The sequence below is a fragment of the Cinclus cinclus genome, chromosome 2 (genome assembly GCF_963662255.1).
Source record: "Cinclus cinclus chromosome 2, bCinCin1.1, whole genome shotgun sequence".
NCBI lineage: Eukaryota > Metazoa > Chordata > Aves > Passeriformes > Cinclidae > Cinclus > Cinclus cinclus.
This window is the reverse complement of record NC_085047.1, coordinates 93,517,372-93,661,550: the sequence shown is the minus strand read 5'-3', so window position 1 is coordinate 93,661,550 and position 144,179 is coordinate 93,517,372. Positions and strand designations below refer to the sequence as shown.

Genomic DNA, 144,179 nt, shown 5'->3' with positions numbered 1-144,179 from the left:
TACATTGCTCTACATAATCAGGGCAACTGATAGAATATACATCCAGCAAAACCTCAGGCATTATACAGGATGGTGATACCCAGGATTATAAACACCAAGCAGACAAGTTACAATGAAACATTGCAGTAGTCCTGCAGGCATTTGCTACAAACACTCAGAAGCACGGACTGTATAGCTTGGGATGACAGTCTATGAAGGCACTTGCGTATGCTGACACTCAGCAGGTTCAGAGACTGAGCTCACCAACAAGGCCGGTGGCAGGCAGGTGCGTGGTTACAAAATATCCTGCCCTTCTCTCCCACCTCCAGCACCCCATGCCATGATGCTGTAGAATAAGTGGCCAGAGGGAGAGGGGAAGTTGGCAGAAAGGACAACAGGTATAAAGACATTCCTCTGGGAGCAAGGAGTCACCAGGCCTGTCCGCTTGTTCCCAGAAGTGTCCATGCATTTTTCTGTGTATACATACTGAGTAATAGCCCCCCATTGCTGGGACAGGTGAACCCATGCTCACCATTCCTCCACCTCCCCAGCAAGCACTGCTGGCCCAAGCTGGAAGGCCACCCTCCTGCCCATGCTCCCATGACCCTCTTTGGTGCACCCTCAGCCACCCCAGATCCTATACTTCTCCCTGACAAGACATCTTGCTCCAACAGGAAGAAAAGAGAGCACTGCACTTATCTTCTTCAGACTCCCACACCCCACCATAGCCTGGCAGGGGCACCCCAACCCATTTCCTATTTTTCTCTGAAGACTTCTAGCCCAAGAGGAGTTTAGAAATTCCTAGAAAACTCCTAGCTCATTAGAAATAATTTGGGTCTCCCCTTCTGGCCATATTTTGGAACCAGAGTGACCATTTCTCCCTCCTGAAATAACACTTGCCAGGGTTTATTAATTGTGCTCTTGGTATTGTCAGGTCCTTGAGGACATTCAGGGGCAAGGGTGTCAGATGTTCATCTGACCATCTCAGGGAACAGGTGTCTCAGCATCAAGACATGAACTGCTGCAGAAGGCAGCTGCCCAACCCTGCCTTACTTCCTTAGTAAAAGCACACCCAAGTGAAGTGGTACCAGTGATTCAGACTCAGTCATACGACTTCTCTTCAACCACATGCCAAAAGCCCAGGTCATTCTTTTTATATGTTCTTGGTTTATGTGCCCTGTACATCTCCATCTCAGTAAATCACATTTTTAATGAAAAGAGAATTGAACAGTTGGTCAGATTACTTGGAAGCAATTATATTCCTTTTGCTTTTGGCTTTTAACTGCATGTATCAGAATGCACTCCCAAATACAATTTAAAAACAGGAGAGGTGATGCAAGGAAGGCGTGAGGACAATACAGCAGAGCTGTCTCTGCCTGGCCACATACAGGACCACTCTGTACAGGGTTTACCCAGGGACAGGAACCTCCTAGCCTGCTACCAGTTTGGCATCTCCAAACATGCCACCACACTCCCAGCTCAAGTAGCACTAGTGGAATCAGCACTGCCCTTGCAGAAAAATTTATGCATGCTTTTATCACTCTTTGGGCATGTTCCCTATTAGCTCCATAGAGCTTGCTCTCAGCTCTGTCCCAGCACCTGTTCCACCAAGACTAAAAGCAGAAAAGGGAGATTGGTTGGGAGAGAATGCTAAGCCCACTGCTGAGCAGTGGTGGCCAGGAGAGCTCCTCCGTTCCACCAGTGTTTACGTGGCAGCCAGTCCATTTGGTTGTGTGACTCAATCCAGGACTCAAGTGCAGCTGAAGATGTCACTCCACTGCATGCAGCACAAGGACCAGCACAGCAGCAGCATGGACAAGGTACTGAAATATGAAACATTTCCATGGCACTGTCTACTCTCAACCAAGCAGTACTAATGTTAGGAAACAGACTTTCTCCAAAGGAAATGGCAGCATGGACAGTGTCAGAAATAAGAGCCCCTGCAGAGATCCATCAAAACAAGCTTCTCCTGTAACCGTCTCATGGGAACAAGTCTTTTATCCTGACCTGGAAACCTCTTAATCTACTGCCCTGTCTTCCACTCTGCTCTCATTGTAACCTGAAAATAAATCTCCTGAGAAGAATGCAGAACAGCACAAAAGCCCAGATTAGCTATAATTATTATTTTCATTATAATTGGTCAAAATAAAGAAGCCTAAACTTCCAGTGTCGCATCTGGAAGCACCTTATAATGTCACATTAAAACCAGCAGGAGCTGCAATGGAGCTGCTCCCTCTTTCTGTACTGAAGCACGTGATCATGCCAGTAGCTGGCTCAGGGCTAGCTTTGCTATGTCAAATGCCTCTGTCAGAGCAGTCATTCTAAATCTCCTTGTATGTATTTAAACATAGATATGTCAGAGATAAAAACAATTTTTCACTCTGTCAGCCCTGACAGACTGCAGAATCACCACCACCAGCATAAGCTGATTCTGCCACACTTGCTTGTGCTCACAGGCATGGATGGTCTCAAGCCTAGAACAACCACGATGCACATATGAAGAAACATTTACTGTGAGGATGACTAAGTGCTGACACAGGCTGCCTAGAGGGGTTGAGCAGTCTCCATCCTTGGACGTATTCAAAACTCAGTGGTTCACAGCATTAAGCAACCTGTTGTAGCTGTCCCTGCTCTGAGCAGGGGGTTGGACTAGATGATCTCCAAGGTGCCCACCAGCCTCACCAATTCTGTGATGAAGGCCACCACAGAACAATTAAAGAGACTGTGGCTGCACAGCTGCCATTAAAAAAAAATTATTATTAATAATAATAATAATAATAATAATAATAATAATAATAATAATAATAATAATAAAAGATTAACCAATAAAAGCTGCTTTGGGGAAGGAAGGAACCAGCATGATTTTTTTTCCCTGCAGAAAAGTGGTTGCTCCATCCAGCCTCTTGCAAAAAGTACTGCTACAACCTTTCCTATCACACAATCTTCTACTAATACAACTACTCTTTAAATGTAAACAGTGGGAACACGTTCATTTGAGGACAATGCGAGCACTGGGTCAGCTCTGCCCGCTCTCCAAAACCAGAAGAGGTGCTGCCCAGGTGTAGAGTGCTTCACACCACGCTGCCACAATCATTCACAGGCATCAGCCCAGCTCAAGAATCTCCAAAGAGCAGCCTCTCTATCACCACCCACATGTGGTATGGTGCAGGGTAACAGCCATCTCCATCACCTTTTGTGTGGTTGCTAGTGACAGGCAACAGTGTGGAGCTGGCCACAATGCCTGCAGAACTGAATTGATTGAAAGGCCACCCATGTACAGCTGAAAGTTTATCTAAGGCAACAAAACTGCAAGGAGCTCAAGCTCCACTGCATACTTGTGTTTTCTGGTGGCACTGATGAGGAACTGCAAATCTGCAGTCAGCTTAATACACAAAGAACAGTTAATTACTGGAATAGCTTCATAATATAATTAACAGCTTCAGGTAACATTTTAAAAAAATCTTGATTTTAATGGAATAATTTATACAGCACATGCGGGACACTTCTAGAACAGAGCCTCTTCTAAGTTGCTACAGAAGACCTCAAATTGTACAGCTGATACTAAAGTTTGTATCTTCTTTTAATAAGCACCTCATCCCTACACAGTTTTGTGTCTTTGATTGACAGTCATGATTTACCCAATGACTTCACTTTACAGTACAAGGTGGGAATGTATCTCACAGATAGGTATTTTTATCTCTAGATATACATAATTCAGAACTCAAATGTAAATAATTTACTTCAAAATACTCTAATTAATTAAAATTAATCCTAACCTTAAGGGAATACAGTTAAATCAGCTTAATGCCAAGTGATGGGTGAATTGCCTAAGAGGATACACCACTGAGTGATTCATTGCAGTCACAGTAAGCCTGATGTTATCAACCTAGGAGCAACAGGCAAGACATCAGAAGTTCAGTGCATTGCTTACTTCAGTTGTTTCAATACATACATACAGTATTTATTGAACACAGAAGTGTTGAAATTCATTATAGGACTTAGTTTCATCTGAAATTGCAGAAAAGCTTAAAATAACTCTTTCCCACACCTCCACTGTTAATTGAAATGTTAATACAAGATCTTACATTTACAGAATGAAGCATGACATAAAACCATGTGTCTACAGCTACTGACAAGATTTTTGCACTCCTGAATTTCACTAATACAGTATCAACCGAGCCAAATTCGAGGAAACACAAAAAGATAACCTACTTCAATTTGTTGTGTCAACTGCCCTTTACTTAGACATACAGAAGGAACAGCCCAAATACTTCAGGAGCGCCAGGAAAGAGAGCCCTTAAGACTTAAGGACAGCTAATAGCTATTATATTATCACAGTGATAAAATTAGCTCCCTTAGCAAAACTTTCAGACTACTTGCATGCTTTCGATTTTACAAGTCTATGCCACAATCTAGTTCCACCCGGAAAGATGCCAAAATTCGACTTCAACCATTACCATTAGGAACCTTCCCTGTCCCCAGCCTACTGCCCATCGCGGGGGTCAAAGGCAGCGTGCACAGCATTTTGAATCCAAGGAGCCAACTCTAAACTATTATTAATATAAACATTGAGGTTTTATACTTTTTTTTTTTTCCCCGTGGAAACACAACTCGTTACTTTTCAGTCCCGGGTGGGTGCGTGCTTTCTGTTCCCTCCCCAGGCAGCGGCGCTCCGTGCCGGGCGGTGGGAGAGCTCTGCGGAGCCCGTCCCCGCCGGTCCCGCCGCCATCCCCGCGCGGTGCCGGCCGCCCCGCTCCGCTCCGCTCCGCACCCACGGAGGACCGGCGAGCAGCGCGGCCCCCCCGAGCAGCGGGGCAGCCGCGCATCCACCCCAAGCGCACCTGGCTGCCCGAGAGCGGAGGCCCCGCGCCGACCCACGCCTGCTCCCGTCCCGTCCCGTCCCGTCCCGTCCCGTCCCGTCCCTGCCCGTGAGAGGGTACCGCGTGTGCACCCGAGCGCGCAGCCCGAAGGAGCCGCCCCCGCGTACTCACCGCGGCTGACACGGCGCTGAGCTCGGCGCTCAGCAGCAGCCCGAAGCCCAGCCAGAGCCGCATGCTGCCGCGCACCGCACCGCGCCGTCGGTCCCTGGGCAGCGGGGCGCCGGCGACTCAGAGTGGGGCTCCGCGGGGCCGGCCCCACATGCGCGTCTCTTCCCTCCGTCGCGGCCGCGGCGCCTGCACTGCCTCGGGGGCGAAGGACTCGACTCGCCGTACACGATGGGCGGTGGCAGCCCCCCCTCTCCTCCCCTCCGGGCGGGGACCCTGGGAGGGCGCAACCTCGCCGCCCGCTCCCGTTCCCCGCTGGCCGCAGTCCTTCCGCCTCCTCGTCCCCGCCGGGGTGTGTGGTGGGCCGCGGGGGGCGCGGGCGGAGGGGGAGGCGCGCCGCTTCCTCTCCGCACACGGCCGCGGCCGCCCGGGAGGGCACGGTACGGCAGCGCGGCGGAGCGGAGCGGAGCGGGCGGAGGAGGGGGCCGGGGAAGGGCCGGGGGCGCTGGTTCTGGCTCTGGCTCTGGCTCTGGCTCTGGCTCTGGCTCTGGCTCTGGCTCTGCACGGCCCGTCGGGGTCCGCGCCCCCCCGGGTGGCTGCGCGCCGGCAGGACGGGCTCTGTGCGCCACAGCCCTCGCTGCCCCCGGAGCGGAGCCCGGCCCGGCCCGGCCGGTGGGGCCGCTCCCTGCTCCGGCAGCGGTGTCGCCGAGCCCGGAGACCTCCGGCGGGGGGAGCGGCGTTACAAGCGGGCTCTTCTCTGCCTTGCAGGGGCGGCTGTCCGGCGGGAGGGAGCCCTGAGCCGAGCCCCCGGCCAGGGAAGGAGCGAAAATGGACATCTCGCAGCTTCCCAGTGCACGTATTTTCCTTTGTCAGTAAGTAATTCCGCTCGGTAGGCTTTGGAAATAACTTTTTTAAAGTCGTATTGTCACCTTTAACTGCGGAGCGTTATCACGTGCTTGTGTTGCAGTTAGCTTAAAACAATATCGTCCTTATTCGCCTTTCCTTGCAGGGATACGGGGCTTTTGCTGATCCTGATGGAAGTTGTGCTGTCAGCCGTCAAAGTAGATGCCGTAAGTAAAACATCTTCTGACTTTTACTAAGGAGAGAAGAGGAGGAAAAAGTAGTTTCCTTGGTACCAATAAGTGAGGAACTGTGTTTTCCTTGCCAGATGGCTTATCTATCTTTCTATTAAAAGAAACAACTAACAAATCATCTCTGCAAGCCTTACAGATTTCTGCCTTCGGCAAAATGATGTTCAGCAGAGAAGCACAAAGTGTCAGGTTGTTTGAAGTATTCCACTGTTAATTTTGCTCAAATTGGGTAATTTGTTAAAGCGATAGTGAAACAAACCAAACAACTTATTTATTTTTGTAAGAAACACACTAAAAACGCATCACTGTAGGTACCAATGAGTATTTTGGTAAAGTTAACCTGCAGGTGAAATGTCTTCAGTTACATAAAAATCTCATGTGAGGACTGTGAAGCATATTTCTACAAGTCAGAGTTTATGAACAAATTGTTTAAATTAAATTGTTAAATCCAAAAATGGGTATTATGTGCCATATAGGTGTTGCAGCTATCTACTTGAGTTGTTAATGTAAGGAGAAGTTACTAAACTCTTGCATCATTGTCACAAGGATATGAAAGATGTGAGAGATAATGTAGAGTGCAACATTTGCCTTTTACAAAGCTTGGTGAGTTTAATGGAAGAATTGTCATTAATGGGAATAGATCTTGGATCAGGCCTGAATATAGGAGACTGAGGTTGGTAGGCTTGGCTTGTGGCTGCATTTATTGGTCAGCCACAAGTGTGAGTAAGGCTCTGTGGTCATGTGCTAGTGGGACCTTTATTACAATTTTTCAAAAGTTATCCTATTTATATTTTAATCCCACTGTCTGCAACTTTATGACTTTCCACTCTGTATAGATGATAGGCCACATCTTTGTGGTGAGATGGCATATTGTGTTAAGGAATGGGAAATATTGTGTTAAGAAATGGGAAATACTAGGGCTTTTGCAGCAGGTGTTGTGACACACGATAATCCTGCACTCCAGCTGCAGCTGGCATGTAATGCTTGCCCATCATCTTGTGTGAATGGTTGATCTCTCCACATCATGCCTGAGCAAGAGCTGTCTGGCTGGGCACCCACAGCCCTGTGGGAAGGGACAGGAGCAGAACCTTAAGTGTCATGTGCTGCTTGTCTTTGCCTCATTTAGATACAAACATTGTTCTGCTGCATAGTGCTGAATGGATGATAAATTTACCATGTGCTACTGAAATCAGAGCAGGCTGGTGATAACTGCAAATGTTTTATGCCCAGTAATGATATTACTGGGATCAGTTGACATAAACCAGTGGCATTATGACCCTTCTTTTACGAAATTGTGTTGTAGTGTGCATTGCACGATAGAGGTGTTTTAGCTATAACATGGACTAATTCATTCTTCTTCATGTTCTTACAGTAGACTGCAGGCTGTGGTGTTAAAATAGAGATATACTGAAGAGGTGTTCAAAATATCTCGGTTAATGGATGCAGTCTGATCATGGCTGCTTGAATCTCCACATGCTGGTTTTCTCAGAGAATCTTGAAAAAGTAAATTGGCTTGCTTGAAGGTTTAATTTCTCAGATTTAGTTCCTAAGGTGGCGGCTGTGTAGGAGATGAAGCATCCCAGTGAATGTAAATGGGGAAGTCCAGTCATGTTTCCATGAAAAATTGAGCTACACTGCCACCACAATATTCATCCTATTTTCCACTCATATTCTGCTTCCTTCCCTTGGCCAGCCCAGGTGTTTCTGCAGTCGTGTGGTGAACTGAATTGGAAAATCCCTTGTCTGTACTAATCACTACCCTTAAAAAGAAGAGGAGTGAGAGCTATCTTCATCCTGGGGTCAGATCATCACTTGTATGCCTAGAAACCTGGGCTGGCGTGGGGTTGGAAGCTGGGGGTGGGAGGAGGGTTGGGCTTGTTCCTTGCAGTGACCGCTCTGGTCAGATATGTTTGCAAAGTGACAAAGTGGGTGTCAGTGGGAAGCAGCGGCACCTGAATAACTGCCAGAGTTGCTGACAGTCATATTATTTGTATTGTAATCCTATTTGTCAATCTGACTGTTCTCCTATTTGTTACACAGATCAATGTGCTAATGTTACGAAATGTTTTCTTAGCTTGAATTAAAAAAACTGGTGTGGATTATTAGAATCTCTAGGTCCAGGTCTTAAAAGTCATGGTTCTGCCTGTAATGAGACAGGCAGAGCAGCTGACTTTGACTGACATATGCGGATTAGTTGCATCTGCTGGACGTAAGTGGTGTTGAATCAGAAAAATTGCGCATAGGAAGAAATTGGTGGGAGATAAGGGAAAGGCCAGGAAGGAGGGAAAGAGAAAAAGCGGAACTCAAGAGAATTTGACTGAATGTGTTGCCTGGCTGGCTGCTGCTGGATGTTAGGGAGATGGATGTTTCTCAGCAGAAAAAGAAATGAGAGGAAGGAAAAGAAGGAGGATGTTTAGGATATCAGAGAACTAGGAGAGAAAAAAAATGGTGTCTCTGGCAAGAGAAGAAGATGCTGGTTGCAGCTTGAAGAACTAAGGAAGAGAAGTCCCTGAATGGAAGTGCCAGGACAGGCAGCCAAATGGAGTGGATCAGACGCAGTTATCTTTAGCACTCTTTGGCGTGCATTGGATAGTGATGTTAAAGGCCTTAAATAACTTTGGAACTGCTCTGAATTGTAGATTTAATAATTCACATGGCTTAAACAAAATTAAGTAGTATTAACTACCTAAAGTTCAACCAAGTTTACAGATTTCTTCTCCCTTTCTGTCCATGTTAATACATTACATCAAAAAAATAGTTCTTGGGTATTTTATTTTTTCTCTTTAGAAACAATGTATCTTCTGCTAATGCTGATTTTTTTTGCTTTTGTCCACCGAAAAGAACACTTCTCCCTAAGTAGTTTTGTAACATTTGATTACTTTATTGGAGTCCTCTTAGTATTTTTTAATCTGCCTCTAACAAAAGTTACTTTTTCCAAGTTATATTCAGGTGAGAGCAATAGAATCCCAGCAAAGAAGGAAATAACTGTCAGATCAAAGAAAGAAAATTGAGAGAGAATAATTGTGAATAACATTTGTAAAGATAACAGCCAGTAACAGATCATACCTGTCATTTTAACAGGAGACCATATATAGATATATAGAAAGAAAACAGTTGAAGTAGTGCATAAGATATGATTCTCTTCACTTCTGTGAGATTGTAAGTGGATATATCATGGAAGACGTCATCAAGTGGGAGAAGCAATAATTCTTTAAAAGAGGACATAAAACCAACAGTACTATGTATTGCTTCTATTGGTTTCGTAGTGAAATTGGATTGGTGACATGGTTGCCTAAGTTATTGCTCTGGGCTATCTCACATCCAGGTTTTCCCAGATGTGTCCTGTTTTATTCCATCTGGAAAGTTTTGTCTGGTCAAAACAGGAGGACTTTTTATATTAACACAGGATTTCCAGGCTAAAGAAGCCAGGGTGGAGTAATCACTTGGCCCATCCTGCTTAATGTGTCTACTGTAAATGTAGGCACTGGGATCACAGTGTGAAAAATGTGATAAGGCAGGCATACTGCCCAGGTGACCTAGGAAGGAGGCATCAATCTGATGTATTGACTTTATCTGCATGCAAAGTGAATCCATCTCTTTCTGGAAATACCAGGCTCCCTACCTGTAGGCTGCTTCAGAAATAGCCTAGGAGTTTCCCCAAAAAGATACATTGCAATCCTAATTTAGAACAACTTCATTTAAGGTATATCCACACTGACAGACATGGCTTGTTTATGTCTGATTAAATAAGTGTGTAGTTGGGCTCAATCTCTGAGTAAGAGTGGTAGGTTTTTTTTCCATAAGAAAATCACACAGAATAATGACACCTTCAAAAAATCGTGAGCATTTTGCCAACCCTCCTAGCACACCCAATTGCTTTATTCAAAATTTCTTTGAACCCTGGAAGAATTATTGGGTAGTTTAGAGAGGGCTCTTTCTATGTTTAGTCATGGAGGGAAGCTCTTCTTAAGAACTATGAGAAATCCTGAATAAAGGAGGTGGCAGCTGCCTAAGGCAAAGCCCTCCATTTTCACTGCCATCAACAGCCCTGTCTTGGTCTGGCAGTGCTGTTTTGACAGTGAGGGTCACAGAGTTTGTATCACGTTGTGGATGGGCAGCAGTCTGACTGCCTGAGTGGGAATTTTTTTATGGGTTTTTTTAAGAGCCATGACTTCTCCCATCAGCATCACACCATGGCAGACAGACAAACACATTCACAGCCAGTACTACACACATGGAAATGTACTCATGGTTGATAGCTTTGAATTCCATCATTTTGGTCCCTCCCTTCTTGTGTGCTGTCTGCTCCACTTACCAGTAAGAGAGTTCCTTAACTCTGTCATTTTTCTTGTAACTCTTAAAATTCTTCCTTAAAATTCTTTTTTTCCTGCCATGCCTCTGAAACTGATACTGATTCTAATTTACTAATTAATCATACTGTCTTGAAAGATTTCTTTAAGAGTCATTTGCTCTATGTCTGTGTGGAAAAAATTAGAGTCTATTCTTTGTATACAGTCATATCCTGTATATCATATAACTGATTCAAGTTATTCGTGCAAGGACAAGACAGACTGCACCAAAAGCAAAGTATTGTATCTGCCTGAAGTTAGTGATGATGATGAGCAGTTTCTTGCATGTGTCCGTGTTTCTTAAACTCTCTGTGCAAAGTCACACATACGTTCTTTACTTACTTTTCTTCTTTATAGATCAGAATTATGATCAAAGAATACTTACTGTAATATATTCAAGTTAATTCTACTTAGTTGAATTATTAACTGGCATATCATATAGTCATGCTGCATTTGGTAGCAGAATAGACAGAGTTCTGTCAGCCTCCCAGAATTCTGAGAGTTAAAATGTTGATACCAGGAGACAAGAACTCTGACAAGGTAAACTGTCATGTAATAAAATTATCTTGTTTTTTCACCTTACTCTGAAAGTAGCTGAAGCAGTTTCAGAAATTCAGCATTGCTATTCCTTGAGCTTTTAAGATAGGACATCTGGGTTTTATCGTGTAGTGATTTTACCACAGGAAGCTTTTATGCATTATAATACTAAAACTACCATGTAATTTTTTAAAATTTGCACAAAAAGTATTTGTAGGTCCAAATATATTTGCCTTACCCAAAATGTAAAGCTACATTATGGCTTATTCAGTTATACCATAAGCAAACCTATTTGTTATAAATATTTCCATTCAGTAGTTCAGAGCACAAGTTTGCATTAGTGTTGGGTTTGGGTCTTTTTTGCAGTAATGCATTTCTTGTTTGAGACCAGATTATTCTTAATAGTTCTTTTGTTTTGACAAGCCAAAAGTTGGCCAAGGTGTGGAACATTCTTCATATCGTATTATAATGATCCAAGATCTTCTGAGAGTTCAATGTTAATTTAGTAACTTACATAATTTTGCCTTAGAAGGTAGCTTGTCTTTGTGCCTTGCTTTATTTACAGTACCCTGTTTGCTCCTCAGGACTAAAAAGCACAGTGAAATTTGCAGTATTGCCTGATGTTTATCAACAATTATTTTCTTTAAAATGGCAGCACCTAGTTGATAGCAGCAACTCAGCTCACAGTGAAAGTATGTGATCTTTATCACACAAACATTTCTGAGTGACCAAGAACCAACATTGTTGGTTTCCACGTGCCCTTTTTTGTCCATTTGGAAGCTGAAGGTGCTGATTTGATGCAAAGGTAGCTCCTTGTTTTCACACCCCAAAAACAATACATAGAAAGGAAAAACGCTCTCACAGTTCATGAGCAAACTTGCATTTGTGTGATTAATTCGCCCTACTTCAGCAGAATCATGCTTCTGTTGCAGTTTCCCCTCTTTGGCAGTCACAGTGTTTGACTAGGCTGCTACGTTTTTTGAACACACCCGGTTCTGTGCTGTCTTTCACTTTCTGCCTTTACTTTTGTGCTTCCTGGGAATGAGGGGTGATGTGGTTATGGATTGGGCAGCAGCAGAGTGGGCAGGGGAGCCATGAGGCATGAGACCATGGACAGGGTGGGAAGGTGGGCAGGACCTGTACCCTCCAGCAGGTCCAGGTGGTCACCAAGGGCAGACACAGCCCTGGAGGGCAGGACAGGGCCATGGGCATGGAGACAGGCAGAGGCCAGGCTGTGGTGTTTGGCACAGGTGGGGGTAGCCTGGCACAGGCATGGCTGACCACAGCTCAGGTCAGCACTGAGGCTCAGCATTCAGCCTGAGCTCCCAGGCTGCTGGCAGGCCAAGGGGGAAGCCCCACTTCTCACAGCCCTTTTCCCACACAGCTCATTTCACAGCTGCACCCGGGGCTGGCCCTGCGCCCGGTGAGCAGACCCGGGGCTCCCCTGGGGTGGGATGGGGGAGCGAGCCTGAGGCAGAGGCAGCCAGCAGGTCCTGGTGCAGCACAGCTGGCTGCAGGGAGGCCAGGAAGCTGGAAAAGCAGATGTGTACATTTCATATTCGTGGAGGTTTTACGGAAATCAGCATATTTGAGGAGGGCCAGAATTTAAAAATTGACCAGAGTCTTCTGTATTAATTGAAAAGGCAGCATCATTTGGTATACCTCTCCAGGAATAGTTCTTCAACAGGGGACTTTTTGTCAAGAAAACCCCCTGATTTCCAATATGATTTTACTAACAAGTTCTATTTTTATTTTAGAAACATGAGATCAGAAGAACATTTAGATCATATCAGTTACCAAGGATGCACGCTTACTGGGATATTTCAGGCATCCTATTTATTTGTAAATGATCCCGACCTTTATTTTGAAGTAGCTTTCTGAAGTTAGCAAGTAAAGATCATTCAGATAAATAGGGTTTGGCTTATTTTTGCCAGATCCTAGCTGCAGGTCCTATCCACACCTCTTCTCACTGTTGGATGATGCAGCCAAATAATTATTTGCCTTTATTCCAAGTATATTTTCCCTTAACAGTTCACCAGACCTATACAGGTCTGACCAAAATTACTTGAATATATAATCAGGCTGTATACAGAAGAGGAATGCGGGGCAAAATGGAATATTTTGGATACAGCACATTTGTTTTGTTCTGCAGTTGGGGCTTTTGGGGGTTTTTGGGTTTTTTGTCGTCTTCTAGTTTGTGTCATTACAAAACAATTAACTGCCTCAGGTTTAAGCCTTGTCACAAAGTGCATCTCTGAGCTCATGAGTTTTTACATCCAGTGGAACTCTGGAGCCTTGGATACCTTCCATCCATGCCTGAGCAGTGTGACTGGCCTTCTATCCATCCTCTGGAGTCTGCAGCTCCTGGCTCAACACAGAGCTGACCCCCTTGGTGCACAGCACGGCCTCCTGTGGCAACACAGGTTTGGAGATAAAAAGAAGGAAAAAAGGCATCTGTACAAATTGTCAATTCTTTGCCTGTACCACATGGGTCTCCACTGTCAGGTCCTGCCCATGCTTGCTGTGCCTTGAAGCTGTGGGAAGCAGAATCTTTTTCCAAGTTAGGGACGGGAAACTGGGAAAGTTTTGCAGACTTTCCCTGTCACACTTCTGTGTGTCTTGCTCTCAGCGAATTGTTGGCTCCTGCTGCTCCATCTGTGCACTTCCCGGGCATGCTGCATATGGATGAGGAAAGGCATTCCCACATTCAAGCTGCAGCCTCACTGACCCCGTGTAATTGATGTTCAGACACCTGGTCTGAGTCTCATGGCATCCTGAGCACATGTACCGAGACCCCAGGGTGCCATTCGGGGAGGAGAGTGGAGCTGCTTAGAAGGGCTGCCGGAGTGTCCTGGGCTGAGCCTCGGCAAAGGGAGTGGGCAGAAAGGAATGCCGCTCCCGCGCAGGGCTGGGAATAGCCGCTGGGGCCACGGAGCATGGGAAGCCTGCATATCTCCCCAAGCCAGCAGCCAGAGAAACAGTCTGCTGGAAACAGCCCAAACGTCTCTGCATGAAACTTAGAAAATCTTAAGTGACACTGGCTGGAAGAAGGAAGTAAATGGGTAAATGTAAGCATGTTCCTTGCACTGGGGGACTGACCTGGGGGACATTTCCACCAGGTGCTTTGCAGGTCTGTGGTAAGAATAGATGCGAAGAAATCGGTGTAAAGTTGTCCAAATCTTCTGTTCTCTGTACATGCCCACGGGGTAGCCAGCACATCTGTTATCTCTTAATTGGCTACGGCATAGAGGCTGCTTCCTCTCTGGCTGTGTCCCTTACAGTAAACCGCAGAGTCCCAGGTGTATTCTCTGCCTTGTGGTCAGTTGGCACAGTCTGTCCATGTCCATAACAGTCAGAGCCTCCCTGGTTTCCAAAACAGGATGGTCCCTTGGAGACTGCCTGTGTTCCTTACATTTTGCTGACTCCTGCACCATGGCCAAAACTGTCTTTGCAAGCAAAGCAAGCGAAGGCTTCCTAGCCCAGGCTGCAGGCATTCATGAGACCATTCTGACAGCTAAATGGTACAGATGGTCAGGCTGTAGGGCACAGGGCTCCTTAATACATTATTATAGCCATGGAGCATGTGTGCCTCAGACTGACATTGACTGGATGGAAATCAGGGCCCACTCTCATTTCTCACATGCATCATTGTATTGGGGAATTCTACCTGAGTAAGAACGGAATAAAAGAACTGAGCAGCAGTCACCCACTTGAATAGGAAATTTGTGCCAAGGAAGACCTAAACCCTCCCTGATAGTTTTGTTTTAAGCTTTATTTGATGATTCATGGCATTATCATGCCCTATCTGTTGATACCTACTTCATATAAGCAAAATAAAGGAGAAAAATAAGCATATAAGAAGGTGTGAATTGCAACAGGTCACAAGTCAAATTGCAAAATCAGAGGTATCAAAAAAACATCTCATCTTCTGTGTCATGCCTAAGTGTTAGGAAAAGTAGTCCTTCCCAACAAAAGGACATTGACTAGAATATGTTGCAGTTGGCTACATACTTATTTTCTGGTGTCATATGTCAAGCATCCCAACTGTACCTTAATCTGTTCTGGAGTGTCAGCACTGCAGCACATCTTCAACTGCTCCACTGTCTAGAGAGATTTACCGTGAGGGGCATGGCAAAAATGTGCTCTTTCACCTTGTGATTTTAGAATACAGTCAAGGACAGAAGAAGTTAAGGGTTTTAATTGTCCTCATTTGATGTGAACTGAGTTTTAACAGTTGTTAGTCACACAATGCCAGCTTCCAGTCTAGGTTTCTTTCTTGCTTTTCTATTCCACTTCTTTCCTATGGCAAGAGGTTTTTATTTTTTGTGAATCACAGCCTTTCTGCCTTAGCTATTAAGCTATTAATACTACCTTAAAAAAATCTACTATAAGACCATCTGTTTAGCTTTTACCTCGGTCTTAGAGAATAAGAAGAGAACTTCGTGGGACTCCATCCCTTCAGTGACCCAGGGGCTAAAAGGATCAGTACGCCTTTCTTTTGAGTATACAGACTTAATTAGACTCAAAAAGAGTGAAATATGGTACTGTTTTTATGCATCAGACCATCTATATCTGAGTCCCTTTTAGTAAGTCATTATTTAAATAAACTTGTATGGTTAATGGACTGGGAAAAATCCAGGGAGAAAATAATTTTCTCATTAACATTTATTTCCTTTTATGAATTTATGTCATCAAATTGAGATCCAAACCATCCATCTGTTGGGCATGATCTACCCAACCCTGATCTGATTATGTTTCTGTGTAAGAGGAGAAGCTTTAAAATCTCCTTGTTGTTACTTGCTCATAATAATTGTTTTTGTGTCTTCAAGGGGATAATATAGTATCCATTCTTCAAGAAAATGTTACCTCTGCTTTTACAACTCTAATCTCTTCCTTAAGGTTCACCCTGTCCCTCATGGACACAGTATCACGTAAAGTCACAAGCGAGTAGGTGGGTGATTAGTAAATAGCTTGAGGCTGTATCATAAATCACTTCGAAGATTGGGACTGTAGTCTTGAATTTGTCTGAGTAAGGAATCCTGTGAGCCCTACAGCAACATGCTTGCATGATCCTGTGCTGCTTCATGCTTTGAACCAACTGGTCTGTTCTTTTTTTTTTTTTTCCAAGGAAAAACATACAATAATTGCTATGACCAAAATCACAGGCAGCCAGAAACATCCTGCTGGCATGTCGGGAGCTCTTTGTGTATGGAATCCAGTTTCCATGAGGTGCATTCCATGAGGCTTGTCAGCTGCAGAGGAACTATACCATCTCAAATTAGGGATGATGTAATTTTTACTACTTCTTCAAGACATTTTATTTTCATTCAACATGATTTCCATGTTAGTCATGTACCATTCACTGTCTTCAATAAAGTCAGTAACATGTGTAAACAAGGAGAGAGGAACTAAAGTACAGTCATCATGTAATATGAATGACAGGGAGACTGAGATCCGCCCTTGGACACGTGTTCTTAGACTTGTGGCTACTCATCGTTCATTAGGCTCTAAAAAGAATGTTCCATTAAGACAAGGACACATAACTTCATAGAATAGCATAATTAATTTGGGGAGATTAAAGCTCATTCTTCTCAGGAAAAAAAAAAAAAAACTATATCCAAATCCACTTGCCTGGTAGTTTCATTACTTACCAAGTAGACACAGTCTGTGGAGAGATTATAGTGCTGCATGCAGGTAATGGGCAACCCCATTCGACTGTGCAGAAACTCCACAAACTCATTTATGTACATACAGAAAAAAAATAGGATTTCTTTATTTAACAGAGGGACAGGGACCATCCTAAAATTATTTGACTGATCCCCCAATGTTTGCAGCATTTCTGTAAATATAAATTTAGTCTTTTCTTTGATGAAAGTCCTATTCCTCAGTAGCTAAGAAACCATGCCTTGGACCATTCTTTGTCTTTTTGTGGTCGGATTGACATGAAGTTGTTTCATCTGCAGAAATCTTGCTGTTTAATCTCATAAATCCTACTGTATCTTCCTACTTCCAAGTTTGTCTACTGTCAAAAGTGAGTAGTTTTCCCAAGAAAGGACATTGGAAAATGGTGAATTAAAATAAAAGTGCAAGGTTGTTGCTGGCTTTTTTTTCCCCCCCTCCTCTTGGGTAAAAGACTAACTCAGTTTTGCCATAGCTTCAAGAAAACTACTTTTTTCCCTGGCACTTCAGAACCAAACATAATTTTACCTAGTTTGGTTAGCTTTTGCAGAGTCTTGTTAGTACTGTCAGCTGTCCCAGCATCTTTCAAATGAGTAATGAACACAAAAACTGTGCTCCATAGCACAAGCAGGAAAGACTTCTGACCTTTTGATCTGATGATCTGTTCCCAAAAACTCTGTATGTCCAAAAGCAGCAAGACAAATACCGGAAGACTTGGAGAGTTAAGGAAAGGAGAAGCTCCAGCATTTCACAAACAGAAGAAGGGAGCAGCTCCCTGAGGAGCCCAGCTGCAGCACAGAGCTCACGACCAAGGCTATGAGAGACCTGGAAATGGGGTTTTCTGTAAACTCCTGTAGCTCTCCTTCAAGCATGAGCATCAGACTGTCCATCAGCCTCCACAGCAGAGCTGCACAGACTCTCTTAAAAACTGTCAGCCTTCCAGTACTTGAAGGAGGCCTAAAAGAGAGATGAAGACAGACTTTACTAGGACATGTAGTGATAAGACAAAGGGGAATGGCTTAAAACTAAAAGACGTTAGATACAGATTAGATATTAGGAAGAAATCCTTTACTGTGAGGGTGATGAGGCACTTGAATAGGTTGACCAGAGCAGTTTTTGAAGTTCTATTCCTGGAGGTCAACAAGACCAGGTTGAATGGGGCTTTGAGAAACCTGTTCCAGTGGAAGGTGTCTCTGCTCATGGTAGGGATGTTGGAACTAGATGATCTTTAAGGTCCCTTGCAACCCAAGCCATTCAATGAAAACATAACCCCAAGGTGAGATCCATGGTTGACTAATTAGGGAGCATGAGCAATCCAGGGCTTGCTCTGTCCCTCCCTGTCGTGTTGACTTACTGCAGTCATGGTGCAGGTTAATCACAGAATCAGTGAGGTTGGAAAAGACCTCTGAGATAACATTGAGTCCAACCTATGATTGAACACCACCTTGTCAATTAGACCGTGGCACTCAGTGCCACATCCAGTTTTTCCTTAAACATCTCCAGGGACAGTGACTCCACCACCTCCCTGGGCAGCCCATTCCAATGTATCATCAACCTTTCTTTGAAGAGCTTCTTTCTAATCCTTCTAATCCTCCCCTGGCCCAGTAAGACAGTAGGACTGTATCCTCTTGTCCTGTCATTGGTTGCCTCGGAGAAAAGGTTGGCCCCCACCTGGCTACACCCTCCTTTCAGGTGCTCCTAGAGAGTGATCAGGTTCTTGCTGAACCTTTTCTTCTCCAGGCTAAACAACCCCAGCTCCCTCCCTCATCTGCTTCTCATAGGACTTGTGCTCCAGCCCCTTCACCAGCCTTGTTGCCCTTCTGTGGACACAGTCCACACCTCAAGGTCCTTCCTGAATGGAGGAGCCCAGATCTGGGCACAAGACTCAAGCTGTGGCTTCACCAGTGCTGAGGGGGACAATCACTGCCCTGGTTGTTCTCGGCCACACTTTTGCTGATAGAGGCCAGGATGCTATTGGCCTTTTTGGACTCCTGGGCTCCTGGCTCACGTTCACTGGGCTGTTTGCCATCACCTCCAGGTCCTTTTCTGCTGGGCCGCTTTCCAGCCAGTCTGCTCCCAGTCTGTAGTTCTGTCTGGAGCTGTTGTGACCAAAGTGCAGGACCCAGCCCTTGTTCTTGTTGAACCTCATACTGTTAAGCTCAGCCCATTGATCCAGCATGTCCAGGTTCCTCTGCAGAGCCTTCCTACCCTCCAGCAGACCGACAGTCCCACCCAACTTGGTGTTATCCTCAAATCTGCTGATCTGTGAGTCGTGCCCCAATCTCTTTCATGCAGAAGGTGTGTGTTGCCTGGCCCAGCATACAGGGGAGAGAGAACTCATTCTCCCTGTTGGTCTATAAGCAGGTTAACCATTTTCTCCTCCTTAGCATTCAGCACACACATTCCTGCTGCAGTTGCATCATATTAACTATAACATCTCTAACTTTGAAATAATAGGGAAAGAAATGTATTGGAGTGGCATTGCCACCACTCTAGGTTACTGAGCTGGCTACATCACTGATGGTGAAAGTTACTTTCAACAAGCTGTGTGTTTTTGCAGCAAGAACTTTCCTAATAAAGTCCTCTGGCAGATTTTACAAATGCACTGCTACTTATGCTATTCAGGCCAGATACAGTATCCAAGGCTGCACACTTGAAACTCATTTTTTAAATCTCTGTGCTGCATTGCTATGTGCTGTATTGCTATGTGCTGCATTAAACATGCCCCAAAAGGTCACATGTTTCCAAACAGTATATTCAACATGATTTGTAAAGAATTAGTGGTCTGAGATCTCAGTATATTGTTGCATGGATTCTGTCTAATTATTAAGGACATGTGACCAGTTGCTTTAAGTCTAAATAATTAAAGCTGAAAAACACAATACTTCCCCGGCTCCACTGTTTTTTAATAATTAACTACAGTGTTATGAGAGCCATTTTGTGCCACCAGCTTAAGCAGAACAGCATGATGTCTTCAACAGAAAATTCTAATTTTAGCGTGTGCTATCAAATGGTCTAATGTTTTCAGTCAGGTTTTAAAGTGCAACATGTTTGTAGAAACCCCCTTTAAATCAGTGGGTTTAAGCCCACTTTGGGTCAGGCTCTTAAGCATTTGACCTTTTGTGTTAGTTGCTGTGGGATGCAACAGAATACAATAGGATTGACCGGATTTAGCTTTCAGGGTAACAATTAATAGAAATTCTTTCAGTGTGTGCTGACAGTGAGATTTCATGTTAATCGTTACTGAAGTTCTGCTTTTCAAGCCTCCCTCAGGTAATAATGAGTGACTTAACATCACATACATCTTCTGGCTTTCCTGGTTTTGTAGCTGTATGTCCTATGCATGTCTTATCTCTCTGTCTGTGCTGATAAACTTATTCTCTCCTTTAAGAAGCTTCAAGTTTTAATTTCTAAGAACCGGAAACTGAAAATAGGGTCCTGGAAGAGTGAATCAGAATTCGTCCCCAGACTCGTCACCTACATTTGTTATCAACCAATGAAGTTATGTCTGGGGTGAAGATACCCAAGCAGAAAGTGTCCTTTGACACCCCCCATACACACATTTTACTTGTGTGAGACCTACAGCACTAACTGTAAGTCTTTTATCTCTCATCTGTAGTCCTATCATCAGCTGAAAGTACAGGCTCAGTTTGATCGAGAACACTTGATTCATTGGGCACATTGTTGTAAAGAAATACATGGAATATATAAAGCAATATATAAAGTAGGCTGTGAGAATTTCCTAAGTTTAATTCATGTTTGAATTACAGTGCCAGTTTTGGAGAAATATCCCATCTGTATTTTTTATGTTTTAAGTGCCAAAGAGCCTACCACTAAATTTTTACTAAATTTTCCCAGTAATTGACTACTCTTAGAATAAAAATAGATTGATTTAACCATATTGATCTAGCTTTAAAATCAGTCTCTGAGCTTTTGTTTTACCTTTTCAAGGTAGATGAAAGAGCTCAGTGTTACAAGTTTACTAGTTTCATTACATCATTATATAAGTACTTTATGTATATAAATTAACATAGTTTTTTAATCACAGCCATTTAGGGAAAAATAATATTTCCTTTCTCATTTCTTGCATACCTTCCATAAAACCCATAGACCAGGTTATCCTGTCACTGATGCTGTGCAATTCCCCTCAGGATGGCTACTGGATTTTGCAGATGTAACAGTAAGGCAAGTGTGACCCTTTATGTATGTTGGCAGGCAGAGAGCATCAGAAGCACTTTTGCCTTCGAGATAATTGCAAAATTGTTTCTTTTTTTTTTTTTTTTTGTCATCCAGCCATGATGCCATCTAATTTGATGTTTCTTGGCTGTTAGCTGTTAGCCTCATTAACCTTACTTGATAGAGTGCCCCAACATTTATGATTCTCATGTGAAAAATGCTTCCTGACGGCTGGAATTTGTTTTTCTTTAATTTCTACCTTTGCCCTCTTGTCCTATTATGCATACTAGGCTGAAAATAGTAACTTGAGATTGGTGTGCCTACTTCTTACAGTGTAATGAGTTCCACTTAAAATTCTTGCTTTTTCTTTCTACTAAGATAGTCATGGTGATTTAAAATTATTTAACCAACAATCCTACTTATTGCCACTTAGGTCTCTTATGTTTTTACATTTAGTAATAATTCTTCTGTGAAAGGACAGGAGGAAATTCAGATGTGTACCATTCATCACTTGGCCTATTTCCATACATGTGATATTACTTTAATGTGAACTTTATTGTCTTACTTAGCATGTGGAGTATGGCCAATGAAATATTCCTGTGGGCAGCAGAACTTGACATTTGTAAGGTTAAAAATTCATCAATCAATGCAATGTCACTTGACAGAGTGGAAAAATCCCAATTCTTAAATCTAAGTGCATTTCAGTTAGCTGTGATGACCGTTGTCAAACTTGCAGTGGTAGAAAGTGGGAATTTAATCCCTGTTCACAAAAAGGCTTCTTCGCCCTTTTTGGAGTCATACAGAGACTCTTACAAACATGCATTCTACACTGGTAGCAACAGATCTTCCCATCCAGCATGGTCAGCATTAAAAGTACCATCACAAAGGCAAATTATTTTTATTGCATTTTCTTTAAAATTCTGACATTATTAAAAGGCTGAATATAGGTCTATTAAGGGCTACTAATGCAAATCAGGATTGGTCCATAATGCAGCATCTTTTCTTTCTATGGATGTGGATTCGTTTGAAGTTCTGGACAATTTTGGGACAGAGTGCATTGTGCTCCAGGAAGCTTGTAATATTATATTAGACTAATCAGAAAGGCTACCACTGGTAAAAAGGCTGTTTTAATTATCTTAGAGATTATGTTAAGTCCTTTAAGTTCAGCTGGTCTACAGCCTGGTGGCTTTTCTCTTTTCTTTCTGTTGTTTACTTTGTTGTTTCCTAATACAGGCTTCACAGGGTGAAGAGAGAAACTCAAACTGTGACACTTGATACCTAGGAAAAAAGGTCATTCCACTGACAAGAGGATTGTTTACAATTGTTTACAAACAATTCTCCCCAGTCAGATTTTTTAATTAGGTTTATAAAGGATGAAAAGAAAAAGGAGACTGTATGTTACCTAACTGGGGTGTTAGGGATGAAATAATGCAAAGAAACACTCATAGTGTACTTGGAAAGTGCAGCTGTTCTTGGCCTGAAAGGATAAAATTGTGGTTGCCATTCACTGGCAAGTATTATGTTGTAAAGTTCATCTCTCTGGATGCAATTGCTTTTAGGGCTGTTTCCTTTTCTGAGTTTAAAGTTTTCCAAACCAAGTGTTTGTTTGATGGTCTCTGTCTGATAAGAATATCAGGCAACCTAGTATTTTCATCTTTGAAAATAGTAATTTCAGCGTATATTGAAACATGCACACCTTTGTCTGAACTCATTAAGAAACACACAGTAAAAGCAGTTTTGGCTTTACTGGCTATTAAAAACCTATTCAAAAGTGTCCACCTTTTGGCTCAGGTCCTATTTTTTGTATAGAGAAGGTATTTTCCGAAAGGTTGCCTTGCCTTAGACAAAATTGGTAGATTTACCAAACAGGAAGTTTGGCCTATCTCTACAATCTTGTATAATGTATATCATTCATCTTACATGGAAAAATAATCCCTTATGTGAATTTCTTTAATGATATTCTAAAGACTCACAAAATTTACTTTTAAAGTCTCCTTTTAGGGAAAGAAATTGGGGTTCTTTCAGCTAATTTAAAAATACTGTGCAGATAGATAATTCCAAATGTCTTCTGTTGCAAAAAAAAAAAAAAAAACCCAAAAAAAAACAGAGGTCACACTTTAGCTGGAAAGAAGGCTAGCACTTACTACCAAAGTTAAGCATTTACTGAGTCAAGCTTTCCAATGCCAGGTTCTTCTGGGAGGTATACTAAGAAACAGAAGCTTTCCCTGAAGTGCTATAAATTCAGTGATGATGAAATAATAATAGGATCTGCTGGAAACTCCATTTTATAAACTTATTTCACACTCAGGACAGTAAAATGCATCTTCTTAAGTAAATTGAGACTTTATCAGGAATGCATTTCTACCTCTCTGCATTTTTTTCATGCTTCTGAATGCATGCCACACATCCATCACTCCTGTTGCTATTGTTAGGAAGAAATAAACTCTATACCTGAAAATCTTACTGCCTACTTGTTGATATAAATTGTTGACTTGATAAACTCATTAGTACAAGCTTTTCCCCTTCATAATGGTCCAAGTATTGAGGAGAGTTAATCTGCAATGTGAGATGCTTCTGAGAAGTCAGATTTTGGAAGGGCTTGGCTTCCCTTCACCCTGTGTTAGCTGGACAGGCTCTGCAGGTCTAGGCTGGCTGTGGGGGAGAAGGTGCCTGTCAGGCACAGCTGAGCCTGTTGCATGGTGGATGGGTATCTAGACAGGCACAGCAGGACCTGGTTGTCCTCTGGAGATGTCTCTGTCCCTTCCCTGGTTGCACAGTCAGCAGTGAATGTCAAACAGACCCTTCTGAGGTGTTTCAGTAGCACACCTCATCTTCCAGGTATCCATAGCTTCTTGTCATTTAGAAAGCACTGCTGGCTTGTGCATGGTAACATGGGCTCAAGGCTTTGCCTCTGAGCATGTTAAATCCCCAGGCACTTATTTATGGCTCTGAGGCTCTTATTTGTCACCACCCTGCAGGACACAGCTTAGCTGTGTTTCATTGCAACCAAATGCCCATAACCAGAGGCGTCTTCTGCCTTCTCAAATCCATCCTCGGGGTGAGCCCAGTGGGGAAGGCTGCTGCTAGCAGCCATCAGCATCTGCCACAGCCTCTCCTGAGGAAGCTTTGCCTGATGCAGGGGGCAGGGAGATAAGGGTTCCCTAAAAGATATGATGTCCCTGCTCCACACTCCACAGTGATCCAGGGTGAAGTGTAGGAGGGAGCATGCTTGCTGAAATGAAATGCACTGTGTGTTTGCTACCTGGCTCAGCACCCCAGTCAGCAGGGAAGCAGGGAAGTGCCTCTGCACAAAGGAACACTTGGGAGGATAAGTACAGTGTGGTTCTTTTAATGATTTTTAAGCCTGAGCGCATCTCAACATGGCAGGGTTTTGGTAAAGAAAGATCAGGAGACAGGAAGATGAAAGAAATCTAGTAAAAAAAAAAAACCAGTGAGAAAATGAATTATAAAAAAGCAGCAACAGAAGGAATAATAGTGCTTTGTTTATTCTTTCCCTTTAAGCTTTGTGGGCGTATAATAGATTTCCACTTCTTGCTCCTACTTTCTATTTTCTCTACCACCCACAGTGTCCTTTCATTGCCTTTCCAAAGAGGCCCAAGAGTGCAGCCACCCTGCACAGACTAACCTGGACTCAAAGGGCAGTGTGATGTTGTAGCCTGAAGCCAGTTGCTGTTTGTATAGCAACATGACATTGCAGGAAAAGAGTTCAGTCATGCTCAATTTTGCTTCTGGAATTGCAAAAGCAGCACATCAATGATGGAGTTCTGCAGATTGAATGGAACTAATTATATTAAGTTGTTCCATTAGAACTTGTAAGTGTTGCATGAAGAAGAGCAGGCTTTTTGGACAAGAAGTTGATTTGTATGAGGCTTCATGGAGCATTTATTTTTTATCCCTATGAGTTCAGGTTACCTTCTTCCATGAGAAAAAATAAGAAAAGGAAATATTTACCAAATTTCCTGTAGAACTTCCTCCTCCTTTCTTCAGGCATTTTGCATTTTCCTTTCTCAGCCTGGAAGAAACCAGCTGCACAGGTAGCATGAAATGTGCAGGGAACCCCATTTCATCTTTCTCCCTGACTGTGTCCCCTGTGACTATCTTTAGTAGTTTAATTAAGAAAAATCTTGGAATTGTTGCGGTTGAAATAAACCTTTCAAGATTATGGAGTCCTACTGCCAGCCAGCACTATCACCATGTTCACCATTAAACCATGTCCTTTTCTGGAGGATGAAGGCTTTTCATCTTAAAGGTCCTAGGACTCCAGCATTTCACTTTTAGTTTCCAGTGGATGAGAGGCAATTCCTTTTCCCAGATACTGTATTTTCCAGATACACAGCAAGTGCTCCTAAAGTCTGATATTGTAGACAGCTGAATAACTTATCAAGGCTTTTTATAATGTGAATGGGTATGACAGAATACTCATGTTCACAGAATTTGGTCCAACTTGTTTTCTGCAGTCTCACATTTTACTGAAACCACCAAAATATTATTGGCCAGGCCTAACAGTTATCTTCTTTTCATCACTAACGATGACAACTGGGTTCCTAGTGTCACAACAGTGTTATTTATTTTCCCTGATGGGGCTTCATCACGCTTTTAATGAACATTAGTTAAAAACAACTGCTAGACAAATTCCTCTGGAAAATTCCAATTACCACAAGTATAGAGATAAGAGATAAGTTTAAAGCTAGTTTGCATACTTCTGCTTAAGAAAAAGCAACAGCACAGAAGTTAGTTTATGTGACTTTTTTTTAGTGCAGTTAGAAGATTCAGAGTAGCTGTCAAATGATTATTTTTTTTAATGTGCTCCTTGAGATTTTATGTTTACTAATTGTTTCCTGCGAATCAGCTCATTTTTTTCTCCAGCTTAGTCTTGCCATTACAGCTACCTCAACTTTATGATGGTTATAGCAGTTGAATGCTCTAAATTATCTGCTTTATTGTTATGGTCTTTTCACACACAGGTGTCAGGAGTAACACTAGTGAATCTTCTCCCTTCATGGGCTAATAGAAGTGACAGAACTCCAGATGTGTAATTCCAACACTGAGTCTATAGACAGGCTAATCTGGTCTCTACTTCCTGACTTGGGCTTCATTAAGGAGCCAAATACTTGTAACTGTTGTTTTTCAGTCCATTTTCTTTTTTACTACAGTTTCTGATGTCATTCTCAGATTATATTTTATAAAACAGCCCGATGGGCACACTGCTTGAAAGTAGCACATGGGGACCAGCCAGAGACAGCAGCTTCCAGCTCAGCTCATTTGAGTCTCCCTCAGCATGTAGGAAAATCATAAGCACCCATTTCTGTTTCTGACTGCTAGCATGGGTGCACCTGCAAAGAAGGTGTAGGATACCTGCATTCTGACTAAGGAGGCTGGAGCTAGGGCGTTAGGGGAGTGAGTGTGTGTAACAGGAAGATGAAAGAGGTGATTGCACAGCTTTGAATTCATGAATTCAAACTCATCTGTGTATTCAAGGAATGGATACATCCATCTGTAAAGCTGTTGCCATCATGAAGTAAGTCTAGGAACACCCCTATGTAATATTAATTCAACACTGAAGTTCAGTTTCTTTCAGTTAATAGCTCCTTTTTTTTTTTTACTTGGATGTAACTCAACTCCCTGTTTCTTAAAACGCTTTCCATCTACCCGCCAAGTTAGAGATGCAGAAAAACAGGAAGAATGGAAGGAACCATTCTTCCCATTATTAAATTAGAAAACCAAGTCCCAGAAAACTTTCCCCAGTCTTTTTTGTTCCTATTTTTTGAATACACTGCCTTACAGAGAAGACTTTTAGTTTTTCTATTTTTAAGAAATGGAAGAAAATGATGTGATGTCCCTACATACCCCTACTGTTTACATTTATCAAGTAAAGAATGCCAAATATGCTAACTCATTTTGTCATAACAAGATAAGTGGTAATGGTGCTGTTCTCTAGTCCAGGCAACCCACAATTATTTGATATTCAGCCACTCTGGAAAGTTCATTTTGCTGCAGGCTGCTCACAAAGGATCAGTCACAGAGATAACAGAGGCTTGGGAGTTCTCAGGAATATTCTCTCTTTTGCAAATGAGTGAGCAAGTGAAAAATGTTTTTCTTTTCTGCACTGCTAGCCAAGGACTTCCTCCACATACTTGTGGGACCTCCTGTTTTCCTCAAGCAGTAGGTATTGCCATGTCCCATAGAAAGAGAGACATTTAATGCCAGGAGAAAAACTTTCAGTGCAGGAAAGCATTTTAATGAAACAAGACACAAGTCCTCCACACAATGTCTGTAACCTCCATGAGCAAAGTGATACCAAAATTGCTTTTGGTATTCCACTGGTGCCCCTCCACTTTTGACTACCGATCTGACACACAAGGCTGTGCTACAGCAGTAACATTTGCAGGCTCCAGCTGTGCGTGGGAGACAGCTGGAACAGCCTTGCTAGTCTTCATTGCCTGCAGTCTTGTCAGTCCAACCCGAAACCTTATCAGATCTTCCCCAGCCAAGCAGAGCTGGGCAACCTCCCTGAGGCAGAAAAGTCTCAGCACAGGCGCCCTGAGTCTGTATGGAGGCATGGATAAGAAAGTTGCTTGACCTTTCTACCACTAGTATTTTCCTGAAGGTGTGGGCAACTTCTAATCTAAAAGAAAGGAAGCCACATTTCAAAGATATTTAATACATTTAATGGAAAAGTATCTGCAAAACACATTTTTCCTACTCAGAAGAGATTAATAACTCAAGTGATCTATCATTTTGATATTGAAGATTTCTGCGCTTCATATTTACATATAAAGTATGTTGCATTCATATAAATTTTTCTGTATAGATCTAAAACATAGTTAAAGCTGGGAAAAACCCAAGTTTACATTTTTCTTTGCATACAAAAAAAAAATTAAAATTAAACATCAGGTTAAGTAAACTTTCCCAGCTTTGCTTATATATGTTTTGATATTGTTGTTGCAGTGTCCTACAACAGACAAATAGTTTTTGCTATTTTTGAGTCCAAGGATTAGAAAAATATAGTAGCAGAAAGCATATAAATGCACTTATTGGCACTATATTGAACTTTCAGCCTACAAATTACTGTAAGAATTGTAATGAGCTATTAAAAACCAGCAAAAGATAAGTGTTTGGTAATACCCATCTCAATCGGGTTCCTCAGTTTGCAGCAAGGGATATTTAGATGGGATGGACATCTGTCCTGCAGCGGGCAAACACAAATTATATTTGTATTTGTCCTGAGCTTTGGGATTGAATTATGCCACAAAACACATGCTATAGGTGTTGTGCTATGGACACAGAGCTTCCTTAGAGTGAAACAAAGTGACTGACATACTAACAAAGTTTCAACACTGCAAATTAGTGCTAGTTGATACTTTTGGAGCTGCTGTAGAAATACGGGCAAGGAGGATGCTTTTATCATGGCTGGATCCAGGCTGCAGACATATGGTGCATTGGGATGGTGGGGGTCAGGAACATTTTGGTTCAGTCTCTTCAACTCCTGTGGCAAGTTAAGCAGTCTTTGCCAAGTTTTTTGAAAATGTCCAAGCAGCATCCTTACTTTAGCCAGGTCTGCAGTCCAGCCATCAGTGGATTACATATATACATTTTGCTGACAAAAGCCTCTATTGTACATAAAGCTAGAAAGGCAAAGCCTGTGCTGTTTCCAATTTGTATTTCTTGTATAAAGGCACTCCACTGGCAGCAGTGTGACTTAACAGTGTGATTGCAGTAGCAGCCTTTCCTGGCTGAGCTGTCTGGGTGATAAATGACACTTCAACACATCCATTATGTCCCAGATAGCTGTGCTTCTAGATTTGATACCTGCTTGTATGCATTGGTTCTTTAGAGGTCTGTGCTACCTGTGAGCTGAGATCATTCAGCAGGGAATTCAATGCGAGGGAAACCTCTCTGGCAAGAAGCAGTATGGGTCAGAATCAATTTTGCATTTGCTTGCCAAAGAAAAACAACCCATCCTGCAGAACCAAACAAACTGCACCAGTTTGAGCCTCCACCCAGAAATCTGGCAATCTAAATTACGCTCTCTTATTGAGCGCAGTACTTCCCTCCGCAGGAACAATGAATCAAGCAAAATAAATAAATCTTTACACTTCCCTGTTCTTTCCACCTCCCAATAAATCATACGTCATTTTGGAAAACCTAAGTAATCCACAGCGGGAGGCAAAACTGCCATCACAGAGCGTGCTTGCAGCGTCATACGAGTTCCAGGAGCAGGGCAGGGAGTGGGAGCTGTGCTGGCTTCCCGATCCCAGCGCAGAGGAGCAGGGTGCCCGAGCCGGGCAGGGAGAGCTCCCCGCTCCTGTCCGGCCGTGCTGGGCTGCACCGGAGCCTTTGCCATCCCCGGTGCCGGTGCCGGTGCCGGTGCCGGTGCCGGTGCCAGTGCTGCGGGAGCGGTGCCCGCTGCCCCCGCCGTCCCTTCCTGCCCACTCCCTTCCCCGGGCCCTGCGGCTCCCGGTGCTTTACAGAAAGTGCAGCGGTGCGGGGATCCACGCGGAGCCCCAGCCACGCAGAACGGACTTAGGAGTTAAGGCTTTTTCTCTTTCCTAGGGGAAAAAAAAATAAAAGAAGAAATAATCTCCTAGGAGTCCTTTCCCCCACACAAACACATTTTTCCACTCCTTGGGACAAGAGCAATTTATCAGGACCATTACCCCGGGATAGGTACCCAATTTCTTGCAAATATGTTTTTGCATACCATATTCTGCACTCTTTAACTTAATGGGTTTTAACACAAAGGTCTAAAATGCCAGAAAATAAATGTTCAATAAAACCTGATAAAGCCGGGTCCATTTTTCCCTTCCCTCGCTAGCAGAGATGGCAAGAGATTATGTTTCTTTTCTAGGCTGTGGAGAAGACTTTTTGTTCACAGAAGTTCTTGAGAAAGGGCTGCTTTTCAGATCATCTGCTTTCTCTGGAGAAAGTGACTGATTTTGTCCAAGCTCCTGTTGTTGCATGAGCTGTTTTGAGTCCTGACATGCCTGGTTAGCATTTCCATGATAGGAGATTCTGAAATTACTGGGATTTGAGTTCTTATACTATACTCTCAGCTTTAACGCAAGATCCAGAGGTGAAGAATTACCACCAAACAGATCAGGTTTCTAGCCTGAGAGCAAGTTGTGAAATTACTGCAGATGGCCTGCTGGTACAGAATTTCTGGTACTGTTTCACAGAGCATCAAATAGTCCTAATAAGTTTCAGATAAGTACTCTGCATTTTGGATGCTTATCTTTAACTCCTGATCTTTTGAAGTTTGCCCCTGATTCATTTCAAGTCTGTGTCCTTTAAATAGATCTTCTTCTAAATGAGATGCTTAAAATTTCTTTGTGTCTTTATAGAGAACCCATGTATTCATTTATGGTCCCAAGGGAAGACTAGGTTAACCCTGCTGTCATTTCTTGAAGTATTACCAAATGACATTATTTATACTGTATTTAGCTGTAAATCCCTGCATTCAGGGGCAGTGTGTCCCAGAATAGTGCAAAAAGGATGTTTTTCTTTCTATATTTGAGGCATGAATAACATTAGAGAGAGACATCTTTCCTTTACATTATTTCAGAGGATAAGTTTACAGACTGAAATAATGTAAAGGTGTTTATTTAAATGTATTTTTGAAAGGATAAAGGACAGTTATCAAAAATATTTTCTTTAACAGGTTCTCTTTTTCTGTCAGTGGAGGTTCTGTAGCTCTTCATCACCTACAGCATTCTCATCCTCACCACTACCAACCCTCCCACCCCTTTTCTGGTAGTTCCCTCGAGTGCTCTGAAACATAGAGGTCTGTCTTTTCTATGACTTCCTTCCTTCAAATTCTCCCTTCACATTTCAGTGATGTAAAACAGCCAAGATAAGAAATAGCTGTCTCTTCCCAGGAGGAAGCTGACGGATGTGCAATTTAGAAGGACAATTCCGTTTTCCTACTGTGTTCCTAGGATGGGGGTGGTGGGGAGCAGGGGAAGTGAGAAGTATTTTAACCTCACTTTTGCCAGCTATGCCAGCTATTGCCAGCAAAACAGACACAGCAAAGCACATCAGCATTGTACTGCTCTCTTCCTGAAAGAACAGAATAGTTAAAAAAAGATGAGATATGGAAAAGGGGTGGCTAATAACTTGTATGTTTGATCGAAATACAAAACCAAATAATTGTTTGTATAATGTATCCTATTGCTCTTGAAGCATCTAACATAAACTATTGTCTTCATTCAACTTTCATCTAGGTCCCTTGTTGCTAGAAGGAGATGACTGGAGAGTTAGACTGTTATCACCATGGGATAATAGTTACATTTGTTGAGGTTTTTTACAAAGAAATGCATACTGGGGTTTGGGACCATAAGAGTTAAAGAAGTGTATTTGTGTGGAGGATGGGTGGTTTATTATTGTAAGATTTTAAGAGTAGCTTTTTACATGATTTTTATATTATTGATGGGGCTTAATGAGGAAAACACAAGAAATAATGTTTTCTTACTTACCTAAATATAATAAAAGCAGCAGAAGTGGAAAAAACTTACTTGCCTTGGGATCCTAATTCACATTGATGCAGGAATTCACAGGCAAGAACATCACATTTTATGATGGTAAGGAAGTTCTCCAGTAGGCAGCAAGAGGCTGGGTTTCCATGATTAAGGGATACAGTTGGATTTAGTGGGGCAATTGAGTTCAGGCCAACTGGCTACTTGCAATGGGAGATTTTTTTGCAATGAATAAGAAAAAGCGAGACATTGAAATGTCACAAGAATTTGAGAAGTGTGTTACTATAGATGCTTTATCTTTCTCAGTAAATAGAAGAGAAATCCATAAAGGGTCTTAAATATTACCATCATAAAATATTCAAAGATTCTTTTTGTCATGCCCATATTTTTAGTATCCTGCCTTGCTGTATCAGTGGTGACCTATATTCAAAATCTGGCTTGTGTGTAATAAAGGAACACGGGAACACCAATAGGAACAAGCACTCTTCTCAGATACTAAAGCCAGTGTTCTGTGTAGCAGTGGACAGTGGGAATCACTAATGCCACAAAATAAGGCTTAGTGCTAGTGTGACTGTAATCTACTTTAGAGAGTTGACCAAATGATCTGGTGACCTAAGTGTTGTACAGAGAGAAGGAAAGAACATATGTATGCGTAAGGAAGGTGATGGACAGCGGTCACAAAAGTCTAGGGAAACTGAAATATTATGCTTGAATTATCAGAACAGTAGAATAAATGTTCTTTAGTGGACACTGTGTGAACAGAGTAGCACCCTGAGAACTGTGGAGAAATGGTCCAACTGTGCTAAAAGATTGTGCTAGAGCAGCATCACTAAAATTGAAAAAAGTTAGCAGCTTATCTGGGATCTCCTGCTACTGAGAAGCTTTTGCCTGAGTGGAAGCCAATTCATCAGGAAAAACAGAAAAGTAAAGACAAGAAACCAGAAGAAAAGCTATTATATTTCACAGCTGGAAAATTAATTACACTTGTGTGTGTGAAGTACACACTAAGGAAATATCATGGATGATGTTTGGAGGGTTTGAAGTAAATGTCTCCAAGACTTGTTTTACCAGCTTTCCAATTCAGTAAAATAGATGCCAGGATCTGACGACTAGGGAAACCCTCTTCTTACCTTTCAAGATACAAAAGGGAAGAGACTATAAATTAAGTAATATAAACAGACAGTGGGAATTTTCTGTGGATTATTGCTCAGCTTGTTAGATGGAGAAATGGAGTTCTAGTTATGCAGCTTGCAGGCACCAAACAGAACTCAGCCTCTTAAAATGCATGTGTGGTGAGATTCATCTCTGTGAGCAATGGATGTTGCTGACAAAGTGTGACCAGACTCAGAACCTCATTGCTGATCCAGCTTGTGTCAGTACTGTTGCCTTTTCATGAAAAAGACCTGCCTTTCAAAAATCAACTGGAATAATTTCTTAGGCTTTGGAAATACAGAACATAGAAGGAAGGATCTAGCCAAGAGGTAGCAATGAAACTGTTCTACTAGGCCTTCAGCAGGTGAATTGTTGAGTTTCTTTATAAAATAAATGGTGAGAGATTGATTTCTTCCAGGAGGGGATACGTAGTAGAGTCCTTCCAGAAACTTAATGCATTTGAGATCTATTCTGCTCTCAAAATACAGTGTAGATATTGACTTTGCCATGATCACAGAAAAGAAAGACTAGACAAATATGTGATTTTTCTGTTACCTTCTGTTGCCTGAAGATGAAGCTGTGGTTTTGTGTGGAAGAGCAAAGGGACTCTGGAGAACAGTCTTTATGGTGGTTGAGCCACACATGTAGTAGTGATTCACTAGAGGCTTGATTCATCAATCTACATGAAGAGAACTGTTTTCCTCTACTTGATTTGGAGTTTAGCAGAGTCTTGCATCTTGTGTCAGAGAAAAGCCACTGGGTTTTTGTGTTTCAGATCTTAGAGAGACCAGACCTGTGCCATATGAAGATGGCACCTACCAACAGTCTCATTACTGTTCTCTAGTCTGAAGATCTGTTCTGAACAGGGGCATGAGATGCAATCTGTGAGGTTTCAAGGAGGCAAGCAAGGAGATAGGGCTTGGATTTAATGTTGTTGTTGTTGTTTTGTTGAACTTCTGAACATTGCAGCCCCAAGTTATTTCCACACCATTGCTGATGAAATATTTCTAAGATCCATTCTCGGGCTTTGGGTATTCTTTCTCAGTATCATTATGCTGAGCTGGCATCACCTATGAGGAGTTTCATAGAAAGCTGCTTATAGCAAAGCTGAATACATACATCCAGACTTCTGGTTGCCTCTGATGTATTTCAAGTTCAGGGCTATTCTTCCTGAGTTAGGTGGAGTGTACAAACCATTCAGAAACACATTCTGAATAAAGCATCAGTTACCAGTTTCTAAGATCTTTGAGCTTGATGGGCACTCTGGGATTTGTTCCAGCTCATCTAATAGTCAAGCTCATATCATGAGTCAAGCTCATATAATTTCTAATGTAGTGAGCTGTAAGTGTGCTGCTTAAGTTTTTCTTGTCTATTTTCTACTACTTACTGCCAAGACATGAGCATTTCTGAATTTTGTAGATCTGTTTGCAAAATGGCAAGTGTGTAATGAAAAAGGATGCAAAAGAGAAGCCAGATGACATCCCTTAAGTCAGTTTAAAGCTTGATATTTGGTTGTTTATAATCTCAGTATGTTAATTGTTTGTACTATGATAAGAGCATTTTTGGTGTGGAGATGGAGCTACAAGACTTATTGCAGCAATGCAGACAGTGTTTGTCTGTTGGTAGGGAAGTGGACCGGAAGGCAGGAAGATCTGGGTCCTAGACCAAGCTGAACCAGTGACTCATCAAACTCTGGGAAAGTGCATTTAACCCAGTTCTGCAACATTGCAGAAATCATTTCAGCTGCCAAACTGAACCAGAGCATGTTTTAAGCCACAAGTCAGTGGTAATATGGGAAAGATGAACCAATTTTTCATTGAGTAAGTAAATGTAATTTCCGTATTACCATCTTCTGAGCCAATGTTTCACAGTATGGCTGTGGTAATGTTCTTTCAAGGGGATATTTTGAAGGAAGTGGAACCTCCCCCATTCCCCCTTCCAAAACAAAACAGAACAAAACACCAAACAAACAAACAAATAAAAAGAAACAAAACAAAACAAAAAAACACCATAATGCAAACAAACATTCCCACTCTTCCCATTAAAATTGTGTGGAAACAGATATGCAGGATGAAGAAATAGCCAAAGAATAAACTGTCATTTATTTTTTAGGATACAGGATAACAATTCAGCCATTACAGGTTTCCAATTTTGTAATCTACAGATACAGCTACAATATATTGAGATACAGATTTTGACCCCTAACTAGGTAAATAACTAAAAGAGCTTTTTTGGCAGAAGAAAGAGAGATGTGTGAGTTTTATGAGCAAATGTTTTCAGATATTTTGCTAATCAAAAGTGTATAGGTGAGAAAAGAGATTATCCATTATAGTTGACTACCACTTTTTATATCCACAAGAAAAACACTGATCTTTTCTTTTTGAATACTTTCTTCTGTATGTTAAATTACCTTCCTTAACCTCACTGCAAATAGCAAAACTTTCACAGATGTCTGCATATAGTCCTGAAATGTCAGATCCTCTACTGTAGCTTCTTTATTTGCAAAACTTGCACCCAAGGCTTTCAGCAGTGGCAATGCTGATCACCTTGGAGCAGAGGCAATAAGGCTCGGGGAGGAGGTTAAGTTTTGCAATCAAACGTGGAAAGTGAAATGGGTCACTATGAAAGCTAGTTCTCCTCGGCTTTTTCTTGACTGAAATAGAAAGGAAATGGTGGGTGAAGCATCTGACCAAGCAGTTAGCAGTAAACACTTCCATCATCAAATGCAATTCTTTTTCCAGTTTGCAAATCTCTTACCCATTCTTCTTACTTTTAAGGAAATACCAGTCCAGTCCCATGAAGCAGTTCTGAAAAATTACATAGCAAATTTCCACATTTAATATTTCCACTACAGTTATTTGTCTAACAGCCAACTCTGAAAATTGAGCCAGGGCTATAAACATTATACTGGACTGGACTTACCCATCAGCATATATGATAAATGCAATGTCAGCCAATCTGTGCCATTACTGATAAACCTGTGCAAATCCATTCCTTCCAAATCATGCTGTCAGGGATAGTTCCATTCTTTCAGTTCTTGGCAGATATGTCTTAATTGCAATTTATGTAATTCTGTGGGAAGAATTTGAATTCTGCTTTCCTGCTTTCCTTGTATCTGATTCTGCGGGCACAAGATTTTAAAATGCCAGTGAAAAGGGAAAAAGTGCTCCCAGGATCTCTTAAGTATTCACTTCAGAACCAGATCAGCATGTCTGAACCATGTCTGAACCATGACTGTAAACAGAACGATGTCTGTAAACAGTTATCAGAGGAAAACAAAGTTAACTAATTCAATTGATAAAAGCAGTTCATACACCAGCAAATGTTTTTAAGTAATTACAGAAGACATGAAACAGGAGTCAAATCTCACATTTTGGTTATGCTCACATTTTGGGAAAGCCTGGCACCATTGCACTGCACTGAAGGAAATACAGAGGCTGCAGCCAGGCAAACAGCTGGTTTCTGTCAGTTCCCTCTCCACGTGCATAGCTAATGCAATTGCACTGCTGATGGTTCAAAAGTAAAAAAAAAAATCTTTCCTACATTGACAGGTTGGTTTGTTCTCAGTGTAATAGGCACAGATGAGTTTTCAGAAATACTGGTTGCCTATCTGAAGTATGATTAGCAACCTTTAAGGTTTACCAGTCACAAAGAATAATATGTTCTTAAGTTTCCTGAGTCTGCCAATTTACGTAGGTGAGTAAACTAGACAGGTCAAATAACTGGCGTGGTTTATAAATAGTCTAAAAAAAATCTCCATATATAGACTAGTATCCAGACTTTCTATTGTTTCAAGCAAATGATATCATTATTTGGATGTCTTTCCTAAACTGAAAATGACTAGACTTCGGAAACCAGAAGTAGTTAAATATAGAAATTGCTACTTTAATGAGTGAATGCTGTGTTTCATTATTATGCTACTAGCATGTGAACAGATGTCCTTCTGTTCTTAGGGATGGGAAAGGAGGTTTTATTCCAGTAATATAAGATATTGCACAAAAGCCGAATTCAGATTAAGGGTTGATAGTATCCTTGACTTCATTCCTTTATGGAAAATATTCCAGTATAACTGCACATATCAAGATAACACTGTCCAATAACTTGCACCTTGCTTAAGCCTTGAACAGAGCAAATGCACAATGATTTGCATAAATAAAATATTAGAATAAAAATTAAAAGAGAAACAATCTGTGCTTTTCAGTGTCACAGCCTCCCTAACAAGTGATTACGTCTACTTTGGCAAGTCACAAACAAATCACAGAATTAAGTCAAAGGACTTTTTTCATTGCTGATAACTAGAAAACACTTCTTCTGACTTCTGTAATACTGTTTTTGAAACCACCTAAGTAGCTTCTGTGGAGATGTATTTAATTTCTAGGGATGGGGTGTTGAGAGAAAGGATTCAAGATGTCCCAGCAATCTTAGTCTAAAGACCATCATCCTTTTACATGAGGAATACCACGTTGAATGTAAGAGGAGAGTCTGTTGTCTCATAAGAAAAGATAATAGTGAAATAATACACATCTCTAAAAGTATGGATCTACAAAGAAGGGATCAAGTTTAATAGGATATCAAATTTTAATTACCAATACTCCAGCTAGTGTTGCATCCTTTGTCTTTCTCTCAGATTTAGCTAAAAAATCCCATTTGAACAAAGAATCGGGTGACATGAAGTCACCTAAATTTAGGCATCTACATATTCAGGAGGTGTCTGAGTTCTCATTATAATCAAGGAAGTCAATGGGTTTGCCTTAACTAATACTAATAATTAATATAGCTATCTTTGCTTACCTTTCTTAATAAATTTCCAGCTTCAAAGTCTTGCTAAATACTTGTGGGGTGTTTTGTTCTGCAGGTAAACCCAATTCTGGCCTTGGTAAAACAGAGCAACACTTTTCTTTTTGTAATCATTGTGGGCCATAGGTATAAGTTCATGGCTGTGTAATATTTGCCCCTTTGTGAGATGTCAGAGATGTTTGTAACGATGGTTGCACACCCTTCAAAGAGCTTAGTTGCCCTGAAGCATGCATTTCCTCCTGCTATCATATATTCAAGCCATAGCTGATGACTAAAACAAAATTTGTCATTTCTTTAGGCAGGTATGTTACCTGTCTCAAATATACAAGTGCCAGATGATGTTTGTCTTCCTTTTCTGGATGCAGTTTTGTTCCAGAAGAAGCCTTCTGCATCTTTACCCTCCTTTATTAGCTCCTGAAAGCTGGAGCACTTTTATGCAGAGACCTGGGACAGCTTTTTAGGGTTCCCTTTCCTATGGCATTACAGATTCTTCAAAAATAAGAAGGAGGGCTATTTATTTTTCTATAGAGGTGGCTTTTTTTATTGTTTGACATTTTAAAGTGTTTTAACTGGGTTTTCTTAACTTATGTTCTAGTCTCTTTCATAGCATAACATAAAATCTTTTCTGTGACAGAAAAAAAAAGGAAAAATATGGCTTAATCAAACTTCATTACCTGTAAAATATGAGACTTCTTGGCAGAAAACTATTTTACAACATATGCTGCTTGCTTCAAAATGTGTTGTTTGCAAACAAACTCATGTTGGATAACTAGGCAAGACCCCTGGACAGTTATTCAAATATCTGTGCTTTGTACATAGGCAGCTTTTAAGCATTACTCTTTGCCTGGCCTCTTAAACACCTTTTTTTTTTTTTTTAATTGTAATGCCTACTATATCACAGCAGCTCTTTCTGGATTTCATCTGGTTTTCTGAGTAAATATGTGCTTGGATGAAAGCCACAAATTTAGAAATGGTTTTATGAAAATGTGATGGATAAATTCACACTGCATCAAATCTGGCTTCTGCCATTGTTCCAAGGCAGTGTCTCCTAACGGCAACAAGAGAATTTTTAATTTGAAGAGGGGCACTAAATAGTACCTCAAATAAAGTGAACGTGTGGAGCTGTGAAGTTTCACTTTGAAATGAAACTATGCAGCCTTCAAATCAAGGCTGCATGCCAGAAGGTTCATATAATCAAGAGTCACAAGCAAGTCCATAAGAGGAAAGTCTTTTATAGCTTCATTTCAGAGAGATACAGAATTCCAACATAGTTGCTGAGACACACTTGAGAAGACAAGTTTCTGCCTGTTGGGATCTTCCTCAGCATTGGAGACTTTAAATTTTTTGCCTTTCTTTCCTCACCCCAGACATCAAACAAAGGCATCCCAGTCCCTTGGAGCAGTAGTGCCTTTGGGGGCTTCTCCTTTGTTGACATTCCCGTGCCCATCAGGACTCAGAGCTGAAGCAAGCCACTTACTTTCTATCATACTGCTTTCCAGTTTTCTTGATCCACTGTGTAAGAGGGAGATGGCGCATGAAATTTCACACCAGTTCATAACACATAATTGATTGCCACAAGTATAGCTCTTCTCATTGCGTTGGGAAGACTCCATTAGGCAGTGGTTAGGTGACCAGCTCTCTTCATACAGCTGGTGGTATTTTTGTGTTCTTCCTGGGACCAGTTTCCTTCTCCAGATTTTTTTCATTGAAGGATATGTAAATACATGGCTCCCCCTGCTTTTGCTGGGAAGTGTAAACATTCATAAGATTTTGAGGTCACACACTAAATTATTCTAGTTGCCATGCATCCAGTCTGGAAAAGGTTCTGGCTCCCATTCAAATATGAAAGAAAGAATTAGTTCTTAGCAAAATAATTCTCAGAACAGCTGGAGAGAGGATCCACACCCACATCTTTTCCTTCCTCTCTGACTGTGCCAATTATCTCTTCTTTTCCCTGGACAATTAAGGTCTTCACAGTGGTCTTACTGTGCCATGTGCTAGTAGCTACTGGACTGTTAGCAGGCAGTTTCAGATGGCTGATTCCATCTGTGGCATTGTACCTCTGAGGAGAGACCAAGCCTGTTCCTAGGCAATCCAGGCCTTCTCTACTGACAGCATTCTCAATACTTGTTTTGAGTGGTTGATTATACATACTTCTAGAGAATTAAGTTTGGCAACAGGCAACAAATGTTTTCAGCTCTTAAAGGAGTAAAATGTTGGGTTTGAGCAAAGGCAACTGTGCTCTCACATTTTAATCCAATGAAATTCTCTGTCTGGTGATGATCAGCAGCAGGAGAGCTCTGTCATACTCCTACTTTATTTTTTCTTCTTTCTTTTGAAGGAAGCAAAAAATTAATGTTTCTAAGTCAGGGCTGCATAAACTGAATTTGAAATTAATGTCCGTATCAACAGCTGAAGGTCAAATATGAAAGCAGAGGTTCATACTGGAAGTGTGGCCTGGTCTGGTCTCCCTGGTACGGGCACAGAGGGCTGAATCTCAGGCATGCCAGGAATTCCCTCGGGACCTCCTGGCTGAAGTCTCACTTGAAGCATCTGAATGTGCTGCTCCAACGTGCTGTTCATTGCCCCACGGCAGAGGCATGCAGTATGTCATGTCACCGCCTCCAGTCATAGTTCAGCATTTCAGCAAACTCCTAAAACCTTCTAAAACACACCTTGGTGAACCTTGGGTGAACAGAATGGGGCTTGTCAGCACAGAAGTTAATGCACAACTACAACGTGCAAAATGTTATCACAGAAGATGTCGGTGTATGGAGTCTTTGATTCCAAGTTGCAATATTTTCATTATAATTTCCGTAATTATTTTTTGAGCTGTATGTAAGGAAATGGCTTATATTTCCTGGTCTTTCTGTACTCATAGAACTGTACTTTGAGGTCTGTCTCTGGTTGCCTTTGTTCTTTGTTAGGATACCAGCCCTTGAAGTAGAGGTACTTAAATGGGCATGCAGAAATGACAACTACCCAAACGTGGCCAAGATTAGCAACAAATAAATCACTAACATGTGTAAAAGTTTAAAGAAAAGTGCATTAATGTTTCTGGGTTTTTTAAAGTTTGGCTGAAGGAAATTGCATTTAAGTTGTCTATTTTTGGCTGAAGATGTGTAAGTACAGAAATAATATTGTTTGGACACAAAAAAAGGATGAGAAAGCAAGAGGGCAGAAAAGGTTTTGTGTTGGGACACCCACATTTTATGCTTGCTATACATAAAACTGTGAAATATTTACACTAGGCAAATATGCAAGCTTTACAAACATAGGTGGCCCTTACTTACATGTTTTCTCTTGCTTTTGTTTGAGTAGTGTTCGTGTTGCTTGAACATCATTAATATAACCATCCCAGCACAGTGGCTGGGTAAGTCAGCTCTGGAGATGCCTGGCTTTGAACAGTATGGATGTGAGCAGTGTTAGATGTAAATAAAGTCATGCTGATTAAAGAAAACACCTCTAAGAACCTGGTATTTCTTTATATGGCAGAGTAACATATCACTGTTGTTATTAGTAATAATTCACAGCTACATCACTGCAAGAAACACTGAATTACAATTCTATATCTTGTTGTTATTAGCATTTGTACAAAATCACCGCAAGAAATCTGATTAATTACATGAAAGGGCTATTAAGTTGCAATTCTACTGCCTTTGCTCCTGCAGTTGGTATTCAGGAGTAAGACTATCTTTCCTTACAAGCTTATTCCTTCTTACCCCACCTTCCCACAGGGACATGCCTGGTCAAGAGACCTGTGGTCTCCCCCCATGGGGTCTCCCAGTGGGCTTTTGCTCACAAGTCAGCATCACCTCTGCTTGCAGATGTCCCTGCTCTTGCTCTTAGTATATCCTCACTACCTTCATTCTTCACCTAATTTGATGCCCTCTTAATATTTTTTTTCCCCCAAGTTTTTACCACCCTTGCACTACCATTTCCCTGCCTATACTCATTGGTCTATTGGTCCTATTTTTTTTTACACTCAGAAGTTAGTGTTTCTGACAGTATTACCTGGGCAATATTTTCTCTAGTATGATACTGCCATTACAGTTGGCTGAATGAGACAGCCTTGCCTCCAAGGGCTGCCTTTTAACCCTGTGGGTCTTATTGGGAACAGTAATGGACACATTTCTGGACAGAATTACCATACTTTACTCTTGGTTCTCCAGCCTAATTAAGCAACACCTCACCTTATGCGCAGAAAGCTTGCACACCAGTGCAATGGTATAGCTCATTTTGTGTTTGCATGCATGTCTGCTCTTAGATATTGTTCTTCACACTCAGTGTTCCCATCAAAGGGTATAGCTTCCTGTGAAGGTGAGACTTGGACACTTAGTACAGGATTCATCTCATGTAAAGCTGGGTATCTGCTGTGTAGACAACTCTCAAACAGTTTTACCCTGTGCTACATCCCTAATCCCCTTACCCTTCTACGATGAGATTTAGCTCTGGTATCTGAAATAGACCTGATGAGATTCTCTAGGCAATCTAAAACAGCAGCCAGATGTTGTGCCTGTATTGCATAAATCTTAAATTAGATCCTATAAACCCCATTTCTAAACTCTGTTTAAACTCTGGACTTCTTAGAGATTAGTGGGATTGTGCATCATCCAAAACATGAGAAAGACTTGGAACTGAAAGCCTTATCAGCAGACACCTTCATAATTGAGGATCAGTTCTTCCAGCTTGATTACACAAATCCTAGAAGATCATTCTGGTGTAGGCACACTTGTCTTTGTTTAACTGCATACTGAACAAATCAGGAGATTCATCTCTCCATCCTTACACTTTCTAGAGGGGATGGATCTCTCTGTGCAAACTAGTCGCCTCCACCCACCTTTGTGGTTGAGAGAAAGCAGTAGGAACTTTCTGGGAGAGATGCAGTCTGTCAGTTTAAATGCCAGTATAAGAATTCATCTGAAATCTGTCCTAGATCTGACTGGTTTTGCCACTGACCAAAAAGGCTCCTGCTCAGATCAAATCAACCACATTGGGTTGTCACCACTGGTGTTATGTTCCCAGAAATCTGTTTTTCTCAGGACATAAATAGTTGAGCACTTCAAAGTACATTGTCCATTGCTAAATTTGAAATTTTCAGGCTTCTTGTATTCTAATTGTTGACTGATATATGTCCATTTTCCTTCATCTCAAATGTGTGCCCATGGGTATAATTGTTTTTAACAAAGTTCTACAGGCATCCTTAGCAGACTTATTTTTGAACGTTACCAAGTTTGTAAACCATAATGTTTTAGACTGTAACCCCCAATAATGTAAGATCAAACAACAGTGCAGTGATCATCAAGAAATTATAAAAATTCCAGATTGTGGAAGATAGCAGAAAATACTGCATGTGACTAAAAGTTCCCAGAGTCATTCCACTAGCAGCTGAAAAGTGAAGAGGTGGAGATAAAATAATAAGAAAAGCCCAAGTATAATCAAGAAGAAGAATATTACTGCTGGTCTCAAATGCTTTCCCATTATATTCCCCCTACCTTTGGAGAATCTTCCATATTTTTCTTTTCATTATCTGCAGAATCTGTGTGCATAAAAGGATACAGAATGAGAAAATAATGGAAAAAAAAAAAAAAGCTTCCTAAAATTGTGGAAGAAAACAATTGTGTCCCCATATTAGCTGCTGGTATTGTTACAGCATGCAAATTAAAATATTGGATGGTGGGTAGTACACAAACAACAGACCTTGAACTTCCATTTGAAATAAGCATTAGCAGCCTCCTCCACTTTTTTCTTACAAGTGCACAAATATCTTACCATAATTCTGATTCCTTTTCTATTTTCTCCTTGTCAACAGTTTACCAAATTTTGAGTCACTCTGCTAATTAAAAAAAAAAACATATTGTTCTCATTTTTTTCTCAGTGGGGAAAGCTGAAGACTCACATGATTGAACTACTGTATCTATTACTCTTAGGCTGGGATATGCTGTTGTTTACAGCACCGACAGAAACAGGTTCTAAAAGTTCAAAATTGATTGTTACCAATGGCAGCACTACATAGCAGAGTGCTCCTTAAAGTGTACCCTCATCCTCCAGAGGAGTATGATCACATTGGCCATACATCTGCATGGCATCCATAAAAATTAATGGAACTATACTCGATTTCAGAAAAGGAACTGTGGGGGAAACTCCGTAAAATGAAGTATACTGAGCAAAAAATGCACATTTCATCTTCAAATAGGTTAATAAGAAATAAACTCCATGGAAATAGTGAGTTTGTGATCATCCAGATATATAACTAAAAAATGGACCAACCTGAGAAAATTGCTGGAGTTTATAAAATTGTCTTGATTCAATATTTCCTCTAAACAATAGCTTAAAAATGAATTTGAACTCATAGCATGACTTAGAACTCTGCTACATCCATGAAATAATTTCCTGAATAATGCTCCTCACCTATAAATAGGTCAGGGCATGGTTTCAGTTTGATGGACTGCTTTTGTCAGTATGAAAACCCTACCTCTTCAATGAAACATGAGAATTAAATATAAAGCTGAAACAAAAGTGTTTTAATGTATAAAAGTACTTACGATGCAGGTATGAATCTTCTCATTACAAGCATAAAAACTTGTTTTGGGAACTTTTTATTGTTGTGTGTTGTAAGATTAAGAGCCTGCTATACAAATATGACCAAAACAGGCCTTAGGCAATGCTTGGTGCCTGTTCCATACCTTTCATTCATTTGATTTCCAGGAAGGTATCCAAACCCCAAAGCTGTGTTTTCAGGTAGTGTAAAGGCAGAAATGGATACCTGAGAAATATGACCAAAAAACCTCAGGTGTTGAGTAGAGGACTGCTTAGAGACACATGAAAAATTCTAAGCATGGCAGCTTTGGTCCCCTCTCTGTGTTTTAGCTCTTTAAGTCAGCCCTAGAGGCAGGAATGGCAGCATCACTGTCTCTATTTATGAAACAGCATTGCAGTTCAGAGGAACCATTCCTGTTTTTATACCCCTTTCACCTCCCTTTCAGGAGATGATGGGTTCAAGCTGTGAAGGAGGCAGAAAAGTGAAGGCACCATTTGCTTTAGTCAAGAGGTGGGCAAGTGATGTGGAGCCTGACTCTGTCCCCTACAGCTGGGTTGCCTTGAGGTTTCATCTGAGGAGCAGTGCATGTGAAATGCCCTGAATGAGGGACTCTGGTTTCCTGTAGCCACTAGACTTAGTTCTTCTTTCTTTTTCTTCTGACTGTATTAATTATTTGCTGTAAGCCAAGTCAGGTTCAGAAATAGTGATGAGAAATCCCTTCCTCCTTTCCCAGATTACTTACTAGGCTGCTGGATCATTTTCAGGAGTTCGAAACCCTGAGCCTAGGTGGACTGCAGGCTGATCTTCACAACATTCCAGATCATTAAGTTACATTCATAAAAGTCACACCACAGTATGCACAGCATCTCTGCTGTTCAGGTTTCTGAACAAGACTGACTGTGGCTGCTGCATTCTGTGCAGGCACTTGCATGGAATATAATCTGAGTTTGTCTGCCTGTTGAAGTCCATCCAAGGATTTTTGTGATCCGTATATTTGTGGCCCAGGCCAACGTGGTTCTGGTCAGGCAGGAGAGATGTAACTGAAGACATTTACTTAAGCTGGGAGTGACTTCTAAATCACAGTGGTTGACTGCTGGTAAATTTTTTGTTCCTCTAGAATAGGCAGCTGTAGAAGAAGAGAAAGCAGGAGTTTGGCTCATGATTTTGAACATGATACCTACATCTTCCTTTATGTCCACCAATAGATATTTCAAAATTCAGCAACCATTTGGAGCATGCATAGAAGGATGTGTTGCATTGTGACCCAGGACTTAGTCCATGTCCCTAAAGAATCCAAGCAGCTGCACTTCTGTGATACAATACCTATTGCATGTGTGAAAAAGATATGCGAGATACTATTCAGCATGGAGGTGCAGTGTTTTGAAAACGTGGAGGGAAATAAACTAAGTAACATTATATTTCTTGATGCTGATCTCCAAGAACTGGACAGCCACTCATGGCTGCTTCTAAACATATATTAAAGAGGTTTCAGCTGTAAATCTTAGATCTGATCCTGGTCTTTGCTTTAGCAGTTCCCAGCAAGTCTGCTTAACAAAGATGATTGTTCTATTTCAGATACTCTAGCTGATAGCTTTTAACTTTTGTTATGTGTGTTCTGGTTTGCAGGGTGGAAAGAAATACACAGGACCATGTGGAGGCAGAGACTGCAGTGGAGGATGTCAGTGTTTCCCTGAAAAAGGAAGCCGTGTAAGTAACATGTTTTCCTGTAAATTGTTGTTGATGGTACAAGTTCAATGCTATATAATTTGCTATAGGTGAACTTGCACTAAACTGCTAAGAGTGTTAAAACAATTATTCTTTTTCAGAAAAAAGCTGTTGTTGTTGTTTCATCTTACTTTCTCACAAGCTCGTAGATTTGAAGAAATACTTTGTTGTGAATACCTTGTTATGATATGTAGCAGGCACTTATCTCAAAGATGAGGGCCAAGGGACCTGATGGCCATGACAAGCAGATCAGATCAGAATGATGAAAGATACCACATACATGCATGGGATACACACATTTGGTGATTTTAGAGATCTTTTCCAAATAAATGATTCAATAATTCTGTGATTTTGTGTGATTTTCACTAAATCAGGAGAGAATCACACCTGCAAAACCTGAAATCCCAGCTGAAAGGGAACTGTTTAGAATTTCTGGCATTATGTTGTGGCTGATAGTCTGTTCAGTCTGTTCTTCGTTTTGGGGACTAATGAGGAATGAGGCAGAGGAAAGGAGATGGGGTCGAGGGGATTAGCCACCTGCCACAAAGAACACTGAGAAATAGAGCAGCTCCTATCCTGTATGGCTTGGAGCCCTGGCTGGCAGGCTCCTTCTGTACAGCTTGGTCTTCTGCAGCTGAGACAGTGACTCAGCCTTTTCCATCCACCCATCTCTAAGAATAGGTCAGGCAAGAGATGTGGTGGCAGGTCATGTGCTTGTTGTGCTATCACAAACCTCATAAGGTTTTTCAGTTCTCTGCCTTCCCTTCACTTAGCCAGCCATGAGTTCCTATTCCCATTGCATTCCTCAAGCTTGACTCCACGTCTGAGTGGAGGGAGAGGTGGTAGGAAAGTCACAGTGTAGGTGGGAGGCAAGGAACACTGTTGTTTACAGAAGTCCTGATGTCTCTCCATGGAAGTCAGATGATCCTGGGGTTACCATGCCATGGGGACTGTAATGGTTATACTCCCATGGCCTGACCATGAGCTGCTCATGATCTGCTTTCCATTACAATAATCCAGTGGCAACCTGATGAAGCTGAGGACAAACAAGCCCTTCCCTGAGACACATCTTCCCATGGGACTCCCTCCAGCTGTTACTGCCTTACCCTTATCATCCAGCACATGAAGTTTGGCAAGTGCCTCCTGCCACTTCCCACTTTTGACTGAAAATCAAAAACTGATGCTGTAAGATGCTCACTAGAGTTCATGAAAATATCTGTTGCAAAACTGCAAACTTCTGTGACTGAAATATTTTTCATGCTCCTAATGACTGAATGACTTGAATTTCAAGTTGCCAAATGTGAAAGAAAAAAGAGGTAATTAAACAAAATTAATTGCATAGTTAGAAAAGCTGAAAATGTGGAAAAACCACAGTAGAGAAGCAGTCAGGTGCCACTGACAAGAAGCTCCCTGTGAGTTGCTTCCTATCTAGACTGGGAAAGTGAGGGCAGATTTTATGCACTTGCTTACCACTCTCAGTTTTACCTCAGAGAATTATGTAACCCACATTTACTAATGACACTGGCCTCCCTTTAAACAGATACTCAAAAAGAGAAAAAGGATATGCTACAAAACATAAATTACATTTTGCTGCTTGTGGTTAATTGTGAAAGATGTAAAGAAGTATTGGAAAAAGGGATTTACAGAATTTTGTACTTCAAAAAATCGTATTTTATTTCTCTGTATTTTACCTCTCTGAAATGATACACCTCGTTCTGATTTAGCATACACTGCCTGTATTTTGTGTCTGCTGATCTCTTCAGATGTCACAACCCCTGTTAAACATCTGGTTTAAGGAACAAGATTGGCCTTCAGAGTCTAGTCACATTTGGCTTAGCTTCTGGTCTCATGCTAATCCTCAATGGGAATATTTATTTTCACAAAACCTCTGTCTAATCTGGCACGGCACACGTTTTCTGTTCGAGGTGACTCATTGCATGCACAATAGATGTATTGCGTGTTTGCACTTGTGAGAGTGCCTGAAGTAGTGTGTCAGAGCCTGCTTCTGCAGTGACTCTCCAGCCCAGGTGCCACAGAGCTGTCACTTGCAGGGACAAGTGTGCCTGGAACTCAGGTAGGAGCAGCACTGCAAGGGTCTGCAGCCAGCTGTCAGCCCTGCTATCCTCTGGAAATTCACTGCCAGTTTGTGACAGGTCTAAGACCAGGCAAATTAAAAGCTTTTTTTTTTTTTTTTAATTGCTGCTACTGAATACACATCAGCATCTGTTGAATGAATTGAATTCATTGAAGTGGTAAGCACAACTGCAAACTATGAAAGGAGTAAAGGTTTGAAGAAATACCTGCTCTTTATTTATATGTGCTTCTACTTCATTTGTTGTGATTGCTTCAGTTGTAGTCTTAAAATACAGCATTTAAGAAAAGAGCCTTAGCTTAATTTGTTGTCTTAATCCAATAATTTTCTTTTTTAAAAAGGGGGTTTTTTTGCAAAATATGCCCACTGTTATTGCCTGGAGCTCTGTGCTAGAGACAGAGAGACACTGTCAAGATGTGTGGAGATGCATCCAGGCTTTGGTGATTTGTGCCAGGTCTCCAGGTGCAGGGCATCTGGAAGCCCTGTGCTGTCTACACTGCTTTTGGTTCAGGACTTGTAAGGATAGGCACAAAAGTGCAGGAGAGTTGAATCGTGCTTCACAAGGATAGTTTCTAGGGGCTAAAGGCCACCTAGCACAAATCAATGCACCCACCTAGCAGGGCTACTGGAAAGAGCTTCCTGGTTTTAGATTTTCCTCTACTTTATTTTGCCTGGGCTGGGCTGCAACTTTCACTGGGCTCAGAAACAGCTAAAATCCAGTGGGGATAGAAAAATAAAACAGCAGAAGCATCATCTGCTCTCTGTAGTGCTGGGGGAGCTGCTGCAGCTAAGCAAAAGCAACATCTAGCCTGCAAACTCCTGCCTTTCATCTGAGCTGCTCCCAGGGCTGTGAGGACACCTGCAAATGGCACTTTCTTCTTCATTCCCAAAAGGAAAGTTGGTCAAATCCAAATGTTAAGAGAATCAGGACATTGCTGATTACTGTTTGCAACTTCCTGCAAATGCTGAGTTGTTTCATGGAGAAGTTTCTCTAAAGAAATGTTTCTTGGGCCATACACGATCCCCTTGAAATGCCTGCCTCCAGTCCTGCTTTGTGTTCACATCTTCATAGTAGAAACAGTGAAGTTCCTTCTGTAAGCTGGTTTTGTTTTTCCAGTCTTTAATGACACTCTAGTCTTTGTTTCACTGCAGCCTATTTATATTCCAGTTGTATTTACTGTTAGCTGGTTACAAATATCCAGTCCACTTAACCGTACCTTGCATCTAGGTAGATGGTTGGAGCTGGAGCTGCAGGAGCCAAGCCTGGGGACCAGCCTCAGCCTCATCTCCCTTTCTCACAGCTGGCAAAAACTCAGTGGAGTTGAAGTGCAAATCAAAGCTCCTGAAGGAATGTTCAAATCCACATGACAGGAAATCATAGTATAAGCCTCAGTGGAGGACACAGAGTGAGAAGGCAGAGGAAAGACAGCAGACTGATCTCCCTGAGACAGATTCATCTTCTCATTTTCTTCTATGGCAACTTCTCCTAAATTGTTCTCCTATAACAGCAGACTCACCCTTTCCCTAAGGTACATTTGGTACATAATGTAAAGACTACACAGATGCCTGGAAAAGAATAAAGGGAAACACTGATATGGTATTGAAGTTCTGTTTTGAATGAAATGGAAAGCCTGGATTAAAGGAATATTTTTTTTTTAAAGTTAAAAAGTTAATTTTTCCTCAAGAATTTTATTGCAACTGTTAAATCTTGAGATTTAGAGTTCTTTGCAAACTATGCTTTGCTCAGAGAACAATATATGTGACTTAAAATTTGTTAAACATTAATGCACTTATGTAGGAAATGATAACTCCATTCAGTACAATGGCCAGCTGTTTGACCTATTGAAGTTCATAATCAGCCTCACTTCATAACCATCCTAGAAGGCTTTATAGAAAGTGGAAGTGAGTAGAAATCTTTTTGATTTTTCTAAAGAGTGAGAAATTGCACTCTTTTGTACTTTCCAAGTCAACCGTCTAACAGTGCTCAAGCCATTTAGCCATTGTTTTTGCAAGGGGCTGGAATGATGGAAACTGAAATTAAAAGAAAGCTTTGTGTCCCCCCATAAAGGCCACTTTTTTGGGTATGCCCAAACATTCAATTTTAACCTAGACTGACATGAGATCACTAGAACTCCTTTACAGATATCTGTTATATTGTTTTCACTAATGCAGTGGCCAAGGGTAAGCTGTTACCAGTACACCTGTAATTACTTCTGTCTGCTTTTGGATGTTGTACGGTTGGGAAATCTAGTGTGTGATATTCACTTGCAAGCATTTTCCATACAAGTTTAAGTCTTAACAATAGGAGCTATGATCTAGATGTGTTTCTTTGTAATTAAAAACAGACAACAAAATAGAACACATTAATAGTCTAAAGTCAACTCCATTGTTATATTATAGGAAAATGTTTAAATACAATAAAATAATTTTATCAACTGTTACTTTCATTCTTATATATCAGATATAACTGGCTTCCAAGCTGGTATAATGGCAGTAGCTCCTTATAAGTGTGTTGGTATAAACTGATATATGTGATGAAATTGGATTTTTTTTTTCCTTCACAAAATAATAACATTAGAAGTGTCTTCTAAGTTATTAATCTAGCTCACTATTCTGTTCCCAACAGTGGTAGTAAGAGATGCTATTTACAGTGAGCACAGAGTTCTGGCAATTTTCTGCAGTCCATGTACTTGTACACAAGATAACCCTATTTATATGTTCCTTCAGTTTATGTGTTTCATCCTGAATTTGTCTATTCCTTTTTTGAAGCTACTGTAACTGTCTTCATAACCTCCAGTGGCACTACTGAAATGATACAAATTTTATAAATCACTGTCTGACCTGTTCTAAGAAAATCTCCCTTTGGTTTCATCAAATATACCCTATTTCTAGTACAGTGAGATTTCAAGTAGCTCTATGTTTAGGTTACTCACTGCTTCCCTAATTTTGTAAATGTCAATTATATTCCCTCTCAGCTTTTCCTTGTCCAAAAGAGTGAGTCACAACCTTTTTAGGTTCTCTTTTGAGGGTGCACTCTAGGCCTTAGTCCCTTTATGCTCTTCTGCGAGAGACCAGAACAGTACCCATCTAGTTTGGTGGGGTCCTTCTGGATCTCCCAGCATGGGAAATCACCAGATCTCCCCATTCCTCATCACCAGCATCATATTTAACAACCTAAGAGAGATTAGTATTATCTATAGACATCTCTCAGATGTTTCACAGTTCAGTCCCTTCTGTAGATCACCGTTGGAATCTTTGCAAAAAGCAGTTACAGAACATGTCTGAGACAACCCACTGGTGTTTTGTCATTTTGAAATGTGTCAGTCAGGTACTGTTCTTTTCTTCCTATACTTTAACAGCCATAAGAGCATGTCTCTTACAACCCCAAGATAATTTATTTTAAAATCTTCAGTGAAGCATTTTATAAAAACAGTTTTTAAAATCTAAATATAGTCACTAAGGCTTGTCTTACCATGCTTATCATTGAGCTCAGTTATTGTGTTCCTTAAGGTGGACTACTGCCTTGCCAAGCAGGAAACTCAAATAAACTGCCCCACAGTTCTCAAAGTGTCCTCATGAGCCCCTTTTCCACATGGAAGCTTGGTTGGCACCAGCCCACTGGTGCAGTGGCAATTTGTAAGGTTGGGTTACACACTTTGGCCAGCAGTTCTGCAGCTTCACACTTGAGTTCCTTCAGAATTCATGGGTGAATGTCCCCACTTGTGTTCACTTAGTAACACCTGCCTTACCTGTTTTATCTACTACTTCCTTCATATTTACCTGAAATTATTATGTCTCAAGGAATAGCTTGGATTTGAGACCTTCTCACATACCTTCAGTAGTAAAGACCTCTGCAGAGAAGTCACAGTTTCTCTGCTATGTCCTTATTATCTCCAAGTGCCCTTTATGAGCCCTTTGTATCATGTGGTACTACTATTTCCCTTGATGGCTTTTTGTTTTCCTTTAAACAACTTTTTACTATCAGCTTGGTTATCTTCTGCAAATTTTTCTCATTCATTTTCAGCCATCCTAATTTCCATTTATTTTTGATCTGGTTTTTTTATGGGCTTTCCTGTTCGTTTCAGCAATTTTTTAAATGCCGATCCTTTTGCCTACAATAGCCTCCTTATTTATTTTTTTGTGTGAGCTGTGGAGGGTTTTTATTGAATCATTTTACTTTCTATTTGATATGTGACACACAGTTTACTGGGATTTTTAAAACAGTGTTTTTTGAAAAGACTCCAGATTGCTTTTTGACTGCTTTTTCAGGTTTTTACTATTTTTGTGATTTTTATGTATTTCCCCTTCTTGAAATTGGATATCTGTGTGATGTATTTGTTTGGCTTACTTCATCCCAGTACACTGCAACATTAAATTCAGTTACATTTTGAAGGTCTTGCAGAGCTGTTCTCACAATCATACCTCCTGAAGCAGGTCCTGTGCAGCACTTGAGACTAAATACAGAGCACCATTCTTTCTTATGGGTCCCAGTGTTTATTGTGCTAAGAAAAAGTTGGTTGGTGGGTCCAAACCTTTTATTTCCTTATCACATCTGGATGAGGCATCATGCCTGACAGTATGTGGGTAGTTGGAATTGGCCAGTATTGCTACCTGACCTAGTTGTTCAGCTTCTCTAATTTCACTGAGTATTTAATGATTGGTGTCTTTAACAGAGGAATCCTAAATACAAAGTCCTACCTTTCTGTTATTTCCACCCACAAGGACTCCTAATGTTACCCTCCTCCCAGAGTATTTTTTTTCTGTAACACTTTGTTGTAGCCTTCACATATTGTGCCATTGCCCTGGCTGTATCTCATTTGCTATCATTCCCGTAAAGTAGATGGGCTAGTCTATGTATGCCACTGATTATCCTCCTTTCACCAGCATGAGATGCCTTTTGTATCAGGGATGTCATTTATTGTCAGGTAGTATAATTCCATAATATTATTCTTTTGATTTCTAGCATTGCTGTAGAAGCATTTACAACTTTTGACCATTTGACCTCTGTTGCAAGCACCAGTCAAGTGGAATTGTAAATGCTGTTATTTACCCTACCTATTCCACAGAGTTGGCAAGGACCTGTCTCCCACACAGCTGCCTTGGGTTAACCCCCTTGGACACCCCTGTTCTACTTTCCCTCACGAGGGGTATAATAGAGAATTGTGACTGATGGTCACATTGGTCACCAGTCCCTTCTACCAGAATAAAATACCTATCTCATGGGCTCCCTTTGCACTTAGCAGGCCTCTCAGTCCTCTCACTTGTTCCAAATCCAGCTCTCTGTGTCCACTTATCACCTGCTTTGTCCTCTCCTGGAAGATTCACTCTGTCTCAGGAGCATCCTCACACCAAGCAGACATTATAATCAAGAGCTTAGAGTTTATCAGAAATTTGATCCCTTGTTCCAGGCTGATTGTCCACCTTCCCTCTGACTGAGAACCCCTAAATACTTGCTAGATCAGCATCAAGGTTTTGAGGGATATTTTTTATGGTCATCAAGACAGAAATGGTTTAGGAAATGTCCTGTTTGCTCTCCAGCATTTGCCACACACAAAGCTTTGGAGGCAAACTTGATCCCACATCTTTTGAAGTATTCTCACATTCTGCAGCAAAATGGATATAAGTACCAAAAATTGGTGCTTCAAAATCTCACATTGCTTCATAGACAAGGTTAAGTCTCTGGAAAATTCCCAGAAGAAAAGCTGCCCTCTGAGGGAAGGTATTTGGAGGAGGTGTTTGTAATGGTAACAGACTTAAAAGTAAAGTGCCTATGGTATTAATGAGCACTATATATGGGAGAGGATTACACTCTTCATTATTTCAGTGCTGTAATCAGTGTCTGGTGTGGTACTTCAAGATTTAATTTTCTTTTTTTCCTCTAGTCAAGGTAATACAGGAAAGCAGCTCCACTGGCAAAAGACAGGGAAAGTGTTGCTGTAAAATCTGTTTAAGACTGAAGTTAAATTCTGATTTCAGATACATGAATATAGTTTTGTTTTGCATGTGTATGTGAGGGTGGTTTCAAATGCATGCTTTTGTTTAACTTTATACTTTTACAACTCAGCGTTACAAGATCTTGCCAGCATACACAAATTCCTGAAGTCTTGGTACTATTCCATAGGCACCTAAATCTTGGGTATAAGGCTTAATTGCATGAACTTTTAGCAGCAAATAGGCCCAAAATCTTTTGAGTTCTCTAGCAAAGGCAGGCAGTGTACAGGTTGGCTTGACAGAACTTGAACTTGTGGCAGTCTGAAACTTGATACCTAGTGTATGACCTAATGTTTTATTTAATGAACATTGCTGGGCTACACTGACAATTAATCAGCCATGTAGTGGGATAGTTATGTTGGTTGCTAATTGCTGTCCTTTAGTACATTTGTCTTGACTTTTTTTTGAGTGAAATATGCATGTTTCCTTTCTTTTTGTTTTTTTTCTAAGCTCTGTTTATACATGTTTAATCAACATCAGAGATCTTTTTGAACTAGTGGACGGAGATTAGATAACTTTCCCATGAGCAAGAAGCCCCACTTCCCATATATGCATTCTACACAAAATCTGAGATTTGGGAAAGGTCTTCCTCAGAATCTGTTTCAAATAAAAAAATGCAAGATATATTAAAAAGCAAACCAGGGTGTTTTGTTTCAGTGCATGCAGGAGTGCAGTTATATGTTCACACAGAAATTACATTTCCATTTGTAAATGCTCAGAACATAGGAAAGAATGTTTAAAAATTATAAAAATGATAAAAATATAGACTCAAAGTCTTTCTTTCAAATCAAACAAGATATGCATATTGACCAAAATTTTTTTTTCACTCCTTGTTACCCTTTTGCTCCTTTGCAGAACATTTCTATTTCAACCAGATATGAAAGATTGTTTGATTCCACAAGTAACATTCATAAATTGTATTTATTTGTAATCTAAAGGAATATAAATTTTTTTAAGCCCACCCCATGGTAACAATTTGCACTCCCTGCCTTTTGCTCCAGCCCTGAAAGCAAAATTCCTTCAAAACTTTTTCATATCACTGTACAGAACTGTACAGAAGAAGAAAAGAGTGATACTTGAATGGAAGGTAGTCAAAAGGACACATTCACCTTTTTCAGTTTAATAATTTTAAACTTTTCTGGATTGACATACGTTATCTCCAGCAAAATACAGGTATGGAGCATTCATGCAGATACTTCTACAACCTTCCTCCTAAAGCCCAAGGTTAGACCTGTGCAGATACTTCTGCAACCTTGTATCAGAAATGTTTGCAATCTCAGCTGATGTGATGAGAAAACAATTCAACAGCATTGGACGTAGCTCAAGAATTAGTGTCATCAGTCAAAATGAATACCAAGGTTGCAGTTGAAACAAACTTCTGACCAAAGTCGATATGCTGGATTAACTATTTGCGTTGTAGATTCAGGTCTTCTGTTTGGAATTACACCATCTGATTCCTTTTGCATTACCTATGTGATCTGTTGATTTATGGACTTGTTGCACTCATTGAAAAAACAAATCTTATGGCAGTTTACTAATAAATCAAGAAGGTATTTCACTGATATTTCAGGATTTTGAGGACAGCATTTTTAATAGTGTACTTGAACATCTGCATATCACAAATTTGAATGAGAGATGGAGAGAAAATGCAAGAAAAAATCATAGTAAGGAATCAAGAACCATCTTATTTCAGAAAATAAATAAGACTTGAAATTTAACTCTAGAAAAGTTAACTCTAGTGAAGAACTAATGGAAAGGAAACTTGCTGCAGATGAATAGTGCAAAGTTAACTTTGGTGATAATAGCCAGTGCTGAGATAAGAATCCTTTGGATGCAACTCACTACCATTTGAAAATACTGCCATAGCTTTTTTCATGAATGACCTCTTTTTTTTTTTTTTTTTAAATCCTTTATGTTTTCCTGAAATCCTGCAAGTATATTTTACCTTATTTAGAAAATAAGTACTGGAAGTTAAGAGATAAGTACCTGAAGAAAAGGTTCCACTCATTTGTGTCAATAGTGTCTGCATGGCACAGCACATCCTCCTGTATGTATGTATGTATGTGTGTATGTGTGTATGTATGTATGTATATGTGTATGTATGTGTGTTTGTATGGACATATGCCAGCTCAGTTGGGTAGAAATTTCCCACCATGGGGTGCTCACAGAGCCAAGGGTTTGATCCCTGGGTGGGCCATTCACTTAAGAGTTGATCTGCACAATGCTTATAGGTCCCTTCCAACTCAGAATATTCTGTGATTCTTTATCATTGATCTTTTCGTTTGGCTTTTCACATATGAATTACACTTCATTAGGGAAATGAAATGCACTGTCAGGATTATTTTTGGAAAAATGTGCTGTCCATTTGGTTAGACCTTCAGGCTTTGACTTCTAGCAGTCAGACAGTACAACTACTGCACAGAAATATTATTTGTGCTTTCAGCCAAGTTTTGCAATTTATGCTTACTGTGAGAAGGAGTTTAAAGATAGAGCAGCAGCTGGATGATGGGTTTACTCTTGCCTGGGTAGCTCACAAAGGCATCCAAGAGGGATAATCCAGGTCATCCTTTAGCACTTAAATTATACTCCAGAGATTGTAAATGTTTCTCATGACATATGTCTGAGGCTTTACAAATTTCTCAAATGGTGCTTGTTTCTATTTTCTGTATTTTTGTCACATGGGAGCAAGTAACATTGACCCATTTTCTTTTTGTCTGCTTTGCTAAGTACCAAACTATTAGTGGAATCCTTTGAGTCTGACCTGGAGAGACCAGGAATGTGGGAATGGGCAGGCTGTCATCTCAAACAGTATCTGCCGAGGCAGACTGAGCCTGTTCTCAGCATTTTCTTACTGACGCTTAAGAAAATAAATGTTCTTTATTAACCTCAGTTTGTACATAAGGTTTCCGAATCATCTTCAGTGTATTTGCATAATGAAACAGACTGTTGAAATACACCTGAGTGTTTCCATTACATTTATCTGGAAAAGGATGGCAAATGTTAAAATATCTTATATTGACCATTAGATATGAACTTTGGGAACGTGCAGCAAGAAAATCTTGAAGGATAGAAGTCTGTGTTTTAGGCACAGTGAATAACTCTAGACAATGAATAAAGCTGTAAGCCCCAACAAATAAAGCATCTGTGCAGCATTTTTTCTCCCACAGGCTAAAACTATTTTTCTATGAAAAGGCTGTGTTAGTCTGTCAAACTCCTTTCTGTTTACTGCTATCATAGATTCCCAGCAAAGAAAAGCACTTTGGGGATTTTTTGTGGCTTTGGTTTGGTTTGTTTTCAATATGTGTCACGGTTGTTCAATTAAATTCTGTGTCTATCTATTGCTTGTTGCTTAAGAAAACTAATTTTTGTAAATACAGTATCACTGATTAAAGATGTGTTATTAGCCCTTATAGACTTGTCCAAAGCAGGTTTCTTTGTCGTCAAGGTTATTGGCAAAGTCTAGCATAGGTGTAAGAGCAAAAAAGGAAGTTGTACTTGCTATCCTCCCCAGTACAAATTGTTTCACTCCATTCAGAATAGGGAAACCTGTATAGTCTCTGTCCAGTCAGATAAAGACTTGGATATGTCTGCATTATTTCTTCTGATCCAAATACCCCTTTTTCTCTATAAATCACCTTTTGGCTGTTTTTCAGTTTCTAGATCCCCTACTTTTCTCTTTCTTTTATGAACCTTCTGTTATCCAATCTCAAGCATGCAACATCTCCTTTTCTATTTCACCACTGTTTATCTGTTGAAGGCTTCCTACAAAGGACTCCTGTCTTGATAAGCTGGAAGAAAAATGAGGGAAGCTGGTTCTGAGATGAGGTCTCTCTCCTGTAATGCAGGATGCTGTCTTTGCAGCTGTCTGGGCTTGTCTGTGTTAGGACATGAGCTCCTTGGGCAGGAGCTGTTTGCATGTCGCTTTTGTACAGTTCCAAAAGCATTGCTAACACTCCCAGGTTTGTGGCAGAGGAGCACAGTGACAGCTTCTTTCCAGTGGACAGGGACTCCAGTAGCAAAGGGCTCGAAGGCACCACACCACACTGTGGATGTTGGACCCATCTATATTCCTTATTCCAGTATTTAATGAGGGTATGCACTGGTATGCAGATTTATGGATAAAATTATTTTGTCCACAGGAAACTCTTCAGTTCAAATATGACTGTGCTGCTATTGTAGAATATCCCTTACCACTGTGAAACTAGCCCCCTTTCCATTACAGAGCACACCCCCCCCATGTGCCTGGCACAGATATTCAGCGTAACGCTGTCTTGCACCGTTTTCCACTGATTTTATTTTACTTGATTTGTATTTCCTAGCGACTTCACACCACAGGACCATTTTCCCTCCATCAGTGTGCCCTGTAGACAGGACAAGCTAGATTGCACGAGCCCAGTCGTGTCCTTCAGCCCCTCCTCACAGAGAGAGGCTGCAGGACAGAGGAGGGGTGGGCTCCCTGCATGAGAAAGATGTTGCTGTCCCCTGCAACTCTTCATCCTTAGCCCCTGCCATTGGAGCAGAAGCAGAGATGAATGTGCAGGCTGAGGACAGATCCATTTGTTTTCCTTGTTGTCACAAGACCTCGCAAACCAAACTGTGGAGTTTGTGCTCAGCTGCCTCATACCTGGTGCTGCCCACAAGGTCTCAACTGCCCTGTACAGCTGCAGACACAGGGGACTGCTCAGGACTGCCTGAGCCACAGCTCCCCATACAGGTCCTCCCTCTCCTCAGCTGGCTTCTCTCCTTCTGACAGTTGCAGAGCTGGTTTTGCTAAATGACATAAGGTTATAATAAATCAAGTGAGAAGATTTGTGTTGTGCTTCCTACTGTATAGGAGAGGTCCATATGGTTTAATTACTTCCTTTCTACATCAGATATATGTGTATAAAATCTCTGAAGTCATGTGTAACTGCCAAGATTTCTGTGGTGTGGTTTGAAACATGCATACAGTGAACTCTCAAATGCTGCAGATGTGCTATGAAATATAAATGTAAAATGGAAGAAGTCAGATTATCCAGTTAAACAACAGCATTAAAATTAGAAAAGTTGATGGAGAGATCCAGAATTCAGCACAGTGGAGGGGGGAAAAGACCAGAAAACTTTCTTGAGGCAGAGTTTCATCATCAAAGGAGATGGGAGAAAAATATTACACACACACACACACACACACACACACACACACACACACACACACACACACCTAAGAAGACAGCAGAGCAGCCTGAGGAGAGAAACCATGTCAAAGACAGACGCTTAGTGAGCTGTAAAGCCATCTGTAAACCCATCACAAAATATATCTGCTGATGCAGCTTTGGCCACCATAGAAAATTCTGCTTAAAAAAAAATGAGCTGTTCCCGTGCCCTCAGGCAGAAATGCAGAGGAGGGTAAGTAGACCATGCAGACCTGTAGACCCAAGGTCATGGATGGGTCTGTGCACAGAGCTACAGTCAGTGTCTCAGCAGGGAGCTGCTCACCCCTGCATCTTTAGAGCTATTTTCTCAGGGCCAGTCAGGCATGTGGAGGCATATTTTCAATCTGGCACAATGGCTCAAGTATCTCTGGAGAAGGGAATGGTATGTGCTGGGGTGATGATAAAGGTCCAGGGCAACTTCATGGGATCAAGCATGTCTGGGATATGTGGTGGTAAGTTAAATCAAGTGAACTAAAGTACAGGCTTGCTTCTCCTGCCAACATCCTTCTGTGTCATACCTCTGAAGATGCCTGAGCTATTCCAGATACATGGGAAGTGGAGAACAGGTCTGTTGGAGCTAGTCTGGATCCATGACCACCACCAAGGCCAAGGAGCATCAGGTTGCTTCATGAGGAAGCACCTATGGGAAGAAACAGTGTCCTTGGGCTACCCCTGCAAGTGACCCTGATACTGCCCCAGGGTGCCAACACTGACCACTCAGCAGGACACTTCAGCCTATGCCCCACTGTGGTATATGGTGTGCAGAACAAGAAACATTCAGAGGGGTGGGGATGCTCCCCTCAGGGGATGGAGACCCTCCTCAGCGTGTTCAGTCCCCGCTGGAAAGACACATGGCTTTGTTACCACAGGAATGCTACCCTCTCTGGTAAAGCACATTTATAGCCATCAAATATGGCTATAAGTTGCTGCCACAGTAATAGTTTTAGTAATAGTTCCTTTTATACAGTGCTAATTGTATCAGTCATGTATACATTTAATCAGCAAAAATCCTCTATATAATTTCAGCATCTCCTGCCTAAGCATGGCAGTTTGGCCCTCATGTTTACCAAAGCTAAATATACACTAAATACCAATCTCAATAAGCATACTTTTTTTAAAAAGCCCCAACACTCTGGTATAAATAAATACACACATCATATTGTCAGCTGAGTCTGTGGCTTGGTGCATTTACACAGCTGCAGTTTGGGCTGTTGTTTACTCTTTCTCTCACAGACATTGTGTTCTGCTTTTTCCCTGTAAGGATTTTCCTTCTCTACCTATTCTTAGTCCTAGACAGAGAATTGTCTTGATTTATGTATAGTGTGTAACTTAAGTGACTTCAAAGATGTTTTGTATGGTGTAAATCAGAGCACCAACTGGCTAAATAAACCTTCCTTGCAATGAGGGATAATTGTAAAGCTGAATGTGTTCCTGCCTCTATGTACTAAATCAACAGGAGTCCTTTTCATTTTTGTGGGATAAACATACTTCTCTGTCATGTATTTACAGTCACTGGAACACTCTTGCAGCCACTTGTGAATCCTTTGCTTCAAGAAGAGATCTTTCATACTGTAGTTTTTTTTTTATATTCCCAATTCTCTAAACCAAATTCTGTTGAAGATCTCAGGAAATGTCTGCAGTTAGAGGCTGCATAGCTGTTACCCATAACCAGTGGAGTACACTTTTCATTTTCAGTTCAGAGCATTCCCATAATGAAATACAATGCCTAGTATCAGTTTATAATTGTTCTATTCCTGCACTTTGTTTATTCAAATATATACCACAGTTTTTAGGAAAAATATTGTTCAGCTCATGTTGTCTCAAATATTGCTATCTATTCTTGTTATGAAGTGAAATACAGGTCAAACTAGCTATTTAGTTCAAGGAAAAACTTGTTCAGAATTTCCTCTTTATAAAATTTAGTAATTCCTAGGGTCTTGAAACCTCTGTCAGTTAACCAGTGTCTTTAAGCAAGTGTATGATCCCTTTTATGCACATGTTATAAATTAATCCCTTTAGCTGCAGGTCTCTCTAAGCTGTGGGATGTATCCCACCCCCAGCCTTATGCTTGCCAAATAGACTGCAGCTGTTGCCACCAGACACAATTTGGTTGAAGTCCTGCAAAAAGGACTATTCTAGTTTGATCACATATTCTAGCTGCTGGTCTGATTAGCTTTCAGAACTGAAATTTGTCAAGAAGTAAGCTTTGGCTTTTTAAGATCTAACTAAGCATCTTAGAACTCATGAGAGGCTCAAGCGTATTTTGTAAGAAGCAAAAGCATCACAGGCAAATTACATTGTGTTTGACCAGGGAAGACCCAGGTGTTTTAAATCAAACTGCAGCAGTAACGAAGACATTCCAGAGGGTCCAGGAGGGATATGTTTAAGCTTCCAGCTTAGTCTTCTGTGGGAGCCTTTCAGTTTCTTGTAATGGAAGTAGGAAATAGCCATCTTCGCTTAAATTTGACTGTCAGGGGAGAATTGAGATAAAATTGTCTGGAGATACTATCTACTACTCTCTGAAGCAAAATATTATTGAGATTTCCTTCCTAGAAGTGCCTCCTTCCCTGGGCACAAAGCTTTTGATGTAAGCACAGAACAAGCAGAAGTTTCCTTGAGTTGGTTAGGATGGGCGCTGGAAGGAGAAGAGGATGGTAGTCAAAAAGAAAAATTGTAGGAGTCTACATAGCGATATGTAAACCAAACAAAAGACAAGTCTTTCAAACAAAACAGTAATATTTAGATACAAAAGTGTCATGAGGTAAGCAGGGACAAAGCAAAGAATACCTCAGCAAGAAACTGCTGTTAAGAACTAGTGACTGAAGAAAAGGAATTTAATGCTTGAAACAAGAATTTCTTTTTCTGGGAGAGGAAATGTTGCACAACCCATGAACACTCCAGGATGTAGGAGCATCAGCCAGCTGATGACTGATGAATTTCATTTACTTCCTATCTGACTTCTGAATATTCAGGGAGATGAAATTGCCAAGATAATTCTGATAGGGACTGTGAAATAATTCCCTGCTTTGTTTATCACTCTGAAACTAGGGCCAGTTTAGTCTATGTCCAGAGCATGTCCCTTTGTGTGATGCCATGGTGCTTGTAATGCACTGTTGGCTCTTACCAGCTTTTAGCCTAACACTTCTGCTCCTCCAGATTCTCTTACAGCCAGTCAGACGTGTCCCTGAAGTGATGTAATCTCCTCTGTTGCTGTCAGCATGAGATGTATTTTTACTGCTTTGTGGCTGGTGAATATGGAGCTCGAGTAATATGAACTGTACATTTGCTTTCTGTTATGTGCAACTGAGTGTGTTGTGTGTTCCTGTAACCACTTCAGAATGCTGTTACTTTTATCCCTATATTACAAGACAGTTTTCTGTGTTCTGCCCCTCTCCCTTTGCTTGAAGTATTATGTGTCCCAGGTGAGACTAGGGATAGTCCCCTTGAACTTTTTCTTCCAAGGTTTTAATCCAAGTCTTTAGGATATGAAAGCAGTGTCTCTTGATATTCAAAATGGTTGAGCAATGGCTTACCTGAGTTTTTGATAGGGTTCTTTCAATGGAGAACTCTAAACAAAACTCCTTCCTTGGGTGAAAGCTAAACAAATATAGAAATCGGAAAGTTGAACAGAGCATTTGTGAAATCTTCTCAAAGGAAATTTACCTCATCTTACTCCTATGATTTGACTATCTCCCAATAAAGTTGCAGTCAGCACCTGGTACTGCTGACTTGCTCATGGATAGAAGCAGAAATTCAGTCACAAAATCCTGACTTGCTTGTCCAGTCATAAATCCTGTGTAATTCATCTCTTGTGTAATCCAGAATCAGGTATAAAAAGATGTTTAAAATTACAACTATAAACTTTGCTTCTGGTTTCTTAGAAACCCCCAGCTGGCAGCCTCCGCCAACCTCTTCATCCAGCACTGTGTGTCCCTGTGTGTGCTTCATGCTGCCTGAATGCTTGTTGAGGAGGTACAGGGAACCTGCTCTCAGTTTCCATATCTGTCCCAGGTTGGTTTTGAAGGAGAGCTGCAGGAATGAATGATTCCCTGGAAGTCCCTCAGCTCTGAGGAGTGGCCTCCCACCCAGGTGTCTGTGGGGCTGATGCTGCTCCATGCAAATGCACCACACACACACACACACACACACACACACACACACATGGGATGCTCTGTGCTCCCAGAGCCTGGTCCTGAAAAGGAGCTGTGAAGGTTTGGGCACGCTTCAAAGGAAATGTGGGGTCTTCCCACATTTCAGGAACTGAAAATGAAAAGCTTTGCTGAGTGTGTGAAATTTTGCAAAGGTTTGTATCTTGCTCAAATGTCAGGCAAAGGTCAAAAGTGGCTTCCCTGACACAAAATCTTTTTCCTTAGTGGAGCAGGGGAGGAAACAGAATCCTTCAAAGAAAGAAGTCCCCAGGAGATGCACCCAGAGATCAAGGCAGACCTATACCATGACCCAGCACTGACAGACAGTGTGGGCAGTGCAGGAGGCTGACAGAGTGCCTCAGCTCTTCAGGTTTCTATATGTACCTCAAGTCAGAAAACTCAGCAGGAGCATTTCTCATCCAAAACTGGTAACTGATAGCATGCACCAACTCCATGATTGCCCTGGGAAACTGTGGTGTAGGGAAGAGGCACATCAAGTAGATTAATAAATAATAACAATTGATATGTTTCACAGTTCAAGATTATAATATATTTCATTCCATGCACCTTCTTATTCAGATATCACCATTCCAATACATTCTTTCCACTTTAGATTTGAAGTTCAAAGAGAAGAAATAGTGGGATCCATGTTCTGGATTGTACGTTGCAATTTTGTACATTTGTTTCTGTGGAAAGAAGGGATGTGCATCATATGTGTTGGGAACAAATGAGCAATCCAAACAGGTGCTGCAGTTAGAAACTGTATGTGAAGGAAAAAAAAAACCAAACAAACAAAACTCACACTGAAGAGTTCGCACTGAAGAGATTCCTTTTACATTTTAGCCAGATGTCATGCAAGTATTTTTGTACTGCTTTTGTGAATACTCTTGAAGTTTTACAGTAGGCTGACAAATGGAAAGACTATAAACGTATGTGCATTTCCCAGATGAACCATGTTTGCCAACCAGTGCATAGGAACAAAGAGACTTAAGTCAAAGCAGAGAAGTTCCTCTGAGCATTTTGATTATGAGAAGATTTGTGGGGCTTTACTTTAATAACTATAAAATACTTCAAACTGGTTTCTTAATGTCAGCATTATTTATTTTCAGAGCAAAGTTCAGAAAATCTTGAATGATTGTATATAATTTTTTTACATGTCTTGGCTCCTTCAAATACACATATGTATACTTTCTTTTTCAGAAGTGATAGATTGCCAAGTTATCTGACCTCTCAAGAGAGAAAATTGGGAGGACAGTTTAGTAACATTTTCTTTCATTCCTAATGTGGAATAAGATCAAAAAATATGTATTTTAAATTCTGTTAATAGCCTTATCTTCTCTAAACCATAAGGTACTGGCAAAATAACAGTGCAAGTAAACATGGCTCTTGATGCACCACATTAAAAAATGGCTTTTGTTTATGAAAAGTTTTTTTGTTGTAGAAACTTGTGGGAATAATGTTGTATTAATGGTAGGATGTTGACCTTTTCCAGCTATGGAAGATAGTCTCAGAACAGGATCCAGGAAAAACAAACATGGAAACTACTTAACTCCTTAGTTGTGTGCCTGAGACTTTGTGAGGAAGCATTATTTAACTTAGACTATTGTACTTACAGATTGTGTCATTACATTAAAGTGCCACACACACACAGCCATTTTCAGTAAGTACAAAGGTCTCAAGAGCTTAAGGAAAAAAGTCACTTCAGTGAGGAAGAATATTGCTATAATCTCATGTAATATATGTAAAAATATGCAATTGTCTGCTATGATCTACATTTATTTATAGTCTCCCAGGTCAAAAATAAGGCAGATTTTCTCCAGGTTTTAGGGTACACAGTACAGTGCAACTGAGCAAGAACTTATACTGAGAAGAAGTGTGAAAAGAAAGATCTTCCATGTTACTGTGGACTTAAGATCATGCTCCTCCTTTAGGCTAAAACTGTCTGCTCTGATTTCTTAAGTGAGAAGCTCCAAAACTCAGGTGAACTCAGCATAACATGTGCATGTGACCTTTCCTATGCAGTCCTCCTTCACCTCTGCTGAATTCTCTCCTGATCTGAGAAGTAGCCACCAAACTTAAGGCTTCTGACACCCACTCAGGATCTTGAAATGAGACTTGGGAGGTGTACAGGTGGCTGTTGGTAGTTTCCCTGTGGTCTGGAGAAAAACTGATGAAGGCCTGTGGTGGGGAAAGAAGTGAAACACTTTCTGATTTGTCATTGCACTGTGTCTTTCTCTGTTTTTGGACCAGTGGTAGTCAGAAGTCCTGTAGGTAGTTTCTCTGCCATTCCCTTCCTTTGCCCACACGTGTTTCTTCTGGGGCCTCCTTGATGACAGCAGACAGTAGTCAGATTTCCTTACAGGAAAATTGTTAACTATCAACATTAGCTTCAAGAAGAAAATGGGACTACCCCAGTTAGTATCAGCTGGACATCTCACCCATGGTTTCCACTAGACTTCATCTCAATCTCATTTGCCATTCCTGTCAATTAGATTGTATTTGTCAAAATGAAGTGCAAACAAAACAAAATAACACCAAAAACAAACAAAAAATCCCAATAACCAAAGTTTATTAGCATCAAGCAATTTTTTTCAATAAAGTGTGTAAATCAAGAATACACAGGGTGAAAAGCAGTCATTACTCAGTGTACCAGTTCACCTTTAGAGTGGTCTATGCCCAGCAAGCAAAATCAGAAATGTTGATTTCAAAAGAGGCTTGGGGTTTTTTTCCCCCAAAGAGTGTAGATTTCTGTATCATCTTTAAACAACCTGTAAGTGCTTTGTTTTATTACTAGAAATGTACTTGTTGCATCCTGAAGCTCTCAGGCCTGTTCAGACACTAAGTACTTCAATACATACATTGTTTGTTAGGAGAAAACCTCAGTATGAGCTTTGCAAAATATAGGAGTGTGTGCAGAGCTGCTACCAAAAACAGTGTTTCCCTCTTAAGTACAATGCCTCAACCTGTGGATGGTGCTGAGGTGAATTGGCTGCCAGCTCAGGAGGCAGCAGCTGATCCCACAGCTCACAGCTCACCCAGCTGCAGTGAATCTGCACTGAGCCCAGCCAGCCCAGCTGCATGTGCTTCTGGTAGTTCAGTCACTACTGCATGGGTGTCCCACCTGTGCCCACAGCCTGTGATAGAGCAGAAATGAGGGGCAGGAGGTGCTGTAACCTCCAGGAAAGCTCTCTTGATTGTAGCCTTAGGCTCTCAGGAGACTTTGCTTTCCCTCTTGGCTTAATCATGATATGTTGAAAGGGAAGTCATGTCAGGTAAATCTCCTAAGAGCTCAGTTCTCCTTAGTAAAACAGATTTTTTTTTTTAAGTGTTCGATGAGGAGTTAGGTCCATTGTGTGCTGATTTTTGGTCATTGTACTTATTTACTAAATAACTAAGTGGGAGTTGAAGGCACCCAAGGGAGCTTGGGGCCGGGGTTTGGTACTGACTGTTTTTGCCAGCTAGGTTCCTGTCTTTTGGATAATACTGCTGTGGTTGAGGTTCTCAACCCTAGCAAAGAAAATATCACCAATTCCCTCTCTCAGCCCTGTTGTTTCTTTGCAGTGCCTGCTCTGTTACTCAGCGTGCATAGAAGTGTCTCTGATACAGAGGCCTTGATCTCTTGGAGACTCTGTACATAGTACAACTAATAAGCACTTACAAGATTTGGCAGGCCTTTTTTTCCTTATGTCCCTGTAAACTGTAAGATGTGCCATTTCTGCTACTGTTGCCAACACAGGTATGTCTAACTTTCCCCTAAAGACTTCCAATGATGGAGATTCCACAGTCCACCAGCAAGCCTGTCAGCATATCTGAAGTTCTTGTGCTGGTATCTATGCTTCTATACTCCACTTGGTATTTTTTGCTGCAGTCTAGGGAGAGCTGTTTCATTCATTTATTACTTGTAGGTAAAGTTTCTTGTACTGCTAACCATTCTTTATTGTTTACCTCTTGACTGTTGAGATGCAGTGTCCAGAACTGAACTTAGACCATCTGACCACAAGCCTATCAATGGTGAGAAGAGAATAGGGATTATTTCATGTGTCTTGTCTCCATGTTAAAAATCTCAAAGGCAAGAAAGGTCATTGGAGGGGTCACTGGATTAGATGACCTTTAAAAGATTCCTTCCAACTCAGATTTTTCTACTAGTCTTTGAGACAATTGTTGTTTTCTTCTTAAATTATGTTGTTGCTGTGGCTTCTCTTCATATTTGGATCTGGTGTTGGATGAATGTGCATATAGCTGAATATTGCAGTTCAATATCTAATACATTTGCTGCCAAGTAATTCATATTGGTGGAAGCTACACCTACAGGATGTAAGTCTGAGGATGGGGAGAATTATTCCAAGGATTATGTCTGCAAAAAATACTGAAGGGATTGTCAATCTACATGACAATTCTTTTTTCCCATCACTAGAAGGTTTCATCTGTTTCCAGTCAGAAAATCACCATCTAGGAGGCTCTGAATATTTCTAGAAAAGTGGTAGGACCTCCAGTCTCTAGTTGGTAAAAGGTGGGGAGCATGAGAACAATGTGGCGTTCACCAGGAGTAGTAGAACTCTGTGTATGCCCCCTTGGGTTTTAATATAATTCCCCTTATTAAAGTTTGGAAGGAATGCTTGCCCAACAGTACTTTTTTTTTTTCATATCTGGGTGGTAAATCAGAGTGAGGAGGTACAAGTGGCAGCCTGTAATGGCACAGCACTGTGTGGATACACAATAGATTCTACATGTACTGGACGATGCCTCCTTGTTTCCCAAGGCTCCACAAAGTGAGAAAAGCCTTTTTAAGACTGCCTTTTCAAAGCCAGTCAAAACAAAGTAAAAATAACAGGAATCTTAATCAGCCTTTGCCAACTGGCCAAAATGACTGGGTATGCTTTGCTTAGGTCAGATTTTACTGGAACGTATCTGTGAGTGAGAAGTTCATTTGCAATGTAACTGTGCCAATAAATAGCCAAAACATAACACTTGGAAAACTCAGTAGATGGACAGCAGTCCCATTTGTCAGCAGCTACTTTTCCAATGCTCTGAGAACTGTGGGTGGCATTGGGGGGGTTGTGGGAAGGCTTTAGTAGGAGGGGTTGATTGGAATAGTTTTAGTATGATGAAGACTGTCTTATAGCTAATCAGTTGTATGAGTGGAATTTTATCTCTACTGGGAGGTGAGCTCATTCGCCTTTATCAACCTCAAATCCATGTTTAGAAAAAAGTCAGAAGTAGGATGCATTCCTCTTCTTGATGGCTTATTCTTGCAAAACACAACTGCTTGTTACCACCCTGTGTCTTCTGAAAATGAGCTGTGTTTGATTTTGGTCTGGTTTATATTTCTTCTGCAAAAAATGCAAGCCCTCAGATTAGCTCTTTGTGTTTCTGGATCCTTTTAGTGATGGATTTTAGAGCATCTCGCAGCTCATAAAAATTTTATCAAAATACTCCAGCCACTTTCTTCTTTTGTACTCTTGCTGAAGACCAAGTTATAGAATAGAAGTAAGGCAGCATGTTTTTTTCACTCAAAGGTTCACTGAAACCCAGGTGGCCGTTCATACTACCAGGCATGGAATTTCCCAAGTCTGTATATTGCTTTCCTACCCTATTTTCACTGCCTGCTTGTTTTTCTTTATCTCCCTGGCTATTCCATGCCAACCCCACCCTTTTTTTAACTGGTGCTTTTCTATCCAGAAATGTTCACCTAATGAACTTGAAGATGCTCTTCTTGCCAGGTGGCTAATTGGTGAAGATGCTTCAGGAGAGAGTGGGAGTGGACAGTGAAGGAGACAGAAGGAGGAGGTTTGTGGATGTGATTTGTCTAGAACTGGCAGCAGATGGCTGGGACTAATGCCTGAAGAGGAGGAGATGAACAGTAGGATCAGGAGGGAGCAGTGAGCTGGGCAGTAAAGGAAACCATTCTAAATGCAGCAGGGCTCAGGGCTGCACAAGGGGAAGGTAACTTTAAGCTGTTCTGTGTCAGTGTTAATGTAGTGAGCATGATCCTCAGTAAGCTGGCACGGAGCAGGTTGTCATGTTGGTGTTCCTCTCCCACTTTGAATAAAGTTGCTGGAAATAGAGGGAATTGGAGTATTATCAGTGTAATGTTTTGCTTGTCTGAGGGCCAGGTTAGGCTGTGAGGTATAACAGTGCCCAGCTCACTCACTGTGTGCAGCCAAAATGCTGTTTAAATAGGTGGCTCAGTGCCATCTCAGCCACTCTTACTGCGGGCAGTGAGCATCCATCCCTCTCCCAGTGGTGTGAGTAGAGGAATGAACGGGCCTTTCCTGCCTTGTTACTTCTGAGGAGAAGGTGGAGGAATTGAGGATTCAAAGGATCATGAGGATTATTTAATCACATCTTGAGATTGGCCAGTCAGCAGCAAATGGCCTTTGCTTCTTATGTACTTGGTGAAAAGAAGGTTTCTGCGAAGTTAAAATGAATTTGGTTCTCGAGTCAGCTTTTGGAAGATTTTCAATAAACCATTTTAAAATGCAGGGAGGACTTAGCAAAGTAAATCTTATTTTAGTAAATAAACTTAATCACAATTTTCCAAAGCCATTCCACAAATGGATTTTGTAAGACTTCCTGAGTGACAGAAACAGTGGTGTGCACCAGGATCCCGTGCTGTCTTCCTTGGTTTTCCCAGGCTGCAGGAAGGCTGCCAGCACTGGATGGGCTGAGGATGGAAGTGTATGCTTTTGTGAGATGGAAAAAGTGATTCATCCGTCTTCCTCCTTAAGCACTGCCTAGGAAGGACAGCACAGGCCGGGTTTTTGTGCCTGTCCTTTTCTGTAAAGACCTTTCTCTAAGAGAAGTGTGGCTGGAGGGAAAGGGAGGTTGTTAGAAGAGCTAAGTCCTGGTCTCTGCTGCTTAAGTAGCATCTGTATAGCCAATGCTGAGTCCCACTGTTTGCCCTATGGAAAGGCTGCCTATCCTACCATCTCCATGAAAGGGAAATTCATTGCACAGGTACTCACAGACTTCTCCCTTCTGAGTGGGTCACTTACAGCTGTCTCAGCTGTCACACTGATGCTGTTCCAGGCTGGTCCTGTAGTTTGAGATCAGCCATAAAAGTGATGCAGAGAAGGATTCTTCAGGTAACTGAATAGGAAGTGTTATATTTTGTTGGTGTTTCAGATAGAACTACTAGAACTACATACTGGAAGCACCAATAAAATGAGAAAATTCAAAAGTAATGCTAGAGTCACTCTGTAAGATAGACTGTAGATTTTATTCCAGTGGTTTGAATTTAATTTTTTATTTTTTTTCAGTTAGGCAATTGTCAGTATGAAGCTCAAACTTGCAATTAAGTTGAAGCTGGTAGAAAAACGTGAAACCTCCTGAACTTGCACACATTAAGATAATAACCCAGTTTGTTCTAAAAGAACATAATGAAGGAATTCATCGAATGGGAATTACATAAACTCTAGCAATAGTGGTGAAGGACATGATCTATAAATTAGGAGATTGAGAGTAAACAGGAAATTCCACAGAACAATTTCAGGATAAGGAAACTATAGCAGCAGATGGAAAGATGTTTCTGTTGGGAGATTTTAGAGGCTGATTTTTATACCATCTACCTCTTTTAAAAAGAAACAACCTCTCCATCTCCATGTTTTGGTTGTGGATTCCAGCTGTGCATTAGGGGAGCAATGCTAGTGCCAGCTAGAGTGCAATGTTACACAATTCTTGTCAATCTTGTTCCCATATACAAGTCACATCTCTTCTTCTCTCCCCTTAGAGCCACATTAGCAACTTTGTGGGCATGATATATCTGAAAAGTACCCTAAATGTGTTAACATATAACAAGCATATTTAAATGTGTTTGGATTTACCTTAAGGCTAGAGCAAAATAAGAGATCAAGAGGAGCTAGATATTGCAATGAAAGATAGCAATGAAGCCTTTATGCTTAATACACCTTATATAATATAAAGTAGATGGGGGTCTATTTTCTACTTGTTTTAATGTTTATTGATCAGGCTTCAGTATAACTCCTGGTAGCAATTAGTCACAAAGACTAACTCTATTTCACCAGTGTTTCAATCTCACAGCAAAATCCAACCTGCTTTCTACAAGGATATCTCCAGAGAAATGCTAACATTCCTACAAAGTAAATACAGGGTCTTTCCGTATTAAAAATGTGAACAGAAATGTTCCTGTCCACAAGTTATTATTTCTATAGCAACTACTCAACAAAAAGCAACAAAAAAGTCCCCCCCCAAAAAAAAAATTCCACGAAAAAATATTCCGAAACAGAAAAGAGAGTAATTAGCAAATAGTTTGAATGCCTGAGATAAGAAACCATAATGGCTAGTAGGAAAGAAGAAACCTCATGTTTAAGATAGCTTCTCAGCAAGCTGCATAATAGTGTCCAAACATGCTTCCTTTTGGCACATGTCGATATACACAGACAAAGAAACAGGAAAGGGGTTTTTTGGTTGTTTTTTTTTTTTTTTAAGTTCCCTGTGTCAGAAACAGACACTGATGGAGAACTCGGCCATAAACATACATTATTCTTACTAAAGGAAAAAAAGACACAGCCTTGATTTTGTGTGGAGTGCTGTATTACAGTTGGAATAACGTAGCTTTGGAAAGGATGCTTTGGAGGATCAGGTTCTGGCTTTCATCTGTACAGTGCCTTGTTTCAGCAAATGCCAGCAGTGAATAAACTGACTCAGATGATAAAGAAACATATCCTTTTGCTATGCAGAGTGTGAATTCTCAAGGCTGATGTAGGCTTGGCAGTAGAGGGAAAAGCTGCTCAGTGCAGCCAACATTGAGTTTCTCAGTTGTTCTCAGGTCTAAATACAGAAAACTGCCTATATCATGTTTCTGTCCCGGGAGGTGGACCCCCAGAGCATGAAGCTCAGCAGGCACACAATAAAGATGATGATGATGAGCAAATGTGGAAGAACTGTGATTCCCCTCCTCTATAGAAATTGATATCTGCATGCTAGGCATGAGGAGCTTTCCACGTATGTGTGCGCCTGTTCATGTGTGCGTGTGCAAGACCCAAGCTTTTACTGAACAAATCACTCTCACAGTTAGTTTTTGTGAAGAAATTTCATGCAAGTAGTCTTAGTGAAGCTTTCTTTCTGATTTCAAATAATCAAAAAGATAAACAGAATTATTTAACAAGCAGTTACAAATTAGTACAATGGACTGAATTGCAGTTGTTCTACTGTTGTCATTACTCACACAGAAATTGGGTTCTAATCTGAAAAGAGGACTTTGCTCACTGAAGTGATACAAATAAAGAGAAAAGATAGCTTTGTCACCGAAGAACATGAAGAAACATGATACTTGAAGAAAGGAGGTGTTACCCACTGATGCAGATGCAAGAGCTTTGCAAGTGCTAAATGAAAGACATGGTGGAGCTGAGATTAAATTGCTCACATCTAAACAGTATTAATCCAGTGTTTTAGCTATGAAATAATGGTAGTGTTCTGAATTTCTGCTTTTGGTCGCCATGCACCTGTTTTTGGTTCCAGCTGTTTCATTGGAGTGGTATCTAAATTGAAGTGTACTCTAGGCCTTCTTGCAGCCAACCCTGCAGACCCAATGCTCCTACAATTTGTATTTCTGCATTCTCAAGAGCTTTGTGTTCTTCCACTAGAGTATGGGGCAGAGGAAAGGGGAAAAAGGAGACTCAAAACTTTATCCTGATATACAGCAAGGAAAGGGTTGGGTAAGCATCTGGATCCAGGAGCTAGGCATTGTGTTGGGACTGTCTCTCTAAATGTAGCCATGACTGAAAAGGAGGAGCTAAATTTCATCCTACATGTATAAGGACTTCTTTCAAAGTCCAACAGCAGTCGAGATCTCCCCAGTCCCCTGTGGAAATTTGACTGCATTCAATGTGAAAAACTGATTTCTTGCCCTGGTGAGATGTGTTTGAAATAGGCTGGCTGGCTCTGCAGGGATGCTGACGCCACTCTAAACAAAACATACACGGCTGTGATGCCACATTAATCTCAACAAGTGTATTCTTCAAGTGCATTTGAGGATTAAACCTGTCCCAAGAGCTCATGTAGGAGGAGGTGGTTATGCAGTAGCAACTTTGTTTAACATTTCTTCACGTCTGTGGCTAACGCTGAGTTCTCGAATGCGCTAGACACTACTAGAAAAGGGAAGGATTTTGCAGCTCCTGGCACTGCATATTATATACCAACAGAAGAAGCAAAGATTTATTTTTGCTCACTGAATGAGAGAGAGAATGAAGTGCTGAGAGCTCTGTAACGTTTCATACTCTCTTAGACGCAAAGACCCAGATGAATATTGTTGGAAAGAATGTGTTTATATAAGAATCATATTTATCGCAGAAGCTGTGGTCTTAACATTAGACAAGGCATGGGGTGAAAAAGCTGAGCATGTAGTAACTCAGCAAAATTCCTACTTCTGCCATGTATTAGAGTAAGCTTCAATCACTTATTTTTAGTGATTTTATTTTAGACCAGCTTACATGGAATTTCTTTGCAATAAATACTTGCATATAGTTTGAGAGAAAATAGAATCTATTCATCAAGAAAGCATTGTTTTCCAACTTTACTTAACTTTCCCAAGGCAAACAGCCACAAATGGTAGTCTGAAAATGCCTGCACTTGTAGCCTTAAAAAAAATAATCACCGGACTTTGGACAAAGTACGAGGCTTGGTCTCAACCTTGCACTGCATTGCAGGTTGTTGATAGCACAATCTGGATGGATTCTTCTGGGATCTCAGACTACATTCCCATGCTCTTTGACTTCATTGATTTAGCACTAAATGGCACATTTTTGGAATGCTTTCAGTGGAAAGATTCTATATAATATGGATAGGAATAAGCATGTGAAATAGTTTGTATTTTAAGCAGAGCAGTTATTCCCTCTTGTTATATTACTGTGCTTTCTTTCATTCCCATGTTATTCCTAAAGCTTGTTATTGTGAGAGATTGTGAGCCTTGAGAAACTGGAGTTAAAGTAGTTTTTTCTTTAAACTGCTTTCTAAGAAAAAAAGGAGAGATGTTGGAAATTTTCCCATCAAACATCTGTTAGATGTTAGACCCAAATATGTTCCCAGTTCAGCTGTTCTGGTCTGATACTGGGGTGGTGTAACTGAACTCAGTGGAGTTAATCAGAGATGACAAGTGAATAGCACTTATTGCAACACACCTACTGTTTAAATAGCAGCAATGTCAGTATATTGAAAGCTAAAATAATTACAAATTAGGAATACTGTGTGGTGAGAGGCAGAGAAACCTAAGAATTACAGCTTTTAGCATAAAGAAACTCTGAATGGCCAGAAATTGACCCAGAGAGAACCTTATTCTAGTAGACTTTCAGTATCATTCTCTCTTTGCAGTGGGAACCTTTACTGTGTCCACTGCTGAAAGCCAGTGAATGTCTCATTCCAGCACTATATTCAGGCTGTTCTGTCTTTTGAATACCCTTTCCATTTTCACTAAATCTTTCAGAAAGAAATATATCTAGATCTGAATTTTGATGTGTGGTGTGTACAGTTGCATTTTGGTTCACATGAAGATTAGGGGAAATAAATTACAACAAAAGCCTGGTTTAAGATGAGTGCACAAGTTGTTGCCTCCTTTACTTTGGTTGTCAAAGCTATATTAGTAAGAATTTACACTCTTGGGAAGAAGATGGAAAAAATGGAAGATCAAATTTCTGCACAATGTCCTTTTGGTAAACTGTGGCAGAGGAAAGGGGAATTAAAGTTGGTCTGTAAAAGCAGCTGAAGCAATTCCCTCCAGCATGAGGAAATCTTAAGCTGGAATAAGGCCAGAAGAGCCAGCATGGTGACATTGACTCCATTCACAGCATAGCAGACGTAAAAAGCAGGAGACAGCAAGATCCAAACATGCTGTCCTCCAGCATAAAAGCGAGGAGACTCCTCTTGAGTAGTATATGGCAGAAGAAATATTAACAGAGCCAGTTTTGCTGACCTGAAATATTTTCAAGACTTGTGATATTTTATTCCTAAATAAGGCAAAACATTTTTTCTTTTATTTTTTTTTTTTAAGACTGAGATGAAAAAACAGTTTTAGAAAAGAAATACATACAGGGCAATGCAGCTGTGCTCTAGGCTCAAACCTGAGCTTGCTGTCTGTCCTGTGAGGGCTGTACTCATGCACTAGCTCAAGAGTTGGCACCTTATATCATTTTGACTGAAACCCTTATTTTTTTAATTAGGAGTTCTATCCCATTTTTCCTCCCCACTATCTTTTAAATCAATACATATAAAGAACATTTTCTGACATGTTGCTGTTTTCATTCAGCAAAATAATCCTACACAGCTCTGGTTTTAAAGCTCTTTTGAGTCTGATGCTGAACTCTCTTCAGACTGCCCTTAGGATGGGTGGCTTCTGTGGCTTCATGTTCCCAGCTTTGTTTAGCCCTTAAGAGCTAGAAAAGCTGCAAGTATGCAGTGGTCGAGCTTGTGTTTCACTTGGATTTTCCACAGAAAGCAGAGTGATAAGCTCTTATATGGCCTACTTGGGATCTGTAGGACTAGTAGCACTTAATTGTACAGATTTTTTGGCATTCATGTTCAGCCTTCAAACAGTGCTTCATGACCAGGACTTATTCATTGCAGCTTATTCATTGCTTTACCATCCATGGGTATAACATTTTGTTCCAACTGCTGTGGAAAGCACACTGTATTCCTGTTAATATTACATGAAGCTTAAGATTTGTGTGTTTGTTTTTTGTTTTTTATTTTTAAACCTCCTCTCTAAAGACTGTTTATCTACATTGATATTTGTGTAGAGATATGTTTTACACTATATTTACTTACTGATCTGTCAGAAATTTTTTTACCAATAAAATGTAGATAAATATATCAAGTATGTGTTTATTGATTTCCAGTAAGTTTTTTCTATCCACATTTTTTTAAATTATAAAAATATATAATAATGCAAAAGTGAATACATTTCAGTGATAAAGGATATGTCATTTGTTGGGCTATATTCAATTTATTATGTGATGCCTTAATCAAAGTAAACTGACCCAAAAAAGCTTGTTTTCTTCATTCAGACCAATAGAGTGCACCATTTGGGCCTCATTTCCAGAATCTTTTCTCATGGGAATTTCCCACTCATATTGTGGGTAGTCTATGTGAGCAACAACTGAACAAGCAGGCAAAACCACAAGAATTGTTACAGGCATCTGATTATGATTACTAACAAAGCTTCTAATCCTTGTTTCTCCAGCTATAGCTTCAATATTTAACTAATAGCACCACATGCAAACATTATCATAATTATTTTGATGGGTTTAGGCACTGGGCAACACAGACAAATTTTGGAACAAGATCATGAGAGTGACTCAACTCTTTGTCATAACTGCAGCTTGCATGGAACAGCAATGGAAAGTTATCTGAACACATCAAACTAGCTTATCATGAATGGTCTTTCTGTGGATATAATGAGGAGGGCATAGTCTGGAATGGTGTAGGAGAACTTAAACAAGGAGCTGTGTATTTCATGTTTGTGATAGTAAATATCCCTGGGACATTCCTTTTTAGCAGTATTTATGCTCATTTTTAGTTTTGTAGTCTTCATGCAGAGGATTAAAATTAATCTCTTCAACTGTTCTGTGAATTGTACATAACTATGCAAACAAACAAAAGTGCTGCACACGAGCTGTTAATTTTTTTACATTTGTAGAGTCTATTGGAGATCAATAGTATGAAGGTAGAAAGCGTTCTTGGGGAAGATGGACAGCACTGACCAGAATTGAAGGGGAACGAGTGCTGGGTGTTGCCCCATTCCTCTCAGTCCACCTGATGATCAATGGAAGGAAGAGCTGATAGCCCAGAGTGCCACCAAAGATTCCCTTAGGCAAAGCAGATCAGCAGCTCCCCCAACAAGGAAGATCTCCTATGTTCACCCTTTGCCTCCACCCTGCCAAAGGAAATCCACTCAGAAGAAGGTGGTACAGATTTGACTGTGTCGTATGCCTTGTTTCTGCTTCCCAAAGAAAGCTGAAAAAAACCTTTCTGGCAGATGCTGTGAGAAGCAGCTGACAGTTTGGGAAAAGTTCATTTGAGCAGACCCATAAAATAGGCACCCCAGAAATCAGTGATTTCATTTTTACAGTTCACCTGTCCCATTGAATTCCTATGGTCCTTAGGAAAGACAGTGAGGAGAGCAGCCACTCTACATAACACCCATCTCTCCCGACAGGGAACTGAGGAGCTGCAGCCAAGGAATTAGAAAGGGCTTAGTTTTACCAGAAGTGACTCATACTTTGCATTCTTTAGGCTGAAGCAGCAGGCCAGTGGAGAGTAACAAGTGGCTTCCTGACTCCTAGGGCAACAGCCCCAGCAGAAATGCCTGTTGGTGGCTTCTCCATGTGCTGATGTGTGTCAGGAGCAGCAGTGGTGCAAGAGTCTCTGCAAGACAAAATTTAAGATTTGGAGAAAAGAATATCTAAGTACACTTTTTGGAAGTGCTTATTGCTCAATTTTATATTACAAATAATTATTCAGAATTATACCATTTAAGTCCCCTGAAGGATTCATAGGAGCATTTAAAAAGAGGTACTTGAAATTGCTTCACAGATTTTCCCATGACCCTCTCACACCACTCAACCACTGCATGCAAAAACATAAGTAGGTGTGATTGCAGGCAGCTGACCTTGAGTGAGGCTTTGACCATCACATCGTGTAATCTCATCTAATGCAGTATCAGAGTTTCCTGAAAAGACAAGCGTGTTTTGGGCCATGTCTTGAAGGTCATGAAATTCCCATTTATCAAGTCTCAGTTACTCCAGCCAGTAGCTTCTTGTGTACCCACAAACTGTCAGCTGCTGATAGGCAACTTTGCTGTGAGGATATGCTGGAGTATTTCTCAGATTTCTTTTTCTTGTGCTCATTCAAAATGGCCTGCAAAGTGCCCTCTGAGTGTTGTGTTTGCCTAGAGCACTGTGCTTCAATCTCTGCCATTTTATCTGCAACAAGGCACATTGATTACACCTAGACTTTTCAAAAGTGCTTTTAATTAATTTCCCAAAATTTGAGATCAGTTGTGTCATCATTTTTTAAATCTGGAATGGATATTGGTGCATTTTTACTGAAACATATGTGCTCTATTAGGTTTAGAATAAGAAGTGATTAATAATGTAAAAGCATTTTAAATGGATTATTGGATACTTTCTATTTAATCTCAGACATTTAACTGATTTTTTTTTTTCACTACACATCTTTGGAACAGTGCAAGAAGTACCACTGTCATGTGCTTTCAGTTGTTTTAAATTTCAGGATTTTTTTTAATTATGAGCATGGAAGTATGCTTTAGCTAGCCTGTTGCTGAGCAAGGCTTAAATTAGGTCACAGTCTGGCTTTTTGTGTTTACATTTTTGTCACTGCATGTTTTATCCCAACACATATCTTCTGCGATTCTTCTCTGAAGTTGTTAATAGCTGCACAAAAACTATCTTCTGAAATGTTTTTCCAAGTCTCTGTTTATCTCTGTCATGAAGTATTGCTTCTGCTGAAGCAGACTAAGAGTTAGCAAATACTAGACTGGCCAAAATTCACCTCAGTTCAGAATGGCTTGTCTGAGACCTGTGGGACCCTTGAGGTGTGACAGGAATTGTGATACCCACATTTGTTTCTGCAAAAAGTTGGAAGGGAACTCATTGTGGGCTTCAGAGAGCTGAGTGTGAGGAGGTGCTGGGCATTGACTGGAGAGTTGGTGTTCTCATCCATGGGTGCTTCCCATGTTCAGTTGGGCACGCAGGAGTGACACCCCTTTAGCTCAGTACAGACCCTCCTCAAGCCCTCATCAGTATCTCCACACATTTACTGAGGAATGAGAAGGCTGTAGTTTTGCATGGTCATCCCACCTCTTTAATATCAGGCATAATAACCTCATAATAACCAGGCAAACATTAAGGTAAATCTCTTGCAGCAGTTTGTTGGGTTTTTTCCTAAAGCTTCTGGTTTCTTAATGCTCCTAACTTGTTCATCTATAGTGAGGCAAGTAAACCCTGCATATTGTCAGGATAGTGTCATTAATCTTTCTAAGTTGAAAGCTGTAGTCCTTAAAAACACACCAATTAATAGCTGTTTCTTATATCTGAAGGAAAGTTTAGGGCAGCAGTGTTCTCAGTGTGATGGAGATTGTTGTGTCCTGTTCTCTCAAGTCATTGCTGATTCCTGCTGTCAAGGATTAAACGTTTAATTGGGTAACAAGGTCATCAGTTCTCTAAGACACTAATTGAATGAAGTAGCATGTTGCTTAGTCAAACAGCTGAAAAGCAATCTAAGCCTATATTTTGCTATGCCTGGGATTATATTTCCAGCTATTTTCCTCAATGTTTCTGCTGTACATTCAAAGTAAATTAATTTCACCTTTTTTATCATATTTACTCAATATTAGTGATTGAATTTATTGGGAAAAGTCCTGTCAAGGAGGAGCTTCTGCAGAAATTTCATAACTACTTCTCACAAAATACTTAAAATCATTTAAATTTCTCTGGTAACTCAAAATCTAAGACATTCATAGTTCAGTGTCTTGTCAGGCCTTTATAAATAATCATAATTAACTGGAAAATCATATTAAATCATATTTCTCTTCAGAATAAAATAGTTTTATTGAGTGCTGAGAGGAAATAGAGTTGGTTTTCTTTTTTGTCCCTAATCTATCATAATTAATAATTCAAATTCTTTCTCTATGATGCTTCATTAAAATTCTTCCTGAACTGCATCATGTCCATGGGGTTACTAAACCATATTCTCATATAATTAGTTTCATCTTCCAAAGGTATCTGATAAGTATAGGAATTAGATTGATAAAATCATGAAAACCAAAAAGAATATGCAAATAGGCAAATTGCTGATTTTCTTCATTGGGTTAATATTTATGGAGTTAATGCTGCATTACCACAGCCAGCAATTAAAAATGAGTTTTTATTGACTCTTGTTTCAGTCCTTGTTACTAGAAACTAACAATATGAAAATTCTGTCAGCCTTATTAAGACAATTTAATTTTTGAGTTGTTTTTTTTTCCTGTATCTGTTGAAAATCTGTTGTGTGTTTCTTGTTTGTTTGGAGGTGGCAGGGGGAGCAGGAAGAGAAATATGGCTCTAAGTCAAAAATATTCAGAGGAAGCTGAACAGCTCTGTCATCTTTTCTTACACCGACTCTTTCTTCAAATCTCTCCTTTTAAGTGCAACCTCTTTTTTGTGTCAAAATGTAATGGAAGTATCAGGCTGTGTTCATAAAAATGTAGGTTGCTTTTTATCCTTAGGAGTGCTTGTTGGTTTCTTCCTGTGGTTGAAACAAATAACAGCAGAATCTTCTTCAGTCTACTTCAGAGCTGTATAAATCAATAGAGTTGGTAGAGTGATATGTCTGGCAGGGTTTTAGTAAGGTTATTAAAGCATTGCAGGGCCAGAAGGCTGTTTTCTCTTGTAAATACCCATGTAAACTCTAAAGATATGGGAGACCTCACACATGCATAAGTATGTCTGCAACAAACACACAGCTATAATTATCCACAAGCAGAGAGCTATAAACTTGCATCTTGGCTTTTATCAATAATGCTAACTTTACCAAACACTTCATAGTAATTATCAGTGTTTTTTACAGTAAGAAAGTATTCCACCTCATGTCAGTGACTCCCACCCCTTATCTGTTCTAAAGAAACTAGAGTGCTTTATGGCTTGTGTTAGATACACAGAGATCTGAAGACAGCAAACAAAAGAGAGGATCAATATGTTCACAGACAGAAAAATTCTACAGACTAAAAATCTAAGCAATAGAATAGGTAAACAGCTAAATTGCAGGTCTTCAAGAGGATTTGGAATGTCAGTATTGCCGTATTTCACTGAATCAAAGAGTGGTTGAGGTTGGAAAGGGGCTCTAAGATCATCTAGTCAAACTGCCTGTGCTCAAGCAGGGTCAGCTAGAGCAGGTAGTATTTAGTCTTTTTTATTACCCAGATAATTTGGAGGTTACCAATCTCCAGGCCATCATAACTCATTCAGCCATCCACATCATCAGTCTGGACTGAGGACTGTAGCCTCCAAAACACTATTGCTCAGTTTGTTTGCTTTCATATAGCAAATGTTTTTTATCTCTTGAACGAAAAAAAAAGCAATAAAAGTTACAGGCATTAATTGGGACAGGAAAGTTATCACTGTCTCTTTTCAGTAGCTAGATAAAAGCCTTAGGTTCTCCCAGATGCAGAAACAGTCAGAAAAATTGAAAATGGTTTTTCATTTAAAAAGGGAGGAGTGAGGGCCAAAAATTTAAAGGAACCACATAAATAGAATTGCATTTGTTATTCTCTCTGAAAAATACAGAAGATTGACACTTTGTGTGGTAGTTGACATCTTCTCAGGGACCTGGAGGATCCAGGGCCTATAAATCTCGGGTACAGATGTTCCAGCATTAATTAGTGTTTTGGAAAGGAGGGGAAGCTTCACATTCATCTCTCACTTCCTTTCATCCTTGCCTGTAACATATATGGTAAATCAAGAGAGGCATCTTAGCAGAACTTTGGGGTCATGGTTCACCTGTGAACTGTGCCATTCTGACCTTTCATCACCAGGAATTCAATTTTCCTGTCGATAAATGCAGCCTCTCCCATGAGACCGATGGAAACATCTCTCCACGTACATTGTAAGTTCACAAAGACAGCATGTCACTGCACATCACTGATTCCTTTCACACAGCTAATCCTGTAAGCAGGCTGTGTTTTAGCCAAGAAGATACTAATTTAACGAAGCTTAGAGACACTCTAGAATCAGAATCTGAAATACTGAGGATACCTTCCTCAAGCTGAAGCCCAAAACCAGTCTGCAGTGATGGGACCCAGATGAGTAGTTATGGCAAGTTGTTTAGCAGTCTCTCTGGTGTTCTGATAGAACAGATAGGCTCCCTCTATTATTTCTCCTTGTCTGGAGGGCTTCTCTTTTCCTCCACATTACCTGCATTTGCTACCAGTTAGAGAACAACCTAAATTTTCTCCAAAACCTGTCAAGCTAATGGCATGTCCTTCAAGTAAAAGCTTCATTACAATGTAGCAGTGCCTTCACTCCCTCAGTATCTGCAGAATGAAAAGGAGTGAAAGATCCTTGTCTCTAAACTGGGGAGACAGGGATTTGACAAGTGGACCACTTGATGCCTAAGGAATTGGCTGGATGGACACACACATAGAGTTGCAGTCATTGGCTCAGTGTCCTAGTGGAAATCTGTGATGAGTGATGTTCCTCAGGGGGTGTTCTTGGGGTCGGCGCTGTTTGATATCTTTGTCAGCTGCATGGACAGTGGGGCTAAGTGCACCTTCATCAAGTTTCCTGATGACAGCAAGCTGTGTGGTGTGGTCAACATGCTGGAGGGGAGGGATGCCATCCAGTGTGAAAAGCCCATGAAATTCAACAAAGTGCTGCATCAGGGTCAGAGTAGCCCAATCAATACAGGCTGGGGGATGACCAGATTGAGAGCAGCCATGAGAACTGTTCAAGGTTAGGTTGGATGGGGCTTTGTGCAGTCTGGTGTAATAGGTGTTCCAGCCCTTGGTAACAGGTTTGGAACAAGATGATTTTAAAGACCTCTTCCAGTCCAAACCATTCTATGATTTGATGATCAAACAAAGTGGTTTGCTTTGATTATTATCCCGATCCTCTTCCCAAAGAAGCTCCATAGCCCATATTGCCTGCAATAAATGGCTTTAAAATTTCCAGTAGCTTTTGCAATCAACATTTGAAATGATAAATAGGCTTTCTCCTTGAACAGCTGCGGAACTGTCTGCTGCTGATGATCTCCAGAACATCCTTTCCCATAAGTGATGAGATTTGAAATCTGCAGAAGATGTGTGGGGACTCCTGGCCCCCATTAGTGCTGCCTCAAACTGAGTCTACCAGACAAACTAGATATTTTGTAATTGTTCTGGAGAACCTTCCTGTTCAAGTCTGTATTCCACCCTTGCCCCTCTCCAAGACTGTTATCGCAAGTTAAATTTGTTTTTTTCGGGTAGATGATACAGAGCTATTTCCTTAGTGATTCAAAGGAAAATATTTTTACTCTCCTTCTGCCTGATTTCAAAGAAAAAAAAAATAAAAAAGACTTCACAGAATCACTGAGAATTCTCCAAGTAATCAGTTGCCATAATACATTCCTCAAATAATTTAGCTTCTCTAGATGATCATTCAGCTTGATCTAGTACTGCCAACTTGTAAAAACTTATTGTGAATCTGTGCAGGGAACATAACTACATGATATAAAGACAACCGCTGATAATTTTCAGTATTTCTATTTACTAACTGAAGACTTCTCATAGATTACAGATTGTTTAGACTATTTGTTGATTCTGGAGACAAACCCAACATGAAGGCAGGCCCAGCTTATCAACCATCAAAGTGATTGCATTAGAATATTTGTGATGTTAACAAGCCACATATAATGGAAGGCATAAGGGTTGATTTAGCTTCAGTGTAAGCTGACTCAACAGCAGGTTTCAACAGCATCCCAGTTACTGAAATTTTTAGACCGCTTTCATTGATACATCAAGGTTGGGAAATCACATAGAGGAAACGACTGTACAAACTCCATTCAGATGATATCACAGCACCCCGCTGCTCTTGAGACTCATCTGTCTAGAAGGGTTGGGAGAAAAAAAAGATGTCTCTGATTCTGTATCAACAATGACTCTTCATATTGCTGCACACATCTGCCTTAAAGCCCGCCATCCTTCCTGGTGGTTCAGAGCCAATCATCTGGCCTTGTTGGGAACTCAGAGACTGTCCCAAACTGTAAATTCCCATGACCGGAGTGCGAAGGTCTGTACCGAGTCCCTTGTACATGCTGCTAGAACATGTGTTCTGGGCTCCCATGTGGAGAGGGTATCCCAGTACACAAATTACTAAAAAGTCACAGCCTCTGTAAGAGAATTAAATTCTTTCTGTAGTTAAAGCAGCCAGTAGTAACTTCTATTTGCATGATCAAGTCAGTTTTGATAGCTGTTCCCACCACAAAAATAGTTGCGCTTTTGTTTAAACAGAAGAACACAGAATGGAAAAATTGGCATACAATAGGCTGAACTCCTGCAGGGGTTTTAATTTTCACGTACTCTTAAACTCATGGAGCCTAATGAGCTTAACATTTTGGCCAGTTGCACAATTTGGAAATTTCTGCAGTGAATGGTTTTTGGACTGAAAAAGAAAATGTTCTCACAAATATGAAAAGTGAACAGATGTTACTATTGGTGCTTCCAACGCCTACTGACAGAAAACATCTGTGTTGAACTTCCTGAATTTTAGGATCTTGAGAACACTCCCACACACCACTGAAAGCCATTTGAAGGCAATTGCACTGGCAGATTGGCTCTTGTGTCTATGACTGAATGTTCTAACTCAAGCAGGTGCTGGTTGTTGTCTTGCCTTGAGAAGCCCAGTTAGCCAAGCAGCAACATTACAGCTATCCAGCCGACTGTATTATCCAAGTTTTTGGCAATATATGTGAAGTGTGCTTTTAAAAGGTCCCAAAAAGCAGTTGATCTTAATATTATGACAGTAATAAAATGAATGGAATGAATGAAAAGAACTTTAAAAAAAAAAAACTGATGCAGATACTAGCAGAGTAGGAAGATTGCACTGCAGTCTATGGTGCCCTGGAAGTTTATTTATCCTGTAAAAACCCATGTTGAATTATTTTGGAATTAACAGAATTTTGTTCTATAATATACTCATTGTGCTAAAAACATAAAAGGCATTTGCTGTCCTCCAAGTGCTTAATTACATATTTAATAGGCATCATGACCAAAGTCTGCTCCTTTACATGAGCATGATACAGCAAATGTCACAGAGTAACTGGGAGTTCCCTGCTTCCTCCTGCTCCTTGTCCACACCCATCAATGGGATAATTGTCTGGTTATAAAAGCATATTTGGCAAGGTGATTTTCCTCTCTGGTGAATTTTCAGTTGGCTATCAAACTAACCTTGTCCAATTAATTATATAGTAATGAACATTTGACAAGTATAAATCAATGTCATTTTAGTGTTCTGTAAAACATCATTAGCTCATTCAAGTTCATTCAAGTTCGTTCAAAATTGACATCTCCAAATTTAACTTTATTTAAACCTCTTTCTCAAAAAGAGAATTTAACTCATAGTCAAAGGGACAATATTTACATGTCCTTGCAGTAGGATTTTTTCTGGTTTTATAGTTGTGTTAGCTTGGTAGTCTCAGTTTAACCAATATAAAGTGAGTAGCTGTGTTAATTGCACTTCTGCTCTCAGGTTAACATGGAATAAATGGATATGCTTTTGAGCATGCACCATTATCATCTGATTACTCTTTAATGCTGAAATATTTCTAACTTCCAAGAAAACATTACTGTTTTGGACTGCCAGTAGAAACGTTTCTGCCATGTATTGCTTGCCAGGTTAAGTAAATGTATTGCATTTATTTCAGCCCCCTTTTCATGCAGCATGATTTTTATTTCAGTCTTAATTCTAACTGCTAAATCTACAATTTTAGGGCTCGATATTTTGGGGTATTTCCTTCTTGCACAGTTTAGACAGCTATAACGTGAGATCAGCTTTTGAGCTAGAGACCTGGACTCCTTTTATAGACACTTAAGAAAAATGGGCACATTCAGGTGCATTTGTTTGACTTAGTTTGAATATCAGCATTAGGATATCATGCCATGAGATCACCTGCACCTGATGGGAGCCTTTGATGAATGCACTGCATGTAGGTAAATGTCTACATCTGTTCTATAAATAGAATACTTAAAAAAATTCAGTGCCTTTCAAGTCATTCCAAGTCTTCTCATATAAGTCAGTAAAGCATGCTTACTAGAGAGATATATTTGCTAATATATGTCTTAATTCTGATCCTAGATTTCCTAGTTTGTCTGTTTAGCCATACTTAAGCAGAGATTCTGCTTTGTACTTTCAGAGATACCACTAAGTCTGCAAACAAAACCACCCTTTGCCTCTGCCCAACGTTTCTCTCCCACAACTTGTCCACCTTCCCCTTCTTCTTTCCTCTATGCAATAACTTTTTGAAGGTTTAGTATGGAAATTCTGTTGTGGTTTTGTCTAGACTTGCCCTTTCTGATGCTTTTCTTTGAGAGACCATTGCTGTGGTCCTGGTATTGTTCCTACTACAGAAGCACTGCAAAGCACAGAAAGCATTTCTGACATTTACTCCTGTGTATTTTGTGACATGAAGAAACTGTTAACTGGTTCTTTTGAGTTCTTGACCTACATTCCAGTATATATTTACTTTTGCACGTGTTTTATCTTCTTGGGTGACATAGCAGCTTTCTGGAAGATCACAAATTAGATCAAACCGTGGGAACAGAAAACAGTACAAAATTATTTCATTACTAAGTACAGAAAAGGGATGTGGCTTCTGGTAAAGTGAATGCTTTCATAGTTCTTTTTGTTTTTGTTTTTGTTTTTTCTTTTAATTAAGATCTAAAGTGTATTCCTTCCTTAATGGAAAAAAAAAAATCCACCCTTCTGCAAGCTGAATCACTGCTCTGGAATTAATGTTAATGTCATTTGGTCACCACTGTCCTGAGAGAAAATGTCATATGTCCAGACAATGAAGTTAAAAGAACAAGCAGATTGTTACCATGCCACTAGGCTGAAATAGTTTCATTTTTTCATTATTTTTTATTAATTTTATAATTTTTTGTTTACTTTTGTTAAACATAAAAAAAGCTTAACAAAGAAGAAGGAAAATCTTTTCTGAGAATAAGAGCTGGAATGTGAAACTCAGCTAAATAACCTCCTTTACAGTAGCAAAACAGAAAAATAAAAGTAGAAAAAACTGTTAGTTATGTACTATTTTGTTAAAGCCTGCCAACTCTTTCAGTGCTCCTCTGTGTTTAAGAACTGAAAACTGAATATTACACAGCTTAAGGCGCAAGAGAAAGGTTTGTTTGATTTGCTCATCAGTATTCTGGTTAGACAACAGAAGTTCCATCTCCTCCTGGTACCGTGGCACATGGAAACCATGTTGTTACCAAATGTCCAAAATACCAGACTAAAACTCCCCTTTTGGTATCAGTGTGGTGGCAGAAATTAATGCCAGCTGTACACTAAAAATAAAGATTCAGAAGATAAATTTGAGAATTTTCAAGCCTGTGACAGTAAATGTAAATTTAGTAATACAATGAAAAAGTAAGGTAATAATTTTTCTCATTTCTCATGGAAGACCAAGTTTTCCTACTACACAAAATGTAGGTTGAATGACAGAACACCTTCAGGTAGCCATGCTGCTCAGTTGCATGATGCATTTAATCCCATTTCATTTGCACTTCCTCAGCTATCTCACTTACAGACATTTTGGCAGAAACCTTCTGCTTTTGTTGCCTCAGACCTCTCTCAAGGACAGTTTGACCCTATCTGAACTCCTTATCAGATTTCCTGAAGGTTGTACCGTGGTCTGGAGTCCTGCACCTGCAGTGGTGGTGGCTGCGTGCGTCTGCAATGACTGGTGCCATCTAGTGAGGAGCTTCCCAATGCTCACTGAAAACTTGCAAGGCATCTGTCTTTTAGAAAATAGTCATTACTGCAGTCCTGAAGACATTGAAATATAGTAACATGCTAACATGTTTAACAACCAAGCCTTCACAGACTTCAGGATTTTTTCTCTCAGATGATCTTTTTCTCCAGTGGCTGGCATTGGTTGTGTTTTGCCCTGTGTGTTTGTATTTCCTACCCTTCCGTGGATCGTTTTGATCTATTCTTCCTAGGTGGAGTTACAAAAGCATTTAATTCTTGCTTAAACAAAGCTCTTGAGTTGCTGAGGTAGATGGAGCCTTCAAATTACATTCTCAATGTACAACATAATGATGGAAAGTACAGAAATGTTCCCTTTTTTTCTGTCGTGGTAGGTGTTATACTCATCAGTGTCTGAAGTTCTCTGGAGGGCTGTCTGTCCTGAGCAGCCCAGTGCCACCAGAAGCAGCTGCTGAGTCAAACCATAACATGACAGCAGGTGCTCCATGTGGTCTTCTTTTCTCTGCCTCTTAGCCCAAAGTGGTGCAACCCCATAGGTGACAAAGTGTACGCTTCATGGAGCTGAACCCCAAACCCCTCCCCTACATATTCCCCTTTAATACATTTAATCATAAACTCCTAGATAACCTCCTGGATTTATGCTCCAACAGAAATGCCAGGTGATATGCCCATCCTAATCCAACTCTCTGTGCTGCAGCAGGGTTCTTGAGGTTCTTCCTTGTAGTTTATATTTCTGGGGGTGGTGGGAGCACTAAGATCATACATTTTTTATTTGTGGTCAGTGACTGCTTTAGTGTACTACATCCATTGAAACCATCTGAAAGAATCACAAATTCCCTACATTTACACACAGTTTTCCACATTTTGCCATCAATACATTCTAAAACTTTTCAGTTTCTTTCTTGTGTGCCTGGGGGTATGTATTTTCCTGGGTTAGCACTTTAATCAGCTCAAAAGTTGCTCATTTTCCTTATAAATTATTTTATTCCCTATTGAGTTGCTGTCTGTTCCGCTTTCTGATCTCACTGAGTGCACTGAGGTCCTTGCTGTCACGTCCTTTCCCCATCTGTTCTTACAGGGACCATTCCAGACTAAGAGCTCGTACAAAAAAATCCCAGCTCCAGTTTTTCTGTTAGGGTCAGATTACCCTTCCCTCGGGAAATTAATTTGTCCTTTCACAAGTGACCTTTTTTAAAATGTCAGGGAATTAACCTCCTTTCCTTTTGTCCACTGATGGTCTACAAGGCTTGTTTCCATGTGGGGAATACTGAATCATCACATTCCATGTACCAGAAGCAATTGCAAAATGGCTATCTGTAATAGGACATGGAGAAATGGGCTCAGTGGCTGGGAAGCTCTGTAGAAAATCTGATTCTGTCTCCCCTTCATTGCAAATGAACAGTTTTCTCCTATCTTTGTGTCTCCACCCTGGTAGGTGAATTTCTCAGCAATTCTTAATTCCTGTGTTTTAAAAACTTTGGATTGGGTACTGTCATTTATTGCATCACTCTTTATATAGCACATCAAACATTTGGTTGCTCTCAAAATTGGCACACCCTCCTCCGTCAATTTTGTTTCCACACTGTAAATTTAACAGTAAATTAGAAGGAAGAAGGTATTGCAGCATGACATTTCTTTCATCTGACTGATCATGAAAGAACTGGAAATTAAAGTTCAAGCTGCAAAACATGAACATTGAGTACAAATTTAAAAGTCTGATCAGGCTCTTCTTACGTCCGCTGGTACTTAATTGCAAAATTGAGTTACTGAATTCAGTCACAACCTTGGCAGCATTTTCTTTCATGCATGTTGCTGGACAAGTGACAATGTATATAGAACATGGCAAATATTTTGTGGGGAGATTTCCTCCAGGCTTTCTAATTTTCAACCTTTGCTCCTCTCTGTAAATAGTTTTTGGACAGTGTCTGAGCTGGCCACAATAATTTTGTGAGACCTCTTCCAGTCAGCTGAAGTTGCAGGAAGAGGGTAGCAGGGACTGCCTATTTAGGCGTATATCCTGACACTGAGAGCTTTGTAATTCAATTAAACTGCTGTGGAAGTTTTATATAAAAAGAGTAAGATAACTTCTTGTTAATCTTAAGGATATTCCATCAGCCCTCTTTTTCCTTTTCTTTTTATGCGTTCTCTCAGGGGTGCTGGCCATGGCATTCCACACACACTTCAGTGAGCCTCTTAGCACTGGCCTGTGGTGGGTGACATGGGGTAATGGTGCCATGTTTTGGATTAGGGAAGAGGTCCAGTTCACCCTAGTGAAATGGGAGGGGCACTGTGAGCCAGAGCATGTACAAGAGAAAGTACTTAATGAGTTTTCTAAAATATAACATGGGTGATATGTTCCCATTGGCTTGCTTATTTTTTTCTTTTCTTTTTTTTTTTTAATAAGAAATGGAAATTTTAAGTCAAGCACAATTTTACAGCTTTGGAGAATTTTCTAGGACTTCTGACCCTCCAGGAGCAGGCAGAGTAGTACCATGCATGGCATGTGTCACACAGGGGTATTTGGGACTAAGAATGGAGTCATGCTTTGTTTAACTGAATGTTTCAAACTGATTGTCTTTGCTTAAATCTCCTCGGTGACCTTTGCCAAAGAGAGAATGTTCTTAGGTCACTTGCTAATGAAAAGGGGACATACTTGTCCAACAAAAGATCTAAGATAAAGAAAGTAGAGTTAAAGCTGACATGTCTGAGTTAACGAAGGTTAACAAAGTTAATTCAGTTAACAAGCCAAGGTACTAATTGGCTGAAGAATTGCACAAACATTGTCATGATATTAAGTATTTCCCTAGCTCTGACTCTAGCTTTGTGTTAAACTAGTCTCATGAGGATCTGTTCTCTTGTCTTTAGAAAAAATAACCCATATTCCTCAACAAACAAAAGACCAGATAACTACCAGGAGAGTGTGGAGAAGGGGTGCTGATGCCCAGTCCTCTTCCTTGTTTTCCATTCTTTGTTTATTTCTTCCTCCACACCAGACAGGAAAATGGGACTGGAAGTGGGAGAGTGGTATCTGATGTAGGAGTTAGAGAGGTAACTGTGTTCCATGAAATACCACCTTCGAACTGTACAGCTCTGCATGGTCCCTATAGAAAGCCAGGCACAGATTTGAAAATTCTGAGCATAACCAGCCTTTTGTCAGCAGCTGCAATGAAAAGCTTTATATGTGTTTTACCTCCAGACAGCTTCCCTGTAAAGGAGTGTAGAGGGGCACTAAAGAGATGGTTTGCTTATCTCAGGAGGATGAGTGGCTTTTGGAATTTAGATGATTTATTCTGGCTTTCAGGTACTCCAAAAATGAAGTGGCATTTTCAGTGCACAGAACCCATGTATTCCTTTCTTTGCAGAAGCAACTGAAACATTTATTTTCAGAAATTAAATGCAACTGGAGCCAACTCAAATCTCTACAAATGAATTTTAATCATTTTTCTGTATTCTTTAATGGATATGTTTCCATCCTTTTTGAACCTTTTTAAAGGTACCTTTCTAGATTTGAGTACATAAGGAAGAACAAACTACCTTAAGCATTGAATAACATTTTAGGGTTTTATAGTAAAATTGAAATATTTAATATATTTGATTAATATTTGCATGAGACTTTATAATGCTCTACCAAAAGAACCCAAACAAAAAAAATTACTTGCTCCATTTTTTAAATGAATGAATTGTCTATTTCCGTAAAAAGGCAGTTTCATGGGGAGTGCTCATATGAATTTTGTGAATTCTTATATGCTTAATTTTTGAGCCATAATAGGTAAAAAAAGTGGAAAAAGTGTAGCATAAAAATGTTTTCTTTTTCCTGATCTTGGAACCCACACTGAAAAATTCAGCTTCAGATTTAAGTCATTATTTTAGAGCTTTTAATTGGCATCTTTCCATTTGAGTCAGGCAACTCAGAAAATGTGGCTACTGCGTTCTGCACCTCCACAGAACAAATTTTAGAGATTCGCTACATTTTGAAGAAACTAAAAACTGCTGCTGTTGGAGGTAGATGCATTTGTAGTAGCCAGCGGTGCCTGGCATAAGGAAATGAGCAGCTGCTTGTTCAGATGCATATGCCTCCTTCCAACATGAGTTTTTTTATGTTTTAGATGTATTCGTGTGATCTTCGTTTCTTCTCAGTTTGTTAATCTGAAAAGACATTGGCCTCTTAGCACCTACTAATTCACATGAGCAGACCTGGTTTAAAAGGGGGGGATGCTGTATAAAGTCAGGTTTGGTTTCACACTGACAGCTCAAACACTTAAATTCGGGTTGTCCTTTTGCACTGCTCCTAAACCATCAGTCTTGTCAAATCGGTCATAGCAGTAGAGCAAAACATCCATACTACACATGCATACCTGGTGGCTTGTCCCGGGGACATTACTCCCTGTAATTCAGCCTTCATACTGGCTCATTCCTAGTCTTCTTCCAAAATTAGGGACTTGCACTCAGTTCTGTACTTTGTTTGGCTATGTCAGCTTCTCAATATGGACTCATGATGTGATAGACTAAGATTTAAAATATGTAATCTACCCCAAGTGTTGTGACAACCATTTTGCATGGAAGCAGTTTGGAAAATTGATTTGTTTTTGAAGCTACAAGTAAGCTGTGTTTCAGTAATAGCATTGGTTTGGGGTATGTGATATGAAGACAGCTATAGCACAGATAAATGTTTATTTTACATTTTACATTTGACTATGATTTTTTTTAAGTATATCACAAATGGGCCCATGAGACTAAAATAAATTTTTGCCTAATATCAGTAAGGCATTGTTTGATATCTTTGGTACAACATCCTGATCCAAAGAAATTAGGCTATCTTCAGGTTTCTTTTTTTCAAGTCCCCACACTGCCCTCTTTCCACCTCAATGGCATTAATGAAGTAGAACTCTTGAACAGGAATTGCATTCACCTTCTAGCTCTCTCTCTGAAGACATGGGCAAGACTGTAAGTATTTTATACTGAAAAAAATTGTATTTTTTAATCAGCTTGTTGGTATAAATATATATGCGTTTGTTCATGGTTTGCTGTAGTTCTCCTCCTCTGTGAGATACTGGTGCTGTTCCAGCCTGGTCTGCATAAAAAATCTAATTGCATTTTAAAAACAACTTGCATTAGATTTGACTTAATTTGAATGCCTTGGTAAATGGTGCTTTGCCTGATTTAAAACACATTTCTCCAGAAAAGATTGCAGCAATGTACTATTAATGTCATCAGTGCAGTGAGTACATGTAAAACATGTGTGCCTTTAGTGATGCTACGTCTGGAACGATATTCAAATACCTCAGTTCACAGATCTCAGACATACTGTCACAATCCATTACTTAAACCACCACTTTGTCATTTCAAAATTGTTTTTTCCCCTTTTGAGCCTTGTGATGTTGGCAGCCAACAGGGATTATTTTTAAACAATGGTTGAAGTGGTGTGAAGAGCCGAACCAGTGCTGGAAGGGAGAATGACCAGGGAGCCCTGTGTGCAGCTCTTCAACCTGTGTGGATCCATGCATGTCCCAACATTTTCAGGCTCCACTGCTCAATAGAAATATTGCCACTGAAGAGGCAGAAATTCCTGCCATTAAATATCAGACATCACTTTTAATAAATATGGCCAATAACCAAATTTCACAGTTAAGCATATTTTACTTGTTTGGGCATCATACACTGTAGGAGAATCACTCTTGAGAAACCTCATTCCAAAGAAAACAGTTTGTTCGTAGAGTAGCCATGAATACTGAAGTAGTGAATATTGATTTGAATGCTAATATCCATGTGTTAATTTTGAGACCACATGTGCAATATAGTCCCTGCTGCTGAAGTTTCTCTGTGTGGTGTTTCAGATGACTTTTGTCAAAGAGCCTGGCCTACTGGGATGGAAAGAAATCCTGTGTTTATTTTTTCTTCGAGAGATTGACTCCGTTGCAGCAGTGATAATGTATCCAGCTTCATGCATCACAACTGCTCCTATGTAAATGCTGTTTTATTGTTTTAATCAGGGCCAGCCAGGACTCCTTGGATCACAGGGATTCACTGGACCACCAGGATTGATGGGGATCCCGGGAGTGCAAGGTCCCAAAGGTCACAAAGGTGAAAGAGGATACCCAGGAATAACTGGACCCAAAGGAGAAGTGGTAACTTTTGAATATCAATTATTTTAGCTAATAAGCAAACTGCTGGTAAAACATCATTTTAATTGTGCTGTTTCACTCTAGGGACAAAGAGGAGTCACTGGATTCCCTGGGGCAGATGGCATTCCTGTAAGTAACGGGTTACTTCATCTTTAAGAAATCACCAAATGCAAATATTTCAGGCTAGCTTGAAGCCTTTGTACTTTAATTAAAATGTCTGGGTTAAATTCTGCGTCAGCCACGTAGACACTTTTCAGCTAAGGATGTCTGCTGAAGTGAGTGGGACTGCAGATACATAACAAAAGAGCAGAATCTGTGCTCCCTCTCATTCCTTCAGATAATCAAGGGTTATTTGCCTTGTCCTATGGAGAAATCCCCTTGTAAAAGGGGTAGAAAAGGATAGAAACTTCCTGTGTCTCTGGAGGTTACTCAGCTAAGTATGTTCTTTTTTAGGAAAGACCTGTGACATAAGTGCTTCAGAACCCTTAAGCTGGTGAGCAAAGGACACAAGCTGGACATTCCTAATTATTTCTGATTTCCAAAGCTCATATAACAACCAGTGATTTTAAGAATACTAGCTATGGTTAATTTGCCTTATAGCTCATATGGCACACTTGAGATTGTCTTTAAAATCTTACTGAGCACTAAACAGTGTAAATCTTTGAACAAATTGACCAGGTCTATGAAGCTGAAACACTCAAAGAGGAAAACTGGGTAAAGTTCACAGCACAGTATTTTCCCAGCCTACACTTCTTTACATCTTGTGTCATAAAATAACAAAGAAATCTGAGTCACTGGAATCCCTGGACAGAGTTCCCAGGCTTGGGTTTCCTTTGTAGTGCTCCCTGACACCGGGGCCCTGCTTTGCAGCCCACGCATCCACATCCACTCTGCTTTCACCCTCTTTTGTTTCCAGAAGACTTTCCTATCAAGTTTCAGGGATTTCTCTCTCACAGTCTTCCTTGTCGCCCTCTTTCTCACTCTTTAAGGAAAAAAATAAGACCATATTTGCCATTTCTATTAGCACTCCTGAGCCAAGGATCTTGTTCATCTTGCTACATCGTGCTGAGTTTCTTTCTAAGCACTGTAACATCCTGGGAAGCAGAGTAAATTGCTCCCCTGTCAAGCCCAGTGATGCTATAGCTGGACTGCTTCTTTTACCTGGGCATGTTTTCTTTTTCAGCCCTGGCTCCCTGACCTCTGCACATTGCATTGTGAGAGATAAATACCTTCAGACAGAACTTGAACCTGCATTTTCATTGTGTCCTCTCTTCAAGGTTCCCTGCCCTTCAAGCACCCTTACATTTTCCAGCCAGTTTTTCCACTGACCATGGGACAGCAGGTAGATAGATGCCTGAACAAACCACAATGGCACAGTGCTAGAATGTGGGGCTAGGATCCAAGAGAGAATGTTGGCAAGACTGAGTCTCTTCTGGGATAAGGAGTGCCAGGATTTGGCAGAGCTGAGTAAGGACATGGGTATTCTTCTGTTTTTTCTAAGCAATGGAGCAAAAGCAAAGAGAAAACTCTTACTGTAGATAAAAGAGAGGGGAGAAATGTTTTATGTTAGTTTCTGATTTTTTGTGACTGAGCCCACTGGAACAAAAAGAGCTGCTCAAATGAACATTAGAACAGGCTTCTCACCAGCCTCAGTGCAAACCAGAAGCACCAGCAGTTAAGGTGAATGTAGGAACAGCACTGAAAATACAGTTTGAGACAGGAGTAGCTTTTCAGAGGCTCTGTGTCAAAATCTTGGAGTGCCCTCCAGCTCGCTGCCTTTGAGCCCTGCTGTTTTCTTCCATATTCACAGGCTCATCATGACACTCAATCTAGCTCTGACAGCATCTTTGACTTTTTTTCCTGGCTTGGAAGCTGTTCAAACTCAGTGAGGAACATTTCTTCCCACTCTTCCAGTGTGAAGCACTGAAATGCTTAACAATCCCAGTTCTTGGTGGATCCCTGCACAGCAGCCTCCTATGGCTTAGTTCGCTGCATAACAGAGCCTGCATTGAACATAGCTTTCTTACCCTTTCTGAGAGGTCCTTCACTACTCATTTTTTCATGCTGTCTGGGGCATCTGGTTCAAGCTGCAGCTATATTAAAAAAAGGCACTGTCTGTTTCTGTCTTTGAAAATCCTAGTTTCCCATGGATCCAAGCCTTGGGCTTAATGTGAGAACGTCTAAATACTTCATGACTACAGGAAAAGGAAAACTAGAAACAGATGGATAGATAAACACTTTTCTTTTTCCTCAACAGGGTCATCCAGGCCAGCCAGGACCAAGGGGGAAGCCAGGTCACGATGGCTGTAATGGGACAGCAGGTGACCCTGGTGACTTGGGAATTCCTGGAGTCTCTGGTTTCCCTGGTAGCATTGTAAGTAGCTGGCAGTAAGTGAGAATCTGAAGCTAAGAACATTGTTGGAGTGTTCTCCGACAATTCATTCACACGTGGATTGGGTTAATGGGACATCTCTTAATGAAGGGAATGTGGAACTTTCTGGCTCAACAGAGCACTTGTGCAGACTCGTCATGGGCACACTGCACTGTGTTTAGTCATTGCATTGCAGCCAGGGATAGAAGGTCTGCTCAAAGCTATACCTGACACAAAGGTCTTGCAGAGACATTACTGTAGGAAAAAAAAAACCTGTACAGCTTGAATCAACAGCAATAAAATAATATTAAACTCAAAACTACTGATGAAAGTATCCTTTTCCTCCCTGCCCCATGGCCAGAGTATTGGCTTTTCATGGTGAGATACACAGGAACATGCTGAGGTGAGCAGTGGGGGCTCCTGGATTTACATGGGCACATGTCAGCCCTGGAAGTGCAGCATCAGTTCTAGCTAGGAGGTGCTACCCCATAATACCACTCCCTGGTAATGGGGGGTTTCTCCTCAAAATTTAGAAATTAATTTTTTTATGTACTGTAAGGGTTTACACTTTTTTCCCTAAACCATACATTTCCAAAGCTAGGCATAGCCTCTACCTCTAAACTGCATTATGTTTATGTACACTTACAAAAACACCAACAAATATTTTTCATTTCACTCTTAGCTGTTTGCATGTTAACATAGATGGTGTTAGAGCTGACACTGTGTTTTGTTTCTTCTGGTCACCTCCAGGGAGTCCAGGGGCCCAAGGGCCAGAAGGGAGAGCCGTACATAGTGGCGCCGGAGATCATCAGCCGATACAGGGTATATCTGTAACTCCCAGTTATTCTTGCCTAGTATGGTTTTTCAGACACATAATGGAGAGTAAGTTTCTCTTACACTCCTATGGGCACATCCCATGAGGCCCACTTTGATTCTGTGTAGGCTTTGAAAAGCAGCTTCTGCTCTCTCTGGTCGCAGCGAAGTTTATATGATGTCCTATGGAAAAAATCTGAACTCGGTTATTTCCAGGGATTGTCAACCTATAGGTGGATTGCAAAGGCACTGTAGATGATGTAGGTCAAGTATTTCCTGTTTATTCAATGACAACCTTTGTATCATGCATGGCAAAATCCTTTCTCTGCCATAGGTTTGTCCATTGAATGATTCTGGTTACTATTGGCACCTTTCCTGTAAAATTTTCATGCAAGTGTTTGATTGACTTAGAGTAAAGTATTTTATTTAGTTATTTAGTAAACCCCAAGTATTTCAATGGCTGTTTTTGTTGTGTCTAATCCTTAAAACTTTTTTGTAGACACTTGCATCTTTTTCTCATATATATAATTTTGCATAATTTGAAGGTATAAGAAGGAGATAAGGGATTATGTATGTAATAAATCATGGCTGATTTCAAAGCTACAGCTGAGCTATACTCAGACAGAAGGGATATGCTGACATTTTTTGTGTGTATTTTGTGCCAGCAGTAAGTGCCAAAATGGGCATTTCTATTGACATATTTGTAAGTTGCCTGTATTTTTAATGGAAACTTCTTTTCCTTTTAGAAAATCTTCAGATTTGCACTGTTAGTAGTCAGGAGTGATTAAGTAATGTTTAAGAAATGCTCAACTATATTGTGGCCAAAGATGGATACTGACACCTGTATTCATTTCAGAAAATACTTTGTTCCACAAATTATTCTGTTAACTAAACCCAAATTAGCTGGGTAGTTGAGATGCTACTCAAAATGATTGAAGGTGTTTGGTCTGAATAATACATTATTTATGTGTGTTGAAAGGTCCTTGGGTTAGAACATTTTTGGATCTAATTTCCAAAAACATTTCAGCATGTACTGAAGTTAAAATATGTGGTCACTGAAGACAGTATGTTCCAAATGCTTTTAGTGACTCAGAAGAGAATCAAAATGATTCAGTAATTCCCATGCAGCTCACAAAAATGAGCTTGGACATTTCAGCTAGGGTTATAGCCCTAATTAAGCCACTGGTTAGATAGGATTTTTCAACAAAAAAACTCATTGTGGTCTGTTGTATAGTTCAGCCTTGTAGTTTGAATCTCTAACTTCACTAGCCAACTTTGTACCCTGCTACTGTACTGCATGCATCTAAACCATATCTATAAAGTATGAAATCTGTGTGGCCCACATTCAGTTATCTCAACATCTCTACGGAATGCATCTGTATGGAAGGGTTCGAAGTAGCATTGCAAGCTATAATTAGTTGTTTGAATGAGGAAAAAAATAATGAGCGATAAAAGGATTTTATTTGATTTTGTATGCAGGATTTATTGCATATTTTACTTCTTTGGTTTTGTTTTGGATTTTTTTAGGGAGATCCTGGGGATTCAGGGTTCATCGGTTTTCCAGTAAGTAGTTTTACAGTGGATGTGATAAAGTGTCAACAGTAACTAATATCAGAACAACATTTTTTAATTGTTGGTGGATTTTTTTATTTAAAGGGACCTCCAGGTACTCTGGGTATCCAAGGACCTATTGGTCCAAGAGGACAGCGAGGAAGACCAGTAAGTATATTTAAATTATGTTCTCTAGAAAATTAACCAAACAGAAGAATTATCTCAGCAAGTTCCGTGATGTTGGATTGTAACCTAGGATGGAAATAGCAAGAAGGTGGATGTAAAACCTTTTAAAAAGCACTGTAAGACACTGAGGGATGAATATTGCAGAAAGAGATAGAGGGGTTTTTGCCCTGTGCTGTTGGAGGCTTTTGATTCATACTGTATTTTTTAAACTCCTTGGAACATCTCCCTACACTGAGTTAACAGAAATATAATGACTTGAATATGTTATCTTGTCTGCTTATAAAGGACCTTAGCTCTCTATACTCCCACAGGAGACTGAATGGTATTTAGAATGCAATTTTATTTTTAAACTCTTTTCAGTGTTTTTTTTCCAAAATCATCATTTACAGTATTGACGTTGACAACTGTTTCAGTATAGTTCTTTGAGAAGACTGTTCTCTCCAGATGCAACTTCCACATTTCTTATTTTCATGGTTAAAAGCTTTATGGGTGAGAAGCAGATATTCAAATTCAGTAGATTTAATTTTCTTTAAGCTTCTTTTATTTTCCTGTAACACAACTTTGTAGCATTTGCTTTTTTCATTGTTTTGTCAAAATTTACTTTTGACCTGCTTTATATCCCTGATCTGAGGGGAAACAATTAATTCAGGGCTTCTCACTCACAGCCTCCATAGCTGTTTTCAGGGACAGCCCCATTCCTCCCACCCCCAAAAAACCCAAACAAAACCAAACCAAACAAACAAACAAACAAAACATCTACATCATGCTAAGCCTTTTGAAGTTAATTTTCTGCACTGGCCTGTTTTATCACCTGGAGTAAACTGCACCTTTTCTTTCTCACTGCTCCTCCTGAAGGGAAATCAGTCCTTTACTTACTCTTTCTTTAGAGCAAACCCACAGAAGTTCATGAGCTTCACACAGGAGCCCAGCCTGCAGTGACTCATATTCCCAGTGCTGTTTTTCAGATGTTAGGAGTGCTGTGAACCATGCATTTTTGGACTCCCATCTTGGAGAGGACCCACAGCTACATCCCTCTGGTTACCATATTGGCAACATCTCTTTTGAGCAAAATACGTGTAATAAAATAAAATAAATAAAAGACTTTATTTACTGTCTCCGAAGCTATAACTGACCTGTGAGGGAGACCCAGGAGCACCTCACAGGTCTGAGTTAGAATCACTGCTCTTCTCTGAGTGCTGGGGAGTGCAGGAAGGCAGGCATGGCTCCCCCAGGTCTCTGCAGGCTCTCCAGGCTAAGGGATTCCCTGTGCAGATCATCTGCCCAGTAGATTAGGCAGCACCTCATATATTACTCAGGTGACCAAAAGTCATTCCAAAGCATGTTTTTTTCAGAACAAGTCTAGTGTTTGTGCACCCAAAGGTACACAGCAAGGCAGAGGTGCCTGAAAAGTTCAGGTCTCACCTGAAGGTTACTATATTTTCCTTGCAGGTTAGGTTTGATTTTGCATTATGCCGCTAACATCCTTTCCAGACTCAGTAGGTGGACAGTTCCATCTGCAACCTTCTTTCTATGTCACTCATTCACCATGAGCTGAACAGCTCATGCTTCTTATTCACCCCAGCTTTCCCTCATTTGACAGAGTTTTTAATGTGTACAGCCCCTTGGAGCCTCTTAACTACCATAGATGACCAAAGCAAGAAGGGAGGTTGTTTCTCCAATTAATGGCTTTCCTACTTCTTGTAAGCAATTTATCTTGCAGATAAATTTCCTGATTTAGTTTCATTTCCCACCATCTTCCTTTGATTTCATTCTGTACAATCCCAAATAGGTAATCTGAGATGCCTATGGTAGTTCAGCCCCCTTACAGACCAATACAGTCCCAAAACAGCAGCCCAGTGAAGCACTTACAGATGTGCTTAACTTCAGGTATGAGCTTAAAATGTTGCTTAGTCAGGATCCAAAAGCACAAGTTCTTATTACTTGATAAATGTGTTTTCATTGGAGCTAGGCTGGGTAACTGTCATTCTGTTCAGGAGGGTATTTTTCAGAGCAGTAAATACAGCTAATATAGTAACAATTGCACATGGGATGCTGAGGAAAACACTCCCTACTAAATATGTATACTTAGGTTTCAGACAGAGTAACTAACCTCCTACATGCATTGATTAGAAAGCAACAAGTAACTTGCTCTCCCCTATTGTGCTTCCTCAGGGACCACCAGGACCCCCAGGGCCCCCAGGACCACAAGTAAGTCTTTCTGTCAGAGTCATTAATGTTGATTTTTGTGTTGCTGAGCTTTATCCAAGACCTACTTGAAGGCAGTAAAAGAAAGAACCACTGCCTGCACCAAAGACTGTGTAGCACAAGACTTTCTGTGTTGGCTGCATACCATGGGAAGTTAATCTTACACTGGGATCACCTGCCCTGAAAAGATTAAACCAGTTCTAGAGCCAGATTTAATTTGCTGCTGTAGTCACAGTAGCTGCCCATGAACAGAGAATCCTTGCAGTCTTCACAATATTAAATTTTATTTCCAAGGAAAAAATATATGAGTTCATTGTTCCAGCCCTTTTAGGTGGTTTTATTTAGCATTCAAAGCTATTAAAAATCTTGCGGAAGAAATGCTTGATCTTTTCATTACATCACTCAGTGGATGACTCAAATATGATAGCATGAGATTTTAAATTGAGTTGTCTTTCTAAAAGTTTAGGTCTGTAGAATGACTTCTAAATCTATGAAAATGCTTCAAGGTAAACCTAGACTATTATTTGATTGCAGTTTCTCAGTGGTGTCGTACAGACTTGTAAGCCTGAAAAGGCTTTTAAGCATGTTTAAATTTGAATTTTAGACTAGAGTTTTGCACTTGGTAAACAATAAACATTTTGTTTTTACAGGGCAACAGAGGCCTTGGATTCTATGGAGAAAAAGGTGAACAGGTAAAGGAAAATTAATGTATTAGTATCACTCCTAAAAGGCAGGTGGATGTTATCTGCTATTTATAAATTAACATATTTTAAATACTCTCTTCATTTGCAATTGCATTATAGAATTATAAGAGAAAAATGAAATATATAGGTCTGAAAGTAATTATAATCTCTATAAGGGAAATCATAGCTGAATTAACCCCTACATGTCAAGGTCTCTCTGTGCTCTCATTTACAATGACACAGAGCTAACTTCTGAAATAGATAAAGCCAGGATGCTTTATGTAATGCAATAATCTTTGCTGTTGTTTTCTGTGTGGAAACACACAGGGCAAGAGCAAGCATTGCTATATGTTAATCCAGCCCAAAATTAATATATCTTGCCATAAATTTATTTGGTATGGTTGTATATGGTTTAGAACCATACTCCCAGCAGGGGCAAATCTGTGGTGCTCCTCTGCAGTGTCCTAGAGCCTCTGCTGATCAACAGCTTGACCAGCTGTTAGAGCTGTTAGTAAATGTTCCTTCCTGTTGTTCCTGCAGGGCCCTCCAGGTCCTCCCGGTCCACCTGGGCTTCCTACAAGAGAACTGATGGGTGTCCCCTCTGACAAACACAAGGTAACTAAGAGGGTATTTTTCTATAATAAACAAGGAACTAAGAGCTTTGCACTAGCAAAACTAAAATATTGTACAAACGTGCTTTAACATATAGGACTTAAAAGACTTTAATATATAAAAAGAAAAATCTGCTACTTTCACAAGCTTGGATCGTACAGTATTTATTGAAACTATGGTGGCTTACATAATTCAGGAGGTATTTCTCAAGTTTAGAGGTGCCTTTGGCAAACTTGTTCTTTTTGTTTAAGCATGCAACTACTGCCCATCACCTCAGCAGAAATGACTGCTGAGGAGCCATTACTGTGTTTGTTTTGATAACTTACCTATGTGATGCTGATATTTATATACTTAGAGTTAAGGCTTATTCATACATATTGGAGAAATCCCCACATGCAAGATGCAGTTTATTCTCATCTGTTGCTTCTTGCTGGAAGCAGAGGCAGTCATGCTCTGTGTGTGTATATGCTGTGTATATATCAGACACCAACCTCCAGGCCAGTTATTTTTCATCCCATATTTGAAGTTAGAAAGTTTACATGGCTCATACGATTTCTGCAGTAAGATGAGTAAATTGCTATGATACTGGAAGATATAAAAACATCTTAATACTCTGCAGTCTGCCCTAAATAACATATCTGCCGAGATTTTCATGACTAACTAGAGACACCCAGATGTGAGCTACTTACCTGGAGAGCTGTTATATTCAGCGGAGATATCATCAATATAGAGAGTGGAATTTAGGCTATGATTTGTCTTACCCTAAGTGGAGATCTTAATCAAATAATTCGTAGATAATCAGTAGGTAAAAATGGGAGTGTGTGCATTTATTCATAGGAATTACTTAGGCACTCACCACCCAGATATCTCTTAAACAAGCCTGGAAAGAGCTGAGCATTCACATTCCTAGAGACCTTTTCAGAAAAATTATCAAGTATTTCTTCACAAATCAACTTCAGAAACTTCATATGAAAGCATTCATTTCATATGAGAAGTGTATGAATAAAGAACAGCAGAAGAATAGTGTTTTTTCTCTTTATCAGTCTTTTTCTGTTGTATGAAAGTTATTGAAATGTAAATGGGAATGCCAAACCTATCTGAATACTATTTCTTTATTATTAGGGTGAAAGAGGAGACCCTGGACCAAGAGGGGAAGCTGGAATTCCAGTAAGTCATGTGGAGAAGAGCGAAGTCAAATAATGATGTTGGAGTTAATACTTGTGCACTCTTCACTGATGTGAATATAGATATGGAGCAATATAGAGGTGTTATAAGCAGAGACACTCTTTCTAATGTTTCAGAAAACATGAAAAACTTGATGTGTAAGCACAATCAGTTCTTCTCTCACTGGTCTGCTGAAGTAGGATTTTCCCTCACATATTTTTAATTTTAGTTTTAATTATTACTGAATCTCTTTACTTATTCTTCTGATCTATGTTTTTAAATTTCACTATATTTCATTAAATAAGAATATATGGAATAATTTTCATTCTTTTTAGCCTGCTGTCCAACACATACAGACTTTTTACTCATGGTTTTTTAGATCTGTTGATTAAGTGGGCAATAATCCCATATGTTGCTGTAATTTGTAAAGCTGTCAACCCATCTTGGCTGAACATGGTTAAGTTATAACTCACAGACAACCTCTAGGCTGACTAAATAGCTTTGCCATTGAGTGGTTCCTTTTGACTTCCCAGAGGGGTTTAAAACACAGTCTTTACCAAGCAGGGATGCCTCACTGAGCATTTTGTAGAGCTTTATTTTCTCAGATGGTCTGGTCAGTGGCTCCACAAGGTTATGGGATAAGGTCACATTGTGAGCCTTGATGCCCTCCATGTGTGGTTGCTAGCCAGTTTTTCAGCTGCTGGTCATATTTTACACATGTAGGATTTTTTTTTACTCATTAGGAAAACCATAGATTGTATGCTGATGTAGCAAAAGGGGATATGTGTTTCTGCCCTTCTTTTGTTGTGTATAGAAGGATGGATAGCAGCATGCCCATGTTTGCCAAACTGCTCTCTGAAGCTACAGTTTGGGCAAAAGCTGAGTTGCTTAATTGGTTGTATAGCTGAATAACTACTTTGGCTCTTCTTCAGAGCTGCAGACATAGAGGAAATAAAGGAGATGATAGGAGGGAGACACTGTCCTCTCTCTAATGGCCTGCTCCTGCTATTGTAATGAAGCAAGCATGTTACACTTAATTTTAAGGACAACAGTTCTTTCACATGCAGCTATTATTAGATTACCCTTGTGTTACAATGATGCTTTCTTCCTGTTTAGCTTCCATAAAACAGTGTTGCAATTTTTTTGCACATAATGAAGAAATACGTTGAACTGACCATGCAATCTTTCCTAGGGTGTGCTTCTCTTTCCTCTCGAAAAAGGTGAAGAAGGGCTAGTGGGCCACCCGGGACAAAGGGTGAGTCACTTATTAAAGGTAGAATTCACTCAGCTGAATGTGTGGATCTGAGCTGGGAGTTTGCCTCCTGGAATGCCATGCAGATGAACAAATCATAGAAACTATAGTTCTCCAGATCAGTAGGTTTGGCCAGCTCAGAACTGCCTGAAGCAGAAAGCGAAAAGGCCATTTTGAAATGGTGATGGGAGGAGGCCCCCATGGGATTCACAGGTCCCTGTGGACTCACAGGTGTCACAGGGAATGGTAAGGTATGCCTGTGGCATCACTGGGAAGCCTTGTGCTTCTCTCAGCTGAAGCTGTGCTCACTAACCTCAGCTGCTGTCCTGATCCTCAGCACTTCACTGTTCCCGTGTGAGCTCTCCGCAGACCATGCTTAACAAACATGAGTCTGACTCCACTTACTGGTGGACTCAAACAAAAGTCAATCTAAATGCTTCCTTGTAGCATCTATGACTGTTTGTTTTGGGGCAGTATTTTTGAAGTGCTTAAATGGAGTAAGAACAGTACTAATAATACATTTTTTTAAAAAAAATCTCAGTCATTTTTAAAATCTTTATGGTCAATTTGCAATGTATTTATTAAGAGAGAAAAAATAAAATAACATAATAGATTTCAGACTTGTGCTGTTTGCACCATACAAAAATGTAATTGAAAACATATCTGAAGTATGACTGTTAGCGTTTCAAGCTGTTAGACTTATTTTATCTAATAAATAATAATGGTTCATTGCCATGAGGTGTTAGAATGTAATTTTATTTTGTTTATTGTATTGTACCTTCATAGGGACTGCCTGGCATCAATGGTTTTCCAGGACTCAGTGGTGAAAGAGTGAGTATTTAATACAAGACTGTTGTTTCTAACACATATGTAGACAATCTGTCTGAAAAGCAAACTGTAGAGGACAAATTCTGCCTGCAATTACACTAGCTGTAGTCTAACAGATATCATCTGTGTTCAGCCATCATTCTGATTTTGGGTCAGTTATTTTTCTCACCAGTGAGGAAAAAAAATTATCCTATGATTAAAGTCCAGTTTTGCTTAAACCATGAGCATCTTTGGAGAGCACTACAGGGAGGTGTCACTCTCATTGTTGTAATTACGGTGATTATGATTTCTGTAATTTTCTTGCTGCAAGCAGAAACTTTTTTGAATAGCTTTCTGCAGATGTGGTTGAGATGGACAGTTATCTTGGATATCACAAAGGGAGAGGAGATGGAAACTGATAAATATACCACTTAAATCTCTGTCCCCATGGAAACACACCCAAATATTTAAAATAGCATTCTGTCAGACAGAGGCTTTCTGTTTGGTCTCAAAAAAAGGCTTCTTCAGTCAGCATTAGAAATCACTTCCATGAGGTAAATAGCTGTGGGATGCACGATTTTTCCATGCTTTGCCATCTTTGGTTGTTTAAAGATTTGTCCTGCCACCAAGGCATAACAATAATAACATGAAACACATGGGACATGAAAGTACACGAAATCTGAAAAATAACATTTGCACAGCTACTCAGTCCTGCTGGTGTGGAAGGGAATTGCTATTGGGAATACATACATGGAGAGGCTCATGCAAAACCCATTAAAGCCCACTGGCTGACCTTAACATGGGTTCATGATCCAGTCAGCTGAGAGCAGTGGCTGCTCCTTTTTGAGGATGAATCTTGGCAATAATTTTAACAGAAGGTAAATTGGTTTGGATGGACTATCATTGTATAATGTGTGTATGAGAGGGGACACCCTACTCTATGTGCTATTCACAACCTCCTTTTTGTTGATTTTTGAGTGATTTTGTTCTCAAGAGAGAAAGACAGATGATTAAGTCCTGCTAGCACACAGATGAAGTTGCAGTTCAGTAGGAAGCTGCTGGCTTTGCTTTTAGACCACCAGCTCCACCTAGTGTAAAGAGATTTTACACCTGATAATCAAGAGGCTTTTTCCAATGGTATGATGTACACTTGCCATTATGGAAAAGTCTCTGAAATGCGATCAGGTTTGCGACATCTTTTTGAGAGCTGTGGTATTTTTAGTGCTTCAAAACTGCTTCAAGAGTGACTTATAGAGCTGGCTATTACCACTCAGGTTCTAGGTAAGAGTTGTTCCCACTGTGAAACTTGAGAGATGCTGAGATTTAAAAAACTAATGTTCTAATTTAAGTGTGAACTATACAAAACTACTGGCTTCAGCAAAACTGTGCTACTTGACATCAGATGTTGATTTGGACTCTGTTTTCTACTAAAAGAAAACGTTTTTAACACCAGTCTCTTTCCAGAGGACATATAAATATTTTCTGTAAAGAACAAAGGTAGTCAAAAAGCTGAGTAAAACACACAGAAGAGATGATCTCATCTAGGTCAGCATCTCTGAAATCTGGTTGCTTCTGAGTTCTTCTCATTCAGTCCTTCTGCAGCCAAACTGTCTCCAGCCACCCAGAAAAGAGCAAAAAGGACCTGTGTACTTCAGTGCTATTTCACTGTTCACTGTTTCCAGTCCAGTGAAAATATGTCTATTTTTAATGATTCTGATTCATTTAGCTTTCTTGCAGCAGGCTCGTGTGGTCTGGCTGCCTGGCCCATGTGTCTCAGGGTCACCTGGCACAGAGGGGATCCCCTTTTCTGCTTCTGCACCCTGCAGCATCCATGGAATGGTGTGAGTGTAGGTGCTCCTTCCATCTGCACCACTGCCAGGGGTGACAGAGCCTGCAGCACAGCAGGGCCCTCTGGCCTTTGGCAAGAGTCAGGCTTGGTCCAAGAGGTGGGACATCAAATGACAAGGAACCTTACTGGTGTTACAGGAATTGCTACAGACCAAATAATTTTAGTCTCTCTTTGATAAAGGAAATGTCAATCATTTTTATGTACATTACAGGGTTTTCCAGGATTTGATGGTCAACCCGGTGGCCATGGTCCCAGAGGAAGCAAGGTACTGCTTTACTTTCATTTACTGGAAGCAATAAGCCAGATGTCATTTTTCCTTCTTTCCTTTTCTGTCATCATGTCATCATGTCATTGTAGAACCAGCTATGTGGTTTGTTAATTTGATATCTTAGAAGTTTCTTTAATGTCATGTCAGTGCCTTTGGTAGTTTGGGGTTTCGTGTTCCATGGGCATACCTTTCCATTTTAAAAGAAATTCCATATAATAATGTGCTTGGGTGTGATACTTCAACTTCTGTTGACAGGGGGAGCCAGGCGAGATGGGTCCTCCAGGGCCAGATTCCTATTTTCCTTCCCGCATCCCAAGGAAAGGTATATCTTCTTTTCTTAGATTGTTTATCTTAGCTGTTTTACTACCATCTGCATAGATCAAAAGCATGACATTGAGAATTCAACTCCTTAAAAATATGTTTGCTAAAGTGTTCCAGAAGCTGTAATTGCTTTCCAAGAGGGTGCCCTAATCACCTTTTTGCAGGCAGGTGGTTTCTTTGTCTCTCCCACTGAAGCTGGATTGCAATACAAAAGGCTTCCATGCATGCCTGTATCCACAGAGAAGAAGCAAGCAAAAAATCGTGTGACTTTGTTGTCCAGTGAAAGGGAGAATGGGAGTCTGTCTTCTTTGTCCTTTTTCAGACTTTGGATAAGGCACAGTAGTGGCAGCACAGCAGAGAGCATTCTTATCATCTAATAGACAGACAGACAGAAAGAAAGGAAAGAAAGAAAGGAAAGGAGGAAAGGAAAGGAAAGGAAAGGAAAGGAAAGGAAAGGAAAGGAAAGGAAAGGAAAGGAAAGGAAAGGAAAGGAAAGGAAAGGAAAGGAAAGGAAAGGAAAGGAAAGGAAAGGAAAGGAAAGGAAAGGAAAGGAAAGGAAAGGAAAGGAAAGGAAAGGAAAGGAAAGGAAAGGAAAGGAAAGGAAAGGAAAGGAAAGGAAAGGAAAGGAAAGGAAAGGAAAGGAAAGGAAAGGAAAAGGAAAAGGAAAAGGAAAAGGGAAAGGGAAAGGGAAAGGGAAAGGGAAAGGAAAGGAAAGGAAGAAACCCACATATTAGAAAAGCCTTGAGGAATATAAGAGTATTTTTTTTTAACTTCTTTAAAATGACAAAAATCCATTGTGATCTTTTTGCTAAGCTTGCAGCACCAGTGTCAGCTGGTTCTGCAGAGCTGTGGTGGCTGTTCATGGCTAGACTAGAAACACATAAAAGGTGATAGCAGTTTGCCAAGGCCAAAACTATTCAAGGGAAGGTGCCAGCAAACAGCAAGAGTGATCACATGCCATTGCCTTTGTCCTCATACCACAGAGTTTACTAGTTTTGTTTAAAACCAGAGACTAGGAGTGAATGGTTCCCTTCCTCCCAGAAAAAGGGGGTAAGAGGCCCAAAACATTGGTTAAATCACTCCAAATACCCTGCCAACCTTTTAGAAGCAATAGGGACTGTGTAGAGAGAGAAAGAAGCAGGCAGGAGGGTGAACACACCACATGTCCTCTACTGTCACTGATCTTTGAGAAGAGCATGATACTTTCTGCAGGCAATAGCTGGGCCCAGGCAGATGCTTTTGGTAGTGGGAAGTAAAGGAAAGCTCACATATCACACATCTGTTACAGCAGAAACTTCCTGTAAGAAAAAGAGGGGCTCTCTGCAGAGGGCTGCTCTTCTGTGCTTCCCAGGAGCAATGTAGGTCTTGCTGCATATTAGTAAAAGGTGGAAGATATTATCCTTCTTCCTGGGCTTGGTGGCTCCGCACCATTCCTGTCAGTCTGTTTCTAAAGCTATGTTTCAGAAACTATTTCAAACTCTACTACTCCAAAGCACTTGAAGATTCTAATACTTGCTTTTTTTTACAAAGAGCAGCATCACACTAGCATGTTTTGTGGTATTGGGGATGTCTTTCAGGTGTAAGAGGTGATCCAGGCTTCCCTGGTGTTTCTGGACTCCCAGGAGACCGAGGAGATGAGGGAGATCGTGGATTGCCTGGTCTTCCTGGATTTTCTGATGGTAATACCCCAGCAATACATGTTTAACACCTTGACTTTATAGGGAGTTTTGACTGATACAGGGTGACAGTGGGGAAAATTTTTATGCTGATTATGTGATACGCAGTGCAGAGGAGTATATAATAACTGGGGGGGCACAGAACAAGAGGAGCATTTTCTTTTGGACTAATGGGACTCTTGCAAAACTACTGAAATAGAGATGATGACAGAGCCTTGTTTCTGTAACTGCTATTGATTTGCTCAAGTGAAATTTTGCTCCATGCTAAACATGTCCATTTTTCCTAGCATTTTAGATGCAATTGTATGAACTTTCTCTTCTGTTACATCACAGCTCTTTGGGCAACACTGTTAGGAAATTGTTTTGAACTTTTTCCCTGGTTCTGTTTCAGGGGATGGAGATAAGCCAGGCTTACCTGGAGAAATGGGACCAAAAGGTGAAAAAGGTGAAATAGGATCTCCTGCTTATTATGCGGGACCACCTGGGCTTCCGGGTAAGGACGGCTCACCAGGAATTCGTGGTCCACCTGGTCCCGCTGGAGCCCCAGGTAAGTGCAAAAACAGAGATGATGAGAACTCACAGGAACATCTTTGGGTGTTTTAAAGACAGCTGTTGGAAGGGCAAAATGAGACATTGACGGAATGGAATGGAATGGAATGGAATGGAATGGAATGGAATGGAATGGAATGGAATTAAATGAGGGGAGGACATGCAGAGAAGTTGTTTACACTCACCAGTGAAGAAAAGGTTTGCGTGATTTTTTAGTCCTGGCAACATTTGAAAGAATGGAGAAAAAGATGTGCAGGAGATGATCCAGAGCAGGCTATTTGTGCTAATGTGGAATAGGTTGGGCTGAGAGGAGGAATTCAGTGTTAGAGAGAGCAAAGAATGGCACAGATTGTCTGCCACAGCAGATGGAAGTTACTGAGGATGAGTGTGAGAAGCTAGTCAGAAGATGGAGAGAGGAAGAGAGAAGGCAGTGCATCACAGTAGGCTGGGTTAGACAGTAAGTGACATTAGGGGAAACGAGAAAATGCATTTCAGCTCAAAGAAGTAGGAATGAAAGAGCAAAAGAGTAAATCTACAGTAGATTAATTTATATTTTTATTTAATTGAACTTCCAGGTCCTCTCTTTGGATTAAAAGGACGAGAGGGAATACCAGGTAGATTTGGTACACAAGGTTTCCCTGGGCCAAGAGGACAAAAAGGACCTAAAGGTAGGTTATAACAGATAACTCAATAGATGATCTGTTCTTATGCATTATGTAAAGGCCCAGTGTGTTCAGTCTGAGTTTATTGAACTATAATGTGCATGAGGACTGATGAATTTGATCTGGGGCTAACATGACAAAGAAATGCTGTGTTAGATTCTTGACAGATAAAACAACAACAAAATCTTCTGAAGTATTTGACTAATTACTCAAACATTCTCAAGTCTATATATAAGATGGATACCGCTGCACATCTATTTGTTGTTAATAGAGCTTTCTTTCTTCTCATTCCAATCTTTCCCTTAGGTGAAGAAGGGGATTGCACTACATGCCTTTTGAGTGAGGAACTCAGAAGGGGCCCTACTGGTCCCCGTGGCCCTCCTGGCTTTCCAGGAACCTCTGGCCAGCCTGGAAGGAAAGGAGAACCTGGTGATCAAGGACCACATGGTCTTCCTGGCTATCCTGGAGCAAAAGTGAGCTAGTTGTTTCTTTATTACTTAATTTTATATGCTTACTATGAAAAAAAAATCCAAAACTTCAAGATATTCTCCATGAAAAAATGATGAAAAGCATTATTTCTTTCTTTCTTTCTTTCTTTCTTTCTTTCTTTCTTTCTTTCTTTCTTTCTTCCTTTCTTTCTTTCTTTCTTTCTTTCTTTCTTTCTTTCTTTCTTTCTTTCTTTCTTCCTTTCTTTCTTTCTTTCTTCCTTTCTTCCTTTCTTTCTTTCTTTCTTTCTTTCTTTCTCTCTTTCTTTCTTTCTTTCTCTCTTTCTTTCTTTCTTTCTTTCTTTCTTTCTTTCTTTCTTTCTTTCTTTCTTTCTTTCTTTCTTTCTTTCTTTCTTTCTTTCTTTTTCTTTCTTTCCTTCTTTCTTTCTTTCTTTCTTTCTTTTCCTTCCTTTTCCTTCCTTCCTTCCTTTCTCACTTCACTACCTCTCAGGAGGTTATCTATAAAATACTGAAGGCCAAAACTTGCTAGGATGGAAGTGAAAATATGTTAAACTGATAAAATGTAAGGTTCTTGTTTACAATATAGTATATCCAAAAAACACTATTCAATAACACTGAGAAAAGGGCTTTGCTTATAACAGCTTGTTTGTTAGTGATACATAAAGGTGCTGTACTGTGTGGTGTGCTAACTGCATCATGGCTCCTCACAGGCAGAACTGGCTTTAGTCAATCACATCTCTCAAGATTTTAGAAAAAGTTCTTTGTAATGCTGACCCAAAAACTGGTTTTGTTTATCAAAGAATTGTAGAATGCTTTGGATGGGAAGGGACCTTAAAGATCCCCCAGTTCCAAACCCCTGCCATGGGATGGAACACCCTCCACCAGACCAGGTTGCTCAGAACCCACCCAACCTGGCCTTGAGCACTTCCAGGGATGGGGTATCTGCAACTCTTCTATGTACCTGCTCCAGTGCCTCAACACCCTTACAGTAAAGATTTTCTTCTTTATCTAATCTAAACCTACTTTCTTTCAGTTTAATCTTTTCCTATCACTACATACCATTGTAAAGTTTGTTTTCAGTTAGTACTTTAGGCTTTTCTGAACATGAAAAAAAAAAAAAACAAGCTCACTCACAACTATCTAAAGTTTGGGATTTTTTAGAATTAAAATACATTATATTAGACTTTGACTATATTATTGCTATATAAAAAAAAACAGAAAAGGTAGATTTTTATATTTTTTTTTGCAAAAATTCAAAATACTTTTATGAAAAGCTGTACTTTCTAGAAGTCATGAAAAAAATTGACAGAAATATTTCCAAAAATGTAATCTTGGTACTTTGTTTAAAACTTTGTAAGTTCTACAAGGCTTTTTGCTTTTGAGATTTTTCAGATTTTTTGAGATTTTTCAATTTTTTGCCAGAATTGAAGTTACTGTAGAGCAGAGAGAAGTATAAACATGTACGGTCATAGCACATCAAATTCAAAAAGTAAAACAATGTGGCTTACATCTTCTTGGTCCATATTCTGGGGCAAAAATCACTCCATAATTCTTTAAGCATGTTCAACAAGCTACATATGTGGATGATAAATACAATTAATCTTGATGAGACCTGTGTCAGTTTAATGAAAATAAACCTTTATCCCAAGCAAAAGGATTGTTTTTCTGTGGAGAAAGAGAAATTAGGATCAGCTGTAAAATATCTTGAAAATACCTCTGTGCTAAATTGTATTATACATAACAACTAAGTCTTGAGAACAAAAGGATAGCAATGTGAAGAGTATGCTATTAGTGCAGTGTTAATGCAGTAATTCAGCATTATTTTAAGTTTCTGAAATTTCTTTTGGTCTGAAAAAAACAATCAGTGTCCAAAAGAAGCAACTTTACCATGAAGTACAGATTGCCTTCATTCACCATTAAAATGCAGTGTTCAAATATGTCCCAGGTAAAGCAGAATGCTTACAATCAAAACTAATCTCATTCTTTTGACTAACAGAAGTGAAAACCTGTACTGTTGTGGTGACCTGCAGCTGAGATATACAGTTTTTACACATGCTTTTTACCCATAATGTCAATAAAATACAGTGGTGCCAAAGACACACTTTTAAATCATGTTTGGTACAGGAGTATTTCAACAAAATATGTTTATTTAAAACAAAAAATAAATTTATCAGGTACATCCCTTTCATTCAGGGTCTGCCCTGGAATTCAGTAAAAGGTAGCTGAGGAAAACCTAACATCTACAGCTTGTATTTTTGTAAGCATGAGTATAATTATTCAGAAGTAAAGCTAACTGGCATGAAAGAGTCACTAGTAAATGACTTTGTAACCTCTGTGCCTTGGCACCTTCCATGGATATGGATTTGGTTCTGTGATTGCAAGGCTCTTGGCCAGCAGCTAGAAATTTCTCTTTCAGATGGGCTGTTCAGGAGGAGGTTCCAGCATTATGCCAAGAAATCAAGAGTGCCAGAGACTGGTCTTTAGCTTCACCACAGTTTGTCTTTGCAAGAGAGAAATTTCCTCTCCTTGGAAAGGAAAATTTTTCAGAACATGGCTAGGCAAGGCCCTGAGCAGCCCCCTCCATCTCTAAGTGCTGGGCTGGGCCAGAGACCTCCAGCCCTCCCTTCTAACCAAAACCTACGCACAGGTCTGTGATCTGATTAAGTGATTTGATCGCTTAATCCCTCTGTGCCCAGGCTCTTGTCTGGTAAATAAATGAAGGTGGTGCTACTTTTCAGCCCCAGAATGGTGCTGTGAATCACAATCCACTGCCAGCTGCAAGGTTGTTCCCCTTGGGAGCAGTGCACAAGAGAAATTGCACATCAGAAGAACCCTAAGGACTTTTTCCAAGGTGGCAAGGAGCTGCTTAGGACATTTTCTTTAGTGGCTAACACTGAGTAATTCACCATATTTCCTCCAATGCAGTTCTGCAGCAGCAATCACCTGCAGGACTCATGGAAAGCCACGTGTCCCGATCCATCCTCATGCAGAATCTCCTCTACCATGCCATAGAAACCTTGAAAAGGAAGAGCTTGGTGGGGGTTATATGGGGTAAAAGGAAATGCTGGTATTGTCCAGAAATCTTAAAGCAGATACTTCAGAAGTCCCAGTAGTTTCATGGAGGTATTGAAATAGCATGAATTAGTGTGTTAGTGCCAGCAAGTAACATGGTTACAACAAATTAATAAAGGTTCTGCACAAGAATGGGGTTACTGAAGAGGAAATCACTCATGAAAAGTAACAGGAAAGCAGTAAAAGTTAAGTTTTTTTTTAAGCAGGACAGTAGAAATGCAAATCTTGATACTTACTTCTTAAGCAGTTCTGGTTTGTTTCGGGCCTTTTTTTTTTTAATGCGTGTGACACCAGGGATTTTCGGGTCCAGCTGGATTTCCTGGACGGAAAGGCGAAAAAGGAGACTCTTTACACATAACTACAAAAGGTAGAGTGAAAATTCTTATCTCCTGTATTTTCCTGTTATTTATAGTATTAATGAAAGATAGGTCTCACAGTGGAAGGTCTTCTTTAGGCACCAAGGGAATCCGAGGGGATCCCGGGCTGCCTGGAATCAGAGGTGAAGATGGTTTCCCAGGCAGAGATGGATTAGATGGTTTACCAGGACAGCCTGGCCTTCCGGTAAGCAACAAATACAGCAAATACACCACTCCCAGTTACTAATGCACTTAATTCTGAGGGGTTATGAACACCTGTCCTTCTTGAACAGATAATGATGGAAAACTAGACTGGGTTTGCTGGTTATTGATGAATTAAGCATCAGGTTTACTCTCAGGGTTTGTAGAAAAATCTTTCATTTTTATTTTCATTTTACTTTAATAAGAGGTAGTGTATGATGCATTAGTGACTCCTTCTAGTATAGTCTGAGATTCTTTGTGACTGAACTTCAATAACTTTGGTACAACTGTGTTGAAGAAAAGCAAAATTAACTACAACTATGTCCTTAAAATGTACATTATGTCATCATACTGCTTGATGGCAACTCACCTAACTGTAGCTATCTAGAAATTAAACAGGTAGCCTTTGTTCATTTCCTAACTTCCTTCTATAGTCAAAATTAAATACCTTGCAAGAAGAATTCCTGCGGCTCATCATAAATGATGTTTTGAACCACTGGGATGCTCATATATCATATTTGAAGATGGGCAAGAGCTATACTAGGCACTCTAGATCACAGTACTTTTCCTACCAGTGAAGATGGTACTTTATATTGCTTCTGAAGATAGAAGGGCATTCTCTAATGATGTTTGTAATATGCTGATTCGGTAGTGTAGAAATATCACTAGGAGTGCAGAGAAAAAAATCTTTTGGGTGCACTTTTATGTCAGCTTTTCTCAGATGTAAATGCCACAACGGAATATCTCTAACAATGCATTTGGTCTCCCCAAAACAATTTACAGCTTTGCAGGAAGGACCAGGAGCCCCTCCACAATGCTGATTCATATTGCCCAACTGCTTTTTCCTGGGCCAACACTTTTAGGGGAATGTTCCTTCAAGGAGCCTTTCTCTCATGCTCTTACTCCCATGTGGTCTACACTGAAGTCAGGTTATTTCAAAAATACTTTATTTTTAATGTTGATATAAAGACCTGGGATGCAACATTTGAGAAATTACTTCCTATAAAATGTTACTCATGAGAGTAATTCAACTGTTTGAGTTGCATTTGTTTCTCAGCAAAGTCAGGACTGACCACCTCCATTCACTTCCCACAGGGTGATGCTATCAGAGGTTTCCCTGGTGATCCTGGTTATCCAGGTGAATTAGGCCCAAAGGGCTTTCCAGGAGAAGCCGGCCTGCCAGGTGAAGGATTTCCTGGTCCAAAAGGGTTCCGGGGTCCTCCAGGTGACCAAGGACAATCTGGAAACCCAGGATCTCCAGGTCTGCCTGGTCTGCCAGGAGAGCCTGGCCAACTAGGTAAGAGACACCAATCTGTCTTACATCTGAGCCATGGGAGATCAGCACTGAGTTGTGTGCAGCATTTATCCATCACACTGTTGAAAAGGGAGAGTTTGGTGGGGGTTATATTGTGTAAAAGGAAATGCTGGTATTGTCCAGAAATCTTAAAGAGATACTTCAGAAGTCCCAGTAGTTTCATGTCAGTCTGAAGCAGTTGGAGGCAGTGTCCTGCCATTGGAAATCCCACAGGTGGTTTTTCTCTAATTTTTCCCATCCAACATAATCTTTTAATTGACCAGAAAAAAACATGTTTCCACCCTTCAGAGCTCCTCATAGTATTTCTGCAGCTTTTCAAGTCCCTTCCAAGCATAGCAATGCCAGAAAGAAGAGCTGTATTCAGAAGAGCTCAGCCTCAGAGTTTTGTTCCTCCACTTTGAGAAGCCTGGAAGAATATGCAGGCTAAAGCAAGCACATGTCAACCTTACACAGTGCATGGGACAGCCACCTAAGTTGGACAGGATAGGTTTTAAGCCTGGATCTAATCAATGTGTGGTTAGAGTGTTCAGTATGTTACAGCAAATAATTTGTGTAGTATGTGTGCATAATACATAAGAGAATACATTATCTGCTGGTTTTATAGGCATTTTGGTTGGATTTGAGAATGTTTTTGTCTTTTTTCAATTCTTCTCTTTTAAATAACTGTGTTTTCTAATTCTTTGCTGACAGACTGTGGGCAGGTCAGTGAAGACTTTCCTAGAGGAGATGCAACCGAGCCAATATGGTCAGGTACTGGACATGCAAATGCCTTGAATATCTTTTTAGTATTATGCTGCTTCTATGGGTTGATAATTTTTTTCTGATTACTGCTTTGGATGCTCTTGGTTATAAACTATTTGAACTTTAGGTCACAAATAACTGTGCATATATTCTACATAGATCTAAACTGAATGAATCAAATTGAGCATTTTCTAAAATTTTTGCACTTTTAGCTCTACAAATCAGAGATTCTTTTTATCATCGCTCCTGGGTGTTTATTGTACTATTACTGTGCAATCTATACCAGAAATTAGGTGCCCAATAAAAATGAACAGCTTTTTTAAAAGAATCATTGTGAGTGAAGATTTTCAGTGCAATGTGACATACAAGAAAAATACCTTAGCTTTTTACAAAAATTGACTTGATTGCTTCACAGGTGTAAATCACCTATAGGGAAACAAAATGTTTCTCTTATTTTGAAAAATATAGTCATCCATGAGGCTGGACTACCCTTTCCATACTGGCCCAACGGGACCTGCCACCATAACCCCTGTAGAATAAGGCAGAAGAGCTGCTTTTGGGGTGGAGATCAGCTTGAGTGCTCCTCTGAAAATGCCACCCATAGCCAGTTGTTTGGTTGTTTTTTTAAATAAAGAACATATAAACATGACATAATATATAAAAATAAAATAAAGAATAAAATTTCTAATTACGAGTTTGCTTGTTAATTGTCCTTCACCTGTTTTCATGAAATTGTCTCAACTACAGGACCAGAGACATGGAGAGTCAGCATAGGAGCACCTGTAGTGTGACTATCTTGTTTTTTGTTTGTAGGTGCAGGCTGTGTAAGGCCACCAAAGGGATCCCAAGGAAAGCCAGGAGTGCCAGGAGCCACAGGTAACGTTTTGCCTTTGCCCATATTGTGTTTCCCACATACACTACCTTTGAAGAGTATCTTGCCATATTGATTATAACTGAGCCTTAGCAGACAGCAAAGTTTTAGAAATTATATTGGAACACAGCCTTAACCTGACCCTGCCGGAGAGATCTAAGCATGTGCAGCCCAGGTGACTTCACCATTCCCTAGCTAAGCCTGCCTTTGCTAATGAGTGTCAGCCACAAAACAGAAGGCCAAAAGAGCATTTGCTATTCCCCACATGCAAGTAAGAGCATACAGTGCCTACAGGTTTAGTGCTAGCAAGTGTACTGAGGTCTCTCAGAGCTGACTGCACACCTCACAAGGCAAATCCTGTCCTCTGAGAGCAGGGTGATAAAAGACTTCCTTGGAGGACTGTGACAGATGCATCTCACTGTCATAATATAAATTTCAGAAAACTGAAGTGGAAAAAAGCATCAAAATCCAAGTGATATTTTCCTTGGTTTGTCATAGTTAGGGGTGGAAAGAAACTTACTTTCAGTAATGAATAAATGAGCTGTAGTTCATGGTGATGCTAAGCAACAACATTTTAAATGTTAAAGCATGTTGTTGACCTTCAAGTCTGAGCTGGGAACTTATGAAGATCAAAGTGCTGGGGAGGGTATGGGAACAAAACATTCCACAGGAATTATTTTCAAAGAACTTTACCAAAAAAATCTTGATCTTGTAATAGAGTGAATTAATGAGACTCATGTAATAAAACTATTGCATGGAAAAAAATATATAATTTTTGAACCATAACAAAGGAATCCTACAAAATGCTTGCAGGTTTTGAGATGTTAAAAACCAGTAATATTTGCCCTTACTGAAATGTCAAATACTGTATCACAGGGAAGCAAAGTATCTTTTTAGCTGTCAGGAGAAAAATCAGTATGAACAAGAGGTCAGTGCCAAAAGAACTGGCACTTTTTTTCTTTCCAGGGCACGTCCTTTCTTTTGCTAGGGAGTCTCTAGACCTGTAATGTTACAAACATAGTAAGTAGGCTAGTTAATTTGTATTCATTTTAAGGGATTATTAGATATAACCTTTAGCCTTACATTTCTGCTTTTAGTTTTCTAAACCAGTCTGCTCTTGTTCTGTGATCAGTTTAGCAGGGAAAGGAAATTTTTTCCTCCTACAATATCTCATCTGTGCCCATTTCTGTGAACATTCTTTTTTGACATTGCCTTGTGACCTTAATCTAAAATCTTTAATTTACAAAATACTGAAAAGCTCCAAAAGTCTGTGAAAGTAATTATCTTTACCCTAGTAGTCTCCATTTCATTAGTCTTTATGTCAGGTTAATCCATGTTTGTAAAAGTGCTTAACCTAGATTTTTGGTCCATGTTTTGGGATCTTGAATACTTTTAAAGAGCTACTGTATAGCCCCATTACTTTTTTTTTTCCAAGGCTTCATCGTTGCATCCTGAAACACATCGTGATGATATTTACTACTACCTTTTTTTATTATATGCACTTTTCCGTTTTGTTTGTTCAGATCACACTTTCATACTTTCTTTTATATAACTTAGGTGCAAAAGGTGCAAGAGGATTCCCAGGTGATCCAGGCCCAATGGGTTACCCAGGGCTAAATGGTACACGAGGTGATCCAGGTCGGGAAGGATTCCCAGGTCCTCCAGGTATCTTGAAATAATTAGTCATTCTTTATATACTTTTGACCTTTTTACTGCAGTCACTTAAACACAAATACCTGATTCCTGGTACATTTTCACTTACCTTCCCATCTATATTAAAACAATAAGCCATTAGACAAAAATACTACTTTTCAAATCCCGAAGTATTTCTTGCAACTTCCATAATGATGAAAAATTTCACAGATGCCAACCTTTTAAAATGTGCTTTATTGTTCAAAATTATAAATGTGATGGTAAAAATTTATTAAGTTCTCATGAAGAAACTCACTAACAAAATACTTTGGATGCCAAGTGCATTATACTCATAATGATGATAAAGAAAGGAAGAAAATAATAGTAATAGTACTTCCATTTAATTTTTTTCAACATTAGTATAAATGAGCCTCTGTGTGTGCCACTGCACACATGATCCATGTAGTGGCATGCACATGTTAGCTGCAGTGGGTGTGTGTTTTCACAAATTATCAGTCAGTCCAACAGCAATTACAGGAATTATCTCCAGAAACTATCACTCCCCTGTGGTTGACCAAGTTTATTTGGTCAGAGAAATGAGTAATGAATTTTTTCTGTACCCCATTACAGAAACCATTGATGCAACTGAATATGAGCTCTCTGGAAATTTTTTAAGTTATCTGATTTCAAAGATTCTGAAGTGCTGCAGACTTTTCCCAAATCCAGTGCTAGGTGATGCTTTACCCTCAGACATCACATGGCCTGACAGTGTTCTCTAGACTCATCTACAGCATCTGTAGTAGCAACAGAGAAAGCAAAAGAAGAGCTGTTGCATGTCCTGGTCAGCAGGCAAGGGATGATGATAAAACATGGTTGTGTGCAGCATAGGGCAGGACCATGAAGCTCTGTCTTCCCTGGTACACTCTATAGAGTGCTCTAATTGCTAAATTAGGGCTCCCATGTGGCTCCCAGGCCACAGGGAGAAATTCTCTGCATTTTTCATCGCTATCTTTCACCAATGCTTAGGCTTGACTGTCAGTCCAGCTCTAGTTTTCCAGTCCACAAGAAGCCTTTATCTTGTCATTTGTGGTAATGGGGACATCATGTTGGTATATCTAGGATTTGAACTCCAACATTTGTAGTGAACTCTGTGATGCCTAGTCCTTGTTTTATCTGTAGGTTTTACTGGACCCAGGGGAGACAGAGGTCCAAATGGTCTACCTGGACTGCAGGGACACCCAGGCCTTACAGGAAAATCCGGAGCTCCAGGAGCGCCAGGACTGAAGGGCCTTCCTGGTGATGTTTTTGGAGCAGCAGCAGGATCCCGAGGGGATGTCGGCCTGCCCGGCTTCCCAGGGTTGAAAGGTGCACCAGGAGATCAAGGAGTACCAGGAACTAGAGGTAACAGCTTCTTCAAGTAAAGAAAGGTTTGTGTTAGTGTGAGACAAATGCAGCCAAACTGTAGGGATGTGAGAGCAGTAAGAGACCATGTGTCAGAGGTACTGATGTCCTCACTATCAATTCCCAGTGCCTGATGATCCCATTCCTTCCACTTCTGTGTCTGCTGTTGCCAATATGCCTGGCTCCTCTGAACACTTCCTGGAGATCCATTGCTTATGTTCAGCTGTCCTTCACACTGCTCTACATGAAATCAACTACAGTGGGATACCAGAGAACCAGAGTTTGCTCATCTTTGTCCCTTTCAGATGTACTGCTAATTTTTTCACTGTCGTTAAGGGAATGGTGGTATCGTTATTATCCTGACTTTTCACTTACATACAGCAATAATACTCAGATTTTTTTTCCTGCACCAAAAGATGTCTGGGTATTGCATGGCTTTTCTGATCAGCACATTGCAGCAGTGCTGAATTTGTAAATTTTAACTAAGAGGATATTGAGTTAGTTTAACTACCAATAAGCTATTTTACCTTGTCAGTCTTTGGGCACTCACAAATAAGAAGAAGATAATATTGCATACTTATGCAACATAACTTCAGGGTGATAATTTTAGTTGGTTATTTCACAGACCATAAAAAACACCCTAAAATCCCTGCAGAAAACAGAGTTTCTCTACAAAATCTGATTTTTTCACTCTCTGGACTCTGCGAAGGTTTTTCAAAAGTACATGTGGGAATTTAGCATACCCTGCTACACAGTTTCAATTGCATTCAGACACATAATTAAATTTAGGACTGCTGATTACTCCCTTCCCCTGTGTGGAACTGAGAAAGGATTAGTATTTGTATGACTAGCTCGAAGCAAGGTTTATCATAGAAACTAGTTTTGGATATCCTTCTTAGGATTTTTGATTAAAATAAATAAAGATGAGCATCATCTTCTTGGAGTTATTTGAAGTGAGGAGAGCTGGTTTCACCTGCAGTAGGGCCCCAGAGTGAAAGAAAGGGATGAAAGCAGCTTTGTGGCCCTTAACAAGTTTGGGAAAAGGCACAAAACATCACATCTCTGAAAAGGGGGCAAAATCCAATTGTGTTTGAAAACAAAAAAATATGGTGTGACTTTGCACTCTCTTTGTAAGCATTTCTTTAGAACTAAGTTTTCAGTAGTAAAAAATACAGTGAAAACAAAAAGCATTGCTAGTTTGTCTGTTCTTTTGATTTATTTTGCAGGTCTGACAGAATGGCTCCAGATAGCATGTGACTTTTTCTACAAGTGTGAATATTTTTAATTTTACATGAAATGACTAGGAATTCCTTTATATCACCTTTGCCCCTTCACTCAGAATACCAAACTAAAGCCTGTATGCTGTTGTTTAGAAAACTCACTTTAAGTGACTGCAATTATAAAGCTTATTTAACTACAGTCAAGCCAATGGACCCACATTGATGTAAAACCTGAACAAAGAGAAGGAGATCCACTTGACCTGGATTTTAAATGCCATGTACTATTTGTATGCTGCTGCTTCTCCAAGCTGAATGAAAAGCAGGCATTACCTTTTAAAACTTAACACCCTTTTTGCTTGTGTATGGTAGAGATATAATTTTTAACCCAGTGCATTAAGTCATGTAAAATTAGGGCCTTTTTGCTTAGGAATTTGTACCAGTCTTACAGCAATGCCTTGTAACGACCTACGTGAAAATTTCTAAACAATGACACAGATCCCACCAGCTGTCTTAAATGTTACTTTTCCTGCCTGTAACATTTCAGAAAAATATATAGCATTATTTCAGTGGTTCAGTCAGCTGCTTTATTCAGTTCTTACTAAGATATATGTGACAGAGAGATCAGGAATAACATAACTATTTGGATTAAAATAGAAAGATTGGGATTAAAATTGAAAGAGACCTGCACGTATATCCATATGGTGCCAGATCGTTACCATTCATTTGAAAGAGTCAATCCACCTATCTGATGCAAATATTTAAATCATTGCTGGTAATGTAAATTATTTTAAATCTGAAGACCAGTCCTTTAATTTACTTTTCCTGTTCTCACTGAATTTTCAAAGGAAAAACTCACCCTGGAAGCCTGGGGTGTATACAGAAGAAATATGTTAAAATATGTTCTCTACATATGATGCACTCTAATGCATGATTTTGGTCTTTTAGGAGCGGATGGTAGCCCAGGTTTGCCAGGACCAAAAGGAGATCCAGGGTCACAAGGTCTCCCTGGTTTGATGGGATTACCAGGAACACCAGGAACACATGGATTCCCTGGTCCACCAGGAAACCGTGGGCCAGATGGTGGGCCTGGCTCCCAAGGACCTCTCGGTGAGGAAGTAATCCAGTGTCACTCCTCTTGCTAGTCCTCTGTGGCAGGGCAACTGTATGGTTTCCACAGCAGACAGTTAAGTTTGGGGATGATCTTTACAGGTAGAGCTGATGCTTTCTTTTTATAGCCACCTACCAAGTCAGGTCAGAGCTGGCTGCTGGCAACTGGGAAAAGGGAGCCACCAAGTGAGGGTAGGCTTATGGAAAAGGGGCATAATTCTTAAGTTAAAGAGGTGAGGAAGGTCCTGCTGCAAGTGGGTGTGGAACCAAACTGGTAACAAAGCTGGTTCATGTTGATGAGCTACTTTATCTTTACAGTCATTTCTGCAATTCTTTGATTAAAAAAATCCTAATTTGCCCCCTTCAATATGAAGTTGGTAGGACAGCAGTTTTCTCCTTCTTGAGCTACCTTGTATGAAATCATCATCTGTGTCCAAACTTTTTTTACTCTACCTGTTCTCACATTTACACGACAGGTCCACCTGGTGCTAGGGGAGAAGATGGTGAGCAAGGTTTTCCTGGCCCCGTGGGCCTGAAGGGTCTGTCTGGTGACAAAGGTGACATGGGTCACACAGGATTACCAGGTATACGTGGTGTGTCTGGTCCCCCTGGCATAAGTGGAATGGATGGCTTTCCAGGAGATAAAGGTGAGCTCTGGACTGCTGCTTTGAAAACAGTAGTTGATTGAAGCTGTTCTCTGTGGACATGAACCAGACATATTCTCTGCTGGTCTCCCTCTGTTTGAAGCAGCAGAATTAGGATCATGTACCTAATATATTCCAAAATCACTGCCTGTTTTCCCCTATGTTGGGCTTGGCACTCTGCTAGCCTGTGATATGCAGCCCTATTTAGAAGAGTTTTATTTCTCATATTAAAAAATATGCAGTATTTACTGTTTTCTCTCTAAAAGTCTTACTCCCATCCTAGTCCCATTGGTCCTCAGTGAAATTTAAGAGATGTTTCCCCAAACATTTTCTTTAAAGCTTTTTAAAGCTGGGAGCTGTGAACTGAGCAATGCCAGACACAAGACCTCGATGTCGACTTTATGTTGAGATTCTCACCTGCCAGCCATGAGAAAACACATAGGTGTAATGCACATTGCCTACACCACACAGGGAGTTTTAGCAGGGCTCAACTCCATGTGAAGCCAAGCTGAGCTTAAAAATGCATGTTGCAATTTCATTAGTTGTAAAGACAGGACAAGACTAGCTCTGGAGTACTGATCATCTCTCATTTGACAGAAATTAAGATCTGTTTGTTTGCATTACACATATAAAACAGGATCCTCTTGTTTAGAAAAGACAAGTAGGGGAATTTTTGGTGAGAAATGATCAGCCAGTCTAAGACCCATAATTTGTATCTCTGCATGTAGACCAGGCTGACTACAAACCTTATGTGGAATTAGGTACATATCTCAAATTCATCTCTAGGAGAGGGGTTGTACTGATCTCTCAGGAGAATACATTAAGTTCTGGTCATCTCCACAACATCTCTTCTTGGCCAGTTGAGGCAGGTTCATATACTCCTGACAATATACTACCTCAGGAGCTCTACTACCTCTCAGAGAGGTTGGCTGCCTGCTCCAGATCCACAGATTGCTGTAAGCATAAAGGCACCCAAAAAATAGGTACTGCTGCCCTGAAGTTTTCATACCATTTTAGTCATGCTGGTTCATATTTACTGAGTTTGCAGAAATCTGAGTGAAGTAACAGTTCTCTTCCCCTTCTTTCTTAAAGGCTTGAGAGGCTCACCTGGCATTGATGGTTTCAAAGGCATGCCAGGCCTAAAAGGAAGACCAGGCATCAAGGGAATCAAAGGAGAATTTGGCCCACTTGGGTCTCGGGGAGATAAAGGCTCACAGGGTGCACGTGGCTTCAAAGGTATTTGCTTATGGGTGGTACTGGAGTGTTTGCTCTTCACATCTGCAGAACTATTTTACAAGGACATAAAGACAAAGAAGACACATTTTTCACATGGTAAATTTAGCTGAGACATTCCTCCACCTATTTGACATATGGGCATCTGGCCAAGAGGCCTGGATTTTAGACTCAGGGAAAGGTTACTTCTTTAAACACTTAAGGCTGGAGACAAAAATCTTACTACTCAGATAGTGTCACTTCTGGACATGTGCAGAAGTCAAGAGAGCATTTTCCCAGGAAGCATAAGATGTCTGGGGGAGAATACCTGTATTTTTCTCTAGTTGCACTGTAAAGACAGTTAAATATTAAGAAAACCAGGCAATTAAGTAGTTAAAATTAAGTAGTTAGAAGTCACAAACATTCAACTGGTATTATTGTTGGTGAAGTGAAAACTGTAGCTCAGTCTTCTTTTAATTGCACACAATTATCTTTAAATAAATGCTTTGCTGCAAGACTAAAATGTTCTTTCTAGGGACCCTGAGATTGGTATTTTTTTTTAAGTGTCTGCTGTTCAGAGGTTGCAGAGCAGTGATCCCAGCAACAGTCTCAGCAAAAGACAAGTATGAAAGCAGCCCCTGTGAAGAGAAGTGCAAATATGCTTCTTGGCAAAGAAATATAAGACAGTGCATAATCATGGGACACAGGTCTGGGTTACTGGCCTGTCTCTGCACCCCTTGAAGAACTAAAGATACTCATAGAGTCTGTATGAGTTCCTTCTTCAGGACATTATTTACTGATACCACCAGTAACTATAAAGTCAAGAAAATGAACACTATAACTGGTAACAAATCCAAACACTTTCTTTCACCCAAGGCTTTTTGACTGAGAATTTCCTTTTCTCTAGAACTCAACTACTTTTCTGTGTTTTCTCCAATGTCCTTTTTGGGGTTTTTTATAAACCATTATTCTGGGGCTTTTTTTAGAAACACATGATTCCTAACTGATCTGCTGAAAGATAAATTATCTATCACAGAGGAGTCTGTGTCCAACTCTCAGGACTGTATGTACAGAAGTTTAACTCAGTTTTCACATTTTATTAAGTGTGACTCTTTCACTGCCATGTTGTATTGAAACAGGTTACTTTTCATGCAAGTGGATTTTCTGTAGCTTGTGCAAGGTCATTCCTTTTTCCCAATTTACTCTTCTGTTCACTTTTTCCGACAGTGCTGCTGACTAGCATTTTGTAACATGGTTGGGTTTTCTACCTTTTAGGTGACCGTGGGGATCAAGGTCCCCCAGGAGAACCTCCAAAGCTCATGCCCAGCATGATGATGGAAGTTAAAGGTGAAAAAGGAGATGCTGGAGAAAGGGGCACAAAGGGATTCTTTGGCTTAAAAGGTCAGTGGTCGTAATAAAACAAGGCAAGCGCATTCACAGCTGTCATTCTTCTCAACTTTTTCTCGGCTTCCATATTAAATATTCTCTGCTCATGGTACCACTTGGCTGCAGCCCCCCCAGCAAGCTCTCTGACAGCAGCAATTGAGCTCCTGGCTGCATTTCACAGAGTCAGCCCCAAGGAAAGCTTTGAGGGGTGATGTGTGTGTGTGTGGGCGTGTGCGTATGTTGCCTTGTACAGCACATTTTGGTGCCACGATTCAAGAAGGCAATTGCAGGAAAACTTCTTACACACAAGGAACTGCACATCACTCTTCACTTATTTATTTTTCATCTTCCCTACCTGCAGGTAGCAAGGGGATGCCAGGCCTTCCTGGAAAGACAGGAACCCCAGGGTCCCCTGGGCATCCCAGCTACATGGCTGGTGTGAAAGGAGACATCGGGGCAAAAGGACTGACAGGTGTGAAAGGGTATCCTGGTCCCACTGGTTCTCCTGGCATCAGAGGCTTCCCTGGCACCACAGGAGTCAGAGTGAGTTCATGCACATGAGGGAATAAGGGTGTCCTTGTGCTGGCATTCAGCTTCTCAGGAAGTGGCATTCACCCCTTGAAATTTTGCTGAACGGTGGCAGTGCAAAGATAAAAATGCCACAAGCACTGAATGAATAGATCAAATACTTTTGCTTGCTCCCTCCAACATGGATTAAGCATCATTCATTAATTTCTTTTCTCATTGTGAGACATCCGAATTTCATGTGCCAGCATTTTGCCAGTGAGGACCCAGATGGTTCCTTCAGCTCTTTGATCCTGTTGCCACAGCTGCTGGTAAAATTTTTTCTTAGTGTTGGGCTGACTTTTCTTTTTGTCCCAGGACTTAATGGTATCATTGCTGAAAGTTACTCACTGTCACTTATCTAACAGTGAAAGAGCCTAAGAATCTTAGCTTCTAGAAGGTAATTCACCATAATTCACTCTGGCTGCAAAATAAGTTACACTGGAAGAAATAAACACTTAGGAAGGGCCTGACAGTAGACTCACGGACATAATTTATTTAAGAGGGACAAAACTGTGTTCATTTCTCAGGTTCTCTTTGCCTTTAGGTTTCAGTAATATTTTTTTTAACCAAGGACTGCAGAACTGTTTTGGTTTAACCTCAGCCAGAAAATAGGCCCAACCCAGTTGCCTACTCCTCCACACATCCCCAGCAGGATGGGGAGAAGTGAATTGGAAGGGTAAAAGTGAGAGAACTTGTGGATAAGAACAGTTTTATAACTGAAATAAACTACAATAACAATAAATAGTAATAATCATAGTAGTAATAGTTATTATTATTGTTATTAAACAATGATAAATAAAACCCAAGAAAGACAAGTGATACAAATTAAAACAATTGCCCGCTACCAACTGGCTGATACCCAGCCAATCCCCAAGCATTGTTACCCCCCAGTCCATTGTCCCCCCTGCCTTATATGCTGAGCATGAGGCCACAGAGTGTGGGTTATCCATTGGGTCAGTTGGGATCAGCTGTCCCAGCTGTGTCCCCTCCAAAATCCTTGCCCACTCCCAGCCTGCTCACTGGCAGGGTGGGGCGACCAGCAAAAACTGTCTTGACACAGTGTAAGCGTAGTTCAGTAGGAATTAAAACATATCTGTGTTATCAATAGTGTTTCCAGCACAAATCCAAAACACAATCCTGTACTGGTTCCTATAAAATAAAATAACTCTACCCCAGCCAAAACCAGCACAAAGACTCACCGCTATATATGCATAATGGGACATCCTCAATTTCAAACTGAAATGTTTGGAAACATAACTTGTCCCTTGGTTGGTACTGACTTAGATTATCTGACTGCTGACAAGTTACTCTATAAAGTACTACAGAAGCCTAAAAATGGTGCATTTAATAGTCTTTTTTTAGTATTTCCAAAGTCAGCTGCTTGGAAGGTTGAATAAATCCTCATCTTCACTAACTGATGCCTGTTTTCAATCATATGATAGGGAGAAAAGGGCATTCCAGGAATTTCAGGCCATTTTGGTACTCCTGGCTCACATGGAGAAATAGGTGAGTTTGTTCTCTTATCTGAGCACTCTGTATTCATCACCCATCAAATGCTTGACATTAAGTTCTGGGGGGGTCTCAGTGTGTCTTCAATCTGAAAGAGTTTTTCTACAGTCTTACAGAATGATCTTGTGGATGTGGAAGGCTGTGGAAAGGTTAACTCTTAATTTCATGCAACATGTGCTATCCATGAATAAATCCATCTGTGGCAAGGAAGGAGGCTCTTCTAGATTTTTTGGTTTTGCTGTCTTTAATTTACTCCTCTTTTATTCTACAAAATTGCCAAATTTTGCCTGTGAAGTTGCAACTCCTTCAAAACAACAGGAAGTACTGTTTAAATTAAAGCCTTACCACTCATGTGTTCATTTTTGTTTGAAATAGGTGATCGGGGAGATACTATAAATTTACCAGGAATGCCAGGCCTTAAAGGAGAAGTTGGTGTGCCAGGCTTAACAGGTATTAATTTCACAGTTGCTCTCTGGATGTATTTCTTTACATGTCGTAAAATTCCCAGAGGAAGGGAGGGGGAGCTTTCTATGGGATTTTGATGGATCTTGAACCTGTGCTCTCATGATAGCTCCTGGAGATGTTCATCTTTTCTTCATTGAAATTAGCATGTGCTACATTTGCCTCTTCAACTGAAAGTACCATTATAGCAGTAAACACCATCACAGGCAACTCCAGTAAACATTTCTATATAATTTGTTTGGCTGTTGATGACAAAAGGAGCATTATTAGACCATGATTATAGGAAGTGGGATAGCAAAATCTTAGAGCTTTTTGATTGAGTTTTTAGGTAATGTATTAAACTTCCCTGTACATGCAGTACACTTTAACATCAGTGATATATTCCACATAAGTTGGGGAGTACTTTTAAAAATAAGTTTAATGATCATTTGGCCAGAGGACTGTTCGTGGTCCCAGATTATATAAGCACCTTGACTAGAAGAATATCTTTATGTGGCAAGACCAGTACCCATTCAGTAGCTAAGTTCATGTTGTGCTTATTTGCTTAGGTTTCTATAGATATTATTAAAAGAATATACTGGTTTTGTGGTTTTCCAGGCATAAGAGGAGGTGTGGGACCAAAAGGAGAAGGTGGTGATCCTGGTTTCCCTGGCATTGAAGGCCTCAAGGGCACACAGGGTGTCCCTGGCTCTGTGGGACAGGAAGGTAAAATATTATTTTTAACACTCCAAATAATAACATTGTTTAAGAGGAAAAAGAAAAATACTCTTTCCATCAAAAGAAAGTAATTATTTTTTTATATGTTCATCATTACGTAAATTGGTGAGGAGCAGTGACAAGGATGTGGAATACACAGAAGTTAAAAGGAAATTGCAAAAACCAAACTCTACTTCATACCAGTTTTTCCTTTTCTATAGCAACCCTGTGTCCAGTCAAAGTGTTGTATTGCTGGCATACTCAGGTATTCTAATGCCTCAGTACTAAAAGGAGTGGGCTTTTCAATGACCTTTACTGCCATAAATGAAGTCAGTATCCCCCACGACACAGTTACAGAGCCTTTGAGCCAGGCTCATGGGCCAGCTGTACAAGAGAAGCCAAGTCAGGTTCAGCTGTGGCTGGTTCACACACTCAAGGCTTGAGAACATGTCTTATTGCAGGAGGATCATGGGGATGCTCTTTCAGAACAGTTGCTCCACACTTCTCTTATTAGAGGGCTTAGAAACTCCAGCCAAGACTGGAAGAGTTTCAATAGGTACCTCACTGGGAAACAGTTCTTGTCTGATCAGCTTCTCAGTGGGAAAGGCAAAACAGGTGCAGCAGAAAAGGAATGTGACATGCACAGCAGTGAAATCACTCACTGTAGCTGGCAATAGAAGTCATCATTTTAACAGGAGGAGCCCACTGTCTTTCTGAGGTTGTCACAAACCTGAAGTTTGTAATGAGTTGTTCTTTTATACTTTGTCTCTCCTACCTGTGCTCTCTAGTTTTCTTCCACTTGGATGAGCAGTCATTCAGTGACATTAGGAAGGGAACGTCTTCATTTTGCTGACTGGGAGAATGAAAGTAGCACGAGTCTGTGTTTGGGCTGTTGGTTTTAAGGATGCTCATGAGCAATGATTCATTGTTGTCACACAGGTTTGCCAGGACTGGTTGGCGCCCCAGGGCAGCAAGGAAGCCCTGGCTCACCTGGATTTCCAGGGGAAAAGGGAACTCCCGGCTGGCCTGGTTTACCAGGACAAGCAGGTATTCATACAGCTTCAGCTATTCAATCATTTCTGTGTGAGCACTTGCAAATGTTCTTTTGGGATGAAGAAGAAAAAAGGGGGTTTTTGCAGTTCAGAGTGGCAGAGTTTCCTGTACTAAAATATTTGTTCCTGGCAAAGTCTAGATGCATTAACAAAGACAGACGTGGTTGCTGATTTATGGCTTCTGGTGTCTTTTCAGCTCATTTTAACTGTTGATGACCTCTTCAACTAGAAAAACAGTTTTCAAGAAACATTTTCATTTTTCATGACAGCTAAGAAGAAAAAAAAATAATAAAAATTACTAAACATGAAACAAAGGTAGTAATATACAATATGAGAATATTATAATGTGGCATTAGTACCAAGCAACATATTTGTCCTGCATCATCACCAAAAATTGTTAACTGATTCAATATCTGGTTTCAAGAATAAATGACTTCTGGCTTAGACAGAATTGTGCTATCAAAATGCAGGTGATAATTTAAAATTAAGCTGTTTTTGTCACAGGATGCAGAATCTCAATGGTTGCCACTGTATTCCTTATTATATTAAGTTACCAGATTTTTTTCTACCTTTCAGCCAGAAATCATACTGCTTTTAGTAAGATTCTTCTATCTGAATCTCCCTCAAAGCTAGGCCAATACAGTTATGAAGACTGCCTTTTTAGACAGTGAAGAGAGACAGACAAACACTTATTTTTCTGAGACTGAATAGTCCTCCAGAGCTCTGGCCATTGTCTAGTTTAAGCATCATACTTACCACTTTGTCAGGTACAAACAGATGGAATAAATTTTATCTGTACCAATAGTAACAGTAGCTATTAGACTTTTTTTTTTAGGATTTTGTTGGGGCTTTTCAAATGACACAGAGTGAATTCCTCCCAAAGACAGCTTTATTATAACTACATTTAGAGTCTACAATTATATCATAATTGTCTTGGCTTGAGGATTTTGGGAAACTAAATGGGTATTAAAAAAGTTATAGCAGCAAGACTGGAACTAATGGCATGCTACCAGATGAATCAGAGATATTTTTAAAAATATCTCTGGAGTAATTAGTTTATTGGATAATAACAAAATTTGCCAATCACAAAAGCATAGTGTGGTGTATTTCATAATAAACTTATGGTAATTAATTCATTTGCATATAAGACATATTTTAACATGGAATAGCGTTTAAAATTCAAGCTTTTGATTTTTATTTTTTTGCCCAGGAATATAAACAGACTAATACAAAGTATTATGATAATCATGAATGTAATTTTAAAACAGGCCAGCCTGGCTTAAGAGGAATCAGTGGACTGCATGGTTTACCAGGCACTAAGGGCTTACCAGGATCACCAGGTAAGTGAGGCTGTTCCTCTGCCTGTTCACAGGCACAGCATTGTGTTGTCTTCAAGTTTGGTCGGTGACATCTTGGTAATGCAACTGTTTTAATTGTGTCCTCCAAAGATTTGGAATGTGCTTCCATTATGTGGGCTCTGGCAAACAACTTCATACACTGTGTGCTACCCCACAGGTGAACACAACTTCAAACTGTAGCTTCTTTCCTCTGATAAAGTTAAAATCTCAAGACCTTGTTTCTCATTGTGACCCCTTTTTTCAATGAGCAATTACAGACTCATACACTGTAAATCCACATGCTCCATTCATTATTCATTCTTTAGCATGCATTGTTATATTTACAAACATTTCAGCTTTCCTCTTTATTCCAAACAACTCAACAGGTCCAGATGGGTATGGCTCTGCAGGTTTCCCAGGTGCAGTGGGTGACAAAGGAGAAGCAGGAGAGCCAAGCAGAGTGGAAGGCAGCCGAGGACCTCCGGGCCAGAAGGGAGATAGAGGTGTCCCAGGTCTGTGTTTTAGAGAATGGGATCCACCTGTTATTTGTTTCATTTGTGGGTTTTAGATATGTCACAAAATACACAGTGGTGTAGACAGTTGAATTGGTGAACTCTGCAAGTTGGGAAGGTCACTGTTTGGAGTTTGTGCTGCAGCTCAGCCAGCCCTTGTCAGAAACAGCAGTGTGTATTCCCCAGTGCTGGACAGCCTGTGTCCTTCCACATCTTGTAGCACCCACTGGGCTCAGCAAGCTGCAAATGCCAGAGGCTGCTCTCAGCCGTCAGCTCCTCAAATATTTTTAATAACATTCTGGTTACACAAACGTGTTACCCCTCTGTCTTCTTGTTGCAAACCTTTCTCCTGAAAGCCTCACTGTCTCTCAATGTGTGATGGTCCTGCTGTCACCTCGGGAGCTCTGTTCCCATACACAGTGCTTTGCTGGTGCCATCTATCCCTTGTGCAGGGTAAGCTCCAGCTCTCTGTGCTGTAACAGACTGTACTCATCTCAGAATGGGTCACCACCTGGTTTTGGTCCGTCAAGAAGCCACCAGACTGATGTTATGGACAAATAAATTACCTTTTTTTATTTGTGGGTTTGTTTCTTTAGTTTTTCCAATGCTATGGCTCTGAAAGGATTAAGGACTGACAGAGATATAAAACTTCACTGCCTGCCTTTGCCTACTTGGTTCAATGGGTTATTCATATTCCTTTGTGTTACACTTTATTTTTACTGAAATGCTGTGCCATCTCAGACACCATTCAGAGATTTATTATCAAGTATTCAAAAAAACAGCTCACCTCATTCACGTTTATTTGTCACAATTATAAATGAAAGGTCAACTTCCTCATAACTTCAATATACATAAAAGGATAATCTTTTATTGGTAGGGCAGATTTCTGACCACTTAAAAGTTTTTCATCTCCAGAGAACTTTTTGGATTTGAACTTTTGGTTTTAACTGACCCCAGATAATGCTAAGTGTCAGCCCTCACCCTGCAGGCACAGAACAAATCTGCTTTCCCGCCTGCTTCAGTATTCCTAGGATATTTTGAGTACTTCCTATCTTGAAATAACGTTTTACTTGGCAGACACAAGATTATTTGTATTCCACACAGTGAGATGTAATTAGCTATCCAGAGAGCTTTGGCAGAGAATTAGTATTTTATTCTTAAAAAAGAAAACTTCCACAGTATCATCTGAAAAAAAAAAATCAGTGGCAACTGCCGGTGTTTTCTATTTTGAAAATCCCGCTCCTTAATCTGAGTCCTTTTAATAGCAATTGTGCATTTTCCTTGCAGTATTAATTATTTCTTCTCTTCCATTCAGGAGTCCCAGGACCCTTTGGTATTCCTGGGCAGGAAGGATTTCCAGGGCCTCCTGGGATTTCAAATATATCAGGATATTCTGGTGATAAAGGCTCCCCAGGTCTACATGGAGTGCCAGGTAATTAATGCAACAGCAGTCATTGTTATTTCTGTCTTGATTCAGTAAAGTAGCCCTGTTAAACACAGCACTAAAATTGTTGGACAGAACTCATGGTGTATCAGATAATAGATACAGACTTCTCAAAAGCAAAAGGCAGATCCTCCAGGTTGTCCTGATGGAAGGGTTTGATCTTCATGCAAATAACAGATTAAATAATGCAGAATTCTCTTGACAACTTTCAGAAGCATTATCCTAATCTACTGCTCTAAAATCTGAGGTCCGTGGCAGACTTGTAAGTCTATTAAATACTGTCCTAATCATTCACAAAATCCTCCTAAGTGAAATGACCATGCAAGCTAAATTACACTGGAAAGTATTAGCTCTTCCTTCTTAAAAATTCCTGTTGCTTATTGGACTGCAATCATTTCAAACTGTAGTGCCACTGTAAAGAGGTTGTAGCAGAAGTTGTTCCACTAACATATTTATGTGATGGATGGAAATTTTTATGTAAACTCAGCAAAAACTTAGAACAGACAAACCAGCTGAAAACCAACAAAATATCTAGGCTTCCAAGTTGAAAGTGAATGTTAGTGTGGCCTGATTCTGCATGCTGATTCCAACTCTCCAAGCAGTCAGGAGAGTGGAAACAGGAACACCATATCCCAGCCAGAATGGTGAGACAAGTGTGGCTCACTCTTACTTTGCCACATACATCTTGCAATCGCATCCTAATGTGATCCAGCTTCAAAAGGCAGCACAAGAGATGCACCACTCAAAACCCTGCTTAGTAAGTCACTCTCACCTCAGAAAAAGAAGGTCCAAATGTCTTGTAAGCCACAGAGGTAACTGAAGAGAAACCTGCCAGGTTTAGCTTCAGGCAATATGCAACTCTAGAAAAAGAAGCTGTTCCCATAATTCCCAAGACAGCATGAAGTACTTATTTGGTTCCAGATGTTCAACTGAAACACTTAGATACACAGAACAGTAAGTCCTTGGCTCTGAGTCATATACTTGCCGCTCTCTGAGTTCTCTCTAGCTACTTGGATAATTTAGAATGAAGCAAGGAGGCACCTAGTGAAGTGGGGCATTTGCTGGTGAAAGAATATTTCATTAAAGGCTGTATCTCAGCAGGCACCCTATTTCTGCTGAAATCTTGCTGGAGATAACACTTTTTTCCTCTGCCACTGCTGCCAGCCTGAGAGCAGGAGCAGGAACGCTGAATAAGTCTGTCCCTGCTAAAATTAAGGAAATAGAATGTGATGGGATACAGTTAGATAGTTCTGTTACTTTCCCCTGTGCTCAGGTGTTATGTATAAACAGATTGCAATCTATATGTCCTCTAAACAGGCTACCCAGGACCACAAGGGCAGCCTGGAATACCTGCTCCACCTGGAAGCAAAGGAGAAAGTGGACAAACAGGTAGGACTGGAGAAATTGGCCCAAAAGGAAGTAGAGGTGATCCTGGATCAGCAGGAAGACCTGGCCTGCCTGGATTCCCTGGACCAAAAGGTAAAGATGGGAAATGCTGATTATGGAAGGAAGAAGGGACGCTTTCTATGTTACAGCAGCTTTAACACCATGATTTTTGCACTCACTTGATTTGTACTTAAATTCAATAATGCCACTTGTCATTTTGCATTAAAGGTCCTAGGGGTGAACAAGGTGTCATTGGCTTCATGGGCACAGTAGGATTTCCAGGTGATCTGGGACCTATTGGACCCAAGGGAGATAGAGGAGTAACTGGTAAGTGTGTGCAGTCAAATGTGTGACTCCTTTTGAAACCACTCTTTCTGCAGCTCCACTGAGCTGATTTAACTGGCCGTGCTTTGAGCAGGAGGTTGGGCTTGGGGACCTCCAGAGTCCTCCATCCTGCATGACTCTTAATCAAGGGAAATTCTAGAGGGCAGATGCCTGAATTTAACATGAGTAGTCAATTTTTTGCCTTTATGAATTTGACTTGTATGAGGACCAACTCCAAAATCAGAGCCACTTTGGGGGTTAAAAAAAAAGAAGGATTTCTTGTCTAAATTAATCCTCCAGAGTAGATATACTGAATATTTAAAGAGAGCTTTAAAATCCATCACTCCATCTCTACCATCATGTATTTGTGTCTCTTGAAGCCCACCAAAAGATGGTGCTGCACCTCAGAGAGCTGCAGCTTTTTGGGGGGAGCTTCCCAGCTCCCTGTGTCGTAAATGAGGGAGCAGTAGCATCATTAATTTCCTTCTGCTTATCTATGTACAGTCCAAGGGAAGAGAGTTTCTTGGAGATGATCCCATACTTGGAGATTGTCTCATCTTGGGTATCCCAAACCCACACATATCTATCTCCCCAATATAATATAGCTGCTATACCCAAGCTGGTGAGTTGCAGACCATACACCTCTCCTACATATGCAGACAAGTAAGGGCAACATGTCCCTGGATGAAAGTACCTTAAGGGAAAAATATAGGGGGGTTGGGGTTTTTTCAAATTAAATGATCTCATCTTGTTCCTAATGACAGGCTTCCAGGGACCTCCGGGCTCCCCTGGGCTGCCCCCTCTTCCTCCAAGGCTGGTTGCTGAGCAAGGTTCACCAGGTCCCCGTGGAAATATAGGACCTCAGGGAAGCCCAGGAGATATGGGACCTCAGGGCCCACCAGGAGATCCAGGTAGGAATCACACATTCAGGTTGAAAGCTGTCCCCCTTAGCAGAGTGAGGCCACCAGAGCATTGATTTGATGCTCTTCTACTTAAAAGTCTGTAATCCAGAAAGGAGAGTCAATTTTTCAGTCTTCCAAAGCTGAGGCTTCAGCTTTTTTCATCCCCCTGGCATTCAGAACATAAGCAAAACAGAAATAACTTTGGCAACACTCACACAGCCAAATCTACATAGTAACATTCACATAGTCAAAGCAACATCAGATATGGATCTCACACAAATCAAGACTGAACATCTTTGGTGGAAAAGCACACATCCTTGTGGGAATGCTGTCACCTTGGGGAATAATGCAGCATTAGTGACATGTAGAGCTGTGCACTGCACCTTTTGCCATGGGCCTAATCAGAGATAAGTGGTGCCAAGAGTGAAGGATTAACGTTGTGGCACTCATATAGTCTTGATCCCAGCAACCTTTTCCAATGAACTTGGTCTTTTTGCCTAAGCTAGTACCATAGGATCTTGCCTTCAGTGAAAATTAGTAAACACAGCAGACAGGAACAAACATACACAAGTAGAGCACATGTTAACAAAATGGGATGGGCATGTTGTTGTTTCTGCAGTCACTGTGCTTACAGCCATTGTTGTATAAGGTTTCAGAGGCTCACCTGGAGAGCCAGGACTCCAGGGCAGGGGTGGCATTCCGGCTCCTCCTGGCTCCAGAGGGGAACAAGGAGGAATGGGGTTTCAGGGTCCAGTGGGATTTGAAGGTAAGAGATATCACACAGCACTTTTTTCCTCTTCCCTTTTCTCTGCACCTAATCACTCTGTAGTTACTACTTCACTAGAAGGAAATGAGAGGAGAAAGAGGAGGGGTTGAGAGGAGGGGGTGGGGAGCAAGAGGAAGGTGAAGGAGGGGAGGGGAAAGGAGGGGAGGGGAGTTTCTGTCTTCATAGATGCTGCACAAGGGACGACTAATTAAATGTTAACAGTTTCCTTAGAGCAATATTTTCAGAATAAATTTTGATAGCTCTAGATGTCAGTCCACTCATTAGTTTGTTTTGCTCTGAGTGTATTTATTCTCTTTAAGTATTTTTCAGTTTAGTGTTTAACTAACAGTTACATTCATGGAGATGAATGGCTGGATAGGTGATACTTGGATAGAGGAAGTTCAAGGGAATGTATTTGTAAAAGAAATACCTGTGTCCTTATCAAATCAAAGAGCAGAGCTATTACTATCTTACTTAGCTAAGCACACAGAGAAAAAGGTATTTGCAGAGCATAGTTTCAAGTGTATGAATCAAAAGCAAGAAATCCAACAACCATTGGTTAATCTTGGACTAAGAAAATATTTTAAAGGAAAAATCCATTTGACTGTGTTGTACAAACTATGCTCAAATTCATCAGAACTTTATTTGTGACTTTCCCTAATTCTGGTGTGAAACACATTATCTTAGAAACCAGGGAGCCTGATCCAGCACCAGTCTACTTCAAAAGCAACTCTTGTAATCCTAGAACTGCAGCTCTTCTAACAATAACTTACCATAAAAACCATTATGCCATTAAGCTGTTTGTCAGCAGCTTATCTAGAATATCAGCTAGCCCCAGATCATTTGTGGGAGCACAAACTTAGTTGGATTCTTTCTTTTCTGCCCTCCTCTAAGGTCAGCCAGGCCGCCCTGGTAGCCCTGGGCCACCAGGCATGCCAGGTCGCAGCGTCAGCATGGGCTACCTGCTGGTGAAGCACAGCCAGTCTGACCAAGAGCCAATGTGCCCAGTTGGCATGAACAAACTCTGGAGTGGATACAGCCTCCTCTATTTTGAAGGACAAGAGAAAGCACACAACCAGGATCTAGGTATGTACAAATATTGCTGGCAGCAGGCTTGATTCCAAAAGCTGAGACTACAGCAAACAGGCTTAGGAAGCACCAAAATGAGAATATAAAAACTGCATGTCTTCATTAAGTGCCCCTGAGAGAGCTTCTGAAAAGCATTAGTGTTGTTTGAGGGAACCTGTAAAGCCAGCAAAATGTTCTGGACCACAGAGCTTTCCTGACAGGTACTTGGGAAAGAGCAGGAAACTCAACGTGTGCATTGTCTTCTGTGAGAATGATTGCATTTTTCTTCTTCTTTTTTAACAGGGCTGGCTGGCTCATGTCTGTCTCGTTTTAGCACCATGCCATTCCTCTACTGTAACCCTGGGGATATTTGTTACTATGCAAGTCGAAATGATAAATCCTACTGGCTCTCAACTACAGCACCTCTTCCAATGATGCCCGTGGCAGAAGAAGACATAAAGCCATATATCAGTCGCTGCTCAGTTTGTGAGGCTCCAGCTGTGGCAATTGCTGTCCACAGCCAAGAAGCTTCTATTCCCCACTGCCCTGAAGGCTGGCGCAGTTTGTGGATCGGATATTCCTTCCTTATGGTATTTGGTCTCCAGTGTCACATTTTGTGCAGTAATGGGTTTTAAATTTGAGTGTTTGGTACTAGTAAGGCAGCTCCACTTCAGAGCCAGCAAGACCAAAACTGTGCATCATACTGGGGAACCTGGGAATTGCACAAGTAATTTCTAGGAAGCAGAAAAGGAAGAAAATTTCTGTGAATTTCAGAGAAAATTGCCTCTTGTCAGAGTAGCATCTGGAGACCTTACTTTATGTACAAAATAGCACTTCAGAACAGAACAAAAGGACAGCTGTGACTTAACAAATAAAATTATACTAGGGTGCAACAGGAGCATACAAAGCATTTTCACAGCTAAAAATTTGGAGTTATTTACATACATCACTACTAAGAAGCTGATCTGGGGGGGGGGGGGAGGGGGAGGAAAAGCCACAACACACTTTTTCAAAATTTAAAAATCATTGGTGTTTTGGTTGAAGATTTTGAAGCCAAAGTCTTTCACTTACTCTGGAAAGAGAGACAGCCTCTGGTTGTTTTAAAAATTAAGTTTCAGTGTTGTATCTCTGATGGAAATAAGAGCTGAGCTGTACATCCCATGGTTTAGAGGAACTCTTCAATCTTGTGATCTTATAATTAGGAAATGGGATGTTACAGAAAAATGTAGTGCTAAATGTGCAGCAGAAGACCTACTGAAGGGCCTGACCTTTTTTTGCAAAGCTATACAGAAGGATCACATAAGTACCAGAGGACTTAGCATGGTAAAGAGCAGTTAAAATGTCAGTGAATGGTCTAATATGCTCATTTTTCTGACTTGCTTGATGAACATGAGAGTCAAAACCTGCAGCAGCATGCCCATGTAGTTAACTTATTGAAGGCTGGGCTGAATCCTGAAGTAAACAGTGTCGGAAAAGAAACAAGATTTCTGTGGCAGAAGACATCATAAAAGAACAATATTCAATCTTACCCACAAACCATTTGTATGTCAAAAGCCAAAAACTTACATTTTTTGGAAAATAAGACACAGGCAAATCAGAAATTAGGTACAGAAAAAAATCCCCACAGTTTGAGACAATAGGTCAAATTTTTTACTGTGCCTATGTTTGACCTTTCTTTTGTTTCTCTAAAAAGCTCAGATACCAATCTCATAGTTACTTCACAAGAATGCTAAGAATTAATTAAATATTTGCAAAGCCTCATGTAAACACTGAGCATTGTTAAGAGCAAAGTTGTCACCTTAGCAAGAACTTTTTGCCAGGACAAAGTGTGTCAGCACTGTGGTACACACTGTGAAAAGAATTCCCATTTTCCCAGCTAGCTTGTGGATCAAATGAAGTGTTTGATGTACGCATATTTGCTTCTCAGGCAGCTGTGGAAGAAGTAGAACACACTTGTGGTTTTCTCAGAGTACATGCTGTTATAATTCCTTGGCTTAAATTTGTCACCTCCTTCCCCTGAGTAAGGTGCAATCCTCAGTCAGCACAGACTTCCCAAACACCTGGAGAAGTCACTAAAATTTCCTGTAGCGAGGACACTCCACTATCATACATCCTTTATGAGTAAACATTGCAGGAGGATGAAAAGCCATAGTCAATATCAGAAGAGATGCTATAGGCATAGAGTTGGAGCTTACAGACCAAGCATGGAATACCACTGCTCATCCTGAGGTTGCCAAGCAGGACTGCTCCCACACCAGGGTTCAAACAGCATCAGCAGTTTTTACTGTCTGCTTTCCAGCTCCAACTGCACAGGCCTCAAAGTTGTAATAATTTATGCTGGCTCTTATATTCCCTACATTAACAAAACTGTTTAAAACCTTTATTTTTCCAGCTGATTTCTTTTATATTACATATTCTTTCAGTTCCTAACAAAAAATCTACAGTATAACTTTAAAATATAGATGTACAGCTCTTAAAGGGACAGATAAAATGCCCCTTTTGTTAGTAATGCCTTTTACAGAAGAAAAGTAACATTCAGTTCATTATCACAGAACCTGTCAAAGGCAACAGTTGAGAGGTGTAACGATGCATGATTCTTGTGTAATTCACTGCCAAAAAAAGTCATACAGGGAACTAGTTATTGCATAGAAGCTAATTGTTTCCACAGTGCTTCTCCCATGCAATGCAGTATAAAACAGACTTTATAATTTGGGAAATTCAAATTAAATATATGCTGGAAAGTTGTTCTTAGTGAGGGTAATAAAACAGAGGAGCAAGATGCCCAGACAAGTTGTGGGAGGTTCATCCTTGGAGGTATCAACTGCTCCACAGCGCCTTGGAGCAACTGAGGGCAACTTTGGTGTCAGCCCTGCTTTGAGCAGGGAACTGGGGGAGGTGACCTCCACTGGGCCCTTTCCACCTAAATGAATCTCCAATTCTAAGACTTCCAACCGTGGAAATCTTAACTATAGAAAATATATTTGTTAGAAGATTTCAAAGAGCCATCAGCGCATGGGCTAGTTTTATATAGCTATAGCATAGCCAAACCCTTACACAGTTGCAGGACTGGCCAACTTTCTGCTCTGGAGATAAGAATTAGGAGCAGTTCTAGTGGTTTTGTCTCTTTTCATACATGTAAGGGTATGACAGCATTGCCTGAGGCTGCACTCTGAACACTGCCCTCCTTGTCTCCCTTAGCACACTGCTGCTGGTGATGAAGGTGGAGGACAGTCGCTGGTTTCTCCTGGGAGCTGCCTGGAAGATTTCAGGGCGACTCCTTTCATCGAATGCAACGGCGCACGCGGAACCTGTCACTACTTTGCAAACAAATACAGCTTCTGGCTCACCACAATTGACCAGCCCTTCCAGAGCAAGCCCTCGGGAGACACACTCAAGGCAGGACTCATCCGAAGCCATATCAGCAGATGTCAAGTCTGTATGAAAAATTTATAGAAGTCTCTCACAGTATACAGAACCGCCTTATCATGTAGTTCTTATACAGAGGAGCCTTCTGTGGTGGTTAGACAATTGAATAAATGATGTTGGTGCTTTTTTAACTTATTACCTCAAAAGCTGAATGGAAATTAATTTTTTAAACGTCTGTAAAAGCAAGTATAACACAAATTAAGTCTAACAGATCTACTGCTGTGTTCTCCCACTATACAGTATATATACACGTTTCTTGCTAGTCTAATATTACATCATTTGCCAAATGATAGAAATATTCACAGCTTTGAAACACCAAAAAAACTTCAGTAATAAAAAGCTTCCTTGGTCAGATACCCACCGCATTTACCTGAAGAGAATATATGTATCTTTCTATATACTGAATTTGTCACAACAGTAAACACTAACAGCTGCGGGTCCATAAATTAACAAAAGATGATCTAAGTCCTAAATTGTTGCAAAATACTGAAAATATACTGTGGTCCAAAATGCTGATGTCCAGCACTGACACATAACTTACATTTTAATATTTTGTCCTTGGGCATTTCAAACACACTCAACACGGATGTTTTTTGGTTTTTGTTTTGTTTTGCTTTTGTTTGTTTTGGTTGGGTTTTTTTTCCCCAAGCCTCACCATTGTTTAGCACTTAACCACTGCCAATAACAAAGCCCACAAGGTCCCAAAAACAGTAATCACAAAATGTAACTCTTTCAGTTTGGTTATAAATCTACATGATGAAGACTAGCATTTTCTTTTATAAGCTTGATGATGTTTTTCCTTGACATATCCCAAGCCAAAGGATCCCTCGCTCCACGTTGCTGTGGACATTTCATCTGTGTCACACCACCCATGCAGCAGCAATTGGTTTTTGCATTGCACCTTTTCCCCTCTGAAATTAAAACACTCATCACAAATGGGCTTTAGGATTTGCAGGAGGGCTTGATGACACATGACCCTCAAACACAGAACTTGCAGCCCTGCCAGCTGGCTCTCTGAATGTGTCCTGTCCTGGCAGCTGGGGACAAGTGGCAATGGGACAGCCACCATCCCAACCTGCACACAGTCATCCTGGCAAAAGCAAAGGGGAGGCAAGCAAGGCATTTATTTGGCACCATATTTTCCTGTAGAAAAGGGTTGATAATTGCCAGAATAGCTAGTTCTTTCATTCTGTAGAAAGAAGCAACTTAGTCCAAAGTTGTCTATCAGCACTGCAAGAGATGAGGGGAAAAAATTATCAGCTACAAATTTCATGTTCACATAATTTGATTAACATTTATAGCAACAACAGTTGATTTTTCAGTAACTCACCTCACTCCTGCTTCAGGTGCTTCTTGGCTTTTATTATTACATTCCAGCCTCACTGTATCATAAATAAAACCTGTTTTTTTCTACATGTCTATTTGTTGGTGATTTCTGTTTTGTAAACTGTGTTTTTTCAAACAATGTATATGGACTATTCTGTTGAAATACTTTGTTTGCACTAAGGAATTGGAAAAGCACTCCCAGCAAACTCCTCCCACTGAAACTCAAACTCTTCAACTAGAACACATTTGTTTATTTCATGGCACTTCAAAAGATCTAAGAGGGAAGCTGTCTCTAAAATCATTTATTTAAGCTGAACAAGTAAAATAGTATTTAATCTGTTGTTAGAATGATTAAAGCAAATAAACTGTGGCATTGCAGATTAAAACAACAATTATTCATGCTCTACAATGCTGAGGATATCAACATTTACCAGACTTGAAAAGTGTTACCTCCACAAAAAAAAAAATATAAATTAAGCTAAAGGTCTAGAATCACAGAATGGATTAAATTAGAAGGGACCATAAAAACAATTCTGTTCCAAGCCCCCTGCCATGCACAGGGACACCTTTCACTAGACCAGGTTGCTCAAAGTGACATCCAGCCTGGGCTTGAACAATTCCAGGGATGGGGCACCCACAGCTTCTGGTGATATGTTCCAGTGCATCACCACCTTCACAGTAAAGAATTTTTTCTTAATATCTAATCTAAACCTACTCTCAGTTTGAAACCATTCCCCCCTGTCCTGGCACATGGCCTTGTAAAAATGCCATCTGTCTAGTAGGTTGCCTTCAGGTACTTACCTAGCACACTGTCTGACCTAGATGAGGTGCTCATAGAATTAGATAGTATATAAACAGAGAAATTACCTGAGCTTTAAATGAGCTCTCTGACCCTGAACTAGCTCTGAAAGGCAGCCCCTGAATAAACATCACACTTACTTATTTCAGCTAAATAAAACACTTAGTATTGAAAGCATTGTGGTCAACATGAGCTAAATCTATTCTGTATATGCGAATTCTCTTAAATGTGGCAGTGACAAATACCCAAGAATAGACAGCTTGCCTCTTCCATATATTGCTAGACAGCAGTGCCTCTGGGATGATCATACAAGTATCACTTGTGGGTTGTACAGCATGCAACTCTGGCAATGCAGCACATTCAGTGTTTTAAGAGAACTCAAGTGAAGGTTAAACAAATCTGTAGAAACTAATTATGTCAACAACAGCAAACAATTTGGATTTTCATGGCTAATATATTACCCAATCTTCCTACAAAGCTCATTACTTTTGCACATAAAACTTCTGCACAT

General features: G+C 40.4%; 1 protein-coding gene across 1 annotated transcript; it reads left to right on the top strand.

Moving 5' to 3' along the window:
- The first annotated feature begins 43,784 nt into the window (after positions 1-43,784).
- On the top strand, positions 43,785-141,570 carry COL4A2 (collagen type IV alpha 2 chain). Its single transcript, XM_062514962.1, has 46 exons — positions 43,785-43,790; positions 45,406-45,486; positions 93,388-93,522; positions 93,604-93,648; positions 95,777-95,893; positions 96,641-96,712; positions 98,231-98,266; positions 98,360-98,422; positions 100,613-100,648; positions 101,296-101,337; positions 101,869-101,943; positions 103,063-103,107; positions 104,297-104,359; positions 105,143-105,187; positions 107,224-107,277; positions 107,536-107,602; positions 109,179-109,280; positions 109,669-109,824; positions 110,402-110,494; positions 110,795-110,961; positions 114,301-114,373; positions 114,461-114,567; positions 115,659-115,860; positions 116,569-116,628; positions 117,433-117,495; positions 119,048-119,155; positions 120,302-120,523; positions 122,689-122,850; positions 123,327-123,497; positions 124,587-124,730; positions 125,982-126,107; positions 126,454-126,635; positions 128,102-128,165; positions 128,544-128,618; positions 129,228-129,335; positions 130,266-130,373; positions 131,647-131,718; positions 132,102-132,227; positions 133,543-133,659; positions 134,989-135,150; positions 135,286-135,384; positions 136,146-136,292; positions 136,933-137,049; positions 137,944-138,135; positions 138,421-138,707; positions 141,316-141,570. Exons 1-46 carry the CDS (start codon positions 43,785-43,787, stop codon positions 141,568-141,570), a joined length of 5,049 nt encoding a protein of 1,682 aa, XP_062370946.1.
- The last annotated feature ends 2,609 nt before the right edge of the window (positions 141,571-144,179 follow it).

Excerpts from the sequence above, each read along its gene's own strand:
- COL4A2 (XM_062514962.1), top strand. Across the intron at positions 105,188-107,223 it reads CAGGACTCAGTGGTGAAAGA|GGTTTTCCAGGATTTGATGG; the intron begins GTGAGTATTTAA and ends TGTACATTACAG. Across the intron at positions 115,861-116,568 it reads AGGAGAGCCTGGCCAACTAG|ACTGTGGGCAGGTCAGTGAA; the intron begins GTAAGAGACACC and ends CTTTGCTGACAG.